General features: G+C 30.0%; 6 protein-coding genes across 6 annotated transcripts in view; 3 read left to right on the top strand and 3 right to left on the bottom strand.

Annotated features, from left to right (window-relative positions):
- Spred (Sprouty-related protein with EVH-1 domain) overlaps window positions 1–411 on the top strand; it is a 16,510-nt gene extending 16,099 nt beyond the window's left edge. Inside the window, exon 8 of the mRNA XM_065513562.1 lies at window positions 1–411. This exon is cut by the window's left edge and continues 64 nt beyond it. Within this exon, the coding sequence (XP_065369634.1) occupies window positions 1–63 (63 nt within the window). The 3' untranslated portion in view covers window positions 64–411.
- A 10,004-nt stretch (window positions 412–10,415) lies between these two features.
- On the bottom strand, window positions 10,416–11,098 carry LOC135960711 (ribonuclease H2 subunit C). Its single transcript, XM_065512070.1, has 2 exons — window positions 10,632–11,098; window positions 10,416–10,570 (listed from the first exon to the last, which is right to left on the bottom strand). The coding sequence occupies exons 1-2, from the start codon at window positions 11,010–11,012 to the stop codon at window positions 10,490–10,492; spliced, it is 462 nt and encodes a 153-aa protein (XP_065368142.1). The 5' UTR covers window positions 11,013–11,098; the 3' UTR covers window positions 10,416–10,489.
- Window positions 11,099–11,914: 816 nt separating this feature from the next.
- On the top strand, window positions 11,915–63,756 carry Smurf (SMAD specific E3 ubiquitin protein ligase). Its single transcript, XM_065514313.1, has 8 exons — window positions 11,915–12,639; window positions 18,710–19,051; window positions 22,565–22,603; window positions 56,809–57,045; window positions 59,482–62,029; window positions 62,176–62,375; window positions 62,438–62,601; window positions 62,673–63,756. Exons 2-8 carry the CDS (start codon window positions 18,997–18,999, stop codon window positions 62,955–62,957), a joined length of 3,528 nt encoding a protein of 1,175 aa, XP_065370385.1. The 5' UTR covers window positions 11,915–12,639; window positions 18,710–18,996; the 3' UTR covers window positions 62,958–63,756.
- A 4,297-nt stretch (window positions 63,757–68,053) lies between these two features.
- LOC135960865 (damage-control phosphatase ARMT1-like) lies at window positions 68,054–72,112 on the bottom strand. The gene is made up of 5 exons (XM_065512265.1): window positions 71,814–72,112; window positions 71,350–71,689; window positions 71,015–71,283; window positions 70,487–70,956; window positions 68,054–68,783 (listed from the first exon to the last, which is right to left on the bottom strand). The coding sequence occupies exons 1-5, from the start codon at window positions 71,814–71,816 to the stop codon at window positions 68,480–68,482; spliced, it is 1,386 nt and encodes a 461-aa protein (XP_065368337.1). The 5' UTR covers window positions 71,817–72,112; the 3' UTR covers window positions 68,054–68,479.
- A 4,475-nt stretch (window positions 72,113–76,587) lies between these two features.
- On the bottom strand, window positions 76,588–79,445 carry LOC135960114 (damage-control phosphatase ARMT1-like). Its single transcript, XM_065511328.1, has 6 exons — window positions 79,214–79,445; window positions 79,048–79,159; window positions 78,691–78,787; window positions 77,692–77,954; window positions 77,163–77,626; window positions 76,588–77,097 (listed from the first exon to the last, which is right to left on the bottom strand). Exons 1-6 carry the CDS (start codon window positions 79,309–79,311, stop codon window positions 76,773–76,775), a joined length of 1,359 nt encoding a protein of 452 aa, XP_065367400.1. The 5' UTR covers window positions 79,312–79,445; the 3' UTR covers window positions 76,588–76,772.
- Window positions 79,446–81,381: 1,936 nt separating this feature from the next.
- Window positions 81,382–93,656, top strand: Synj (synaptojanin). Its single transcript, XM_065510682.1, has 5 exons — window positions 81,382–81,443; window positions 85,471–86,342; window positions 86,405–87,174; window positions 91,021–91,680; window positions 91,742–93,656. Exons 2-5 carry the CDS (start codon window positions 85,670–85,672, stop codon window positions 93,326–93,328), a joined length of 3,690 nt encoding a protein of 1,229 aa, XP_065366754.1. The 5' UTR covers window positions 81,382–81,443; window positions 85,471–85,669; the 3' UTR covers window positions 93,329–93,656.
- The last annotated feature ends 10,481 nt before the right edge of the window (window positions 93,657–104,137 follow it).

Consider the following 104,137-nt stretch of genomic DNA (forward strand, 5'->3'; position numbering starts at 1 on the left):
GTGTGCCATTTGATTGGTATTTCTTGCGGTTTGTGTGGCGGGAAGCATAAACCGCAAGTTTGACATTGGGAGGCTGGATTACAGAACAGTAAAAAACAGAAAAACAAAAAACTGCATCAACGGCAGCTTAACTATGATGAATACTATGATAATTTTTCTTCTTACAACAACTACAACAAATGGCAGCAGCAGAAACAACAACAACAACAACCACAACAAACTTATAAAAATCAATATGACTGGGATCTTAAATACTATAAAGCTAGCTCCCAACAAAATCCATTGGCAAACAGCTATTCTTGCAACACAGACTATTGGGCAGATGAAGATGATCCCTTCAACACGTTATCCAGCAAAAAAACTAAAAATTTTGGTAATATTTATTATTGAAACAAATTCTAAAACTACAAACAACAAAAAAGAGCAACTCTTTTTTAAAAGCCCGCAACTTTTTTAAAAAGTAACATGAAATTAAAGGGCTTAAATTTGAATTTATTTAAATTTTAGATTTTTCTTTCTTTTTTGTAAATTTGTTTATTTAACATGTTTTTCAAACAAGCATTTGTAGGGTTTTTGTAATTAGATTTAGTTTTGTTTACGGTTTTAATTTACCTCTTTTTTTACTATATTTTTTTTAAGAACTTTTTTTCATTTTATTATTGTATATAGTTTAAAAATCATAAGAAATGAAAAATTTATTTACAAATCTTTATAATTTATAACATATAATACTTCAAAGAAGTACCTGTTTATCACTTAAACAATTTAATAATGCTAAACAATTTTTTTTCTTCTCTCAAATCTAATTTGTTTAACAAGAAAGAAGCAAGATTAACTCAAAACATTATTTATTATGTTTTTTTATTAACATTTTACATAAAAACTACTTACTTACTTACAATTTTGTATGTTTTTGTTTTAAAAAAATAGAAAACTGTTGAAGTTTTAACACAAAACCAGTATTATTAACTATTTTTTTTTCTTAAGTTTTATTTGAATTTTTTTTTTAACAAAAGAGTATTTAAAACTAAGTTTCCTAAATTAAGCACAAATTGTTTTTTTTTATACAAAAAATATCAAAACCAATAAACACAAACAAATAACACAATTAAAAGCATAAAAAAGGTATGGGTTTAAAGGAAAGTAAGGGAAAAGGCAACAGAATAAAACAAATTTTAAGATTTTTAAAAAATTTAATAAATTTTCGGCTCATTTTACAGCAATAATATAAAATATTGCAAGGTTTTTTGGAATTTCTCTAGTTTTTCTTTAGCACACATTAAATTTCATGAGATTAAAAGTTATTTGTGTTGATTTCTTAGTAATTAATAAGGATTTATATAGATTTTCTCATAATAATTAAAACTTTTCTTATGATTTCAAAATTTTAAAGGTTAATTGAATGATTTCTTTGATTTTCTATAGAAATTTATTGAATTGTTATACACAAATTAAGGCATTGTCGGTTTAAGGAAACATAACCTAAATTTTTCACAATATTTACAAATCTCTTATGTTTTTTCCTTAAATTTTAATTTTTTATTTAGATAATTTTAAAGATTACTTAAAATTTCTATATTGGTTTATTGAAATGCTTAAACATGTTTTTAAATTATTTTTTTAATTCAACCTAACCTTAATTATTTAAAAATTTTGAGGTTAAGGCTACATGATTGCTGTTGTTCACAATATTTTGATTTCTTTTACAATTCACCTAAGGGGTTTCCTTAATCTTTCTTCTTTATTTAGATAATTTTAAAGATTTCTTAAATTTTCTATATTGTGTTATTGAAATGCTTAAAAATGTTTATGAATTATCTTTTTAATTCAACCTACCTTAATTTTTTCATAATTTAGAGGTGAGAGTTTTTACAATTCTCCTAAGGGTTTTTCCTTAATTTTTCATTTTTATTTACATAATTTAAAAGATTTCTTCTTGTGTCATTGAAATGTTTAGGAATTATCTTTTTAATTCAACATAACCTAAATTTTTTCTTGATTTTGAGGTTAATTCTACATGATATGACTTGTTCCTAATATTTAGTTTTCTTTTACAATTCCCCTAAGGTTTTTTCTTCATTCAGACATTGGCTTATTGAAATCTAAAATTTTTTAATGAATTATTATTTTAATTCAACATAACCTAAATTTGATCTTTATTTTAAGGTTAAGGCTACATGATTGGCCTTGTTTCTAATATTTAGTTTTCTTTTACAATTCCCCTAAGGTTTTTTTTCTTAATTTTGCAACTTTATTAAGACATTGGACTATTGAAATCTAAAATTTATTAATGAATTATCTTTTAAATTCAACATAACCTCAATTTTTCAGGTATTCTTAATTTTTGAAGTTCATTGAGATAATTTTAAAGATTTTTTAAATTTTCTATATTAGTTTATTAAAATGCTTAAACATTTTTATGAATTAACTTTTTAATTCAACATAACCTAAATTTTTTCTTGATTTTGAGGTTAATGCTACATGATTCCTAAGGTTCTCCAAAGGTTTTTTCATAATTTTGCAACTTATTGAGAAAATTTTATAGATTTTTGGCATGTCTTGCTTATTGACCTATTGAAATGTAAAATTTGTTAATACATTATATTTTTAATTCAACATAGCCTAAGGTTAAGGTCACATTGATATGGATCTTGCCGAAGCCCTGAGCGCTTCAGAAGTTGGAGCAGCAACGTTCTTATTTACACCTAAGCGACATGCTGATGAGGTCGTCGACCCTGCACCCTTACGAGTGCTTGCCTGGTCAACGTCAGCATCTGTATGACACTTCCCAGAAGATGATCAACCCAAAACTGCAGCTACAGGATCTTAAAATACCTTCGAAATTTGTGACATCCTGCCGATTCTTATTGAGAAGATACTTCTCCTTTAAGGTTAACGAAGCCGGATCTCTCTTCTCCATCTCTTAGATAAACTAGATATTTTCGGGTTCCGCTCATAGCTTTCTCTTCCTTCGTTCGGCTGGTATTCAAATATATCACGTGGTGATGTACTTGGCAACTCCTCCACGGCGACCTGCCGAACAAGCTTGCCTCCCAAAATGCCATGTTTTGGATAGCCTTGTCTGCATCGGTGCGAGGTGATCCTTCTGACTCCTGACTATTAGTAGATATCTAGTTCACAATGAAATCTAGTTCTTCGTCAGAGAGCAGAGCCATCACCTCGAACTTTTGAATGGTACTCGATTCTTCAATAGAGTCTTTCGACAATGCCAGAAGACCGCCCACATCTAAAACCCTAACCTGCTCTTCATGCTCCATTATCCTGACATGAACCTCCCTTATGGTAAGACTCGTTTTAAAAAAGTATATCCAAATTCGTCTTGATTTGTCATCTATAAACGACAAAAAATATTTCGATGGCCCAAAGGATTTCACATTCATTGGAACACACAAGTCTGTATGAATCAAATCTAGAATTTCTTCAGATTAATTTTCAGTCTGCTTCGGGAAAGTAGGTTTTTGATTTCTAAAGGTTTTTTAAAAGATTTTTTTTATGAAATGTTTAAAACATTTATTTTAAGGCAACATCACCTCAATTATATCATTATTTTGAGGTTAGAATGCTGAAATTGTTGAATAAACTAAGATTAAAGTAAAGGTTTTTGATTTTCAAAGTCTTTCTGAAAGATTTATTTTATTTTCTATAAAGATTTAATGAATTTATGGTATAATGTTTATGTGTTGTTCAACTAATTCAACATAACCTCAATTATTTCATAATTTTAAGGTTAGAATGCTGAAATTGTTGAATAAACTAGAATTAAAGTATAGCTTTTTGATTTTCAAAGGTTTTTCTGAAAGATTTCTTTTATTTCCTATAAAGATTTAATGAATTTATGGTAAAATGTTTAAAAATTTATATTTTTGGCAACATAACCTCAATTTGTTTCATAATTTTTAGGTTATGTAAAATAATTTATAAAATAAACTTCAAATAATGTCTTATTTAAACTTTTTCTCCATTTGTTGTATTATTTCTTAATAATTTCGATGTCTATTTGAAAGATTTCTTTGATTTAATACAACATAACCTCAATTATTTCATAATTTTGAGGTTAGGATGCAGAAATTGTTAAATAAACTAGAATTAAAGTGTAGGTTTTTAATTTTCAATGGTTTTTCTGAAAAATGTCTTATTGTCTATGAAGATTTACTGAATTTAAGCTAAAATGTTTAAAAAATTCTAATTTTAGGCAACATAACCTTTATTTGTTTCATAATTTTAAGGTTATGTAAAATAATTTATAAAATAAACTTCAATTAATGTCTGATTTAAACATTTTCTCCATGTGTTGTATTATTTCTTAATAATTTCGATGACTATTTGAGAGATTTCTTTGGTTTTCTTTGATTTAATTCAACATAACCTCAATTATATCATTATTTTGAGGTTACGATGTAAAATTTTTTGAATAAACAGGAATTAAAGGGTAGGTTTTTGATTTTCAAAGGTTCTTTTAAAAGATTTCTTTTATTTTCTATAAAGATTTAGTGAATTTATGGTAGATTTCTTTGATTTAATTCAACATAACCTCAATTTATTTCATAATTTTTAGGTTATGTAAACAAATTTATAAAATAAACTTCTATTAATGTATTTAAACTTTTTCTCCATGTGTGTTAATATTCTTTTTTAATTTTCAAAGTTTCGAAGTTTAAGTTTTAAGATTTACTGAATTTTTGGAAAAATGTTTTAAAAAAAATAAAATTTTAGGCAACATAACCTCAAATTTTTTCATAATTTATAAAATAATTTTCAATTAATGTGTTATTCAAACTATTTTGTACAAGTGTATTAATATTCTTTAATTTTTAATTAAAATTTAAGAAGTAATTTTGGATTTTTGTTGACTTTTTCTTAAACATTCTCTTTTTTAACCCAGACCTTTTTGCCAGCATTTTTTTTCTTTCTTTCATGGTATATTTTTTTTATACTCTTAATAAAAATTAATGTGATTTATTTTTTATACAATTAATTTTAATAAAAAGTTTTTTATATACATTATTATTATAATAAGATTAATTTTGTTTTATAATTTATTTTTATTTATACATAATTTAATTTAATAAAACAAGCACCAGATTTAACTAAAACATTTAAATATATACATAAACAGACAGAAACAAAATAAAATTTGAAAATTGATATTAAACATTCTTTAAAAAAGGTAAAATAAAAAATAATTTTGTAGGTTATAATGGATTATGGATTATAAAAACAATTTCTGTGTATTTTTTAGGTTAAAGAAATAAAATTTGCAATTTCTTACTAATTGTATATTAATAAAACAATAGTTTATTCACTTTAGGGCTCAAAGTGTGTAAAATATTCAAAATTTAGGCTTGATTTTAGCAAAAAAAAAAATTTTATAGAAATTGTTTGTGGCAAATGAAAACTTTTCCATATTTATAATTTTCAAAGTTTATGTTTTTATAAAGTTTTTTATATAGCTGCAAATGATTTGCATACAAATTTTAAAAAAAAAAAATTTTGAGTTTCTAAAACAGGCCTTTGGGTGTGATTCGGAAACATGAAAGAAACAAAAAATTTCAAAAATTATTTCAAAACTGAAAGATTTCCATACAAAAATTTGAAAATTGTTTTAATTTTATGTTTCTGAATCAAAACCTTAACTTTTTGTTTGTAAAACATTTTATAAAACCGGATAATTACTTAAAATTGTGAATTTTTTTTTGGAAAAAACCAGAAATTGTTTTTATTGAACTATATAAATAAACCACAAAAAGTTATTAATTTTTACCAAAAAAAGGAAACAAAAGGAAAACTACATTGATTGAAATATATAACAAAATAAATAAATAAAATTTATGTGTTAAAAAAGAAATATTCAACGTATTTGTAATATAATCTTTAGATTAAACAATATATTAAACAAAATACATAAAAATATATAGTAAGTTATTTGTTTTCAATATAAAAAACCCCTAAATATTTATTACAAATAAAGCTTAGATTAATAATTATAATAATAATAAATAAAAAAACCCTAAACTTAACAAACTACTACTGCTTAATAAAACACACATTTTCTTTTTATTAACTAAATTTATTTTTAATTTTAATTAATAATTTTGTAAGAAAAACAAAATTACTAAACAAAATAACTTTAATAAATATAACATACCTTAGGTTTTGTTTTATAAATAAGTAAAACAACATAAAAAACAAACAAACAAATAAATACCCTAATTATTAATTAATTAAAATAATATAACTATTTAAATATAGCCAGTTAAGTTTAAAAGGTTGTTGATTAAGTATAATATATATAAACAAAATTTTTTCTTTTCTTAAACTTAAAATTATTGGGAAAAATATTTAAAAATTATTAAAAACCTAAAATACTTTAAAAAAATCACAAATAATCATATAAAAAAAGTATTATTATTTTTTAAAAAACATAATAAAAGTAATAATAATAATAATAACAAACCAAATAAACCATAATTTCTAAATTAAGTACAAACAAATTAATAATAATAATAATAACATTAAAACATAAAATACAAAAAAACAAACAAACAAACCCCTTTATTTAAATAAGTACAAAACAAAATACTAATAATAATAACAGAAAACATATTAACATCATATATATATATAAATATAAAATATTTTCCAATTAAATTTGAAAATCCTCTAACTACTAACTAACTAATACGAACTCTACTCATACCATTTTTGCTTGCACAGCAAAGTAAACAGGATTGAAAAACAGGATTTACAAAATTTGCAAAACCTACATAAAATGAAATAACAAACCAACAAAGAAATATGTAATTAAAACAAATAATAAAACTAATAATTCAGTATTTTACCCCCGTATTCTAAACTTTATGACAAGCTGAAAATTTTAGCAATACATGTAAATTTTTTAAAGAAATTGTTATAATTTTTGTCATCATTGTCATAAAGTTTAGAAAACGGTGGTGAATCTGAAATAAAAAACCCACAAAAAACAAAACAACACACAAATGAAGTTTTATTTTGAAATTGGAGTTGGAAAGGGGGCAGATGCCGGCCAGCTGAGCCGACGATTAATTTTAAAAGCCGCCGCCAACGAAATTTGTTTGGCTTGAAAATGGCCGCCGTTGGTGGCTCACAACATAATTTCATCGGTCAAAAGTAAAATTTTTTGTTAACACCGATTTAATGCCATTCAATAGGAATCATATTGAATGTATCCAAAAAATTAGATCAAATATTGGTTATTGTGGGCGTGGCATGCTGTTATTTTATAAAATAACAAGTAAGAGAGCTATATTCGGCTGTAACAATTATATATACCGTTCACCAAATAATACAAAATTTAAAAAAAAAAAATTTCAAAATTGTTTTTGAAAATAAATATTTTTTTTCGAAATTGTTTTTTAATTTTTTTTTTTAATTTTATTATTTAAAAAAATACCGTTCACCAAATTATAGTTTAAAATACAAAATTTAAAAAAAATATTTCAAAATTGTTTTTGAAAATAAATTTTTTTTTCGAAATTGTTTTTGAAAATAAATTTTTTCCAAATTTTTTTTTTAAATTTTATTATTAAAAATTTATTGTTAAAAAAATGTTCTCCCGATTTTGACCTAGGTCCAAATTACTATAACCTTATATACATCGTTGCAATGTACTTTGAAGTATCTATCATTAGATATCCATATTGTCTATATTAATGACTTAGTAATCCAGATATAGATCAAAAATAGGCCAAAAATCGATGTTGTCCCGGTATTTTTCCTTATATCTCAGCCATTTGTGGGCCGATTTTTCCGAATTTAAATAGCAAGCGAGCCGGAAGAATTCCCGATATATTGATGTATCAATCATGTTTGTAAGTTATTTCGGGGGCAACGGAAAGTTGATTTCAACATACAGACGGATAGACAGCATGGCTTCAGGCCAGAGCTGTAAATGAATCACTCATTTTTGAATTAATTCGCGAATCATTCACACAAAAAAATGAATTGAATGAAATTTGAGTCAATTCAAATGAATTTGGTAAAAATGAATTGCAATTCGTTTCTAATTCAAATGAATTGAATTGATTTTGAATTAATTCAAATGAATTTGGTAAAAATGAATTGCAATTCGTTTCCAATTCAAATGAATTGAATTGATTTTGAATTAATTCAATTCATTTACAATTCATTTGAATTGAATTGATTTTGAATTAATTCAAATGAATTAGAAAAAAATTAGCAATTCATTTCCAAATGCATTCTAATTAAATCGAATTAGCCTTATTTATGAAACTCAATTGTGTTTTGAACTACATTGTTATTTTTCCTGATTTTTGATTATTTTTGGAAGATAGTTTTATTTTTTTGAAATAAATATAATATAAACATTAGCAAAAAGTTTGTCGTTGGGTGGTCGTGGGTCACAAAATTTCAAAAATTATTAATTGCTTCTTGAATATTAAATATGTTTTGTCGTTCAGCGTATTTCAAAATAAAAATCAGTTCTTTGAGAAATAAACTCCAAACACCATGTTTTCATTGATCAGGCGCGTATATACATATGTCAAGGCTTTTCAATTTTTGTACTGGATATTTTCATTTTGGTAGGAGAAATCTTTCATTCCCCCTAGAGATCTGCTCTTGAATTTGATTGATTGCAACTCATTTTCGAGTCATTCATTTGAATTGCTAATTCTTTTTTCTAATTCATTTGAATTAATTCAAAATCAATTCAATTCAAATGAATTGTAAATGAATTGCAACTCATTTTTACAAATTCATTTGAATTAGAAATGAATTGAAATTCATTTCTGCTTAATTCGTTTGAATTGATTCAAATTTCATTCAATTCATTTTTTCAATTCAATGAATTAATTCAAAATTTAGCTAATTCATAATGAATTAAAATCAAAAAAGAATGATTCATTTACAGCTCTGCTTCAGGCATGTCATAGAATTCCATTCCGATCGAAAGTTGAATTAATTCCGTATTTTGCTTCTTCAGAAAAAGTAAAACGAGAATTTCTTTCGGAATGAAACCACTTTCAGTTTTCAAAGTGGAATTGATATTTCATTGTAACTATTTACTTTTCTAAAATGTTTAATCAATTTCTCTACCAAAAATATCGCTGTTGTTTTAATATAAAAAACACGGTCAAATTAAAATCAGAGATATACAGCCCAATTATGAATAAAAAATTCCGCGGGAGTTTTTTCCTATTGAATTTGAATAGGAAAAATGGGAAAAGGGAAAAAAACTCCCGGGGAATTTCTATTCATAATTGGGCTGATAGAATTATTAAATATTTTTGGATTTAATAAATTACACGGACTCTGAAGAACCGAAAACGAAATCGATCGGAATAAAAAATAGGGAATTGAAACCATTCCGAATAAAATGTGTGACAGGCCTTGATCTGCATTGACCGTAACCCGGTTTGATGATGCCACCAGCGTGTAAACCGCACTAAAAGGTTCATTTTCTGGGTGTTATGGATTCTGTAGTCTGTTGTGGTAATTTTGTTTATTAATTAGCTAAACATGTGGAAATTTTAAACGAAATGACAAACTTATTTATAACCTTGCCATTCATGGTGAAGGGTATAAAAAGTAATACTGCTCGATATATGTATAAGATATCGGTGAATAAATTTTAGAATCAGTTGAGGAGCGCGAAACGTAAGACTTGCATATAGTCCGAGATCAGTCGATTTCGAATGAATGGATTTTATACCATTTAGTTTATCATCCTTCTGGCTAAATACTTTTGAAACAATCATTGACACTTGCTTAGGATTGGCCACACCTCAAGTCAATTGCATTGTCACTTCACTCTTTTGTACGATATAATGATAAAAATATTAACAAATGGTCGTGGATCAAACCAATAATATACTGACGATATAAGTTATCGGTGAATAAATTTTAGAATCAGTTGAAGAGCGCGAAACGTAAGTCTTGCAGATAGTCAAAAGTTACTCTGAGATCAGTCGATTGCGAAAGAATTGATTTTATACCATTTAGTTTATCATCCTTCTGGTAAAAGGATGATAAACTAAAAACTTTTGAATCATTGACACTCGCTTAGGAATGACTATTATCTACATCTGAAATTGTTGGTGTTGTTGTAACAGCTTAAACTATACAATTTTCTAATCTGGAGATTCTGTATCGAGGTCAATGACAAGAGAAATTGATACTTCAAAAGTGATGGTCCACAAATCCATTGGAATAAGTGAAGTCCGATAGGCCACATTTCAAGTCAATTCCGATGCCACTTCACTCTTTAGTAAGCTATATTGATAAATCATAGCTCCGCAACGGTTCTTAAGAGCCAGTTCCTGGGATGTTATATTTCTATTAGGGAATTTTTGGCCATTAAAATAATTTCCAGTTTTAAACCTTCAAGCAAGTCAGAATTTTCTTAAGTATTTACCATATAATCTATTTTATTATGTATTTTTTTAAGTATTCCTACAATCTAAAACTTAAACTACTTTTCTTTTTTATCAGCTTTAGCCTTATACTCCTCCATTTCCTTTAGAACATCCTCCTCTGAGCAGGGCTCCGACAACTAGAACAAGAAAATAAATAAAAATTGTTCCTTCAACTATAAAAACAAATCTCCAACTCACCACATCAGCTAGCTTTAGTACTTGTAGAGCCTGCTTATAACCATCAGATAACGAGGGTATTTTATCATAATTCCAGTAGGTAAACTCTTCAAAACTTCCCTTTATGCGCAACGTCCTATCGGCCTCTTCATCTAAGGGTTTACGCGTCTCCTGCAGTACTAAGCCATTATAGCCTTCAGGAACTTTTAAAACTTCACCTTGTAAAGGATAACCGCGCAATGAATTACTCAAAACACCCTGATCCTTGTGCGTATAAGGATGGAAATATGTGTCCACATTAGCATGGCCATCTCCTTGGATTTTGGCGGGTAAATAATGTAGGTTTAATTGGTTACCTGTGGCATTTAATTGTTTATTATTTATTTCTACGGTAATGGACATTTTTTTAGTAAAGATTTTCTTTAATTATGTTGCGAAGTGTGTAAAAGTTGTTTATGTTTTGTTTGTATTTTTATAAATTTAGCGCACAATGTGTGTGCAGAGTTGCCAGATAAAATGGGTTAGTGTCAAAATTAGGGGAGAAAATTGTGAATATGAATTTTCAAAATCGCTGATTTGGCTATCGCTACACTGAAAGAAAAAAAAACATTCTCGATACAATAATTTAAAACTTTATGACATAAATCAAGATAAGTTTGTATTTTAATAATTTTGTTTGTGTTGATAACTCTCATAATTAAAATCAAAAAAACGTTAAAGTTCCTTGGCCTTGTCTGAGGCCAACAATACAGAATATATGAATGAATATTAACAGAAAAAATTATGAAAATACAAACTATTAAAAAAACTATATAAATAAAATCTTATAAACGTTTAATTTATGAAATAACTTCAGCATACAGGCTGTCAGTCATGCTTTCATATCTATTCTTCAAATTGCTTGTTCAAAATATCAAAATTTATCTTCAAAATTTAAAAATTTCTTCGCTAATGCTTATCAAATCTGGTAACACTGCATGCAAACAATTCACAATAGTAAGTGTAATTTTTTATAATCAAAAAGCTGCCATATGTTGTTGTTATTCTAGTATGAAATACTGGCAATACTGTCAGCCGATGCCACTGCGCTGCTTACGTCTTGAGCTGCTGATATGACCAAATCCTTTTTTATATTGAGTTTTTGATAAATAGGGGTCTTCAAATCAATCTGTTCCATAAGAAATGCACGGTGTGTGTGTATTGTGTTTGACGTTCGCCAGATGAGCCGGATAAAATTCAACAATCTGGCACCATTTTTTAAATTAGTAAATCAGTCATAAATTGACAGTTGAAACAACTGGGTAACACTGCAGATTCTTTTTGTCAAATAATTTTTTTCCAATATGGCGGAAGTTTGGTGGTGTTGAACGCATTTAACAAGTTATTTTAACAAATTAACTTGCTATAATTAATTGCAATTACTTAAAGTAACCTAAATTATTAAAGTTAACAAAAGCTTTTAGCTAAACCACAAATAATATATAATATTTGTATATTATTTGATTAAAAAATTAAAACAAAAAAAAAATTTGTAGGGTTCTGCCGTCAGTGCAAAAGTAGAATATCAAAAAAAAAATAGAAGAAAAAATCATCGCCGTGGTCTAAAAAATCAGACAGATATAAAAATACAAAAATACCCTTGTGTTTATTGTGGTCAATAAATAAAATTATTTATGCAAATAATACTTAAATAAAAGTAAACCGAATAAATTAAATACTTAATTTTTTGTTTAGTGAATGTAAAAATAATAAAAAAAAATAAAAATTAAGGCGTGAATTGTTTGCAAAAGAAAGAAACCAATAAATATGTTAAAGAATAGTGTGTGCCACTGTGTGTGTATGAAAATTGAAATACAACAACAACAACCACAAGAAGAAGCAGCAATATAAAAAATGTAGTAATAATAACAGTGCAAAAGAGAAGAAGTGATAAAACGGATGCAAAATAGCAAAACACAATTTATTTTAATTATTTTTAAAAGATACCACCACCACTAACACCAGCACTTACAATATAAATATGCAAAATGTAAGTATAACAAGAAACAATTAAATGATTTCTAAAAAAATAACGAAATTACCCAAGTAATTGCAAGACATTGTTGCAATTGCAAGACATATAAGTGCAAGTTCCAAAAAAACGACCTGCACAAAAATTAGGTGTAACATTTTTTTTGTTGGAAACAATTGAAAGGTCGATAAATTGCAAAATGTGACATAAAATGTAATTTAAAATTAAGTTTTTAAAGATAAAAACAAGAATATTTTGTTTAACTACTATAAATAAATTTCGTTTTATTCTATTCACGTAAGGATTGAAACCAGTTCAGACTAGTGCAGAAATAAAATTCCTTGAATTTTTTTAAATTGAATTCTCTATACGAGAATCCCTGTTACACATTAACTTTAACTAAACTCAATTTTATGGGCAGCACTCCCGATCTCAACCAAATTTATACCAGAGGTAAATTTTTCAATGCCCAACATGGCAATAGGTATATAATTTTTGTTCGGCAGATATATATTTCCCACTTTAAATATCGGTTATATAATATAAAATAATTTTGATAATCAATTAGGTATACCAACATTGAATATGTTTAAAACCCTTCCACCCAATCGTAGACGGCTGTCAATTAAAGTATTTTTTGCGAAGCCGGTGATCAATTTAATTACCGCTTATTTAAATTCATAGTTCAAAAATGTATGTTTATATAAAATTTTTGTTCATTTCAGTGCGTACGTTTGTATCATTTTAGTTCATATTTCAAAAATATAACTTAAGTGAGCGAAAAGATTTGAACTAGTTCATTTAGTTCAATCATGTGAATCGTTCAATTAAACTAGTTCGTTCATGTACTACCCAAGTCTACTACAAATATAACAGAGATTTTAAAAGTTATGCGGTCATCTAATACTTTATTATTAGATATCCATATTGTCTATTTAAATGGCTTAGTAAACCAGATATAAATAAAAATAAGTAAAAAATCGAGATACCAAGTCGTGGTTTTTGCTTTTATCTGAGCCATTTGCAGGCCGATTATTCCAAATTTAAATAGAAACCTAACAAGGACTATATACAGTGGTTGATAAAACAATGAAAACTTTTCCAAATATTTCATTAGTGGCCTAAAATCTGAAACAATTTTTTAAAAATTTTTAAAATTTTTGTAGTATTTTATTTGTATACTTTTATTAACTTAATTTAACAAAAAACAAAGGACATAATTAATTAAATTTTAAAAATGAAAAAACAAAATTAAAAGATTTCTTTATTACGGCAAAACAAAACAAAACAATGGAAACTTAGGTATTATTTTAACAAATATGGTCTAAACTTAGCAATAACTCAATATTTTGTTGGGTATCCCTTATTTTTTATAACTGCTACACATCGACGATGCATTGAACCAATTAAACACCCCTATCATGAAAAACATGTGAAATTTATGTTCCCATGAAATATCCATTTCCCTCGAAGGGAAAATTGCTATCATGATATTCCCCTAAACTTTTCATTCATAATAGTTGATTTTGTTCGTAACAGCTGTCTATTGTTTACAAAATTTCATCTAAAAATTTCACAACATGGGGAATTTTTTCACGTGAACAGAGTTGAACTCTCGTTCATCAATGGGAAAAGGGATAATATTTCATGTGAAATGTTGATTCGCGATAGGGGTGAAAGAGTCAATGGTCTCCTTTGAAATATTTTGCCATTCCCTTATAACCGCCTCCGATAAATCTACCTTCCTGGTGTAATTTTGGGTCCTTATTTTACGATCTACAATTTCCCATAGATTTTCTATGGGATTCAGATCTCGCGATTGGGCAGGCCACTTCAAACCACGTACCTCGTTGGATTGTAACCACTCGGTTACAACCCTAGAGGTGTTTTTCGATTCGTTGTCGTGTTGGAATCTCCAAACTAGGGACATATTTTCCTCAGCGTATGGATACATAACATCGTTTAATATGGTTCTGTATCCTATACCTGTAATGGTATCTTTTATAATATGAATTGGGCCTATACCTTGCCCTGAAAAACATCTCCATACCATAATATTGCCATCGCCAAACTTTACAGTCTTATTTGTGTACTTTGGATCTAATCTTTTTCCCTTTAGTCGTCTTACAAATGTTCTCTCATTACTACCTCTTAAATTGTATTTGGATTCGTCGGAAAATGGGACAGTATTCCATTTCTGTATCGACCAGTTTAAATGATCCCTGGCAAATTGTAGACGAGCAGAACGGTTCTTTTTAGAAATGATTGGTTTTTTCATTTGCCCTGCGACTAACTGTTCGCGTACTTATTTCTAATTTTAGGCTATTAACAACCTCTCGAGGAGTTATTTTTGGTAATTTCTTGAACTCTCTCGCTATTAAATTATCTTGTCTAGGAGTAGTCTTACGAGGTCTTCCACCTAAATGTTGAGTTTTTACAGAACCGGTCTCACGAAATTTCTTTATAATTTTTGAAACCGCTGATTTATTTATTGAATATTTGTCACAGATAATTTTTTGTTTTAAACCAGCTTTAAAATCATTAATTATTTTATTTTTTAGGTCTTCACAAATCTTAACTATAGCCATTTTCGTTAACTTTGAAAAAAGCAATTATGCGAAAAACTTAGAAAAAGAAATTGTAAAAAATTACCAGAATTTAAAAATAAAATAACTTTAAACAGGATGCTTTTTACATCGTTCTTTTAAATATTATTTTCGTTTTACACTTCTTTCTTGCAGAAGTTTAAAAGTTTCCATTGTTTTGTCAGTAGCGAAATAGTGAATATTTTTAATTTTGTTGCCTTTTTTCAGAATATAATTAATTATGTTGTTTGTTTTTCAGTTAATTTGTATAAATAAAACTATACAAGTAAAATACTAAAAAAAAAAATTTATTTTAAAAAAATATTTTAAATTTTGGGCTGCATATGGAATATTTGGAAAAGTTTACATTGTTTTGTCAACCACTGTATATGGATCTCAATCAATCAGATGTAAATTGCAAATTTTGACTTTTTTGGAATTTGATTTGAATTATTTTACGTTAAATTAATACAATGTGCTATACTATTCATTATTTGGTTTAAAGTTGGAAACAAATATAGCGTTTTCTGTTTTGTTGCAATTTTATTCCGCATACATTATATCGGTAAAAAATTTAACAGAAATTAGTTTTAGGAAGACAGAAATTATACTGCTGGATTTTGTGAGGACCATATATGAAAATTCATTAAACGCGAATATATCTCGAAACCCTGTGATATATGCAAATTTCAATCAGAATGAAAACGTACTTTTGAAGTATGTTTGAATATATTATTCATAATCAATTCTAATTTCATAAAAAGTTTATAAAACTAAATTTCCATACAAAACTTTTTTTTATAAACCTGTAATAAATTTTATTTCTCTTCACTTATGTTGACCAAAGAAAAATGTTGAGCCAATCAGATAATGTAAACTAATTACTAACTCTATTATTGGGTGTATGTCTTAAAAATGAGGGATTTTTTCAAATGTTTAGCTTTTATTTAGAAACATTTGTAAAATATAGCTATGACCTTTTCCCATCTTTCTGGCAACAAATGAATTCCGAGCCAAAAGAACTGCTCATCTTTTGAGACTAAGAACGAATCGAGCCGTTATCGGATACTCCTGTTCCAAAGTGATAGTCCTGTGACCAAGGCTGTCTTTTGTACAGCATCGACCGAAACAAATAATCTGGACAATAAAGCATTTGAGGCAAAACCTCCCAACCAATGAATTCTATTTAAATACTTTCTAACAGGTATTGCAACATGTAGCTGAGCGTTGTGATAATGGAATATTACGGTTTCATGTATGGCCGCATATCTGGGCGTTTTTGGACCAATGCTCACTTCAAACGAATCACGAATGCGTTCGGTAAAAGTTTCCTGTGATGATCAGGAATTCACATACGATATCTTAGGCTTTGGTTTATCGTAATGGATCCATTTTTCATAGCAAGTAATTTATAGCATTCACTTTATATTCGTCTGATGCCTGAGTAGCTCCCAATGATTTTTACAACAATCTTCATGGAGTAATGCATCCAATTCAAACTGTTTTATCATCCATGTCAAAATCACCACTTCTGAACCGCACAAACCAACCATCTATTGCACGTTGAAACCGATAGAACATATTCACCATAAGCTTTGGTGAGCAGTTGGTTTTCTTCAGCTGCACTTTCTCAAATTAAAGATGGAATATGGAATATTTGGAAAAGTTTCCATTGTTTTGTCAATCTTTCGAAAAAAATTCAAAATATTTGTTTTTTTTTTTGCAATTAAAAACTAGCTTTAAAAGCTTTTTGGTCGCTTAGTGCGATTCGAGTTTGATATCTATCAAAATAAATGTTTTGTAACTCAAGACATAAAATTTTTGACTTTTTTTTAAAAATTAAAAAAGTTTTTCGATTTTTTTTCAAAATGGAGCCTTTTTTATTTTTTGTTTGCTCGGAATAAAGCTTAGTAGGATGCGAGTGGGATATCTATTAAAATAAATGTTTTGTAATTCAAAAATAGTTTGTTTAGTAATTCTAATTGTAATTTTGAAATTCGATCACTAAAAGGGTAAAAACTTCTAAAATCTTTAGCTTAATCAGCCCAATTATCACCCTTATCGCGAATCAATATTCCACATGAAATATTTTCCTTTTTTCGTTCATCATCTTTGTTCACGTGAAAAAATTCCCCTTGTTGTGAAATTTTTAGATGGAATTTTGTAAGCAATAAACAGCTGTTACGAACAAAATTAACTATTGTGAATGAAAAGTTCATGGGAATATCACGATAGCAATTTTCCCTTCGAGGGAAATGGATATTTCATGGGAACAAAATTTCACATTTTATTGCCGATAGGGGTGAATGAATAAAAATTCCCCGGGAGTTTCCCCTTTTCTCATTGTTTTCTATTTAAATTCAGTGGGGAAAAACTTCCGGGAAACAAACTCCCGCGGAATTTTTTATTCATAATTGGGCTAAATATAAGCAAGCTTTCTTTAAACTGCTCGCCAACAGTAACACGAAGTCTGGTTATGTATTAACAAATAGTTAAACTGACAATTTTTAATAGAAAAATATTTTTAACCGACAGTATAACTATTAAAATATAAGCGGGCTTCGTGTTAATGGGGGTCAATTGAATAAAAAATTTAAAACAGGTTTGATTTTTATTGCATTGTCTGTTGAATCTTTGAAAATTGGTGGGACTATGGTGCTTCATACTGTAGTTCCAATAATAGGAGATGGAACCTATGTTTTCTGCACGAACGAAGAACAAAAAGTTTCCATTGTATTGTCATTCACTGTATATCAGATAGAATTCAACAAATTTTTCAAACAACAAATGTCAAACTGATACATTTTAGCTAATTTTCAACAAAATATTTTTGAACAGAAATTTTTTTGTCATTTATATAAACAATTTTTCATTCTATGCTTTAAATTATTAAAACTTATTAAATTAGTTAGTTGTCTATTTAAATTATCTATACGCACATTTACTTTATATAAAACTGAATACTGAATCATAAAATTGTATAATTTTTGTCGCCTAGTTTAACAAATAATGACAAGTGTTTCCTATTAAGATTATAGTAAAAATATACGACATGAGTAAACATGAAGAGTAATAATAGTAATAATAAAAAAACCAACCACCAGTGTAACATTTTACTGATCATACCATATAATGATCATGCATAGTTCTAAAAGAGAACAACGTTTTATACATTTTTTAGAAGTCAATCACCCACCCTTTAGTTTAAAAGCATACATATGTGTGATTATAATAATTTTTGTCATTGTGTAATAAAAAAATAATTTAAAACAATTGTGAGTAGTTTTTTTACATTTACAAAACTTCTACTTTATCACTTTATCTCTGTTGGTGGCTGCTTATTGAAATTCTTTTAGGTTGCAGGCCTTGAGAGATAAAGAATTTTAAAAATAAATTATGTATAATAATTAACTTATTTATGTTCATTTTAAATATTCTTAGCTTGTAATTTCAAAATTATTAAATTTTATTTAATTTTCTGTGTGTTTTTTCTCTCATTACAGTTTCACTGCAAATATGTTAAAGCTGTTAATGCCTGCCTGCCTGACACAAATTGTAATATTTAATACAATATAAAAAGAATTTCTTGTTTTTATAGAAATATATTTTATATTAATTATCATTGTGTAATAACATCTACAACAACAACACCAACCAACAACAAAAAGGCAACAAATATGTTTTAAACTGCAACGTTACCGAAAATTTGTCTATATTTTCTTTCTTTATTTAAAATTTTTTTTTTTGTTTTTTTTTGTGTATAAAATTGTATTTTATTTTTATTTAAATTATGAATAAGTTGGAATATCCCCGACGCAATGGAGCACACAAAATTCGTATAACAAGTAAGTTTATGTTTATGCTGCAGCTAATTGTTAAAGAGCGTGATTGATTGGCAAATAAATAGTTGTGAAAACTATTTTTTTAATTTGTTGGATTTGCAAAGAATTTTAAACTCAAGATATTATTTAACACATTGACTGCCACGTCGGACACATATGTGTGACACTGCACTATGCGGTTTACGCCACGTCGGACACATATGTCCGACAAGACTTTTATTCTCTCTAGCCATGTCAGACAATAGTGCTGGATTATAAGAATTTTTTCAATGTTGTCTGGAAGTTCCTCATCAAAACTGTAATCTTCACATTCTTCATCACTTTCTGAACTTGTACTGAGTATTTTTTCTAACTCAGTATCCCATAAAAAATTCCTTTTCGCCATTTCGTAAAAAAATCTGATTACGCAAAGAAAATTCTGTGGCCCCCAGCATCTTATTTGCTGAAAGTGCCTTGGCAGTCAATGTGTTAAGGCTGTAGATCTGAAGATTTCAATATTGAATTTTTCATACATACAGTGGTTGACAAAACAATGGAAACTTTTCCAAATATTCCATATGTAGCCCAAAATTAAAAATATTTTTTTAAAATAAAATTTTTTTTTTTTAGTATTTTACTTGTTTAGTTTTATTTATATAAATTTATTGAAAAAAAAACAACATAATTAATTATATTCTGAAAAAAGGGAACAAAATTAAAAATATTCACTATTTCGCTACTGACAAAACAATGGAAACTTTTAAACTTCTGCAAGAAAGAAGTGTAAAACGAAAATAATATTTAAAAGAACGATGTAAAAAGCATCCTGTTTACAGTTATTTTATTTTTAAATTCTTGTAATTTTTCACAATTTCTTTTTCTAAGTTCATCGCTTTAATAGGGAGGTCAGACGGCATGTATTGCTTGTGTATTGGGACATGTATTCGATACATATGGAATTCCATGTGTATGTCATAATTCACATTATACATACGATTCATAATTTCCACGTTCAAACGTATACATATATGTAATTGCATGTGACATAACCTCTATAAGTTTATATGTTTATTGTTTTTAACAATATATTTATTTAAAACATTTTTAAATCACAATAAATATATTTAATGCAATGAAACTTATTTTATTATGATTTTTCTTTACTCTTTTTTATTTGTTTTTTTTTTATTTTGCACTCACACAGTGTTGTTTTTCAAAATACAACACTGTTATACACACGAAAATAGAACATGCTCTAATTGCCAAAAATATCACGAGTAATACACGTATTTTACATACACAAAGTTTCATATGGATCACACGGTATGTATATGTTTACATGTGGAAAAATGTCCCAATACATGGCACAAAACACAAGCAATACATGCCGTCTGACCAACCTTTAATTGCTTTTTTCAAATGGCTAAAGTTAAAATTTGTGAAGACTTAACAAATAAAATAATTAACGATTTTAAAGCTGGTTTAAAACAAAAAAGTATCTGTGACAAATATTCAATAAATAAATCAGAAGTTTCAAAAATTATAAAGAAATTTCGTGAGACCGATTCTGTAAAAACTCAACATTTAGGTGGAAGACCTCGTAAGACTAATCCTAGACAAGATAATTTAATAGCGAGAGAGTTCAAGAAATTCCCAAAAATAACTCCTCGAGAGGTTGTTAATAGCCTAAAATTAGAAATAAGTACCCGAACAGTTAGTCGCAGGGCAAATGAGGCTGGTCTTGGATGCTATCGTCCTGTGAAAAACACACTAATTTCTAAAAAGAACCGTTCTGCTCGTCTACAATTTGCCAGGGATCATTTAAACTGGTCGATACAGAAATGGAATACTGTCCTCTTTTCCGGCGAATCCAAATACAATTTAAGAGGCAGTGATGGGAGAACATTTGTAAGACGACCAAAGGGAAAAAGATTATATCCAAAGTACACACATAAGACTGTAAAGTTTGGCGGTGGCAATATTATGGTATGGGGATGTTTTTCAGGGCAATATATGGGCCCAATTCATATTATAAAAGATACCATGACAGGTATAGGATACAGAACCATATTAAACGATGTTATGTATCCATACGCTGAGGAAAATATGCCCCTAGTTTGGAGATTCCAACACGACAACGACCCGAAACACACCTCTAGTGTTGTAATCGAGTGGTTACAATCCAACGAGGTACGTGTTTTTAAGTGGCCTGCCCAATCGCCAGATTTGAATCCCATAGAAAATCTATGGTAAATTGTAGATCGTAAAATAAGGACCCAAAATTACACCAGGAAGGAAGATTTATCGGAGGCGGTTATAAGGGAATGGCTCTTTAATTGGTTCATGAATCGTCGATGTGTAGCAGTTATAAAAAATAAGGGATACCCAACAAAATATTGAGTTATTGCAAAGTTTAGACCATATTTGTTAAAATAATACCTAAGTTTCCATTGTTTTGTCAATGCCGTAATAAAGAAATCTTTTACTTTTGTTTTCTCATTTTTAGAATTTAATTAATTATGTCCTTTGTTTTTTGTTAAATTAAGTTAATAAAAGTATACAAATAAAATACTACAAAAATGTTAAAATTTTTTAAAAAATTATTTCAAATTTTAGGCCACTAATGAAATATTTGGAAAAGTTTCCATTGTTTTGTCAACCACTGTATAACAAAACTTTATTTCGAAATTCGTAAATATTGTTTAAATTCGATTTCGAATTTAATTTTAAATTTTTCGAATATATTGAAAATTAATTATTTAGACCTCAAAAATACAAAATAGAAAAAATTAAAATTTTATAGATTTTCAAAGTTTTTCAAATTTCGAAACTCTTTAAAGTTGTTAAAATTAAATTTTTTTTATTAAGTTCGATTACTTTTAGGTTTAGGTTTAAATTTTGAACATTTTGAAAATTCGAACTTAATTTCGAATTTTTCAAAAAAATAAAAATTTTCATATTTTGAACTCTACTTTAGAAATAATAATATAACTGACTAAAATTACAATATTTTATGAGTTTTGTTATTTCGAAATTCGTAAATATTGTTCAAATTCGAGTTCGAACTCTAATTTTAATTTTTTTGAACATTTTTTGAAAATTTATTATTTTGAGGTCTAAATACAAAATAGAAAAAATTAAAATTTTATTAGATTTTCAAAGTTTTTCAAAGTTTTTCAAATTTCGAAACTTGTTAAAGTTGTTAAAAATTTTTTTTTATTAAGTTCGATTACTTTTAGGTTTAGGTTTAAATTTTGAACATTTTTTGCTATGTTCGAAAATTCGAACTTAATTTCGAATTTTTCGAACATAAACAAATTTAAATAATTTAAACTCTACTTTATGCTCATCTGAAAATACTTATTGCAGCTTAATAACATCTCTTTTTCAAACTGCCTGTACAAAATAAAATTTCTTTTAAATAACCTCCACTTTGCAATCATGATCAATTGAATCAATCAATCAGTCTCAAAAGAATGTTGGTTTTTAATTTATATAACAATTTTACTTTAATTTCTTTCTATTCTTTTCTTGCAGTATTGTGTGCTAGAAATTTGGTTCGAAAGGATTTGTTTCGTAAGTATTAAATACTAATATTTATTTAAAAAAAGTATCACTTTGAAAAAGTATCTTATATCGAAATATGTTATTTTACACATATTTCAATATTTGAATATTTTCAAATTAATTTATTATTACATATATTTTAAACATGCTCATGAGTTAAATTCTTGTATTTTTGTTGATTTGTTAAGATATTAAGATATTTATTAAACTTTAAGCAATTAATTCTTTAATTTCTACTTTTAAACAAAACTATTAAATATTTTTTGAGTAAAACACGTTCCTCTTACTTTTGTGATAACGTTTTAAATACAGTTTATTTTTGATATCTAAAAAACTTGTACATCAACTGATTATTTTGAAATTCTTTTATAAAATGCACTCGCACTATCAAATTATTTTCTGCCAGTATGAAACGTTATCATATCGCACGTTATTGCCGTAATTAATGAAATAAAATGTAGGAAAATATTGTGTTTTTTTTTTGTAATGCAACAATGTGGGGAAACATGGTTGAAAAGAAATACAAAACAGAAATAAGTTATAAAATTAAATATTTGATTTAGTTAATTAATTTCTTCACACCAACTTTGAGGTTTTATTATTTTGTATTGTTTGTAGTAGTAAATAGAATTGAATATTTTGGTTTTTATTCATTGAATATTGCCAGCTAACTAGTACTACACCATTTCCAATTGTATTTCAGAAAATTCGATTTGTATTTGAGGAACTTTCATTTGTATTTAAAAAATTTCTAATAGCAATACCAAGGGAATGTTCTGAAATACAATTGAAAATTTATGAAATACAATTAGTAACTTCGGAAATACAATTGTAAATGGTGTAGTATAAATCATCATTTCTGTAACATGTGAAATGTTTTCGAATCAAACAAATTTTTAAAATTCTAAGAGTCATTCAGTTTTTATCAAAATGATTTAAAGCACAGACTTAGTAAACTATATAATCTAACACATACTGTGTTTAACAAGAGGTTTAAATATTTTTGAATGAAAAAAAAAACATGTTCAGCATAAAAATAGTCAAAATTAGCTATAGATCCTGTGTGACTTGAGTTGAATCCAAGATTTTCTTTATAAAATACTAGCTGACCCGTTGCGCTTCGCCACCCCAATTAGAAGAATGAAATAGTACTATTAAGTCTCCCTTTGTGAATCTAATTGTAAATGTCTAATTTCATATTTCTGGGTCCATTATTATAGAAAATGCAAAATGTGTTCCTAATTTTAAATTTTTAGGTTTATTATTATGAAATTTTCAAAAAGTACCATTGCAATAAACAAATAGTACCATTGATTATCACTTTTGAATTCATTCACTAAACCCGTCAAGTTTGAATTTTAAATTTGTATAGCCTTTCCTATATTATCAACTAATTTTGTTTCTATAACAATTAATATTTAAAAATTATCACAAAACCCAAAAAAAAAACCAAACCGGGGTTTTTGAAATTCTTCGATTTTTTGGAAACGCTAGGTCCATTATTATAGTAAATTCACAAAAGTACATATGAGAACAAAGAAAAAGTACCAAGAAGTATGGCCTTGAATTTTCACTCACTTGGGACCATAGACGACTAATTTCATATTTCTATGTCCATTATTACAGAATATATAAAAAGTACCAAAAAGCCCCCACTTGTGGTTTCCCACTCACTCCCATATAAGCTTAATTTCATGGTTTGAGGTTAATTGGTGAAGAAATTACAAAAAGTACCATTCGAATAAAGAAAAAGTACCAAAAAGTCTATCCCTAGAATTCTCACTCACTTTAGAACATATACGATTAATTTCATATTTCTGGGTCCATTATTACAGAAAATTCAAAAAGTACCGCGACAATATATAATTGATTCCCACTCACTCCGGTCCATATAAGCTTTACTTCATGTTTCTAGGTTCATTGGTGAATAAATTACATAAAGTACCAATCGAATAGAGAAAAAGTACCAAAAAGTCTCCCCCTAGAATTCTCACTGACTTAGGACCGTGTTTGCTTAATTTCATGTTTCTAAGTCCGTTGTTATACAAAATTAAAAAAAGTACCATTATAATATAGAAAAAGTACCATGAAGTATCCGCTTGAATTTTCACTCACATAGTACCCTATACGCTTACTTACATATTTCTAGGTCCATTATTATAGAAAATTCAAAAAGTACCATTATAATATAGAAAAAGTACCAAAAAGCAGTCACTTGTAGATGCCCACCCACTCTGGCCCATGTAAGCTTTATTTCATGTTTCTAGGTTCATTGGTGAAGAAATTACAAAAAGTACCATTCGATTAAAGAACCAAAAAGTCTATCCCTAAAATTCACACTCACTTAGTACCATATATGCTTAATTTCATGTTTCTAAGACCATTGACATATAAAATTCAAAAAGTACCATTAGATGAATAAAAAAGTACCTATAGTTCAGTTCTCACATTTTGGTACCTAAATATTGTACCCTATGCATAACACAAACTTCACTAAGATACAAATCAGCTAACTTTAATGTCGATAAGTGAAATAATTTAAAATATTAAAAAAGTACCATTAGGAGAAAAGTACCAATTCCATTTTGCCAAAATTGTTTATGCAACAGACATGTCTCAAAATATTAAAATTTGTGTAAATGTGCCCATGGAAAAATATATTTAAAAAAAGTACCAAACTGTTTGCCCGGATTTGGCCCAATATACATCTTGGCACTCGAGTTCCAAATAACACCCTGTTAGTTAAATTTTGTATGAATCCAGGGACCAATGTTAAAAAAATTATCAAAATTGGCTTAATAATTTCAAATAAAATGTATTTTCCCGATTTTATCCCCTTTTTGGTACCTTTTTTATCCTCATTGCTTTGGTAAAATTTTATTCAAATAAATTTCTGTATCGTGGTGGTAGATCATAATAAAATATTCGTATGTCTATGTCAGATTATAGAAAAACATATTTTATGAAAAAGTACCAAAAAAAACACAATTTTTATACCTTAAGGGTTCGAATTTCCGAAAAGTACCAAACTTATATTTTTTGTTTTTTGATAATTAAAGAATACGATTTAAAATTTGTTTCTATGTTTATTGGTTTAAAAGATACATAGGGTGCAAAAAAATGTACCAAAATACAGTTTCGAATTTCGAAAAAGTACGAAACACCTGTCAGCTTATTTTTTAAATGGAGTAACATGCAATTTTAAGTTTTTTTGTATCTTTATTAGTTTTGAAGATATAAGGTTACCGAATTTACCCGTTTTTACCCTTTTTTACCCCCTAAACGTTCGAATTTCCAAAAATCCCTTCTTATCGGATCATTTTGGGGAGGGAGGAATCCACAGTTAAAATTTCGTGATTCTAGCTTCAGCCGTTTGGGCTGTGCGATCGATGATGAATCAGTCAGTCAGTCAGTAACGTTACTCTTTTATGTATATATATTAGATATCCATATTGTCTATATTAATGTTTTAGTAATCCAGATATAGGTAAAAAATAGGTCAAAAATCGAGGTTGTCCTGGTTTTTTCCTCATATCTCAGCCATTTGTGGACCGATTTTGCTGATTTTAATTAGCAAATTTCTCGAAAGCATGTCTGACAGAATTATTGAAGATTTGGATCCCGAAGATATCTGGGGTCTTCAGAAAATTGATTTCAACAGACAGACGGACATGGCTTATTCGACTCCGCTATTTATAAGGATCCAGAATATATATACTTTATAGGGTCGGAAATGAAAAATGTAGAAATTACAATCGGAAAAACAAACTTATATATACTCTTCTCAATAAGGTGAATGGTATAATAAAACAACCAAACTTTTGTAGTCCCCCTCCCCACAGCAGGGGACTACAAGCAGGATATAAACGAATTGGCTTCTCAACAAAAAAAAAAGTAGATTCCAAAAGAAAGAATTACTACTTTAATAAGAAACTGATAGGAGGTTACATTTATGTCTCAAATTTCTGTAAAGAACGCGTGTGTTTAAATATGAAGCGCATGTGCTTAAGGTTTAATTTCAGACAGAAACCAACGACGAAGACATCGACGCCAACGTCGTTGTTGATGACAATGATGACAATGGTTTTTTAGTGGCTTAATAAAGTGATGGTTGTGGTATTATTGTATATAAGGAGTGAGATCGAAAAATTCTTAACACACGTTTTTCATTACATTTTTTAACCCAAGTATTATTTGAATTTTTTTTTGATCAAGTTACCTTTGAAAAACATGTCAGTTATTATGTGTAATGTCAATTATATTAATTTTTTTGTTAATCTGATTAAAATGAGTGACCAGAAAAAAGTGCGTACTGAAATTATTAAATATTTTCAACAAAACCCAACTTGGTCTTACAAAAAGTTGGCCAAGCATACAAAGGTCTGCCGTCAAACTGTTTCCAATGTTATTAAACAGTACCGGGAGAACTTGTCAGTTGATAGAAAACCTGGTTCAGGTAGAAGGAATGGTCCACATGATGTTTCTAAAGCCAAAAAAATAGAACGCATTTTCAAAAGAGCTCCCAACACATCCGGTAGGAAAGCAGCCCGGTTAGCTCAGTGCTCGGACTATTTGGTACGAAAAGTTAAAGCTAATGCAGGTTTAAAAACATACAAGGCTCAAAAAGTTCCTGACAGGAACGCTACTAAAAATTTAGAGGCCAAAAACAGAGCACGGAAATTGAAGTCAAGTTTTATAAAAAAATATTCTTGCTGCATAATGGATGACGAAACGTATGTTCTGGCAGATTTTTCGCAACTTCCAGGTCAAAAATTTTATGTTGCTGATGCTCGAGGGAATGTTGAAGAAAAGTTTAGGACCCAAAAGCAGACAAAATTTCCCAGAAAGTTCTTGGTATGGCAAGCAATATGCAGTTGCGGCAAAAGAAGCCACTCATTTGTTACAACGGGCTCTATAAATACCGAAATTTACATCAAGGAATGTTTACAAAAAAGGCTGCTTCCATTCATAAGACTTCATAATGTGTCCACTTATTTTTGGCCTGACTTGGCATCCTGTCACTATGGCAAACAAGCCCTTGAGTGGTACAAGAACAATAATGTGGTATTTGTACCAAGAGAGGCAAATCCTCCAAACTGCCCGGAGCTAAGGCCAGTGGAGAGATATTGGGCTCTTGTTAAAAGAGAATTGAAGAGTACAAAAAAGGTGTCCAAAAGTGTGGTAGATTTTAAACGGAGATGGACTACATGTTCGAGCAAAGTGACAGAAAGCACTATAAAAACGTTAATGGAAGGGTTTCCGAAAAAGGTTCAAAATTTCATCACTAGTGATTAAAACTATAAAAATAATTTTTTTTGTAAATTGTAATAATAATTTCAATCAAATAAAAAAAAATTAAAGCTGTAAGTTTAGTGGTTTCTTTTTTATAAACATATATGTATGTTAAGAATTTTTCGATCTCACTCCTTATTATATATTATTCTTTTTTAATAATATGTATCATATTTCTTAATATTATTATTGTTATTTTTTTAAAAAAAAAAACATTCTTGTTTTAACACACGTTCCTATATAAGATGTTATATTTACTTGCAGCCATTTACGTTCGTTCCTCTCTTGTCTCTTTGTTCTTGTTTTTATAAAAAAATCAGTTGACTTTTATTAATTTTTTTTTGGTTTTTTGTTAAAGAAGAAGTTTATAACTTTGTTACGAAAAAACTTTATTTTTTTATTTAATTTAAATTATAATAAAAGTTTAACACATGTTTGCTATATATTTATTGTAGTGTTTTATTTTTTATGTGTCATTCATAAATTAATTAAGATAGTGTTGCTAAAAGAAAAACAAATTATTTTTAAACAACAATCTTTAGTCTGCTTTTACACACAGCAATTTTACTTGAAGCAAGTCTCTTCAATAATCTTTTAAAATTGCTTGTCTGATTACACACAGCAAGACGCCATAATGAGAATCAAATAACAAATGACAAAATGAAAATGAAGTGTGTACTCCTCTGCTTTCTTCTCTGTCCTATAAATTCAGACTTGCGGCAAGAAAACTTGCTGTGTGTAACAGCAGACTTATTAGTTAAATCATGGTAGATACAAATGGGACAAATTTTAAGGGTGATTGTTGTTGTAACAGTTCCACTATTTCCTAAAGTTCATTCATGGCAAAAAACTTTCGGTTGATACAGCTGTCGCTGAGTTGATAATCTTTGGCCGAGTAAGACAATTGTCGTGGAAAGGAGCTGAAAGGGTAAATTTGGCTGATGTCAATGTGCGCGCTTTAGCAAGTTATATTGAGCAATGCGAGTGCTTTTATTTATAATAATTTTCAGTATTTTAGCAGTGCTTCTGTCAATTAATATACAAGAGTACTAAATCGCATCAAGCTTCGCTCTCACTCTGACATGTTTTAAGCGAACACATAAGAAAACACATGACCGTGATCCAGAGACCTGCGGATACTAAATTTCCCAGACGGCTGTCAGCAGACTAAAGAATAATTACCCAAAATGTAAAAAATTAGATGAAATTCCGAAAATTTTTAATGAAATTACTAAGAAGCTTTTATCAAAAACGACAGCTATTTTCAGGCCGACTTATGGTGTTTTCTTTTCTGACACAAAATGTTGCCTATATATTTTGTACCATTTATTAAATGTTACCCATTTAACGATCACAATATAACAAAAACCATTTATGCAATTTTCTTTTATGTAGCTTCGAAATATTTTAAAACTATACATTTTGCTTACATAAAAAGTGGTGCAGTTCTAACCCTTTGATAAAATTGAGGGTGAAACATGTAGCATATATTCAGGGTTTTAGGGTAACATTATTAGAAAAGAACACGACCAAACTACATTTTTTTCAGAAAAGAACACAAAGAAGGGTAAAAGGCAGAATAAATGCATCATTTATGACAGAAATGAAAACACCATTAAACTTACAAAATATCAGTGGTTTTTAAAATTTATCGGCGGCTGGTTTAGCTTTTATTTTGACCTTTTTCCCATCTTTCTGGCAACTTAGGATTCCGAGCCAAAAGAACTGCTCATCTTTTGAGGCCAAAAACGAATCAAGCCAATATCGGATACTCTGTTCCAAAGTGAAGCGTATCCCAGAGAGAGTGTACTGGGACAGGCAATGTCTGCTCGGACAGGGCAACGTCTTGAATATAAAGCGGGTGAGGTTAAACTTCTCAACCACTTAAATATAAATATTTTTTAATAGGTATTGCAACATGGGGCCGAGAGTTGTCATAATAGAATATTACGGATTCATGTCTGGCCTCATATTCTGGGCATTTTTCGGCCGATGCTCTCTTCAAACGAATCAGTTGCGTTCGGTACAAGTTCCCTGTGATGGTCTCACCAGATTTCAGCAGATCATAATAGATAGGACACTTTTGCTTACACCAAATACAGAGAATTACCTTAGCGTCATGGATATTGGGCTTTGGTGTCGAATCTCTTACGCTTCGGGTTATTGTAATGGATCCATTTTTCATCGCAAGTAATGATTCAGTGCAAAATAATTTTTATTTATAGCTTTCAAACATCGGACATGCAAAATCGTCGTTGAAGGACTCTCGGCTTCAATTCGTTTGGTACCCAATTTCCCTGCTTTTGGATGAATTCTGCTGCATGCAAATGTTTTGAAATTACTAATTTAGTAGCTCCCAATGATTTAGCAAGCTTTTATTTGGCTGGCCTTGTCGATTTTTGTCTTCCGTGTCAAAATCATCACATCTGAACCGCTCAAACTATCTCTCACACGTTGAAACCGATACCATAAAAAGTTTTTATTGAGCTTTCTGTCACTTTGTTCAAACAAATAGTCCATCTCCATTTAAAATCTACCACACTTTTGGGCACCTTTTTTGTGCTCTTCAATTCTCTTTTAACAAGATCCCAATATCTCTCCACTGGCCTTTCTTACCATAGTGACAGGATTCCAAATCAGGCCAAAAATAAGTGGACATATTAATAAGTCTTATGAATGAAAGCATCCTCTTTTGTAAACATTTCTTGGTGTAAATTTCGGTATTTATAGAGCCCTTTGTAACAAATGTTTGGCTTATTTTGCAGCAACTGAATATTGCTTGCCATACCAAGAACTTTTTGGGAAAATGTTCTGTTTTGGATAGTAATTTTTTCTACAACATTCTTTAGAGCATCAGCAACATAAAAATATTGACCCGGAAGCTGCGAAAAATGTTCCATACTTACGTTTCGTCATTCATTATGCAGCAGGTATATTTGTATACCCTTAACTTCGTGAGAAGGGTATATATAAGTTTGTCATTCCGTTTGTAATTTCCACAATATAATTTTCCGACTCTATAAAGTATACATATTCTGGATCCTTATACATATATATATAGAGTCGATTAAGCCATGTCCGTCTGTCTGTTGAAATCAACTTTCCGAAGCCCCCAAATAACTTACATACACTATTCATACATCAATATCTCCAGAATTCTTCCCGCTCGGTTGCTATTTAAAATCGAGAAAATCGGTCTACAAATGGCTGAGATATAAGGAAACAAGTAAGAGTGCAATATTCGGCTATGCCGAATCTTATATACCCTTCACCAAATTGTACTTTAAAATATTTTTTTTTAAATATTTTTATGTAAACAAAATTTAAATTGTTTTTAAAAATTTTTTAATATTTTTTTTTTTGAAATTATTTTTTAAAAAAGTTTTTTTTTTTTAAATTTTTTTAAACATTTTTTTTTAATTTTTTTTTTTGGAAAAAAATTTATGACAAACAAAATTGTTTGATGAAAAAAAATTCGGGTTAAAAAATATTTTTCCCGATTTTGAACCATTGTAGGTCCAACTTACTATATATAGCCTTATATACATCGTTGCAATGGACTTTGAAATATTTGGATCCCTAAGATATCTGGGGTCTTCAGAAAATTAATTTCAACAGACTGACAGACAGACGGACATGGCTTAATCTACTCCGCTATCTATAAGGATCCAGAATATATATACTTTATAGGGTCGGAAAATTATATTGTGGAAATTACAAACGGAATGACAAACTTATATATACCCTTCTCACGAAGGTGAAGGGTATAAAAAGCAGGACAACCTCTATTTTTTACCTATATCTGGATTACTAAGTCATTAATATAGACAATATGGATATCTAATGATAGATATTTCAAGAGCTTTGCAACGACGTATATAAGACCATAGTTAATTGGACCTACGATGGGTCAAAGCCAGAAAAAATTATTTTTAACCCGAATTTTTTTTATCAAAAAAAGTTAAATACAGTGGAGTCGGGTTAGAGTGAACACTTGATAATATGAACTAGTGGATAGTATGAACAAACAAATTTTTACATTGAAGACTCTAAAGAGTGAACATCGCCTACCTCTATAGAGTGAACTTCAGTTTTTTTTTTTGCAAAAAAATTTAAAATCAAAAGCTTTAATTTGTTATTTTTTGTCTACAGGCCTTTTTGACTATCATTAATATTTTTATACCACTCAAACTAAGTTTCATTATTTTTTTACACACATTTTGTATACAACACCGTTATTTTTGTTTTGGAGTGGGAGTTGAAGTTCTAGCTAATAAATTTGGTGTAGCAATTAAATGTGGCATTAAAAAAATTCAAAGTGGAATTCTATGCCACAATAAAAGTGTCGAAAAAATATAATTGACTTTTAAAGCAGCGATGTAAAAATTTGACTGTCAGTGGAAAAATGTTTAAGACAAAATAAAAAAAATACACGAGCAGTTACACGATCAGGAGGTTTCAATTCAATTGCAGACTGGCTTCAAAGGTATAAAGCAGCAACTCAAGCTGTTCAAATTTTTGAAAAAGCCATTGACTGGGCTGAGAACAATACTAAAGATTATGAAAATATCTTAGTTTTACAAATTTCATGATTTAGCAGTACAAAAACCCAAAAGTACATGTGCAAAACAAGCAACCATTAATGATTTATTTGTTAGTTTATAAAAATATAATAAAATGCACATTTTGACATAAAATTTTATGAATTTTTTATAATTTTTACAGTCTCGATAAAGTGAATTTATTGGATAAAGTGAACAGGCCTTGCATTAATTAGTTCACTCTATCCCGACTCCACTGTATTAAAAAAAAAACAAATTCGAAAATTTTTTTTTCCAAAAAATTAAAAAAAAACAACTTTGGAAGAAAAAAATTTCGCTAAATATTAAAAAACAATTATAAAATCCAATTCGAAAATTTTTTTTCCAAAAAATTAAAAATAAACAACTTTGGAAGAAAAAAATTTTGTTTACCTAAAAATATTTAAAATTTGTATTTTGAAGCATAATTTGGTAAAGGGTATATAAGATTCGGCACAGACGAATAAAGCTTTCTTACTTGTTTGTATAAAATTTGGCTTCAATTTCCGTCCTCTGTCTTTGTCCTCTAAATTTTTAGCAGAGTTCAGGAACTTTTTGAGCCTACTTTTCCTACCAAATAGTCTTACTACCGGATGTGTTGGAAGCTCTTTTGAAAATGCTTTATATTTTTTGGCGTTAGAAACATCATGTAAACCATTCCTTCTACATGAACCAGGTTTTCTATCAATGGACAACTTCTCCCGATACTGTTTAATAACATTGGAATCAGTTTGACGGCAGACCTTTGATTGTTTGGCCACATTTTTAGGACCATGTTAATCAGATTAATAACAACTGAACATAATTGGGTTAAAAGTTTTAAGGAAAAACGTGTTTTAGGAATTTTTCTATCTTAGTCCTTACAAAAATGTTCTGTAGCCTTACAACAGATGTCTTAACAAAAATATCAGACAAATGTTTAGTTTTAAACACATATGTTGTTCTGAAAGTCTAGACAAGAAACGGTTCTAGTGATTACTATTCTATTTTATATGACTTCCAAGTTAATTAATTAGTCAATGAAATGAATTGCTGGTCACACATTGACACGCAGTCTAATAACAATGTATTTCAAAGGAAACAAGAATATTTTATTTTAATTGCATAGAAACACAAATAACTACCCCTTTCTTGACAATTTCATTAAGTGAGTAATTAAAACTTATTTAAACTTAAATATAACAAATAGCCCAGTTGGAAATTGATGGAGGGCTAAGGGAAATAACAGAAATAATTCACTTTTATACAAGACGGCTGATTTAATGTAGGAAATCGGTAAAAATATGACAATTGTGTGAAAATATTGACATTTGTTAGGTAAATTAAGCTGAATTTGACATGATTTGAATGAAGTTTGACAGCAGGAAACAAATCTAACGTAAGAAGTTTCCAAATTGGTGTGTGAGCACTTTCGTTTTTTACATTTCCATTTACCTCCCAAGGGCTTGTTGTATTGGTTGGTGGTTTTCATTGGAAAATATGAGACAATTTGTTTGTTGCTGCATATTAGTTCATGCTTGGTTGAGTTTATGTGGCTGCTATTCATCTGTCTCTTTAATTTCTTTTATTTATTTAAATGGCATTTAAATTGATAACGTTTTTTTTCTCCGTTCTTCTCTTGTTTTCTTCTTCATTTGTTCGTTTATATATTTTGCTGAACTATCATTTCATTAATAAGAAATCGACAGAGTGAAATTGTTTGAAATTGTTTAAAGAAAAAACAATCAAGGAAATTAAAAACAGAAACATAGTAAAGCAATAGCAATAGTAACAAATATTAGCAGCAACCAAATAAAAAACCATACGACGGACGGACGTACAAACTGACTGACTGACACTAATAACAAGCGGCAATCAAATGTGCATTCATATGGAAGAATGTACATGAAATTAACTACATATTACAAAAACTACAACTAAAACTAAAACACGAAAGTAAAATTATTTTTATATATAAACGAAATATTAATTAATTAGATAGAAAACGGAAATTAAAAGCATAAGCCAACAAAAAAAAAAAATAGAAAGAAAAAGTCATAATGATAAATTTAAATTTGTTAAATATAAAAATTAAAATTTTAACACAGTCAGTTGTTTTTTTAATTATATACTACACTGACAGACAGTTAAAAAATTTGGAAATAAACATATTTTTTAATCATAAATTTTAAAACAAAACACCATTTCCAATGGTAAATGCAAGAGATAAGGTCGACTATGACTCTAAAATAATCAAGCGATTCAAGCAGAAAAACATTATAAAATTCTGTAGCAGGCAACACCATTTCCATAACTAAATGCTATAGAGAGTTCCATGTTTTAAAGACACCTAGTGATTCATTATCCGAAAAAATTATTCGATTCAAACAGAGAAAATCGTACAGAATTCCGAAACAATCAAAGAAGACATTTCCAAGAGTGTGATCACAAAATGTCCGTCTGTATGTTGAAATCAACTTTCCGAAGTCCCCAAATAACTTATATACACGATTCATACATCAATATCTCCGGCAACCGAGCCGAAAGAAAATCAGTCTACAAATGGCTGAGATATAAGGAAAATACCATGACAACCTCGATTTTTGACCTATTTTTATACCCTTCACCTTCGTGAGAAGGGTATATATAAGTTTGTCATTCCGTTTGTAATTTCTACATTCTTCATTTCCGACCCTATAAAGTATATACAGTGGTGGTCAAAACATATGCAACCAGCAACAGAATTTTACAAAAGTGGTTTAAACTAGTTTAAGATGTAAACAAAAATATTCATTTGCTTATAATATTTTTTAATTAATGCTTTAAAAATAAGAATATGAAATTTAATTCAGAATTTTTTGCATTGAAAAGAAAAAAAAAATAAAAAACTACGTATGGGTTGATAGTTCAGTGGCCAAAACATATGCAACTAATTGCTTTTAAAACATTTCTGTCTATAAAACTTAATATTTCGTGGCAAATCCTATATTTTCAATGACGGCCTTACATCGGCAAGGCAGTGAAGCTATCAAATTGGTAATAAAATTTGCAGGAATAGCGTTCCAAGCATCTACCAATCCTTGAAACATAATATCTGAATTAGTGCAATTTTCGGGGTCGATTCTTTGATTAACGATTTCCCAAATGTTCTCAATGGGATTTAAATATAGTAATTGTGGTGGCCATTCCATTACCGAAACTCTTTCTTGTGCTAACCACGATTTAACAACATGTGAAGAATGCTTGGGGTCGTTATCGTGCTGAATAACTCATCGAAGAGGCATATTATCCACAGCATTTGGAAGCATTACTCTTTCCAAGATGTCTCTATAGATAAATCCATCCATTATTTCATTAATTTAGAGCGATGGGACAACTCCAGCAACAGAAAAACTGCCCCCATACCATTACGTTGCATCCTCCATGTTTCAGTGTCTTTTTACAGTATCGTGCTTGAAGCCGCGTGTTAAGTGGTCGTCTTACGTAACATATGAAATCACTTCCGATGATATTAAATTCGGATTCGTCGCTAAATAGGACAGTCGTCCATTTGTTTTCTGGCCAATTTAAATACTCCATAGCAAACTTGAAACGTTTCTTTTGATTACGTTTTGATATAAGCGGTTTTTGCGCGTAGGGAAAACGTCGGTGAAGCATGCAGGATGCAACGTAATGGTATGGGGGTTGTTTTTCTGCTGCTGGAGTTGTCCCATCGCTCTAAATTAATGAAATAATGGATGGATTTATCTATAGAGACATCTTGGAAAGAGTAATGCTTCCAAATGCTGTGGATAATATGCCTCTTCGATGAGTTATTCAGCACGATAACGACCCCAAGCATTCTTCACATGTTGTTAAATCGTGGTTAGCACAAGAAAGAGTTTCGGTAATGGAATGGCCACCACAATTACTATATTTAAATCCCATTGAGAACATTTGGGAAATCGTTAATCAAAGAATCGACACCGAAAATTGCACTAATTCAGATATTATGTTTCAAGGATTGGTAGATGCTTGGAACGCTATTCCTGCAAATTTTATTGTCAATTTGATAGCTTCACAGCCTTGCCGATGTAAGGCCGTCATTGAAAATATAGGATTTGCCACGAAATATTAAGTTTTATAGACAGAAATGTTTTAAAAGCAATTAGTTGCATATGTTTTGGCCAATGAAATATCAACCCATACGTAGTTTTTTAAATTTTTTTTCTTTTCAATGCAAAAAATTCTGAATTAAATTTCATATTCTTATTTTTAAAGCATAAATTAAAAAATATTATAAGCAAATGGATATTTTTGTTTACATCTTAAAGTAGTTTAAACCACTTTTGTAAAATTCTGTTGCTGGTTGCATATGTTTTGACCACCACTGTAAGTTTGTCATTCCGTTTGTAATTTCTACATTTTTCATTTCCGACCCTATAAAGTATATATATTCTGGATCCTTATAGATAGCGGAGTCGATTAAGCCATTTCCGTCTGTCTGTTGAAATCAATTTTCTGAAGACCCCAGATATCTTCGGGATCCAAATCTTCAATAATTCTGTCAGACATGCTTTCGAGAAGTTTGCTATTTAAAATCAGCAAAATCGGTCCATAAATAACGGAGATATGAGCAAAAAACCGGGACAACCTCGATTTTTGACCTATTTTTGATCTATATCTGGATTACTAAGTCATTAATATAGACAATGTGGATATCTAATGATAGATATTTCAAAGTCCATTGCAACGATGTAGATAAGACTATAGTAAGTTGGACCTACAATGGGTCAAAATCAGAAAAAATATTTTTTAACCCGAATTTTTTTTCATCAAAAAATTTTTTTGTCATACATTTTTTTTCCAAAAAAAAAAAAATTTTAAAAAATTTGGAAAAAAATTTTTTTAAAAAAAATTAAAAAACAATTTCAAAAAAAAAAATTTGAAAAACAATTAAATTTTGTTTACCTAGAAATATTTAAAAAAATTATTTTAAAGTATAATTTGGTGAAGGGTATATAAGATTCGGCACAGCCGAATATAGCTCTCTTACTTGTTATACCCTTCAGCTTCGTGAGAAGGGTATATACAGTGAGCCTCAAAAGTGAGTAAACAGCAGCGAATTTTTTGATTTTTTAAGATCATGAAAATCATTATAGTCCGACTTAAATCTATATTTTTCACAACCAAAGATATTATTCAAGCCAATCTCTATCAAACCGAAACTTTAAAATTTTAATCATGGATAAATTTTAGAATTTTCATTATCTTAAAAAATATCCAATAATTTTTGGTGTATACTCACTTTTGCGGCTCACTGTATAAGTTTGTCATTCCGTTTGTAATTTCTACATTTTTCATTTCCGACCCTATAAAGTATATATATTCTGGATCCTTATAGATAGCGGAGTCGATTAAGCCATGTCCGTCTGTCTGTCTGTCTGTCTGTCCGTCTGTCTGTCTGTTGAAATCAATTTTCTGAAGGCCCCAGATATCTCCGGGATCCAAATCTTCAACAATTCTGTCAGACATACTTTCGAAAATTTTGCTATTTAAAATCAGCAAAATCCGTCCATAAATAACGGAGATATGAGCAAAAATCCGAGACAACCTCTGAAAATTTCATCAAAAAACACAATGTATTGCATGCTTTGACAAAAAAGCAACAAAACGTATGTTTTTGGATGTAGTACATGCTTTGCGTATTTTGTTTTTTTTTGTGTTTTGTTTCTTTTGGAGTTGTTGTTGTTTTTTATACAACTAAACGTTTGTTTGGTTGTGTGTTGGTTTTTTTGACAAAAAAGCAACAAAACATGCTTGGATGTGCATGCTTTGCGTATTTTGTTTTTTTTTGTGTTTTGTTTCTTTTGGCGTTGTTGTTGTTTTTTATACAACTAACGTTTGTTTGGTTGTGTGTTGGTTTTTTTGACAAAAAAGCAACAAATCGTATGTTTGGATGGCATGCTTTGCGTATTTTGTTTTTCTTTTGTGTTTTGTTTCTTTTGGCGTTGTTGTTTTTTATACAATTAAACGTATGTTTGGATGTGTGTTGGTTTCATTGGCTTGCGTATTTTGTTTTTTCTTTTGGTGTTTTGTTTCGTTTGACGTTGTTGTTGTTTTTTGTGTTCTTGATAAATTTAGGATGCTGTACGCTGAAAGTGGGCAATGTACATACATACCTATATACTTATTATAAAAAATAATAATGCATCCACAACAAAGGTGAAGGGTATATAAGATTCGGCATAGCCGAATATAGCACTCTTACTTGTTTTTACCTATATCTGGATTACTAAGTGATTAATATAAACAATATGGATATCTAATGATAGACATTTCAAAGACCTTTGCAATGACGTATATAAGGCCATAGTAAGTTGGACCTACAATGGGTCAAAATCGGAAAAAATATTTTTTAACCCCAATTTTTTTTCGCAAAATTTTCATTCGCTAAATATAAAAAAAAAAATTGAAAAAAAAAATGTTTAAATTTGAATAAAAAAATTTTAAATTTTCAAAATTAAAAAAAAACAATTCTAAAATTTTTTTTCCAAAAAATTAAAAAACTGGAAAAAATAAATTTTGTTCACCTAAAAATATTTAAAATTTTTATTTTTAAGTATAATTTGATGAAGGGTATCTAAGATTTGGCACAGCCGAATATAGCTATCTTACTTGTTTTTATTAACTTTTATGTATGTTAAAATTTTTAAGTTGATATTTTGTGAAAATAGCAATTTTGTTTATTTATAACAAACTTAGCTACCGTTTCAGCTTAACTACCGTTAGCTAAATAACTGCAATTACCGTTACCGCTGAACTATAGTTTCCGATATTCTATAAATAGTTTAAATTATAAGAAGTATGGGTGTTATTATCGGCTGTGACTAATCTATATGTTCCTATCACTCTTTGAGGAAGCATAGGGCCATAACTAGGTGGTTTGCCTTCATTTAAAGTTAGTTGTTGGATATTGTTAGAGGCCAGAACTTCCGTAAGATCTTGAAGACATTGTGTGTCACGTGAAGCCATGTTCCAGGTCTCGCATCCATACAACCGAGTAGATTTTATGTTGGAATTAAATAACTAGATTTTGGTTTGTTTTGAAATATCAGGCGATTTCCAAACAGGATTTAACTGGGCAAATGTACTCTGTGTTATACTTATGCGATTGGAAATATCTGCTGCTGAGCCACCAGTTGTTGTATTCATTGTGATTCCCAGGTAGCAGAAGGTCTTCTACGAAGAAACGTCGATCTGTGTTACAATTGCTCCGGAACGATTTTGTTTTGGTTATATTAATTTTCAGACCAACCAGTTTTGCGATCTCACTGATGGTGGACAATTTCGACGGCATCTCTGATAATGAGTGGCTAAATTGACATATGTCATCGGCATAATCTAAGTCATCCAACCGTCCTTGTAAGCCCCACATAATAGCAGTATCCGCAGTAAAGTTCAGACTTGCTCAAGTAAACTGGACGTGTGTGAACCAGCACATACTTTTATAGAGTTTCCAATTCAGCGTCCATCTCATTTGTTGTTGATATATTCGAAACTGCCGTTAGTTTTAGGGGAAAATATTACTGTACCAATTTTCTCTCCCTCTCTTCATCTATTAAAACTTATAATTTGTCTAATAAATATTCATAGACAAATTATAAGTGCGAATTTAGATATTTGATAATTGTGTTAATTGGAAATCTCAAACGGTGCGCCATAATGTGTTATTATTTTAGGTCATGTGCCAACAATTACTTTACTATATTTAGCTGCTATATACGAAATTTTCATTAAAAAAATAAAATTACAAAAATGTTACAATTTTCACACTTCAAAAAAAAAAAAGTTAGAGAGCTATATTCGGCTGTGCCGAATCTTAGAATTTTTTTTTTTTTAATATTTTTTAGGTAAACAAAATTTAATTTTTTTAAAAAAAAAGTTTTTTTAAATGTTTTCTTTTCAAAATTTTTTTTTAAAAAAGTTTTTTCAAAATTTTTTTTTTAAAATTTTTTTTTTTGGAAAAATAATTTATGACAAAAAAAAAATTGTTGATGAAAAAAAATCGAGTTAAAAAATATTTTTCTCGATTTTGACCCATTGTAGGTCCAACTTACTATAGCTTTATATACAAGTTGCAATGGACTTTAAATTATCTATCAGTAGATATCCATATTGTCTATATTAATGAGATCAAAAATAGTCCAAAAATCGAGGTTTTCCCGGTTTTTTCCTTATATCTCAGCCATTTGTGGGCAACCGAGCCGGATGAATTCCCGACATATTGATGTATGAATCATGTATGTAAATTATTTAGGGGCTACGGAAAGTTGATTTCAACATACAGACGGACATGGCTATATCGACTTCGCTATCTATAACGATCCAGAATATATATACTTTGTGGGGTCGTAAATGCAAAATGTAGAAATTACAAACGGAATGACAAACTTATAGATACCCACCCTTGCGACTCATGGCGAAGGGTATAAAAATAAAATTGTGTGACTGTGGTCAGTCATATAATAATGACTTGCTAGAGTCACAATTTCACACCTACATATACATATATTTATAAATATTCAGTATGTGACATAGATTCATTACGTATAAAATTAAAATAAGTAGCAATACCTATTAAAAGCTATTTAGAAAGAAGTGGTTGGGAAGTTTTTCCTCAACCGCTTTATAGTCTAGACCAGGGCACACTTATTTTTTTATACAGTTTGAACTGTCAATTCACTTGTGGTTGTTGTGGCGAAAAACACAACAAACCGAAAAGCAAAAACCTACCTTTTAACAAAAACAAAGTACCTGTTGTTTTTGTATTGTTGTAGTGATGCAGTCACCTTTCTTAGTGTGCCCAGGTCTAGACCTTGCCCCATCCGACTACTATTTGTATCGATCGAAGCAAAACGATGTCTCTGGGACACTCTTAACTTTGGAACAGAGTATCTGAAATTGGCTTGATTCGTTCTTGGCCTCAAAAGATGAGCAGTTCCTTTAGCTCAGAATCCATACGTTTTCAGAAAGATGGAAAAAGATCATAGCTAACAATGGCCAATATGTACTTAATCAATAAATTTATATTATTCGAAAATTATAGATCGAATAATTTGTATACCCTTCACCATGAGTAAAGTATATATATTCTGGATCGTTATAAATATAGGAGCCGTTGAAATCAACTTTTCGTAGCCCCCAAATAACTTACATACATGATTCATACATCAATATATCCGCTATAGACCCGGTTCGGCTGTTATTTAAAATAGAGAAAATCGCCCACAAATGGCTGAGATTTAAGAAAAAAACAGGACAACCTCAATTTTTGACCTATTTTTGATCTATATCTGGATTACTAAGTCATTAATATAGACAATATGGATATCTAATGATAGATATTTCAAAGTCCATTGCAACGATTTAGATAAGGCTATAGTAAGTTGGACCTACAATAGGTCAAAATCGGGAAAAATATTTTTTTACCTGAATTTTTTTATTCACCAAAAAATTTTTTTGTAATAAATTTTTTTTTCAAAAATTTAAAAAAAAAATTCAAATTAAAAAAAATTTAAAAAAAAAATTTGGAAAAACTTTTTAAAATAAATTAAAAAGAGTTTCGAAAATAAAAAAAATTTAAAAACAATTTTGAAAAAAAAAATTTTAATTTTGTTTACCTAAAAATATTTAAAAATTTTATTTTAAAGAATAATTTGGTGAAGGGTATATAAGATTCAGCACAGCCGAATATACAGTGGTTGACAAAACAATGTAAACTTTTCCAAATATTCCATATGTAGCCCAAAATCTAAAATATTTTTTTAAAATAAATTTTTTTTTTTAGTATTTTGCTTGTATAGTTTTATTTATATAAATTAACTGAAAAACAGACAACATAATTAATTATATTCTGAAAAAAGGGAACAAAATGAAAAATATTCACTATTTCGCTACTGACAAAACAATGGAAACTTTTAAACTTCAGCAAGAAAGAAGTGTAAAACGAAAATAATATTTAAAATTACCAGAATTATATTTTTAAATTCTGGTAATTTTTCACAATTTATTTTTCTAAGTTTTTCGCATAATTGCTTTTTTTCAAAGTTAACGAAAATGGCTAAAGTTAAGATTTGTGAAGACTTAAAATATAAAATAATTAACGATTTTAAAGCTGGTTTAAAACAAAAAAGTATCTGTGACAAATATTCAATAAATAAATCAGCAGTTTCAAAAATTATAAAGAAAATTTCGTGAGACTGGTTCTGTAAAAACTCAACATTTAGGTGGAAGACCTCGTAAGACTACTCCTAGACAAGATAATTTAATAGCGAGAGAGTTCAAGAAATTCCCAAAAATAACTCCTCGAGAGGTTGTTAATAGCCTAAAATTAGAAATATGTACCTGAACAGTTAGTCGCAGGGCAAATGAGGCTGGTCTTGGTTGCTATCGTCCTGTGAAAAAACCACTCATTTCTAAAAAGAACTGAGTTCTGCTCGTCTACAATTTGCCAGGGATCATTTAAACTGGTCGATACAGAAATGGAATACTGTCCTCTTTTCCGAAGAATCCAAATACAATTTAAGAGGCAGTGATGGAAGAACATTTGTTAGACGATCCAAAGTACACAAATAAGACTGTAAAGTTTGGCGGTGGCAATATTATGGTATGGGGATGTTTTTCAGGGCAAGGTATGGGCCCAATTCATATTACAAAAGATATCATGACAGGTATAGGATACATAACCATATTAAACGATGTTATGTATCCATACACTGAGGAAAATATGCCCCTAGTTTGTTACAATCCAACAAGGTACGTGTTTTGAAGTGGCCTGCCCAATCGCCAGATCTCAATCCTATAGAAAATCTATGGGAAATTGTTGATCGTAAAATAAGGACCCAAAATTACACCAGGAAGGAAGATTTATCGGAGGCGGTTATAAGGGAATGGCAAAATATTTCAAAGGAGACCATTGACTCTTTAATTGGTTCAATGCATCGTCGATGTGTAGTAGTTATAAAAAATACGAGATACCCAACAAAATATTGAGTTATTGCAACGTTTAGACCATATTTGTTAAAATAATACCTAAGTTTCCATTGTTTTGTCAATGCCGTAATAAAGAAATCTTTTAATTTTGTTTTCTCATTTTTAGAATTTAATTATGTCCTTTGTTTTTTGTTAAATTATGTTAATAAAAGTATACAAATAAAATCCTACAAAAATGTTAAAATTTTTTAAAAAATTATTTTCTGATTTTAGGCCACTAATGAAATATTTGGAAAAGTTTCCATTGTTTTGTCAACCACTGTATATTATTAACCAAAAAAAGTATTAATTCACTTTCTAAAATAAAAATTATTCGAATAATCGAATAAAAATTATTCGAATAATCGAATAAAAATTATTCGAATAATTTTTATTTTATAACAACCATAGTTATACCTTATAACTATGTTTGTCATACGAATAAAAATTATTCGAATAATTTTAGAAAGTGAATTAATACTTTTTTTGGTTAATAATATAACATTATAACTAGGGTTGTCATTCGAATAAAAATTATTCGAATAATCGAATAAAAACTTTTCGAATAAAAATTATTCGAATAATCGAATTAAAACTTTTCGAATAAAAATTATTCGAATAATCGAATAAAAACTTTTCGAATAAAAATTATTCGAATAATTTTTATTCGAATGACAACCCTAGTTATAATGTTATATTATTAACCAAAAAAGTATTAATTCACTTTCTAAAATTATTCGAATAATTTTTATTCGATTATTCGAATAATTTTTATTCGATTATTCGAATAATTTTTATTCGATTATTCGAATAATTTTTATTCGATTATTCGAATAATTTTTATTCGATTATTCGAATGACAACCCTAGTTATAATGTTATATTATTAACCAAAAAAGTATTAATTCACTTTCTTTTGTTACATATTATGAATTCATACGAAAGTTGGAGAACTAAAAGCAAAGCATTAACAATGTAGGTGTTTGAAAACAAATCACTTTTATAAAAAAAAACCTATGACAATCATAATTGTTATGATTTCTTATCAAAATTAACATTAAATCTCTTGAATTACTTCCTATTAATAATAAAATAACACAACCAACTACTTTTCCAAAATATCCTACACAAAAAAGTGACTAATTGTTGGTTTTAATCTTTCCATTTCCTCCATTTATTTCTGCACTCAGCCATTTTTTAAAAACACAACCGTATTATTAATTTTGTAGACAATCAAAAAAATATATAAACAAAGTTAATACCTTTTGTTATGTTATCAAAATACACACAAAATAGTTATTAAATGCTTTTTATATTTTTGGGAAAAAGCTAAACATTTGCCACTGATAACAATGGCTGACCGGCATAATAAATTCAAATTTAAAAAAAATATTATTAATTAAATAGAAAAGATATAAAAATGTCGAGTGAAAATTCTCATTAAACACCCTGGCACACTCTCATACCATTTAAATAATATAAAAATTAAATTTAACAAATATTTAGTTCAATGCCATTTGTGGTAGTATTCAAAATTTTTACTAATTTTTTTTGTTGTTTCTATTAAGCAATAAATGTGAAAGTATACGTTTTGAAAAAGAATTGCAGACACATGTATTCGATTAAGTACATTAGGAGAGCGCCGTAAATAATGTTAGTGAGTGTAACCAACTGAAATGAAAGTTTAGTTTGGAACAAATGTTAACAAATACAGTGGTTGACAAAACAATGGAAACTTTTCCAAATATTTCATTAGTGGCCTAAAATCTGAAATAATTTTTTAAAAAATTTTAAAATTTTTGTAGTTTTTTATTTGTATTAATTTTATTAACTTAATTTAACAAAAAACAATGGACATAATTAATTAAATTCTAAAAATGAAAAAACAAAATTAAAAGATTTCTTTATTACGGCATTGACAAAACAATAGAAACTTAGGTATTATTTTAACAAATATGGTCTAAACTTTGCAATAACTCAATATTTTGTTGGGTATCCCTTATTTTTTATAACTGCTACACATCGACGATGCATTGAACCAATTAAAGACTCAATGGTCTCCTTTGAAATATTTTGCCATTCTCTTATAACCGCCTCCGATAAATCTTCCTTCCTGGTGTAATTTTGGGTCCTTATTTTACGATCTACAATTTCCCATAGATTTTCTATGGGATTGAGATCTGGCGATTGGGCAGGTCACTTCAAAACACGTACCTCGTTGGATTGTAACCACTCGGTTACAACCCTAGAGGTGTGTTTCGGGTGGTTGTCGTGTTGGAATCTCCAAACTAGGGGCATATTTTCCTCAGCGTATGGATACATAACATCGTTTAATATGGTTCTGTATCCTATACCTGTCATGTTATCTTTTATAATATGAATTGGGCCCATACCTTGCCCTGAAAAACATCCCCATAACATAATATTGCCACCGCCAAACTTTACAGTCTTATTTGTGTACTTTGGATCTAATCTTTTTCCCTTTGGTCGTCTTGTTCTCCCATTACTGCCTCTTAAATTGTATTTGGATTCGTCGTAAAAGAGGACATTATTCCATTTCTGTATCGACCAGTTTAAATGATCCCTGGCAAATTGTAGACGAGCAGAACGGTTCTTTTTAGAAATGATTGGTTTTTTCACAGGACGATAGCAAGCAAGACCAGCCTCATTTGCCCTGCGACTAACTGTTCGGGTACTTATTTCTAATTTTAGGCTATTAAGAACCTCTCGAGGAGTTATTTTTGGGAATTTCTTGAACTCTCTCGCTATTAAATTATCTTGTCTAGGAGTAGTCTTAAGAGGTCTTCCACCTAAATGTTGAGTTTTTACAGAACCGGTCTCACGAAATTTTCTTTATAATTTTTGAAACTGCTGATTTATTTATTGAATATTTGTCACAGATACTTTTTTGTTTTAAACCAGCTTTAAAATCGTTAATTATTTTATTTTTTAAGTCTTCACAAATCTTAATTTTAGCCATTTTCGTTAACTTTGAAAAAAAGCAATTAAGCAATTAAAGCGAAAAACTTAGAAAAAGAAATTGTGAAAAATTACCAGAATTTAAAAATAAAATAAAATAACTGTAAACAGGATGCTTTTTACACCGTTCTTTTAAATATTATTTTCGTTTTACACTTCTTTCTTGCAGAAGTTTAAAAGTTTCCATTGTTTTGTCAGTAGCGAAATAGTGAATATTTTTAATTTTGTTCCCTTTTTTCAGAATATAATTAATTATGTTGTTTGTTTTTCAGTTAATATATATAAATAAAACTATACAAGTAAAATACTAAAAAAATTGTTTATTTAAAAAAAAAATTTAAAATTTTTGGCTACATATGGAATATTTGGAAAAGTTTCCATTGTTTTGTCAACCACTGTATCCTTTTGTTCTTTGCTATTATAAAAATATTTGTAATAATCTGTCCCTTAAAACAAACGAAATTTAAATTTTTGTTGAGATTATAAGCAATTTGTTTGGCTTCCCTATAAATGGCTCCATCCTAATGTTTAGGTACACCTTTAGATTATTCCACAAGTAAATAAATACAATTAAAGCTATAACAGTAATAAATAATGAAATGAAACCGTTTAAGTACTTTCTCACTATTAATCAATAATTAACGATACTTTATTGTTGTATTTATAGTAAATAAAGGGTCTTCCAATAGGTACTACCGAACTTTGACAGTTGAAGCTAAATCGGTCAAATTGGCTGACCTTTAATACAGTTTCTTTTGTCAAATAACATGCGCTTCGCTCATTTTACGGCGAGGCCCATTTCTGGATGAATGAGAACATCAACAAACAAAATTGTCGAATTTGGGACGATACCAATCCACATGAGAACCAAGAGCGTCCAATGTATTCCGAAATTGTATATGTTTTATGTGGATTTTTGGGCTGGCCGTGTCATCGGTCCCTATTTCTTTGAGAAATACACTGATCATCGCTATAGGTCGACGATTACTATCTCCTTTAAGTCTGAATTTGATGATATGGACACCAACATCATGAGGTTTCAATAGAACGCCGCTACGTGCCACACAGCTCATGTCACATTGGAAATTCAGCAGGAACGATTTAAGGGCATGGTCATCTCACGTGGAAGTGATATAAACTGGTCACTGAGGTCGTGAGATTAGACCACGTAAGACTATTTCTACAGTTTTTGCCTTATTAGTAGGGTTTTTTAAGCTAATTTATGCCTAGTGATGTTACTATCACCTAAATTATTATTTCTTTTCATAGTAGAAGTTGTATAGGGTCTTCAAAATGGTACTTCTGTTAATATTGTTGAAGTTACATTTGACGAATTGGCTGTAATTTATTCAGTCTATTTTACCAAATCACCATGAACAGATATAGTGTTTAACAACAAGTGCAAATGATTACATTGTTGTATAAAAATAGTTGTTCTGTTGGGCAACGTATCGCACGTTTCGCCCATTTTACGGTCAACTAACAAAATTGTCGAATTAGGGACAATACCAATCCACGTGAGATCCAAGAGCATATTGCTTTGAGAACGATGTTGGCTAGGCCATCTTTATCAACTTCTTTTAATCTGAATTGGATGATATGCTACGAGACATGAACCTCATGCCACATTGGATGCTCTGCAAGAACGATTTGAGGGTATGGTCATCTCAAGTGGAGGTGATGTGAAGTGGCCACCGAGATCGTGCGATTTCACCCCGTTAGGCTTTTGTGGAGTTTTTTAAAATCACAATAAACCACAAACCTCAGCAGCTCTCTTAAGTTGCTGGTCGATGTGAATAAGCCACAAATCATAGCGGCCCTTAAAGCCAATATAACCCATTGGTAAAATTCTGATGCTGGCAACTTATCGAAGCCGCGTTAGACGCGCGATGATATCTCACACACACTTTATTATACCCTTCACCTTCGTGAGAAGGGTATATATAAGTTTGTCATTCCGTTTGTAATTTCTAGATTTTTCATTTCCGACCCTATAAAGTATATATATTCTGGATCCTTATAGATAGCGGAGTCGATTAAGATATGTCCGTCTGTTTGTCTGTCCGTCTGTCTGTTGAAATCAATTTTCTGAAGACCCCTGATATCTTCGGGATCCAAATCTACAATAATTCTGTCAGACATGCTTTCGAGAAGTTTGCTATTTAAAATCTGCAAAATCGGTCCACAAATGGCTGAGATATGAGGAAAAAACCAGGACAACCTCGATTTTTGACTTATTTTAGACATATATCTGGATTACTAAGTCATTAATATAGACAATATGGATATCTAATGATAGATATTTCAAAGACCTTTGCAACGACGTATATAGTTAAATCGGAAAAAAATATTTTTTAACCCGAATTTTTTTTCACCAAAAAAATTTAAAAAAAAAATAAATTTAAAAAATTTTAACAAAACAATTCGAAATTTTTTTTTTCCAAAAAAATTAAAAAACTGAAGAAAAGAAATTTTTTTACCTAAAAATATTTAAATTTTTTATTTTGAAGTATAATTTGGTGAAGCGTATATAAGATTCGGTACAGCCGAATATAGCTCTCTTACTTGTTTTATTTAAATTTAATTATAGGAAAAACCCTTTACGATAAGTTATTCACAGTTATAAACACGGCGCACACTATCATAAATTTGTCTGCCATATTGTAAGTGTCTCGACTAATGTGTCTAGACTCTAGTCATAAAAAGAATAGAAAACAGAGATGGTAGACGATGGTGAACAGTATAATGGGTCTATTATGGATGGCAAACGAACTTGCAAAATTGGGAAATTATAGCTGCCATTTGTAATACCATTTTGGAGACTGACAACACAACTTTAGTTCGGTTGCCATCCATAATAGACCAATAACAGTTAGCTGCGCAGTTGTTTGTATGGCGACCCTGATCATGATTTGTTTATATATTGGAAACCGCATGGTCTAAGCTGGTCCATAGGAAATTAAGCTTGTTGCATCATCCCGGCTTTGGAAGTGACAGAACTAATCTTTTTTAGGCGGTAGGTTTTTATATGGTTGGACGAGTATTAAACACGACCACGGATATATCCTGATATATTGTGCGAAACTAAACTTGTATGATGTTGTAGTTTGGATAACTATTTCGGTGGCATCCCAGAATAAACTACGGTATCAGCATGACAATATGCTCCCTGACGAGGTCAACTTTCGTATGAATACCTGTACAGTAGAGCCAAGAAAATCCCTCCCTGATTGTTCATGGAATGTTTATCCAATATATCTGTGAACATTGACTATTGTACAACTATTTCCTTAAAATATGCTTTTCTATTCAATTAGGCTACGGATGAGTGGAGTAGTCTAGTCCAGTCAGAGATTTGCCCATCCAAATACCTGTACACTGATTGAGGTACTACAAGATATACGGTTAGAACATTCGGTTTTGTACCGACAGTAAACCTGCAATTAAATGTCCCTCTGGGTCTACACGACACATCCTGATTGGTCATGTCTTGACGACACATTCTATCCTAGAGTTATTCTGACTTGCCTGGCAATAATTTGGTGGCTCTGGTCTGAAAAACGAAGACTTTGATTATTTGGTTAGTATACCGCGAATTTGGCAACATGCTCGATAGCGAAGCTTACATTGCCCGCGTATAAATATCTCATGTCGGCGTCATTGATGAGGCGGGCACTCACGGTATCGGCTATGGTTTCCGTTTAATAGGTGCGCATGCTGGGAGGTTAAATATTCATTCTAATTACTTCTGTAGAAGTTGTCATGATGAATACGAGGTAAAAACTGTGGAACTCCTCCGGATACTATTCTATTTCTTCACGACCGATTTATTGAAAGAAGTAGGACGGATTCCTTCATTCGTTCATCTGGTTGGTTCGGCACCAAGTCGAACACTGATATGTGAATGTCATTATTTGAGGGAACGGAATATGATCCTTTAAGTACAACCAAAAAAACAATCCATGGATCTAAGTGAGCTGTAGTAACTGGCTACCTTTATAACCTTACCTATATAATTGGTCTTCTGACATTGTCAAGTACTCAACTTCCCACTGGTTACAGGTATATTTCTTCTCTTTTTCCAATGGTTGGATAAAATCGGGCTCCTGTAAGTTAAACAGCGATATCAAGCAGTTCGCCCAGTTGTTTAAACATCAGCATATACGCCCCTTGTCCTCGTTTACAAAACTGCTGATTTTTCTGTTCATATGGGGGATCCTGGGTTCGTCATGTGTCGAACTACGAATGCCTATCTGTGAAAACCACCATCACTGCGGATAATTGATCAACTAGGATGATTGTTTCCTGAAACTTCCTCTCGCCTGTACATACTGGGATTTCGGAATATCATTACTTCATCACATGCTTTCGTTCAATAGTTAATAATACTGTTCCAACCAGTTCTTAATTTTGCCAGGGGATATTCATGGCCAGAAATGGCTTTCGTGACCGCCATTCGATGCAATGTTCTATGACAGGGCAATCGGTCGACGCCAGTTGATGACGTCTTGGATGTCGCAAGGTAGCAAGAAGCAACGTTATTTTCAAATCTCTCGCATTCAACGATGACCGATTCTATTCAGCGGAATACCTGAGGTATCAAGCGATTTCAACCCACTAACAACACAATAAATAGATTTAGACATGTTTTTTTGATTAGAATAATAGCTGATGATGATTCATCTTTGAAGGTTGTTTTTGTGTAGTTGCTATTTTGTTTGGTTTGCTAGTTTGGTAAGAGTCAGTCAAGAGTTTTCTTAATTGTTATTTCAATTTACAAAACAACACGTTATCTTTCTAATCTTGTATGCTTTTGATAACAAATTCTGACGTAGTATATGACAAAACTGCAAAGTTTAAACTATAATCCAAAAATAAAAAAGTGTGTTAATGATAGATATGATTTAGTTTTAGATTAACTAAACTGAAACACTCTCTTAAAGTCTTGATAGTTATCACTTAAGTTTGTTTGTGAATATAAAATTTCTTATGATATAAGTGGAGCCAAATAATGCTAAAATTTAATGGGACTCGCTTATTTCTCACTCACTATGAATGAATATTTAACCTAATTTAGCTAATAATTCATATAACAAATTCAATTTAACAACAACTTTCTTTAAATTTATTAAAGAACAATTGGATTTTATTGTTTTTTTTGTTCAAATTCAGAGTTAATAAATAGGGTCATTCATATATTATTGACTTAATAATATACTGACAACTAAAATCGCCTATTGTTTGTTTTTGTTATATTGTTCTAAAAAAATTTGTTTAACAATAATACGAAATATTTAAATTAGCAAAAACATTTTATGATTGTAAAAGGGTGTTTTTTTAAGCACCATAGAACTTACGAAATGGTTAACTGTCATACTGAGCTAACTATTTGAGATTTTCCAGCTGTTTTAGGAGACTGTCCTGAACTAGTGATTTTACATATTCTTTAGGATGACAACTAGTTATAAAACTAGCTACGTGACTAGTTAATTTAACACGTACATTGACCCTTTTGGATTATAATGAGACTGCCCGGTAGCTGGTCCAAAGTAGTAACGGATTGGATTCACATACCGGTTATACAGAGTCCAGATATCTTACTAGCTACCTAACTGGTTACTTGATCAGCTACATGTACGGGTGCTAATTGACCTAAAATAGTCAGTTAAAAAGATAGTTCCATAAACATTCCATTAATTGATTTCTTGTAACCAAACCTTCCTCCGCCAACTCTAGGTTACTTAGAGACACTAAAGTGACAATTGACTTCACGCTAGTTTTCATGGGATGTCATTCTGATAAAGTTAAGTTTAAAGTGACCACACTCTAGTTTACCTAGAGACACTTAAGTGACAATTGACTTCACGCTAGACTACATGAAATGTATAAAGTAACCAATTGATTTCTCTCTACACTACAAAGAGCACATGTTAAATGACCCAAAATATATCAATTGGAGTCTACCAAGTGGTTAGAAATTAATGACAAATACTGTCTATAAGGGATACATTGTCTGTGGCAGATTATCATGAATAAATTGATGCTTGAGCAACTCTACCAAATTATCCAAATTTACCTTCTAAATCAGTCTTCTATTTGAGGAACTTATAGACCTTGTAACTGGTCTATAAATGCGATGAGGCTCATTTTTGGCTTAACGGGTTTGTTAATAAACAAAATTGCCGCATATGGAGAGAGACCAATCCACAACAGATCCAACAGACTCCATTACATCCAGAATAAAATCAGCGTGTTGTGCGGTTTACACGCTGGTGGTATCATCGGAACTTATTTCTTCAAAAATGAAGAAATGAAGTAGCTCGGGTTACGGTCAATGGAGATCGTTACCGCACCATAACATTGATCCGGGCGAGATTGTTTTCAACAGGAGATCGCTACATGCCATACGGCGACTGCAACCATCGATGAATATAAATCAAAATTAGCTGATAACTTGATTTTGAGAAAAGGATCTGTCAATTGGCCTCCAAGGTCGTGCGATTTGACGGCTCTCGATTACTTCCAATGGGGCCTCGTGAAGTCACTAGTTTATGCTGATAAGCCAGCAACAATTGACGCCTTGGAGGCAAACATTGTTCGTGTTATTCATCACATACTGCCAGTAATGCTCAAAAAAAGTTTCCCAAAATTGGACGTCCAGAATGTGCTTCGTCGACGCGGAGGCCATATGACCAAAATCATTTTTTAGTGTTAATTAGTTCACTATGTACATTTCCACTCGGAGACATAAGGTTCATTGTAATTCCCTTTAAGAGTCAAATACAAACAAAAAGTATGTCGTTCCTTAATAGGGGACAAATAAAAAATCAAGAAGAAGAAAGGAAAAGAAAAATCCATATCTGCGTAAATAGGGAAATGTGGTTACAGATTTAAATTCACCTTATAATATCCTTTAAATAGCCAACCAATTCCCCTGATAATATCTAGTATGTTACCCTAATTATAGCCAGCAACACTCCCAAGTTCATCTAGAAATCTGTTGCCTAGTCATTTAAACGTATGACTCTATAGTATCGGGCAGCTGCACATAGTGTTCTCTAATGTGTCCAACTCCACTACATCCTCACACACCCTACATTTACCTATAAAGGCCCCAATTGAAAAGTTACCCGGTTATCACTCCTATTAGAATTCTCCTATCCAAACCAATTAGTGTTTTGGTTGCCTTTGCATCCAGTTTTGGCCAAAAGCCCTTGGTCACTTGACAATCCGTGCTACTATTCCAGGACTGGTTGGTGGAGTCACGGAATACCATGGTCCAAATCTGAGCCATGTCTGACCAATATGTTACAGTGACCTGGTATCCAACACAATCTGATTGAGTAATGTACCAATAACTCTTCAAGAGATCCCTTGCATTATCTAGAATGTATAAAATGACATTTCAAAGCCTTAAGTGCCGCCTGCTGACAGTCTACATAAATTGTCTCTAAATACCCCTCTGTGACGTACCAGAGTACATCTGGGATCCATCAGTAAAAACTGCACCCACTTCGAACATTTGATCGGATCCAATCCATGGGGAACTCTACTGGGAGTGAGACACCGAAGTTAAATGTGGAAAAAATTATCGGAGATTTCCTTGGGAATAATATCCTGGCCGATAAGGCCTGCCTCATACAATATCCTCATACCATGACCTACCCGCAATTTTTCCACTAACGAGGACTCAAATAGCCTAAGTAAGTTTCGTGCCACCACACTCTCAACATAGTTCTCAATAGCTAGTAGGTTTACGATTATATCCTAAGCCACCTGGGTGGTGCTGCATGAGCTTTGTTCTAGATCCAATTTACCAAGCTCCAGATCTTGCCAATGGAGTGCCTGAGTATTTATTTTCCATGATAATTTGCTATAAAAGGTCCCTAAATACTTGGCTCCCCCTGATAAAATCAGCTCAAAGCCGTCTAGTTTCGGCAAATTAAAACTCTCCACCCTGTATTTCCTGGTAAAGAGCATCAATTCTGTCTTCTATGGTTTTACACTCAACACGTTAGCTCTTGCCCTGGACGAGAGTTCACCAAGTGCTTCCTACATGATGTCACTAATAGTGGAGATAAACTTTTATCTAATCAGAATCACCACTCCTTGATGGTCCATGTGTTAAAAGGAAATTTTATCTAGAATCGTTTAAAAAAGTTCTTCCTAACTTTAGACTAAAATATGTAGAAAGAAGTCCACCTTGCGGTGTGCCTCTGGTAAATCGTCTTATTATCTGATCGTCCCATAGGGTAGAGTTGATAATCCTGCTATCCAGCATTGAAACTATCCATAAAATTTACTTTTTATACCCTTCACCTTCGTAAGAAGTATATATATAAATTTGTCATTCCGTTTGTAATTTCTACAAAATAATTTTCCGACCCATATATATTCTGGATCCTTATAGATAGCCATGTCCGTCTGTCAGTCTGTCTGTTGAAATCAATTTTCTGAAGACTCCAGATATCTTCGGGATCCAAATCTTCAATAATTCTGTCAGACATGCTTTCGAGAAGTTTCCTATTTAAAATAAGCAAAATCGGTCCACAAATGGCTGAGATATGAGGAAAAAACCAGGACAACCTCGATTTGTTAACTATTTTTGACCTATATCTGGATTACTAAGTCATTAATATAGACAATAATGATAGATATTTTAAAGATAAATATTTCAAAGACCTTTGCAGCGACGTATATAAGACCATAGTAAGTTGGACCTACAATGGGTCAAAATCGGAAAAAATATTTTTTAACCCGATTTTTTTTTTCACAAAAAAAAAAATTAATAAAAAACATTTTTTTTAAATTTAAAAAAAAAAAATTTAAATAATTCGAAAAAAAAAAATTTTACAAAAAATTAAAAAAAACTAATTTGGAAAAAATAAATTTTGTTTACCTAAAAATATTTAAAAATTGTATTTTGAAATATAATTTGGTGAAGGGCATATAAGATTCGGCATAGCCGAATATAGTTCTCTTACTTGTTTGTCTTATTTTTATAATTTCAAATTCCATCGGGCTTGAAAAAACACTCTTTATATTTTATAAATAACTTTATATTGCAGTTGCCTATATTGCGTGTTCTTTAGAATAAAAAACAAACCAATTTAATGTAATTTATTTTTTGTTTTTGCACACAACTACTAAATAATAATTGTAATAATAATAATGTTAATATATTCAGTATTATTGTTATTGTTTTTAAGTTATTGTTGCAAATATTTTTGTTTTTTTATATTCATTGTAATTATAAATAATTAACTAGTAGATTTATTCATTTTAAATAATATTTTTTATTAAAATTATTACTTAGTTGTTTAATGGCTTTTGTTATTGCGGTCCTTTTGTATTCTCTCTAACTTTCTTTCTCGCTCTCTCTCTCTTGCTAAGTGGTTTTTCTCTTTCTCTACCAGGCAGGTCTGGCATTTGGATTAAATGGTGGATTTGATATGATGGGTATTTTTGGTCCGTTGTTTGAATTTGGCCGGCGACTTCTATCCACAAATGGTGAGGCTGAGGCTAATTGTGTTGTTAAAGCCATCAAAGCCATTAAAACGAAAAAGAAGAACTTTTTTCCATTCATTTTTCTTGCGATTATTAAGAATTCGTGTTAATTTCTTTAAAGAATTTCTAGAGACTGTTATTAAACTGCTATTTGTCTTGAGTTTTTATATGAAACATATAACAGCAAATTTGTATTGCCTGATCTTAAGGTGATTTACCCTAAGCTTTAGAACTGATAAGGATTTGCATTAAAAAGTACCGATTTTTAAAGGGGATTTTTTCTTTATTCTTAAGAAGCTTCACCTCTTTGCAGGGTTAAATAAATATTTAAGCTGTGTTTATTGTTTTTTTTTTTTTTTTTTTTTGTTATTTACCAAGAAAACATAAACATTTTAATTTTAAATTGTTTTATTTTTAACTAAAATTTATTTTAAAGTCTAAAATAAATATTAAAACAAACTTCAATAACTTTTTCTTGTTTCTAATAAAATATTTATGTAGTTTTACTTTTATTTGTTTTTATATTTTTTCCACTCTTTACATTTTTATTTTTTCTTTTATTTCAATTATATTTTTCTAACGAGGATCTATTAAAATTTCATCACGCTTGGGAAAACCAGGATGTTGCATATGTTTCGTTTGATGTGCCAACGTTTTGGGATTTTTCCATACAAATAAAATTATTATAAGAAAAGAAAAAACAAATTTGATGATATAATTCAAACACACGAGCATGTTGTAAGATGTAAAGCTTAACTTGAAATAAAACTACATATGATTTTATTGTAACAATTTACTATTTAAAATTTAAATAAACAATTTTAATTTGATTTCAATTTCAATATATTTTTTTTTATCATTTTAGGCCTTCCTGACCCTTTTGCAAAGGTTCAAGTTGATGGCACCGGTCAGGTTTATTCGACGGAAATTAGTAAATCCACCTTAGATCCAAAATGGAATGCCCATTACGATTTATTTTTGGGACGCAACGATTCCATAACGATAACCGTTTGGAATCAAAGGAAAATACACAAGGGCAGTGGATTTTTGGGCTGTGTGCGTATACCGCCCGAGACCATACAACGTTTGAAAGGAGCTGGATGTAAGTATAGAAAAAAATATAAATTTGTTTTTAAGAAAAATTAAAAATTCAAGATAATATTAATTATTTATGAATTTTTTAATTTTCAAACCTAACTTTTAATTTTGGAAAATTGTATACATTTTTAAAATACTTATCTTTAAAAACACTATCAAAAATATAAAATTCTTAAATTTTCCTTCAAAATATCTATGTTCGAAAATCTTAAATCATTGAAAATACTAGAAAATATAAACTTTTATTAGATATTTATAATCAGTAATTAAAACTAAACATTTTGGCATACTTTTCGAATTTTCGAAATTAACTTCGAATTTTCGAACATTGTCCAAAAAGTAAAAATTTCGAATACAGTTTTACTTACAATAACAAAAATACATTTTTTTCAATTTTTCTGCAAAATATCTATGTTCGAATATCTCAAATAAGTAAAAATACTAGAAAATCTTAATTTTTATTCGATATTTATAAACAGTAATTAAAACTAAACATTTTGGCATACTTTTCGAATTTTCGGAATTAACTTCGAATTTTCGAACATTAATCAAAATGTGCAAATTTTCCAAAAATAATGACATAAATATCCACATAGTTAATTTCTTTAAAAATTTCTATCAATAATAAGAAAATTTTGAATTTTCCTTAAAAATTTCTATGTTCGAAAATCTTAAATAAGTGAACATACTAGCAAATATAAACTTTTATTAGATATTTATAATCAGCAGGGAAACCAAAATATGCAAATGCATGTTTTTTCTGGTGAGTCTAATGGGCACATGGATAAGATATTTACACGTTTCAGAACTATTTAAGAATTTTGGCATCGATTTGTTAGTGCATATTTTTGCATATTTTGCCCTTAAATGCATATTTTTGCATATATTTGTTTTAGGAGCATATTTATGTCATATTTTTGCGTTTTAGAGCATATTTTACTGTTTAATAGCATATTTTGACTTTATCAAAAACAAATTTTGTCTTACTTATTTTCGCTGTTGTGTTACAGGTTTTTACTTCCTTTGTTTAAAATTCAAAATTGAAAAATATATTTGTTTTAATATAAAATAAGCACTATTTTAATAATAGCGCCATCTAAATATCAAATATTAATTCTAATTCAAACTCAACCGTTCTAAGTGTTAAAGAAATATTATCTTTTAAATTCGCTCCATAACATCAATTGATGTCGAAAGAATATTTTCTATGATAAAAATGTTTTCAGATCCAATAGACAACGATTTTTATTTGAAAATTTAAGTCAACATTTTGTAATTACAATAATAATCTTAATTGAAGAAGTGACTTTATATTTATATAAAATATCATCAAAAAATACCTCTCGAGGACTTTTCATAACTTAAGTTCCTATTGTTTTTATGTTGTATTTATTTTTTGATATACTTTTTAGTTCTTGTTATTTTTGTTTATTTTATGTTACTTTACCTTTTTAGAAATGAATTGCATTGATTTTTTTAAATAAAAGTATACTCTTTGGTTAACAATTATGTAAAAGTTTGTTTTTTAAGAGCATATTTTTAAATTTTAAGAGCATATTTTAAAGTTTTTACTGCATATTTAAAGCGCTTAAAACGCTTTTTTTAGAGCATATTTCGGGTTTCCCTGATAATCAGCAATTAAAACTAAACATTTTGGCATACTTTTCGAATTTTCGAAATTAACTTCGAATTTTCGAACATTAACCAAAAAGTGCAAATTATCCAAAATAATGACATAAATATCCACATAGTTAATTTCTTTAAAAATTTCTGTCAAAAATAAGAATATTTTGAATTTTCCTTACAAATTTCTATGTTCGAAAATCTTAAATAAGTGAACATACTAGAAAATATAAACTTTTATTAGATATTTATAATCAGTAATTAAAACTAAACATTTTGGCTCAAATTTCGAATTTTCGAAATTAACTTCGAATTTTCGAACATTGCCAAAAAAGTACAAATTTTGAATATTGCTTTAATAATAATAACAAAAAAATAAAACTTTTTGATTTTGCTTCAAAATTTCTATGTTCGAAAATCATAATTCAATGAAAATATTAGAAAATAGGAATTTATTTATGTTTTTTTTTAATTTGTGGCAGAAATTAAACGATTTGGTATATAAACAATATTCGAACTCCTTTCCTATTTGTTTTTGAACTCAACTTTTCTATAGAAAATTTCCGATCGCATTTCGAATTATATTCAGCCCAATTATGAATAAAAATTCCCCGGGAGATTTTTCCCTTTTCCCATTTTTTTCCTATTCAATTTCAGTGGGAAAAAACTCCCGTGAAATTTTTTTATTCATAATTTTGCTGATAGAAAATGTTTGATCGCTTTTCGAACAAAAATATTTCAAATTACGATCTCAAAATTTTTATAAAATATTCCTGAATTTCTTAATCCTAATTTTTATTCCCGTTTTCTCTTTCAGTCCAACGCCTTGATTTGGGTAAATTTGCCCCGGACGATGATGAAATGGTGCGTGGCCAAATAATTATTGCTTTTCTGTCGAAAGATGGTCCCTGCAGTGGTAATCCTTTGGCTATTGTCGGCCCTGGTGGTGATGTTAGGGGCCCTTCCGAAGATGACTCCTCGGAGGACAGTCTGCCCGAGGGCTGGGAAGAACGACGCACGGGCAATGGTCGAGTTTACTATGTAAATCATACAACAAAAACCACACAATGGGATCGTCCCAGTAAGCATAACAATCACCACAGCCATCAGCATCATCAACAGCAGCCAATAACACAGCATCATCGTTCTACCACACAGAATGGTACAGCGAATGCAACAACACATCATCCAGCCGGACCAACACGTTCAACTACTTGCACCAATTTATTAAACGGCCACAGTAGCAGAAGCGGGAGAGATAACGATGAACGGCGACACTCTACGGAAATACTATCGACCCCCAATAACACATCAGCAGTTAGTTTGGGCAAAGAGAACTGTAGTCCCACTAGAGTGGAACAACAGGCAAAAGACACTAGTAATACACCCGTGGCTTCAACGCCCAACAATAGGAAAACAAATCGCTCAAACACATCACCCACAACAGCCAACAGTTCGGCGACCAATGGTGGGGGAGTTGTTGCTACAGAAGGCTCAACGGTGACAGCTCCACAAACACCCAGGCATCAACATCAAATTAGTGGTGATAATCATGTTAGCAAAACACCAAAGCATGCCACACCAGCTCCAACAGCATTGACCAACGGCCATCATATACACAATGAAACAGCAACTACAACCACACCTCAGCGTATACAAACTGCCCAAAATCTAACAAATGGTAATGCCAACACCAACAGCAGCACTTGTAATGGCAGTCCTCAGTCTGCCCAGCCACAATCGGCGGGCACATGGAATGCCAACGATGGTGACACTTCAAATAATTCAACACGACATAGTCCCACAACAAATGGTAACAATGGCACAGCCAATAGCAGCATTACAATAACAATAACAACAGCAGGAGTAACAGGGTCAGGTACAACGGTACAAAGTCCCAATGCCAACTCTGCCAACACAACATCTAATAACACGCAACAGGCCACACCTACCAGCTCTAGCAACAATCATGGCAGCAGTTCGCAACGTGAAAGAGTTAGCGCTGAGTCCTCGAGAGGAGAAACACGTTCGCAATCGGGCACGCCTACATCAGCCTCTACTTCTAATGCGGCTGGTGCTCAGCGTTCTCAAAGACGTTCCTCGCGCTCGTCGGAGGAGTCAGGCAGGCGTAGGGGATCCCGAAGTGCTCGTTCCAACAATAGCAATGCGCACAGATATCCAGGCCCGCCACCAGGCGGCCCCGTCAATCAAGCAGCCAGACCATTTATGGATTTGCCACCGGGCTATGAAATGCGTATTACACAACAAGGTCAGGTGTATTTCTATCACATACCCACAGCAATCTCCACCTGGCATGATCCTAGAATACCTAGAGATTTTCATCCAGAAAATTTAACTCTAGATGCTATAGGTCCACTACCCAGTGGCTGGGAGCAAAGAAAAACGGCCTCGGGTAGAGTGTATTTTGTGGATCACAACAATAGAACCACACAGTTTACAGATCCACGGCTCAATGGCAATATTTTGCAGTTAATACGTAGAGGGGCAGTGCCACCCCCAACTGGCAGTAGTAGTGGGGGAGGTGGCAGTAATGCCAATACATCTACCACCGGTAGTAGTAGCAATGCTGGAGTGGCCAATAATACAAGTGGTGGTGGTGGTGGTGTGGGTTCAGGTAATGGCAGTATTATACAACATTTATCACCAGCTTCCTCGCATCCTTTGGCGGGCACTGGCATCTCGGCCAATACGCCCACCTCGAACTCCTCCTCCTCCTCCCACACACCACATCGTTCGACGGCTGGCAATAACACCAACATCATACCCACAGAAGGTCGTGCCGTACCCGCCGATCTACCACAGGGTCTACTAGAGGGTGCCGACCTGCTACCCAAATACCGACGAGACCTAGTTGGCAAACTACGAGCTTTACGCACCGAACTGCAAGCCTTGCAGCCTCAATCCGGCCACTGCCGTCTCGAGGTCTCACGTAGCGAAATCTTCGAGGAGAGTTATAGACTGATCATGAAAATGCGTCCCAAGGATATGCGTAAACGACTGATGGTTAAATTCAAGGGCGAGGAGGGTCTCGACTATGGCGGCGTTGCACGCGAATGGTTGCATCTGTTGTCGCGCGAAATGCTCAATCCCCAGTATGGTCTGTTCCAGTACAGTCGTGACGATCACTATACGCTGCAAATAAATCCCGATTCCGGTGTGAATCCCGATCATTTGTCATATTTTCATTTTGTCGGCCGTACTCTGGGCATAGCGGTATTTCATGGTCATTGTTTGGATGGCGGCTTCACAACACCATTCTACAAGCAATTGCTCAATAAACCAATAACTTTAAGTGATATAGAAGGTGTTGATCCGGAGCTGCATAGAAGTTTAACATGGATGTTGTGAGTATTTTGATTCGGTTTTAGCTAAGACATAAGATTTCTAAAGAAAGTTTAGAAAAGATGCAGATTTCTCCAACCAAGTTTTTAAGTTTTCTATAGAAAATTTCTTTGTTTCTTACTCATGTTTTATTTTTTTTTTCTTCCAGAGAAAACAATATAACAAATGTTATAGAGTCTACATTTAGTGTAGAAAACAATAGTTTTGGTGCTTTAGTTGTACATGAACTTAAACCATCGGGCGCTTCCATACCAGTAACCGAAGATAATAAACGGGAATATGTTAAGCTGTATGTAAATTATAGATTTATGCGGGGTATTGAACAACAATTTTTAGCATTACAAAAAGGTAAAATTGTAAGAAAATAAGAAAATTAAAACAAATTAATTAATAAGGTTCTTAAAAAACAGGCTTTTGTGAATTGATACCGAATCATTTGTTGAGACCATTTGATGAACGCGAATTGGAATTGGTTATTGGCGGCATATCCAGTATTGATGTCAATGATTGGCGCAACAATACCAGACTGAAACACTGTACACCCGAGACACAACAAGTTATATGGTTTTGGCAGGTAAGTGAAGAATTTTTTTTAAAAAAAAAATTAAAACAATTTTGTTTATTTTTGTTTTTTTTTCTTTATAGGTGGTGGAATCCTATACTTCTGAAATGCGTGCCAGACTTTTGCAATTTGTTACCGGCTCTTCGCGTGTTCCTTTGCAAGGTTTTCGTGCTTTACAGGGCTCCACGGGCGCTGTAGGACCACGTTTATTTACCATACACTTAACCCAAGATGTTCCCCTACAAAATCTACCCAAAGCTCATACATGTTTTAATCGTATTGATTTGCCACCCTACGACAGCTACCAGCTGTTGTATGATAAACTAACACAAGCCGTGGAAGAAACTTGTGGATTTGCCGTGGAATAAATTAATAACTTAAATAAAACATTTAAGAAAATAAAAAAGAAAGAAAAAAAAACAAAACAGATAAAGTAAAATGTGATGAAAGTATATACATATACATAAATAATAAATAAATAAATATTAAAGCAAAATATTATTATAATAAAACGACGAACAAAAGTAATAAGAAAACAAAAAACAAAACTTGAGACCAGGATATTGAAACTTAAATTATATTAAGGTTATTCTTTCCTTAGCTCTGCAACACACTTCCCCACTACTAACTACACTTCTCAAACCAATCATACCATTATACAATAATGTTGACCACAATTTATTTGTTATATCTATCTGTACACATATATTATTTGCTGCATATAAAATAAGTTTAAAAAACTCTTCTATGTTTTAACTTATACTAGGTTTAGCTATGTTTCATTCATACCCACTTTGCTCTCATAATCCCCACATAAACCCATTAAACTATATATAAATATAATATTAAATTAAAGAAAATAATTAAAAATTTATACATAAAATACTTACCATACTTACAATATACTACATATATTTAAATGAGCAATAGTTTTCTAAGAAGTATAAAATTCATTTACAGTTTTATGTTTAAAAACTGTTTATTTTTGTTTTAGTTTTTTTTATTTTTCAAGTTTTTTTATTAAAAAAAATTATTGTTTTATCTTTTGTTTGCTTTGATAAGAAGTGGTCTAAACACAATTACACATCAACACTGTAAAGTTAATATTTAATGTATAATGTATAAAAAAAACCCAAGAAAGATTGATATAAATGTATTTATACAAAATTGTACGTTTCTTTTGTTTGTTTATTTTATTTTCTAAAGAATTAGGCAAAATTTAAGCGAAAACTTTACACAGAAAAAGTGTAAAATTACACAAAAAAGTGTAAAAAGTTCTTGAAGAATACACAGGAAGATTTTCTATAAATAAAAACTTTACACAAAATGATTGGCCTCCTTAAAAACGAATTAATTTGAAGATTTCTTCTCCTCAACTCAATTTTAATGAAATAAATTATATATCAAATAATTTACTTAATAAAAATTTGTTTTTTTATTAACAAATACATATTTAAAATAAAGTGAAGTTTTTTTCACCAAAACCTAGTTTTTTTTCCCCAACAATAAATAAATATTAACCTCATTTTTGGCAAAAACTCCTGTAGATCAAAATTTGCTTTAAAAGTATAACAAATTATAATTAAGTGTAAAAAAACAATATTTTCTCTCCATACAAGTTCAAATATATTTTATTATAATTGAAGAATTTAATTGGCTTTAAGAAAAATAATGAATAATTCTATAACGAGTATAAATAATTTATAAAGTGATATTAGTTAAAATCTTTACAAAATTTTTACAAATTTAAAAAAGTAAAAACGTTATATAAAAAAAACCAACCCAATTTTTTTAAAATTAAATTAATGCAGCAAAATAAGTAAATAGAAAACAAAAATACATACATACATTTAAAGTTAATAAGTGGTCTTTGGTTTTAGGCGTAAATCTAAATTTTGAATTTAAAAAAAAGGTAAAAATAAAAAAAGGATGTTCTGGGAATTAAAGGCGAGAGTATGACAAAAACATTCTATTTTTATAGAAAATTGTTGCCCCGAAACTGCTGACATACATTTCTATAGAAAATTGTAGGCCAGCAATTGGACACATACATTTTCTATAAAAACATTTTGTCCCGAAACTGAAAATTGTTGTTTGAAATCCGGACACACAAGTTTTCTGTAGAAGCTGGTAGTCGCGAAACTGAACGCCCACATTTTCTATGATAAAATGGCCTGCAACTGGATAAACCAGTTTTCTTGTAGTTTTGAAAATGCACACTCAACTTTTCTATAGAAAATTGTTGACCCAAAATTTGACACTCAACTTTTCTATAGAAAATTGTTGTCCCGAAACTTGACACTCAACTTTTCTATAGAAAAATTGTTCTCCCGGAACTTGACACTAGAAAATTGTTGTGCCGAAACTGTACACTAAACTTTTCTATAGAAAATTGTTGTCCCGAAACTGGACACTCAACTTTTCTATAGAAAATTGTTGTCCCGAAACTGAACACTAAAAAGTTCTGTATAAAATTGTTGTCCCGAAACTGGACACTAAACATTTCTATAGAAAATTGTTGTCCCGAAACTGGACACTCAACTTTTCTATAGAAAATTGTTGACCCGAAACTGGACACTAAACTTTACTTAAACTTTACACTAAACAATAGAACCGAAAATAATTCGAAACCGGTTAGTTTTCTTGAATTTAAGTGCTCAAGTTTCTATAGGAAATTGATGTTCCGACATTCAAGTTTTCTTGAATTGATGTACCGAAACTGGACACATAAGTTTGTTATAGAAAATTTGTTGTTTAGATAATAGAAACACAAGTTTGTTGTATGGGTCGATTATGGATGGCAATTTGGCAAACAGAAAATGATAGCTGACAGTTGCCATCTGTAATAATAGAAAGTTGTTGTCCCGAAACTGGACACACATATTTTGTATAGAAAATGTGAACATTTTTATCTGCTTCAAAATTATTTTCGAATTTAAATCTAAGAACATCTTTGATTTTTCTTTGTATATATACTTAATTACTTATGTATAGTCTTAATATAATCTTAGTAATTGAATTGAAAGAAAATACAAACATAGTGTATTACATGTTACAGCAAAGGTTAAATAATTAGCACAATGCCATCAGTTTGAAAAAAAGTAATGAATTAATTTATAGTTTATAATTAAATTCCTTTTATTTTAACAAAAATCTGTAAGGAAATCGGCAATCTCTGAGATTATTTGAAAAATTCTTAATCAGCCCAATTATGAATAAAAAATTCGGCGGGAATTTTTTCCCATTGAATTTGAATAGGAAAAATGAGAAAAGGGAAAAAACTCCCTTGGAATTTTTATTCATAATTGGGCTGAATATTTTTCTAAATTTTCAAATATTTTTTTGTGGAATCTCAAAACTACTTTGAAAAAGTCTTAATGGATGAGACTTGAAAGTCACACCCAGTGAGTACCAAGGTCCCAAAAATTCAAGCACTTGAAAATTTTATTGTAATTTGACTTGAATACAGATGTAATTATGTTTTAAACTTGAAAAATTTAAATATTTTTCAAACAAAAAACATATGGATTGAATTTATGTTAATTTTTTACTGGAGAATGCTATTGAAATAAAGTGTTATACAACTGTAATTCAATTGCTTGACTATAATTCAAGGCATAGAGAATAATACAAAGAGCCAAGACACTCCGATTTGTCAAACAGAAATACAACAATATGATCTGATACAACAACTAAATACATTGAATAGCTTGTATTTTATTGTTGCAAGAGTTGGGTTTTTGACAATTACTGGTCTTGTCTCTATGTTACCCTATGATTCAAGACTTGAATTACACTTGCTTTCAACTTGCATTCGAGTAATAATGCTTATTTGGCATATTCAGTAATTTAAAACCCATACGAACTTCAAATGGCATTCAAATGTTCCAAGTGAAATTTCTACTGAAACTTTGACTCGATATCGAATGCCCCAGTTCTAATTCAGTTCTATTTTAGTTCAGTTCTAGTTCAGTTCTAGTTCAGTTCTTGTTCAGCTCTAGTTCAGTTCTATTTCAGCTCTAGTTCAGTTCTAATTCAGTTCTAGATCAGTTCCAGTTCAATTCTATTTCAGTTCTAACTCAGTTCTAGATCAGTTCTGGATCAGTTATAATTCAATTCTAGTTCAGTTCCATTTCAGTTCTAGATCAGTTATAATTCAGTTCTAGTTCTGTTCTGTTTTAGTTCTGTTCTAGTTCTGTTCTAGTTCTGTTCTAGTTCTGTTCTAGTTCTGTTCTAGTTCTGTTCTAGTTCTGTTCTAGTTCTGTTCTAGTTCTGTTCTAGTTCTGTTCTAGTTCTGTTCTAGTTCTGTTCTAGTTCTGTTCTAGTTCTGTTCTAGTTCTGTTCTAGTTCTGTTCTAGTTCTGTTCTAGTTCTGTTCTAGTTCTGTTCTAGTTCTGTTCTAGTTCTGTTCTAGTTCTGTTCTAGTTCTGTTCTAGTTCTGTTCTGTTCTATTCTAGTTCTGTTCTAGTTCTGTTCTAGTTCTGTTCTAGTTCTGTTCTAGTTCTGTTCTAGTTCTGTTCTAGTTCTGTTCTAGTTCTGTTCTAGTTCTGTTCTAGCTCTGTTCTAGTTCTGTTCTAGTTCTGTTCTAGTTCTGTTCTAGTTCTGTTCTAGTACTGTTCTAGTTCTGTTCTAGTTCTGTTCTAGTTTTGTTCTAGTTCTGTTCTAGTTCTGTTCTAGTTCTGTTCTAGTTCTGTTCTAGTTTTGTTCTAGTTCTGTTCTAGTTCTGTTCTAGTTCTGTTCTAGTTCTGTTCTAGTTTTGTTCTAGTTCTGTTCTAGTTCTGTTCTAGTTTTGTTCTAGTTCTGTTCTAGTTCTGTTCTAGTTCTGTTCTAGTTCTGTTCTAGTTCTGTTCTAGTTCTGTTCTAGTTCTGTTCTAGTTCTGTTCTAGTTCTGTTCTAGTTCTGTTCTAGTTCTGTTCTAATTCTGTTCTAGTTTTGTTCTAGTTCTGTTCTAGTTCTGTTCTAGTTCTGTTCTAGTTCTGTTCTAGTTTTGTTCTAGTTCTGTTCTAATTCAGTTCCAGTTCAGTTATACTTTTTTATAATAAAACCACGATTAACAAATCAGTCATATTGTCATAATGTCCTAATACATCACGACACGGTGACTCGGCTTAACCGACTCTTAGGAATTCGGCGCAGGTCTCTGCTGGTTGGTTACGATAACACAATAAACATAGCATACAAAGTAGTATTATTTTTTGCTTGAAAAGCAATAAAAACCCTTGTGAAATTGTTAAGAAAGACCTTGTGAATTGACCAATTATGTGCTAATTATATCACCAGCACTGAATATTTAACAAAATAAAAAACTCAGTTTTCTTTTCAAACCAGTTATCGATTACTAAACGAAATAATTCATATCATTTTATGTTTATAAAATATATAAAACAAAATTAAAACCAGTTTTATAAAAGAAACAATTTTCTTATAAATAAAAAATAAATGTTTTTTTCAAAAAAAAAAACCTTTTTTTTTTGTCATAAATCGCACATATTTATTTAAGCATTACATTAAAAAAACAGTTCATAACATTATAATAAATAAATAAAAAAATAGCAATTATGTAAATTATCCATATACATACTTACAAACATACATAAATATATTTTTAAACAAAATAATAGATTAAACTATAAAAAATGATAAATAATAATAATAAAAAAAAGAACAAGAAACAAATGAATAAAAAAATAATATTGTTTTAGAAAGTTAACAAATTGTAGTAGAAGAAAAAAAGAAAAGAAAAATATCCAAGTAAAAAAAACAAAAAAAAAACTTACAAATATGTAACAACAACAATTTAGAAATATACATTTATTTGAAAACAACAACATTTATTTTACTATGTTTTTGAACTTTTGTTTTTGTGTTTTAAGGATCAAACTGGCTAGGCTCTATTGTTTGTCCTCCTTGCCGATCCACTGTATCAAACCATATTCTCCCGTAAACATCCAGTCTTTATTTTGTTTGCTCAATTCTTCTGCTTGACCGGGCTTGAGATCACATATAAGATCCCCTTTAACTGTGCGCAGGGTACAAAGTTGTGTGGGTCGAAATCCTCTGAGGCATGTTTCAAATTTTTCACAAAAATCCCAATTGAAATCGCCCAACAGCTTGCGATAGTTTAAATCACCTTTAAAGATTAGCAACGAGGATTGTTCTAGAGTTTTGTAGAGAGCAGGATTAATGTCGGCCATTCTGAAAAAGTGAAGTAATAAAAACAAGTAATAGAGCTACAGTGGTTGACAAAACAATGGAAACTTTTCCAAATAAGTAGCCCAAAATTTAAAATATTTTTTTAAAATAAAAATTATTTTTTTTAGTATTTTACTTGTATAGTTTTATTTATATAAATTAACTGAAAGACAAACAACATAATTAATTATATTCTGAAAAAAGGCAACAAAATTAAAAATATTCACTATTTCGCTACTGACAAAACAATGGAAACTTTTAAACTTCTGCAAGAAAGAAGTGTAAAACGAAAATAATATTTAAAAGAACGATGTAAAAAGCATCCTGTTTACAGTTATTTTATTTTTAAATTCTGGTAATTTTTCACAGTTTCTTTTTCTAAGTTTTTCGCATAATTGCTTTTTTTCAAAGTTAACGAAAGTTAAGACTTAATAAATAAAATAATTAACGATTTTAAAGCTGGTTTAAAACAAAAAAGTATCTGTGACAAATATTCAATAAATAAATCAGCAGTTTCAAAAATTATAAAGAAATTTCGTGAGACCGGTTCTGTAAAAACTCAACATTTAGGTGGAAGACCTCGTAAGACTACTCCTAGACAAGATAATTTAATAGCGAGAGAGGTCAAGAAATTCCCAAAAATAACTCCTCGAGAGGATGTTAATAGCCTAAAATTAGAAATAAGTACCCGAGCAGTTAGCCGCAGGGCAAATGAGGCTGGTCTTGGTTGCTATCGTCCTGTGAAAAACACACTAATTTCTAAAAAGTACCGTTCTGCTCGTCTACAATTTGGCAGGGATCATTTAAACTGGTCGATACAGAAATGGAAAACTGTCCTCTTTTCCGACGAATACAAATACAATTTAAGAGGCAGTGATGGGAGAACATTTGTAAGACGACCAAAGGGAAAATGTTTAGATCCAAAGTACACAAATAAGACTGTAAAGTTTGGCGGTGGCAATATTATGGTATGGGGATGTTTTTCAGGGCAAGGTATGGGCCCAATTCATTGTTTTGTCAACCACTGTATATTCGACTGTTCCGAATCTTATATACCCAAAATTGTTTTTAAATTTTTTTTCCCAAATATTTTTTTAATTTTTTTTTAAAAAAAAGTTTTTTCAAAAATTTTTTTTTTAATTTTTTTTAAAAAAACTTTTTTCAAATTTTTTTTTTTAATTTTTAAAAAAAAAAATTTTGGGAAAAAGAATTTAAAAAAAAAATTTTATGAAAAAAACTTTGGTTTAACAAATATTTTTCCCGAGTTTAGGTCCAACTTACTAATAAAGATCAAAAATAGGCCATAGGTCGATTTTAAATAGCAACCGAGCCGGAAGAATTCCCGATATATTGATGTATGAATCATGTTTGTAAGTTATTTGGGGGCTACGGAATGTTGTTTTCAACATACCGACGGACAGACGGACATGGCTATATCGACTTAGCTTTCTATAACGATCCAGAATATATATACTTTGTGGGGAAGCATAAGTTCGCCTTGCTACTTATGGCGAAGGGTATAATAAGTTGCTCATAAGAATTGTTTACCAGCAAATGGACACACACATTTTCTATAGAATATTGTTGGCTCGGAAAGGGAGGGATACAAAATGATACGAACGTATTCTATAGAGAACTGTGCAAAGTTTTGTGATGCAAAAATTTTTTGTTTCTAATAAATTTAAGAGTATCGTTGCTTTCCTTACCTATAAAACTCATAGGGTGATGTCCAAAAATCCTCCCTCTTCGCCAGCACAAATCTACCATCTTCAAAGAATTGCGACCAAACATTACCCAAACGATTCAATTCCATTGACTTAAATTCTTTCAAATATTCTAACGTGCCTTGGACATCTTGTTCAGTGGTATCCGATACGTACCAGGGTATAGACTTAATATTAAAACGCACTATATCAGCCATACCATTATCAATTAGATATTGAGCCAACAATAGATCGGTAAATAATTCAAAACCAGCATTATCACATATAAAATCTACAATAACTTTTGAATCTTTTTGTTTAGAACAGTTTTGAAGACAATTCCAGATTTTTTCACTGTGATCGATGAGTACATTGTCATTTAGAGTGTCGATAATGTCTAAAAGATTGCCGATAGGTCGTATTTCTTGACCAGAGGTGATGGATAAATCACAACGATTGCCCCAGAGATTAAGCTGTAAGTAAGCAAGGGTAAGTAGGGGATTTTTGTATTGATTATATATAATTAAATACCTTTAGAAGTCGGCTAAAAGTTTTTACATTATTTTCCGAGTTTTTGGTATTTTCAGCCACCTGCTCCATAACCTCCGAGGCCAGTTTGAGAGCATGGAATTTCTGTTGGGCAAAAAAGTCATAATTTTTTAAAGACTGCGAGGCCTCAAAATAGGAGGCCAATTTGCGATACATATAACATTCGGCATACAACCAACAGGCCTGATAAAATGTGCACTGGTCTTGGGGTAAATTTTCAATAAAGGAATTCCACACTTTTTGATCAGTTTCTAAAAAAAAAAGTTAAAACAATTTAATATAGAAATTTCTAAAAAAATTTGAAAACTTGATGTTACCTTTGCCTTTAAACAATTCCAATTGTTGATTGTTCTCCATTTGTTGTTTTAACAGCTTTATTTTTTCCATAACCCCATCCAATTCCTCTTGAGAATTGGGCAATTCATTTTGTTGTTTGGTTTTTAACAATGTTTGCCATATAGTATTCAAAGTATTGGGCAAACGTTCACGAAACGTATAATAAGCAAAACTTTTTTTATACTGGCCACTCAAGGGAACATTTTTGGGTGTAGGCTTATTAATAATGCCATTTTTAATATCGAATTCATCTAAATCCAAAGCTTTACAGTTTTCTTTTACAATTTGGTCATCTCCAACAGCAGGGGAGCACTCCAAAGACTGTATTTTATGTATAGACAAACATTATCAAGGACGTCATAGAAAATAAAAACAAGAAGAAGATGTTTGCATTAGATTATTTTAGAATTTAGTATTTACATCATCTATTTTATTCCAAACTTACCATAGTAATAATTTGCTACGAAAATTAAAATAAAATTGAATTTAGAATTGCAGTTTCTATATTTTTAATTTATAAAATAAGAATTTTTCAAAATTTTCTTGCAAAATTTGTAGCTTTAGGCAATAAATTTGATAATTTTTTTTTTGTATTTAAATACGTTTGGCAATGATGATGACGCTAATAATAATAGTTTTGTTTGAAAATCAGATAAAAAAAATGCAAAAACAGAAATTCGACTTGCACCAATAAACGCAGATGTCAGTAACACATGCCACAACTTTGACAATAAAACAACAACAACAGCAACAATAATAAAAATAAAAACATCGGCAATTTCAAAACACAGCTAAATAGTAAATGTCATGCATAAGAAATGCAGTAGCAGAGAGCAAAAACATCACTGCAGCAGCAGCATTAGTAGCAACTGCGCTTGCACATGAATGAATTTTATTGATTTTTATCAGGTTCTTTTCCGTTGCATTTTGTGTTTTCCTTTTTTTGTTTATTTTATCATATTTTGTTGTTGTTTACTTTTGAGAGCAGAATAGTTGCAGCAAAACAACAAAGTATGAATTTGATTTAGGTGATACAGGGCGTATACGTACGAATGTTGCCATAAATTAAATATTAATCATACAACACAGGTGATCGATCACTCATATTTGGAAGGTGGGAAGGGATCGTATGAGTAATATTAATTTAATTTGAGATAATTTAAATTATTGAACAGAGCAACAGAAGATTTATTTTAAAATGCGGCTTATCTTTTTGTAGTTAATTTAGATAGTACATGAGATAATGAAATAACAGATAAGATTTTCGCTTTCCATATTAGATTTCGAATAAAGCTATCTAATTTGTATACCTTTCACCATGAGTGGCAAGGATATATATAAGTTTGTAATTTCTACATTACGTTATAGATATCAAAGTTGTCCGTCTGTATGTAGAAATCAACTTTACGTAGCCCCCAAATAACTTACATTCATACATCAATATATCGGGAATTCTTCCGGCTCGGTTGCTATTTAAAATCGACAAAATTGGCCCACAAATGGCTGAGATATAAGGAAAAACCTAGATTTTTGCCCTATTTTTTATCTACAGTGGTTGACAAAACAATGGAAACTTTTCCAAATATTTCATTAGTAGCCTAAAATCTGAAATAATTTTTTAAAAAATTTGAAAATTTTTGTAGTATTTTATTTGTATACTTTTATTAACTTAATTTAACAAAAAACAATGGACATAATTAATTAAATTCTAAAAATTAGAAAACTAAATTAAATATTTCTTTATTACGGCATTGAAAAAAACAAGGGAAACTTAGGTATTATTTTAACAAATATGGTCTAATTTGTTAATTTTTGCAATAACTCAATATTTTGTTGGGTATCCCTTATTTTGTATAACTGCTACACATCGACGATGCATGGAACCAATTAAATATTTTGAAATTCCCTTATAACCGCCTCCGATAAATCTTCCTTCCTGGTGTAATTTTGGGTCCTTAATATGAATTGGGCCCATACCTTGCCCTGAAAAACATCCCCATATCAAAATATTGCCACCGCCAAACTTTTCAGTCTTATTTGTTTACTTTGGATCTAATCTTTTTCCCTTTGGTCGTCTTACAAATGTTCTCCCATCACTTCCTCTTAAATTGTATTTGGATTCGACGGAAAAGAGGACAGTATTCCATTTCTGTATCGACCAGTTTAAATGATCCCTGACAAATTGTAGACGAGCAGATCGGTTCTTTTTAGAAATGAGTGGTTTTTTCACAGGACGATAGCAACCAAGACCAGCCTCATTTGCCCTGCGACTGACTGTTCGGGTACTTATTTCTAATTTTAGGCTATTAACAACCTCTCGAGGTGTTATTTTTGTGGAATTTCTTGAACTCTCTCGCTATTAAATTATCTTGTCTATGAGTAGTCTAACGAGGTCTTCCACCTAAATGTTGAGTTTTTACAGAACCGGTTTCACGAAATTTCTTTATAATTTTTGAAACCGCTGACTTATTTATTGAATATTTGTCACAGATACTTTTTTGTTTTAAACCAGCTTTAAAATCGTTAATTATTTTATTTTTTAAGTCTTCACAAATCTTCACAAAGCAATTATGCGAAAAACTTAGAAAAAGAAATTGTGAAAAATTACCAGAATTTAAAAATAAAATAAAATAACTGCTTTTTACATCGTTCTTTTAAATATTATTTTCGTTTTACACTTCTTTCTTGCAGAAGTTTAAAAGTTTCCATTTGTCAGTAGCAAAATAGTGAATATTATTAATTTTGTTCCGGAAAAATATTTTTTCCCAAAAAATTTAAAAACAAAAAAAGAAATTTTTTTAAATAAAAATATTTAAAAAAAATATTTTTAAGTGTAATTTGGTGAAGGGTATATTAGATTTGGCACAGCAGAATATAGCTCTCATACTTGTTGAATTGTTTAGTGAACCGTAAACTGATATGATAGGGGAAAGAACCATCAAATTTTCCATTAGCACGGCCGGCATATGTATACTAGAGATCGTTTGTGACCAGGTCACTTCATTTGTTTTTCGGGTATCATCATTTTTAATTTTTTGACGCGAATTTTGAGCACATTTTTCTGTACAGCAAAAACGGTTGAATATATTGAAAATTTGATTTCACCAGTCGATTCTGCATCAAAAAATAATACAATTGATGTTTTTTGAATCCTTAAAAATAGTTCCAAAAACCCACAACAGGGGGCGCAAATCTCATAAAAAATTAAAAAAAATTTTAGATTTTTTAAACATGCACGATGAAAAGGCATTTAAACATGCACGATGAAAAAAGCTTAGCAAAACGGCACCAATATTTCCTTTCTAATTTAAAATTGTATTTTAATAATTTAAATTATTTTTAGAATATCGTTAACCGTATTTTAGCGGTAATGGTAATAGCAGTTATTTCGGTAACTGTAGCTTAGCGGTAACTAAAAAACTGTTGTCTGTAAAAAACTGTCAAAAGTTTTCTGAAGAAAAATTGTTTATAGAATTTGTGAAATTTTTTCTATAAAAAAATGATGCCAGTTGATTTATTACTTTGCACTTTTTGCCAAAAAACCCCAAGTAGCGGCAAAAACTATTTCCCGACAAGCTAGTATGCAGTCTTCTACTGTCAAAATATTTGATTTCAGTAAAAATGGGAGCCCCATTTTTTTCTCTTTAATTCTTACTCTTGAAAATACTCTTGCTTCACAATTGATAACACGAATTATAATAAATTTATATATTATCATAATTTTAAGTCAAATTATGGGTTGTCAACTGTCAATATTTGTATCTATATTTTCATTCCAATATGTTGGCAATTAAACATTATAAAAAAAAATTTAAAAATATGCTGTTGGAAAATCGACTTTTTGACACAAAAATTGGAAATTCCTCAATAGTGCTTTGTTATTAAAAAAACCCCTTTTGAAAACAATTCGACTTTTGTCACCTTCAAGTAAAATCCAAAAACAGTTTATTTACGTATTGACATAGTCATACGTTGCCACTGATTTAATAATATTGCACTAATTATTTCACAAAATAATATATGTTCGAGCACATATTTCTTAAACACTTTTTTAACGGCATTAGATAATTTTATAAATTTCATTCAAGTAACTTTTTCCGTTTATTTTAAAGCATACCAAACAATTGCCTTTGTTAACTTAATTTTAAATATTAATAAACGTATTTTTTTAACAATTTTATGCTTTTTGTTTTCAAATTTTATTCCAAACACTTTGAACTGAAGCTTTTTTTATTTACAGCCAAATTGTTTTGTTTTTATTTATTATATGCAAAATTTTGTTTATATTTTTATTATTGTCTCTTACCAGTCAGTGCCCAAGGTTGTTTTTATACTATAATAAGTAATTTCAAATAAATAGCTGGCTGCATGCAGCATCAGCTGTTTCTTCTGGACGACCTTGAGGGAGGAACTCACCTCCGTTATAAACGATTTAAAAGCGCTGAAATGTAAATGCGTTTTTGGAAAAAAGAGGGGGATTCGCAACAAAATAAAAATAAATCAATTGTGTGGGGAATTTTGAAAGTAAAAAAGTTAAATTTTATTTTAAAATACTAAAATGTTAAGTTTTCTCACACAAAAATTTTGCTGTAATTTTTTATGGAAGAGTATTTTTCAAAAATTGCTATCAATTTAGTTTAGTTTTGAACTTAAACCCATGCTGCAAGACTGATTTCTGTAGGAGTTGTCAAAATGAGGAGGAGGAAGAGACTGTTTTACACTTATTTTGTAACTGTCAATGACAACAATTTTTCTGTCATTTTTATGGAAGAGTATTTTTCAACAGAAAACTGCTTTCAATTTCGTTTAGTTTTGAACTATGATTTCTGTAGGAGTTGTCAAAATGAGGAGGAGGAAGAGACTATTTTGCACTTCTTTTGTAACTGTCCGGCACTAGGTGATCTGCGTGCCAAGTTCTTAGTGAAACGCTGTTTTAAAAACCTCTTTGAATTCACAGGGAAGAAATTAAGATGAATAGATGCCTTTATTACGAAGAGCCGATGGTTTATAAGACCAGAAGAATCCGACGCATAATTCATTCTCTCCTCTATTATCACTGGAACCTAAACTTCTACCTTCTTTCTTTCACTTCTCGCTCTCTTCTCATCTTTATTTTCTTCTATTTTCAGTAACACAAAGGCAACAATCAAGATGGACCCACGTGAGCTGTACAAAAGACGCAAATCTTTGGGCGGTTACCAGCAGAAAAAAATCCAATATTTGCTCAGCAAAACTCTTTATTTAAAATGGCTTTATTTAGCCATTAAAGTAAATAATTTTAAATTGTGTATAATTTAAAAAAAAAAATAACAAAAATATTTTCACTGATTGTTTATATTAAAAAGTTTTAATTGAATTAGACAAAAAACCAAACGTAGTCCACAAAATTCCCCAAATCATCAACTTAATTTTCTTTAGCCTCATTGCAGCCACATGCCGCTTTCTCCATAAACTGTATGACACCATACTCTCCCGTGCACATCCATTGTGAATCCAAACGATTTAATTCTTCAGCTTTCCCTTGAGGCAGGCCACATATCAGATCAGCTTTTACAGTGCGCAGAGTACAGATATTGGTGGGTTGAAAGCCTCTAAGGCAAGTAAGAAAATCGTCTGTGGGATCCCAGCTCAAGTCACCCAAGAGTTTGCGATAATTCAAGTCACCTTTGAAGATCACCAAATGGGCCTGTGCAAGATATTGATACAAATCGGGGGCTACTTCACGCATTCTGTAAATCACAAATATATTTTTAGTTTTTCTCAATTAACACAAACATGGTAAGTAAATACCCACTTGTAGAATTCATAGGGCGACACCCAGAAATAGTGCACGGGACTTAACACAAATTTACCCTCTTCAAAATATTGCTTCCATTTTGCGGCCAACTCCTTTACAAAGGGTGACTCGTGTTTACTCAAATATTCCAGAGTCCAGGGCATATCAGTGGGCACTACATCCGATACGAACCAGGGTATAGGTTTAACACTAAAACGTACTTTTGTAGCCAATTGTTTATCAATTATATAATCGGCTACCACCAAATCCGTAAACAGCTCAAAGCCGGCATTATCATTAATAAATTCCACTATCACTGGTTTTGAGCGATCGGCCGCTTCTAAACAGTCCCATATTTGTTTGATATTATCTATCAAAATGTTGCTATTGAAGGAATCCAATTGTTCGAATACATTATCGGAAGGTTTAAATTCCTTGGGTATCATGAGAGATAAATCACATTTGTTGCCCCATAAATTAAGCTAAAAATAAGAAAATTTTATTATAAAATGGTTGTATTTCTTTATATAGTTTCATAAGAATGTACCTTAATTAAATTACTAAATGTCTTTTGATCTTTTTCAGTGCGTCTAACTACTTTAGCTACTCCCAAAATGCCATCAGTTTTTAGACCATTTTTTTTCTTTTTGGCAAAATAATCGAAAGATTTTAGAGCTGATGTGTTTTCAAAGAAGGAAGACACTTTGCGATACATATAACATTCGGCATATAACCAACAGGAACGAAAGAATGAGCCAACATCTGAGGGCAGATTGGCTATGAAGTTATTCCACACATCTTTATCGGGCTCTAAAAGGAAAAAGTGTGAGAGAAATAAAAAAAATGTAAGTTGAAATTTCTATAGAAAATTTTTAGTTCGAAACTAAACGAAACAATTTTCGGTAAAAATTTTTAAATTCGAAACCGAATAAAACAAATTTCTGCATAAAATTTTATGTTCGAAACTGAACGAAACAATTTTCTAGAGAAAAGTTTGAGTTCGATATTGGAAAAACCAATTTTGAGTTCGAAATTGAACGAAACAATTTTCTATAGAACCAAATGAACAAAACAATTTTCTACAGACAATTTCTATTTCGAAACTGAACGAAATTATTTTCTATAGAAAATTTTTAATTCGAAATTGAACGAAACAAATTTCGGTAGAAAATGTTGAGTTCGAAATTGAACGAAACAATTTTCTATAAAAAAATTTTGAGTCCGAAACTGAACGAAATTATTTTCTATAGAAAATAAATTGAACGAAAATATAAATTATGAGTTCCAAATTGAACGAACAAATTTTCTATAGAAAATTTTGAGTTCGAAATTTTAGTTCGAAAATGAACAAAACAATTTTCTATAGAAAATTTTGAGTTCGAAAATGAACGAAATGACTGAGGCTAATTAGATGTAGGGAATGGATTTACAGAATGAATGAATGTAATTTTTTAATTCCGAATGAAGATTATCAGAGAATTAAGCTAAGATTGAATTAAGTCGAAGCTCTGACTACAATTTTCAGCGACTGTTTCAGTATTCTTACCTTCACCATTGAATTTTTCAAATTTTTTGTCAGTTTGCAGTTGATATTTTAGTTTGGATAGACAACCCACAACGGTTTTGATTTCTTCGCGTGTTTCCTTAAATAAAGAGAAATTAATTGAAAATGTACAAACAGAAAATAATAATAAAATTCAAACTATGTACCTAGCTGGAATTTCAAAAATCAAATATGTAAATTCGTTGACCTTGAGAAATTTATGAAATAATAAAATTAGCATAAAAAATAGCAAAAATTCATATGCCAATATTATCTAATCTAACAAACAAAAGGTCACTTACTTAATTGACCCTTGATATTGTAAATAAGCATTTCTAACAAATAAATTTATTCATTTACCTCATCATTACTGCCAAGTGTTGCAATTTCATCTTTATCTTTGTTTAATTGATCAATAACTTCAGTTATAATAACGGGCAGACGTTCACGCAGTGTATAGTAAGCGAAACTCCTAAAAAAATAATAAAACTATTAGTTAGGAATTTAATAAAATCCTTAAAACTACCTTTTATAGCGTCCCGATAATGCGGTATGTCTTGGTGTTCCAGTATCAATAATGTCATATTTAGAATCAAATTCAGCGGCTGTTATAAGATTATTCATGGTGTTTTTAGTCTCAAATAGCTTCCTTATAATTTCAGCTTTATAGCCACACAAATTTCAAATTGTAATTATTATAAATTTTGAATAAAATAGTAAATAAAACACGGACACAAATGTTTATTCAATAAATATGAAATTCTATTCTTCATAAATGTCATGTTGTTGCTAGAGAAGAGGCAATTTCGATAAATTAACAGCTGTTTTCAAAGAGAAAGAGAAAGGTAAAGTGTGTCAAGATAGCGTCGTTAGTTAGCGTCGAAATCGCCAAAACAAATTAGTGATTTTGGGAAACCAGAGAAATGGGAATTTTAAAATACCCATTTAATAAAATAGAGTAATCTAAAAATAGACAATTCACTGAAATGGGAATTTAAACATACATAATCTAAAAAATAGAAATATAGTTTACGAGAAAATAGTCAGCTAAAACTGGGATTATTTATTTCATAGAACACATGCAATTTTTCTTTTTAAAAAATCATCAATTCGCCAATTTAACCAAAAAAATTAAAAATCGCAAGTTTTTTTCGATTTTTAAAAAATCAACAATTTTCCAATTTTTTTAATAATGATTTTTTTAAAAAATGTAAAACTAAAAAAAAAAAAAATTTAAGAAAACAATAAATTTTTTAAAAAAATTATAAATTGATGATTTTTAACAAAAATAGAACACAACCTTTCAAAAAGTGTATAATTTTTTAAAAGATCATAATCAACCAATTAACAACCTTTTTTAAAAAATCATAATCAACAAATTGTAAATTTTACAAAAAATCAACAATACACAAATTTATAAAAAAAAAATTGAATTTGAAGACAATTTACAATTTTACAAAAAATCTAAAATTTTTTCAAAAACCTAAAAAAATTCAAAATTTTCAAAAACTGCAATAAAAAATTATTTTTTGAAAAATCTTTCATTTTACAAAAAATCTTCAATTTTACAAAAAATCTTCAATTTTACAAAAAATCATAAATTTTTTCAAAAATCAAAAATTTACATTAATGAAAACATTAAAATAATTCGAAATTCTGTTACTTTTTCGACATTTCACCAATTTTACAATAAATCAAAATTTTTTCCAAAAATCTTCAATATACCAAAAATTATAAGTTTTTTAAAAAATTATAAATATTTTAAAAATCCTAAAAATCGTAATTTTTACAAAATAATGCGTTTTTTAAAAAATTTAAATTTTAATTAATTAAAAACAATTTTACAAAAAATCTAAAAAAATTTTAAAAGCCAAATTTTACAAAAAAAAAATTATTTTTTCAAAAAATCTACAATTTTACAAAATTACAAATCATTTTTTAATTATTAAAAAAAATTCGAAATTCTGTTACTTTTTCGACCTTTCTGACCATTATATCACCAATTTTACAAAAAATCTAAAAATTTTAAAAAAATCTGCAGATATTATCAAAAATTTTACAAAAAATCATAAATTTTTACAAAACTCATCAATTTTACAAAAAAAAAATACAAATCGTTATCCCAAATTTAAATTACATTTTTTTCTTTTTTCAATTTTGTTACTTTTTCGAGATTCTCAGCACTGCGCTACTTAATATTCATCATATTCTTTCTATAAATTGTTAAAAATTAATCAAAATATTCCAATCCATGTAAAGATCATTCCATAACTATTATTCTGACTGATTTATTTTTTATCACAAAATATAAATCACAATTTGGGTATATTTATTATGTGGACGAGTTATTTTCGGTCTCTGGCTTTTTATAATTACATTGTTCCAATTTAAGCGATTTTTCCCATAGTTAACAAACATGGTAACTCTTTCGGCTGTGGTCTCTCAATTCCCAAAAGTCAATTTGTTTACTTCATCATGCCCGGCGTATGGCATCACTGTATATAATTGTCTTGAGCCGCTGACTTGAGCAAACCCATTTATTTTAATATTGAGTTTTTCTGAACGAGAAATGGGGGGGTCTTCAAAACAATCTGTCCCATAAGAAATGCACGATGTGTGTGTGTTTTGGGTTTGATGTTAGCCAGTTGAGCCGAAATAAATTCAACAATCTGGCAGCATTTTTTAATTTTGTAAATCAGTCATAAATTGACAGTTCAAACTGAAGAAAAATTTTACGGGAGATATACAAGAAAAAGGTAATAAGAATTTACATAAATTTTGCACATACAAAATTCCACTGCTAGAGCATCAGAAAAATAGCAATATTTTAATGTTTATGAAAATATCAATAAAACTAAAAACAAATTAATGATTAAATTGTGTAAAAGTGTTTAAAAAGTGGGTGTATTTCACAGAAATACAAACAAAAAACGAAGAAAATTCCTTTGTATTGACTTTTTGCAAAAGAGAAAAAACAACAACAAAAAAGAGCTGAACTTGAAACAAATCTAAAGATAAAAAAAGGTTTGTTTAGCGGAATTTAAGTATGAATAATACATAAAAATTTCCAGAATTTTATCTTTTGTTTGCTGAGATTTATTATAAAAACTAAATTTCTTTCAAGTTTTGTGGTTGCAACGTATAATTAAAGATGTTATCGAACCGTTGTAATATTTGAAAACATTTACACTTAAATATCGATTTTGTTCTATTTTTGAAACCTTGAGTAGTTTTTAATGGGAATTTTTTTCTTGGTTTTCCAACTAAAGAGGTTGTCTGATTGGCCGTGGGAATAATAATTTTAATATCAAATCGGAAAGATTTCAATCTGTTGATTTGTGGTTAAAAATTATTTAAAAGTTTATTAAATTTGTATTGTGCGGCTTTTGCTATAAATTTGTTTTGTATTACTTTGTAAACTTACATAATCTGGAATGTGAATGAAGTGTGGTGGAACTAATTTGTCTAACAATTCATCTTTTATATTAAAAAAAGCAATTATTTTATAATTTCTACTTATAAACTCTGGTTTAATTAGTTTTTATTAAAATAAATGCATAATTTCAGGCTTCATCAGCAAAGTGAAAATGTTATTTATATATAACTTAAAGTTGGAAAGTTTAGTTTAACATGTAGCAGTCCAATTTGATCCATTCGTTTAGTCCCTTTGAGTAAAAGTTGTAAAGTTAGCTGGTTTCATATTAAAAAAAATTGTAGGACTTATATTGGGTGTAAAATTACAAACATATATTTACATTTTAAACATTATTGTTGTATTTTTCTCATTAAATGCAGTGTTTTTGTTTGCATATGTTCTGGCTGTAGATATTATGTTCCGTAAAATTGTAAGAATGTAATTGAATTATTGCATACTTTTAGATGCTCTACAGCATACAGGGTTGCATTTAATATAAAAATTTAATTATTTTGCATTTCATATTGGTAATTGAAAACAACATTAATTTAATAATTGCTAAACATTATTTTACAATAACTACATAGAATATTGATAAAAAACTTGGTAATATGCCTGGTTAATTGGAAAAAGTGGATTTTTTTAACTAAAGTAAATATTTATAACAATTTTATAATGTTTGGAAAATAGACTTCACTAAATTAAGAACTACACTTAAGATCTTATTATAGATAGGTAGAGATTATGTTCCAAAAAATTGTAATTGAATTATTGCATACTTTTAGATGCTCTACAACATACAGTGTTGCATTTAATATAAAAATTTAATTATTTTGAATTTAATATTAATTGAAAATAGCATTAATTTAATAATTATTATAGGGGCTTAAAAAACAATGCACATATTTAATATTATTTTATAAGTATTTTTTAGTAATATGCCAGGTAAAATAAAAAAAAATGGATTTTTTGGTTTGGTCTATTTCCCAAAATTGAGAAACTAGACTTCAGATCTTTTAATAATTAATTTTTATTATGAGCTTTTATGTCTGCAGTTCTCCAATAATTCGATTTGTTAGGTTTCAATGCGTAGATCTTTCAGGAGATTCAGCCTTTTGTCATATCGGTTTACAAGTTTCTTAATTTACAGATTTCAAGACTTATTTATGTTATTTTAGAAGTTTTAAGTGACAAGTAATATATCTAAAACAATAGAGAATTATAGGTTAGGTTTTTTATTTGATTTCTTTAAGTTAATTCTTGGCCTAAAATAACGCCATAACCAATTACGGCTTACGCATACAGAAGAGACTCGTCCAGGAACTGCCACATTGATATATATAGGAAGCCGCAATTTTAGAACTCAACTCTTGAGTTTTATGGTCTTTACCAAAATCCAACTTGAGTTTTGTTTGGTACTCCACCCCAACAAATTATAGGTTATAAATTATAACCAAAACTAATGCATGTGGTCAATGCGAAAACTTCGAGGAACCGTAACGCGGTACAATTAGACGACGCCAACCATTTACCAATACGAGTGAAATGCAATCCCTCAAAGTTAGCGAAAAAAGGAAGTCCTGATTGCCCTTAAACGATAACGACAATGACGGGCGAGTTCTTCCTCCACCTAGAGCTGAATTACGTATGGAGTTAGTTGTCAAAAACCTAACTCTCGCAACAATATAATCAACGTATTTTGTTGTTGTATCTCAATTATGATTTGTGTTATTTTTTGACAAAAGGGGAGTGTGTTAATTTTCTGTAGATTTAAAAAAAACGGATTATTTAATTCCATTTTCCATAAATTCTGAATGAGATGGTTCAATTTTCCTTGAATTTTACATGAATCATTTCGTTTCTAATTCATTTAAACTGGTCGATACAGAAATGGAATACTGTCCTCTTTTCCGAAGAATCCAAATACAATTTAAGAGGAAGTGATGGGAGAACATTTGTAAGACGACCAAAGGGAAAAAGATGAGATCCAAAGTACACAAATAATACTGTAAAGTTTGGCGGTGGCAATATTATGGTATGGGGATGTTTTTCAGGGCAAGGTATGGGCCCAATTCATATTACAAAAAAATATCATGACAGGTATAGGATACAGAACCATATTAAACGATGTTATGTATCCATACGCTGGGGAAAATATGCCCCTAGTTTGGAGATTCCAACACGACAACGACCCGAAACACACCTCTAGTGTTGTAACCAAGTGGTTACAATCCAACGAAGTACGTGTTTTGAAGTGGTCTGCCCAATCTCCAGATCTCAATCCCATAGAAAATCTATGGGAAATTGTAGATCGTAAAATAAGGACCCAAAATTACACCAGGAAGGAAGATTTATCGGAGGCGGTTATAAGGGAATGGCAAAATATTTCAAAGTAGACCATTGACTCTTTAATTGGTTCAGTGCATCGTCGATGTGTAGTAGTTATAAAAAAATAAGGGATACCCAACCAAATATTGAGTTTCCATTGTTTTGTCAATGCCGTAATAAAGAAATCTTTTAATTTTGTTTTCTCATTTTTAGAATTTAATTATGTCCTTTGTTTTTTGTTAAATTAAGTTAATAAAAGTAAACAAATAAAATAAAAAGTTTTTAAAAAAATTATTTCAGATTTTAGGCCACTAATGAAATATTTGGAAAAGTTTCCATTGTTTTGTCAACCACTGTATATAGTGGAGTCGATATAGCAATGTCCGTCTGTATGTTGAAATCATGATTCATACATCAATATATCCGCTATATACCCGGTTCGGTTGCTATATAAAATCGAGTAAATCGGCCCACAAATGGCTGAGATACCACGAAAACCTTGATTTTTGATCTATATCTGGATTACTAAGTCATTTATATAGACAATATGGATATCTAATGATAGACATTTCAAAGGCCTTTGCAACGACGTATATAACGTCATAGTAAGTAGGACATACAATGGGTCAAAATTGGGAAAAATATAATCTTAACTCGAGTTTTTTTTCATTAATAAATTAAAGAAAAATAAAATTTATTTTTTTTACCTAAAAATATAGCTCTTTTACTCGTTATTTATTCCAATCTAAAAAGAACGGCTCGTTTTGCGAAAAATTCGAAATGTAACGAGCCTTTTTAATTTAAAATCGTAATTTTTAATTGAAGGATTTGTTGTTTAATTAAATTCGAAATGGTTTATTTTTAATTAAATTCTAAAAAATAGTAAATTTTTAATTAAATTTTATTTGAATCTGTTCATGATTAATTAAATTCCTAAAGAACTCATTTTGCATTAATTTTAAACCGACAAGTTTTGCAACAACAAATTCCTTTATATACATTTTTTAAAGATTTACATATTTTCTTTCTTCTTTTTACAGATGTGTCTCCCTTGAATATTCCTTAAACCTTAAATTACAACCGCTGTTATTTGCAAAAAGAAAATTGGATAATTAATCCCACTTTTTTTGCTTGGAAATTAACAAATTACACACCATTTTCTTAACAACCAATTAATTAAACGCCTCCAACAGCCATTATTACTTAACATCATCGATATTTAGTCCAAACCTTCACAACATGGCAATGTCTAAAGTAATAAGGGTATTGGAGAAATCCATTGCCCCCTCACCGCATAGTGTGCTGATGGAGCATCGTCATAAAAACGACAGTATACTATTTGAATCGCATGCAGTGGCATTGCTGTCGCAACAGGAAACCGATATAATACGTAAACAATATACCAAAGTTTGTGATGCCTACGGCTGTTTGGGAGTTTTGCAATTGAATGCTGGCGAAAGTACGGTACTATTCCTAGTGCTGGTCACGGGTTGTGTATCTATGGGCAAGATAGGGGATGTCGAAGTGTTTCGCATACAACAAACACAATTTGTTTCATTGCAAAATGCTGCGCCCAATGAGGATAAGATATCGGAAGTGAGAAAATTGCTAAATTCGGGTACATTTTATTTTGCCCACACCAATCAGACATCGACTACCATGAATAAGTTTGATATAACATTGTGTGCCCAAAGGCGTCAACAGACCTCGGAAACGGATAATCGTTTCTTTTGGAATCGCATGATGCATATTCATATGCTGAGATTTGGCATTGATTGTCAGGCCTGGCTATTGAAAGCCATGTGTGGTTCAGTGGAGGTAAGAACGGTATATATAGGAGCCAAACAGGCCAGAGCGGCCATAATATCAAGGCTGTCGTGTGAAAGAGCCGGCACTAGGTTCAATGTTAGAGGTAAGCTAAACATTTATAATAATTCAAATATTTTATTAACTATTTTTCTTGTGGTTTTCCAGGTACCAATGATGATGGCCATGTGGCTAATTTTGTTGAAACCGAACAGGTGATTCATGTTGATAATGATGTTACTAGTTATCTGCAAACTAGAGGCTCTGTTCCTCTATTTTGGGAACAGCCAGGCGTTCAGGTTGGCTCGCACAAAGTTAAACTTTCCAGAGGCTTTGAAACTTCCGCTGCTGCATTTGATCGTCATATGTCAATGATGAAACAACGCTATGGTTATCAAACCATTATTAACCTGCTGGGAACCTCTTTGGTGGGCAGCAAGGAGGGCGAGGCCATGCTTAGCAATGAATTCCAAAGGCATCATGGCATGTCGGCCCACAAAGATGTACCCCATATCATTTTCGACTATCATCAGGAGTGTCGTGGCGGCAATTTTGCCGCTTTGTCCAAGCTTAAGGAGCGCATCACTGCATGCGGCATTAACTATGGCGTATTTCATGTGTCCAATGGCCAAGTGTTGCGCGAACAATTCGGTGTTATACGCACCAATTGTTTGGATTGTTTAGATCGTACCAACTGTGTACAGACCTATTTGGGTTTGGACACGTTGGCCGTGCAAATAGAGGCTTTGGGTATGGGTGAGAAAAAGAATTACTCGAGATTTGAGGAGATTTTTAAGCAAATGTGGATTAATAATGGTAATGAGGTTAGTAAGATTTATGCGGGCACTGGAGCCATACAGGGCGGTTCGAAGCTGATGGATGGAGCGAGATCGGCGGCCAGGACTATACAGAATAATTTGTTGGATAATTCGAAGCAGGTGTGTGATCTTTTTTCTATTCCACAGAAAAAGTTATATTTTTCTATTATAGAATAATCTATTATAAAATAGACAAAACCAGTATTTTTCTATTCTATAGAAAACCCAGTATTTTTCTATTCTATAAAAACCAGTATTTTTATATTCTATAAAAACTAGTATTTTTATATTCTATAAAAACCAGTATTTTTCTATTCTATAAAAACCAGAATTTTTATATTCTATAAAACCAGTATTTTTATATTCTATAAAAAACAGTATTTTTATATTCTATAAAAACCAGAATTTTTTATATTCTATAAAAACCAGTATTTTTATATTCTATAAAAACCAGTATTTTATATTCTATAAAAACCAGTATTTTTATATTCTATAAAAACCAGTATTTTTATATTCTATAAAAACCAGTATTTTTATATTCTATAAAAACCAGTATTTTTATATTCTATAAAAACCAATATTTTTATATTCTATAAAAACCAGTATTTTTATATTTTATAAAAACCAGTATTTTTATATTCTATAAAAACCAGTATTTTTATATTCTACTAGCTGAACCCGGCCCGCGTTGCTGGCCCTTAGAAAACATCTGTTTTATATCGCATCTCGATTTTAATATAAAGTGTCGGACATAGTCGGTGATCCAACCTTCAATGTTAATACATGTAGTGGCATTTCGGCTGGTTCCAATGAATTCAACAATTGAGTATGAAAATTTCTTATTCATGCTTTTCTGAAGATTCCGTGAAAATTTCATCAAAATCGGTCCAGCCATTTTTGAGTCCATACGAAACATACATATACACATCCATTTTTATGAAATATAGGGCATTAGCGGTATAATGTAAAAATTTGATTTTTACACACCCCTCCGCCTACAGACCGAACATCAAAAATCTGACTTTATAGTGTTAACCGCTGGGATTTTCTGAAGATACCCTGAAAATTTCATCAAAATCGGTCCCGCCGTTTTTTATATATATAGATGGCATTAGCGGTAAATTGTAAAAATTGGATTTTGCCACGCCCCTCCGCCCACAGACCAAAAATCAAAAATCTGACTTTACAGTGTTACCCGATAAGCTCTTCTGAAGATTCCCTGAAAATTTCATTAAAATCGGTCCATCCGTTTTTGAGTTCATTCGGAACATACATACATACATACCCACATACAAACATCCATTTTTATATATATAGATAGGGCATTAGCGGTATAATGTAAAAATTTGATTTTTACACACCCCTCCGCCTACAGACCGAACATCAAAAATCTGACTTTATAGTGTTAACCGCTGGGATTTTCTGAAGATACCCTGAAAATTTCATCAAAATCGGTCCCGCCGTTTTTTATATATATAGATGGCATTAGCGGTAAATTGTAAAAATTGGATTTTGCCACGCCCCTCCGCCCACAGACCAAAAATCAAAAATCTGACTTTACAGTGTTACCCGATAAGCTCTTCTGAAGATTCCCTGAAAATTTCATTAAAATCGGTCCATCCGTTTTTGAGTTCATTCGGAACATACATACATACATACATACATACCCACATACAAACATCCATTTTTATATATATAGAATAGGGCATTAGCGGTATAATGTAAAAATTTGATTTTTACACACCCCTCCGCCTACAGACCGAATATCAAAAATCTGACTTTATAGTGTTAACCGCTGGGATTTTCTGAAGATACCCTGAAAATTTCATCAAAATCGGTCCCGCCGTTTTTTATATATATAGATGGCATTAGCGGTAAATTGTAAAAATTGGATTTTGCCACGCCCCTCCGCCCACAGACCAAAAATCAAAAATCTGACTTTACAGTGTTACCCGATAAGCTCTTCTGAAGATTCCCTGAAAATTTCATTAAAATCGGTCCATCCGTTTTTGAGTTCATTCGGAACATACATACATACATACCCACATACAAACATCCATTTTTATATATATAGATAGGGCATTAGCGGTATAATGTAAAAATTTGATTTTTACACACCCCTCCGCCTACAGACCGAACATCAAAAATCTGACTTTATAGTGTTAACCGCTGGGATTTTCTGAAGATACCCTGAAAATTTCATCAAAATCGGTCCCGCCGTTTTTTATATATATAGATGGCATTAGCGGTAAATTGTAAAAATTGGATTTTGCCACGCCCCTCCGCCCACAGACCAAAAATCAAAAATCTGACTTTACAGTGTTACCCGATAAGCTCTTCTGAAGATTCCCTGAAAATTTCATTAAAATCGGTCCATCCGTTTTTGAGTTCATTCGGAACATACATACATACATACATACCCACATACAAACATCCATTTTTATATATATAGATAGGGCATTAGCGGTATAATGTAAAAATTTGATTTTTACACACCCCTCCGCCTACAGACCGAATATCAAAAATCTGACTTTATAGTGTTAACCGCTGGGATTTTCTGAAGATACCCTGAAAATTTCATCAAAATCGGTCCCGCCGTTTTTTATATATATAGATGGCATTAGCGGTAAATTGTAAAAATTGGATTTTGCCACGCCCCTCCGCCCACAGACCAAAAATCAAAAATCTGACTTTACAGTGTTACCCGATAAGCTCTTCTGAAGATTCCCTGAAAATTTCATTAAAATCGGTCCATCCGTTTTTGAGTTCATTCGGAACATACATACATACATACCCACATACAAACATCCATTTTTATATATATAGATAGATAGGGCATTAGCGGTATAATGTAAAAATTTGATTTTTACACACCCCTCCGCCTACAGACCGAATATCAAAAATCTGACTTTATAGTGTTAACCGCTGGGATTTTCTGAAGATACCCTGAAAATTTCATCAAAATCGGTCCCGCCGTTTTTTATATATATAGATGGCATTAGCGGTAAATTGTAAAAATTGGATTTTGCCACGCCCCTCCGCCCACAGACCAAAAATCAAAAATCTGACTTTACAGTGTTACCCGATAAGCTCTTCTGAAGATTCCCTGAAAATTTCATTAAAATCGGTCCATCCGTTTTTGAGTTCATTCGGAACATACATACATACATACATACATACCCACATACAAACATCCATTTTTATATATATAGATAAAAAACAGTATTTTTATATTCTATAAAAAACAGTATTTTTATATTCTATAAAAACCAGTATTTTTATATTCTATAAAAAACAGTATTTTTATATTCTATAAAAACCAGTATTTTTATATTTTATAAAAACCAGTATTTTTATATTCTATAAAAACCAGTATTTTTATATTCTATAAAAAACAGTATTTTTATATTCTATAAAATCAGTATTTTTATATTCTATAAAATCAGTATTTTTATATTCTATAAAACCAGTATTTTTATATTCTATAAAACCAGTATTTTTATATTCTATAAAAACTAGTATTTTTATATTCTATAAAACCAGTATTTTTATATTCTATAAAACCAGTATTTTTATATTCTATAAAAACTAGTATTTTTATAGAATATAAAAACCAGTATTTTTATATTCTACAGTATTTTTATATTCTATAGAAAAACCAGTATTTTTCTATTCTATAGAAAAACCAGTATTTTTCTATTCTATAGAAAAAACAGTATTTTTCTATTCTATAGAAAAAACTGTATTTTTCTATTCTATAAAAAAAACTGTATTTTTATATTCTATAGAAAAAACTGTATTTTACTATTCTATAGAAAAAAACTGTATTTTTCTATTCTATAGAAAAAAACGGTATTTTTCTATTCTATAGAAAACCCCAATATTTTTTGCTGAAAAAAACATTATTTTTTTCTATTCTACAGAAAAAATCCAATATTTTTGTCTAATATTTTCTTTAATTTCTAGGAAGCCATTGACATTCTCTTAGTCGGCTCTACCCTCAACTCTGAATTAGCAGATAGAGCTCGCATTTTGCTACCCTCCAATATGTTGCATGCTCCTACCACAGTGTTGCGTGAAATGTGCAAACGTTACACGGAATATGTTACTCCCAAAACGGCTCGTGTAGCCGTAGGCACTTACAATGTCAATGGTGGCAAACATTTTCGCAGTGTGGTCTTTAAGGACACCCTATCGGATTGGCTGTTGGATTGTCATGCTTTAGCTCGATCCAAGGCATTGGTGAATGTTAATAATCCTTCGGAGAATGCCAATACTCCTGTGGATATTTATGCCATAGGTTTTCAGGAAATTGTCGATCTAAATGCTTCCAATATCATGGCCGCCAGTACGGACAATGCCAAGTTGTGGGCAGAGGAATTGCAAAAGACCATATCACGTGATAATGACTACGTCCTGTTGACCTATCAGCAGCTGGTTGGCGTATGCCTTTATATTTATATACGCCCAGAACATGCTCCCTATATAAAAGATGTGGCCATAGATTGTGTGAAAACTGGCCTGGGCGGAGCGACTGGCAATAAGGGAGCCTGTGCTATACGTTTTGTTTTGCATGGCACTTCAATGTGTTTTGTTTGCGCACATTTTGCTGCTGGTCAATCGCAGGTATGTTTATTGTAGAGAAATAATAAAATTCCGTTTCTATTTTAAATATTTTCTATTTAAGGTGGCCGAGCGTAATGCTGATTATGCCGAGATCACCCGCAAATTGGCCTTTCCCATGGGCCGCACTTTGAAATCTCATGATTGGGTATTTTGGTGTGGCGATTTCAACTATCGCATAGACATGGACAAGGAAGAACTGAAAGAGGCCATACGGAATGGCGATTTGAATTCCGTTCTAGAAAACGATCAATTACGCAAAGAACAAGAGGCGGGCAATGTATTTTCCGATTTTCTGGAAGGTGAAATAACCTTTGATCCCACTTACAAGTACGATGTGTTTAGTGATGAATACGATACCTCGGAGAAGCAAAGAGCTCCGGCCTGGACTGATCGTGTGTTGTGGCGTAGACGCAAGGCTTTGGCTGAGTCTGATTATTGCAATAACGATTGGAATCCGGGTAAACTAATACACTATGGACGTTCGGAGCTAAAGCAAAGTGATCATCGTCCAGTTATTGGCATTATTGATTCGGAGATTGTGGAAATTGATCAAAAGCGCAGAAGAACAGTTTTCGAACAGGTTATTAGAGATTTGGGACCACCCGATTCAACTATAGTGGTTCATGTGAAAGAGTCTTCGGTGGACGAGGAGGGTCCCACTATTTATGATGAAAATGTCATGTCCACTTTGATACAGGAACTAACCAAAATGGGCGAGGTTACTTTGGTGCGTTATGTAGAAGATACCATGTGGGTTACATTCAGAGATGGTGAAGCTTCTCTCAATGCAGTGGCCAAGGGGCATCTCAATGTTTGCGGCTTAGACTTGGAGTTTGAATTGAAATCGCCCAATTGGAATGATTATGTGGACAATGAGATTGAATTGTGCACTACAAATACCATAGCTTTGTGTGCAAATCCTCAAGAGCAGGCACAATTATTGAATGCCACCCCTGAAGTGCCACAAAGACCAAAACAACCACCCACAAGGCCAGCACCCGCTAGACCACCCATACCCATGTCACCAAAGAACTCACCCAGACACTTGCCACATGCCGGAGTTATCAGTGTGGTGCCAGAAATGCTACAGAAACCGGCCAAGCCACCTATGCCACCACAGCCGCAACAAACTCCTCAACTACCAGCACCCTTGAGACCAGTACCAGTGGGCTCCGGCTCCGATACGGCCCCCTCTTCGAAATCTCAATCGCCAACCGAACAAACTTCACCTTTGCACACGTCATCGGGTAAAGTGTCACCCTCTGGCTCGGGCTCCCAGGCCGGATCATTGCCGCCCACACCGCCACGCCACACACAAAGCAAGAACGTCACACCAGCTTCGACACCGTCACGCCAATCGAAACAATCATCGGTAGATGTGCAAGATACCTCAACATACAACGAGAGCAATATTTATGAAGAAATCCAAGATGACATACCTGCACCACGGCATCCACCACCAGCATTCCCACCGCCCGTGGGTTTGGCGGATGGCAGTAGCGATAGTCCAGCCAGAAGAGCACCCCAAATGCCGGCGAATGCTCCTATGGGTCCTCCACCACCACTACCCGTTAGACGAGGTCCCCCACCTATACCAAATCGTACAGGGAATGCACCCCCCTTGCCGAATAGACCAAATAATAATTAAACAAAATAGTTATCATAACGTACTTAAATGGTAAGTAGCAAAGTTTTTTTTTCTGTCTTTTCCTCAAACTCTTAAAAAAGTTTGTCGAAGAAGGCTGAAATCTCCGTGGAAGAGGATAGAGAAGCGAGAAGAATTAAACATTCCTTTATACATATATGTATGTGTTTTTAAAAAACAAATAATCAATCAAACTAAAATACACATTATTGCAATTGTAATTCCAAAAAACAAAAACAAATTTAATTATGAAAATATATTATTATTATTATTATTACTATACTTCGAGAAGTACTCAACTCAAATAAAAACTGCATCATGTATTACTTTATTTTCTTTTATTTTTTTTTTTATTTATTTATAATTTATAAAGAAAACAATGCCTAAATTCATTATTTCTAAAATTGTTACTTAATGAGAAGGTGTTAAAAGAATATAGCCTAACTGAAAGGGGCTGATGCTGTTAACGGAATATTAGCATAGTTTAAGGAGGTTTTCACAAATTGTAAAGTAATTCCTCGTGTCAAAATTTGTTTCGAAATATCGTGGTTTTTATATTCCCATTAAAGACGCTATTTTTTTTTGGTGGTTTTCTTCTAAATTTTGGGTAATGCAGCTTAGAATGTGAATTTTTTTTAGCATGAATTTGGTCTACGTAAACATATGTATGTTTCTTTTGAGTATAATCATTTTGGTGGATGTTTTGGATTATTTGTTTGATCTTTCAAGAATGTTGAAATTTGATCCTTTTAGCTTTAAGGAAAATTCTAAACAAAAATTGAACACTGCACATTCAAGGCATTACAGTGAAGAACTTCTCTGAACCTATTTTGCATAGAATGGTGGGTGGTTTTTTCGGACGTAATATTATCGCATTCTTGCTTTATCATGTCCTTGAGATTGTCTTGTCGCAGACGAATTTTTCTATATTTTTCTATTGAGTTAATGTCTGAAGATTGCAGACGTGCTTAACAATTTAAGCAGTGTGCTTAGGTTCGTTGTCTTGTTGGAAATAAAAATGATTAAACAACACCAATTTCTTTTCAGAATGTCCAGATAAACAAACCTATCCTTTTTTTGAATCCATAAATTCCATACTACCCACTCCTTCAGCTGCTATTCATCCCCAGATCATGACCCAACCACTCACTTGGTCGATAGAAAATTTATATTGAAACTAAAGTATATTATTGAAACCATTTCCAACAAGTTTTATATATTTTAAGAAAAAATAGTATTTTTTCTATTCTAAAGATAAACTCTGTCATTTTCTATTCTATAGACAAAACCTGTATTTTTCTATTTTATAGAAAAAACCCGTATTTTTATATTTTATAGAAAAAAACTGTATTTTTCTATTCTATAGAAAAAAATTGTATTTTTATGTTTTATAGAAAAAAAAACTGTATTTTTCTATTCTATAGAAAAATCTGTATTTTTCTATTCTATAGAAAAAAAACATTATTTTTTCTATTCTATAGAAAAAAACAGTATTTTTCTAATCTATAGACAAAAACCTGTATTTTTCTATTCTATAGAAAAACCCTGTATTTTTCTATTCTATAGGAAAACCTGTATTTTTCTATTATATAGAAAAATCTTGTATTTTTGTATTCTATAGAAAAATCTTGTATTTTTGTATTCTATAGAAAAAAAACTGTGTTTTTCTATTCTACAAAAAAAACTGTGTTTTTCTATTCTACAAAAAAAACTTTTTTTTCTATTCTACAGAAAAAACCTGTATTTTTCTATTTTATAGAAAAACCTGTATTTTTCTATTTTATAGAAAAACCTGTATTTTTCTATTTTATAGAAAAACCTGTATTTTTCTATTTTATTGAAAAATCTGTATTTTTCTATTTTATAGAAAAACCTGTATGTTTCTATTGTATAGAAAAAACCTGTATTTTTCTATTCTATAGAAAAAAAACAGTATTTTTCTATTCTATAGAAAAAAAACAGTATTTTTCTAATCTATAGACAAAAACCTGTATTTTTCTATTCTACAGAAAAAAACTATTTTTCTATTCTATAGAAAAACCCTGTATTTTTCTATTCTATAGAAGAAAACTGTATTTTTCTATTATATAGAAAAATCTTGTATTTTTGTATTCTGTAGAAAAATCTTGTATTTTTGTAGTCTATAGAAAAAAACTGTGTTTTTCTATTCTACAAAAAAAAACTTTTTTTTTCTATTCTACAGAAAAAACCTGTATTTTTCTATTATATAGAAAAGTCCTGTATTTTTCTATTCTATAGAAACCCCTAAATTTTTCTGTTATATAGAAAAAACGTGTATTTTACTATTCTATGAAAACCAGTATTTTTTTCTATTTAGAAAAACCCAGTATTTGTCTATTCTATAAAAACAGTATTTTTCTATTCTATAGAAAAAACAGAAATTTTTTTCTATTCTATATAAAAACCAGGAATAACCAGTATTTTTTCTTTCAACCGAATAAAAATTATAAAAATCTGGTTGGATTTGAGGTTGATATTAACGAAGATTTATAATTGAGGGTTAATTCTGAATTACTTCAATGATCCGGCATAAAATCTAACATTTTGTTCAAAATAACAGTAAACTGATTCGCTTAAGGAAATGCGATTCGTTTTATTTGGAAGACAAATACAAATTAGTCAGTTTATTTAAAAAATAAAGAAAAATTAATTGGTTTATGTGGAGTTTAATAAACAAATTACACATTTTTGAAATTTTATAAAATACTAGCTGTCCCGGCAAACGTTGTTCTGCCATAGCTCATACAAAGTTTGAAGACTGCCACTATAATAGTTCTTCAGATATGCAATAATAAATTTTTATTTTGTATGGGAGGTGCCACGCCCATTGTACCTATATAGGTCAATTGTGAATCTAAACCATCCAGGGACAAACTCAAACACACACAAAAAATTTCATCGAAATCGGCTCAGCCGTTACGGAGGAGTTCAGTTACTAACACTCGTACAGAAGAATGCCATATCTCCGGAACTACGATGCCGATTTCGTGAAAACTTCACATAAACCATCTACAGACCATCCCCAACGTACCCTGAAATTTTGGTTGAAATCGGTCGACCCGTTTTCGCGGTTAGTGGTGACATCAAAATGTACACTTCTTTTTATATATAAGATTGGATAGAAAATGTTCATCTTCATTTCGAAATTAATCAATTAATGTTACGTTTCATTTACGATACATTTTTCACATTTAGAATTTAATGAAAAAATACTCGTTTCAATGAGAAATACATACAAAATTTACATTAAGAAAATTGATTCGCTTCATATTGAGTTTAATCAAAATTTAATTTAATTCATTTGGAAATCAATGCAAATTTAACTGGTTCATTTAGAATAGAATACAAAATGAATTGGTTAATAATAAATTGAATTAGAAATGATGAGAAATGGTTTATATACAGGCCTGTCACAGAATTTCATTCTGATCGAAAATGGAATTTCATATTTCGCTTCTTCAGAAAAAGTAAAATGAAAATTTCTTTCGGAATGAAACCACTTTCTGTGGAATTTATAAAATTGTTAATAAATTCATGTACTAAAAACTTCACTTTTGTTTTAATATAAAAAACGCTGTCAAATTAAAAGATATACAGAATTATTAAATATTTTTGGAATAAACAAATTACACGGAATCTGAAGAACCTAAAACGAAATCGATCGGAATAAAAAATACGGTATTGAAACCATTCCATAAAAAATGTGTGACAGGCCTGATAAAATGAAACGTTTCATTTGGAATTGACTGGAAATTTAACTAGTTCATTTAGAATTGAATACAAATTTAATTGATTAATAATGAATTGAATAAGAAACGAAAAGGTTTATTTAGAAAACCAATGAAAAATTAATCGATTTATTTATAATTGTAGCAAAAAACGCATATCATATTTATCTACAGAAAAGAGTTAAAATTTTCCTGTAGAAAAACCATGACACAACAATATAAGGTACACTCAGTAGAAAATAAATTCTCTATTATACAATTCTTGTAACGTCAAACAAAAGAAAATATGAAAACTCTCCCAAGTGAGTCTACTGGATATATTATTCTATGGAGTCTACCTTCTATAATTATTGTATTATGAGGAAAACTATTTCTTTAAAATATTTTTTAACGGCTCCCTAAACTATGCTAATATTTTCATAACTTTTCAAACATTTCAACAAAATAATCAAATTTTAACATAGGAATCATAATAAATTACTATAAAAATACAAACAAAAACAACCGCTATAGTGCAAATGACAAATGTAATAAGATAAAAAAATTAATAAAATAACAAAGCAAGGTTTAATACTAGATAAAATAATATTCAAAAACACACAAAATACGCTTAAAACAATGAAGAGCTAATTGTTAATTAACCATAAAACCAACAATTTTATTAACAACTAAAAATAGAATATAAAAAATAAAGGCGTAATTATAATTATTATAATAAGAATATCGTAAACAACATAATAAATAAATGCATAATAAGTATTTAATTAAAAGCATTAAGTAAAAAAAAGTATTAAATACCAATTAAAAACAACAAAAAAGTAATGAGAAAATATCTGCATACTTAAATTATTATTAAAATAAAAAAATAACTAAAATGCAAAAGAAGCCAGCAGCAACAACAAAAAGCTAGTCAAATCTCCAAGCGGAATAAAAAATAAAAATTAAAACAATTTATAAACACAAACAAAATCGTATGTATTAAATATCTATTGTATTGTATTGTATCAAAAAAAATAAAACAAAAAAACCAATGAAATTATAGAAATGAGGAAACTGGTTCCCTTTATTATTAACCACATTTTAGTTTTTTTTTGTATTTATAGTTATACGTCAATACAAATCAATTGTCTTTTTTTTGAACAGAAATTTGTTAATGAAATTTATTTTAAAGTCACAGTTCTGTTAGGTATTTTAGATTTATTTAGCCACTTAAATAGAATTTGTAAAAATCATTTTTAAACTTTACAAAATCTAAATTTAAAAATTTCGTTGTATAAATGATTTCCTATTACGAATTTCCAATTTGAATTTAGTTTTTTGATTTTGGCGATAATGTTCAAATATGATAAACTGTTGTTAATTTTTGTGCATTTGTAAGTTTCAATGTATTCTTAACATTGCGAGCTATGTCCAATTTGCTTGTGGGTTTAAAATCATAATTACTTACTTAACTTGGAACTCCATATCATGATTTTCTTTCAAAATGTTTCATTATTTGCTATATTTCAGTATTAGTCTGGCTTTTATACGCTTTATCATGAGTGGTAAGTTTGTAATTTCCACTTTATTGATTTGCAAAACGATTGACTATACAGTGGTTGCCAAAACAATGGAAACTTTTCCAAATATTTCATTAGTGGCCTAAAATCTGATATAATTTTTTAAAAAATTTTAACATTTTTGTAGTATTTTATTTGTATACTTTTATTAACTTAATTTAACAAAAAAACAAAGGACATAAATTAATTAAATTCTAAAAATGAGAAAACAAAATTAAAAGATTTCTTTATTACGGCATTGACAAAACAATGGAAACTTAGGTATTATTTTAACAAATATGGCCTAAACTTTGCAATAACTTAATATTTTGTTGAGTATCCCTTATTTTTTATAACTGCTACACATCGACGATGCATTGAACCATTTAAAGAGTCAATGGTCTCCTTTGAAATATTTTGCCATTTCCTTATAACCACCTCCGATAAATCTTCCTTCCTGGTGTAATTTTGGGTCCTTATTTTACGATCTACAATTTCCCATAGATTTTCTATGGGATTGAGATCTGGCGATTGGGCAGGCCACAACCCTAGAGGTGTGTTTCGGGTTGTTGTAGTGTTGGAATCTCCAAACTAGGGGCATATTTTCCTCAGCGTATGGATACATAACATCGTTTAATATGGTTCTGTATCCTATACCTGTCATGGTATCTTTTATAATATGAATTGGGCCCATACCTTGCCTTGAAAAACATCCCCATACCATAATATTGCCACCGCCAAACTTTACAGTCTTATTTGTGTACTTTTTCCCTTTGGTCGTCTTACAAATGTTCTCCCATCACTGCCTCTTAAATTGTATTTGGATTCGTCGGAAAAGAGGACATTATTCCATTTCTGTATCGATCAGTTTAAATGATCCCTGGCAAATTGTAGACGAGCAGAACGGCTCTTTTTAGAAATGAGTGGTTTTTTCACAGGACGCTGGCAAACAAGACCAGCCTCATTTGCCCTGCGACTAACTGTTCGGGTACTTATTTCTAATTTTGGGCTATTAACAACCTCTCGAGGAGTTATTTTTGGGAATTTCTTGAACTCTCTCGACATTAAATTATCTTGTCTAGGAGTAGTCTTACGAGGTCTTCCACCTAAATGTTGAGTTTTTACAGAACCTGTCTCACGAAATTTCTTGATAATTTTTGAAACTGCTGATTTATTTATTGAATACTAGTTGATCGCCCCGTCTTCGCCCGGTAGCATTTACTAATGTTAGTTCTTCAAGTTTCTCCAACCCACATACACCTGCCTGTTCTTATTTATTTGCAAGTAAAATATCTAAATTTGTACTGCATACTTTAGGGAGCTTTTTTTATTACAGTTGACTGGACTCAAAAAAAAAAATTCTGAGTTTTAAACCAGGGGGGTTACTCTCTATTGCGATGCGAAAGAAAAACTGAACAATTGGTACCCTTTACTGCGTTTTCGCATCGCAAAAAAATGTGTTTAAAAATTTTTTATTTACAAGTTTTGACATTTCATTTCGCTATTGTTTATTTTGTGGTACCAGTGTTGATTATTTTTCAACTTATTTTGCAAAAGCGTTTGCATATACGACACAGAGTACTAAAATGTATTCTTATCGCATTTACCTTTCGCATCGAACTTTCTTGCGCATCGCAATAGAGAGTAACCCCCCAGCTTTAAAATCGTTAATTATTTTATTTTTTAAGTCTTCGCAAATCTTCTTTAACTTTGAAAAAAAGCAATTATGCGAAAAACTTAGAAAAAGAAATTGTGAAAAATTACCAGAATTTAAAAATAAAATAACTGTAAACTGGATGCATTTACATCGTTCTTTTAAATATTATTTTCGTTTTACACTTCTTTCTTGCAGAAGTTTAAAAGTTTCCATTGTTTTGTCAGTAGCGAAATAGTGAATATTTTTAATTTTGTTTCCTTTTTTCAGAATATAATTAATTATGTTGTTTGTTTTTCAGTTAATTTATATAAATAAAACTATACAAGTAAAATATAAAAAAAAAAATTTTATTTTAAAAAAATATTTTAAATTTTGGGCTACATATGGAATATTTGGAAAAGTTTCCATTGTTTTGTCAACAACTCCAATAGATTACTTTTGGTGTATAAAATAACTACTTTTTAATGAGTAGTACAAAATAAAAGTTTACATTGACTACACTCTAGGTTACTTAGAGACACTAAAGTGACAATTGCTTTCACGCTAGGTTACATGGGATGTCAATATACTTAAACAAAATAAATAAATTACTCAAAAAGAAAATTTCAGTACAAAATAAACGTACTTAGAGATTCCTAAGTGACAACTGACTTCACGCTAGATTACCTGTGGAGAATTAAGTAACCAATTGACTTCTCTTTGCACTACAAATAGCACATACGTGTCAGATGACTCAAAATATATCAATTGGAAAAGATAGACAATTTTGGTTTTATTTCACAAATTATTTTTCTGAAATTTCCATTTGAATTTCTGAAAGGCAATTGGAAATGGTTTAGTACTGAAACAAAGACATATTTTATTTATTTAATAACTAATACAAATTAGCAAAATTTCTCTACTAGAAAACAGGTTGATGAATCAAAATATAGAACAACCTTGATAATTGTTTATGGGTTTTCAAAATTACTTGTTTCTACCGTATAAACAAGCTTTTAAAGTGATCAAAAAAAATTTATAAATTTCAAAAGATTTTTGTTATGGAGAAAATAAATTAAACTAGCATTCAATCATGAGGTATATCACTTTTAGATAGAACATTTTTGTCACATAAGCGTTTTGAGGGCATGGTCCTCTCATGTGGCTAGTTCATAATCTATTATATTGGCGTGTTTTAGTAAAACTTCCTACAACCTTGAATTTTTTTAAATAATTTTAGCTGACAAAATCTCTAAAAATTTATAGAAATTCCTAAAATTTCATAAACAATTTCATTCATCTCTTCCTTCTATCTAGTTAGATCATTTTAAATAAAGATATTTAATATAGTTTAGATTTTAAAATCTAAGTTTACAGATGAATAAAATAAAACCACAAACCATAACAACAATACTTGCATATTAAATGAAACCATTAAACTAATTAAATACTTAATATACGAAATTACAAACAAAAAAACAAATTGTTAATGTTTTTTAGTTTAAAGTTGTCTGTTGAATGTAGTAACAAAAAAAAACAAATATTTATTATTATTATCATTATTATTATAAATTACAAAAAGAACAGCCGAAAAAAACACAATTATCTTATAAATCAATAGAACAACATCCTTAATTAAGTTAAAAACTAAATGTATTTAATTAAATTACTATAACAATAATGTTATGATTTATTTAAAAAAAACAAGAAACAATTAAACACTCGTAACATATAATAACAAAGATAAACATATAAAATAACACATATACTATATTTAATCCTGGTGTATTAAATGTTAAAGCTCTATATATAAAAATATTTAATATTATTATAATATAAACAAATAAAACATAAATAATTATAAACAAGTAACAACAAAACAACAGCATTATACAATATAAATTGAATTAATAATAAAAATAAAAAAAAACACTTGAACAAAAAAAATATAAAAAAAAATTCACAATAATCTTGCAAAAAATAAAGAGTTTGTTTTTTCTTTGCTTTCTTTTAATTTAGGACTATAGGAACTTTTTAAAAAGAGTAAATTTTTTCAAAACTTTTTTTTTGTATTTTTAAATTTTATATACATGAAGAAGTACTTTTTATAAAAGTACCAGACATGGAAAAGTGTTGAAAAGTACCGTGACTAATTAAACTAAATTAGTATTACAGTTTTCTCTATAGAAAAATTTGAGTATAAGAGTTTATTCAATAAAAAAATTTGTGTATAACAGTTTTTTCTATAGAAAAATGTATGTATTACACTATTTTCTATAGAAAATTTTTTGTATAACTTTTTTTCTAAAAAAATTTTTTTGTATAACAGTTTTTTCTATAGAGAAATGTGTGTGTAACAGTTTTTTCTGTTGACAAATTTGTGTATAACAATTTTTTATATAGAAAAATGTGTTCTTTCTATTGACAAATTTGTGTATAACAGTTTTTTATATAGAAAAATTTGTGTATAACAGTTTTTCTATAGGCAAATTTGTACATAACAGTTTTTTTCTATAGAAAAAATTGTGTATAACAGGTTTATGTATAGAAAAATTTGTGTATAACAGTTTCTTCTATAGAAAAATTTGTGTATAACAGTTTCCTCTATAGCAAAAATTGTATATAACAGTTTTTTCAATAGAAAAATTTTAGTATAACAGTTTTTTCAATAGAAAAATTTGTGTATAACAGTTTTTTCAATAGAAAAATTTGTGTATAACAGTTTTAACTATAGCTAAATTTGTGTATAACATGTTTTTATTTCAAAATTTGTGTATAGCAGTTTTTTCAATAGAAAAATTTGTGTATAACAGTTTCTTCTATAGAAAAATATATGTATAACAGTTTATTCTATAGAAAAATTTGTGTATAACAGTTTTTTCTATAGTAAAATTTGTGTATAACAGTTTTTTCTATAGAAAAATTTGTGTATAACAGTTTTTTCTATAGAAAAATTTGTGTATAACAGTTTTTTCTATAGAAAAATGTGTGTATAACAGTTTTTCTATAGAAAAATTTTGTGTATAACAGTTTTTTCTATAGAAAAATTTTGTGTATAACAGTTTTTTCTATAGAAAAAATTGTGTATAACAGTTTTTCTATAGAAATATTTTTGTATAACACCTTTATTTATAGAACAATTTTTGTATAACAGTTTTTTCTATAGAAAAATTTGTGTATAACAGTTTTTTCTATAGAAAAATTTGTGTATAACAGTTTTTTCTATAGAAAAATTTCTGTATAACAGTTTTTTCTATAGAAAAATTTCTGTATAACAGTTTTTTCTATAGAAAAATTTGTGTATAACAGTTTTTTCTATAGAAAAATTTGTGTATAACAGTTTTTTCTATAGAAAAATTTGTGTATAACAGTTTTTTCTATAGAAAAATTTGTGTATAACAGTTTTTTCTATTGAACAATTTGTGTATAACAGTTTGTTCTATAGAAACATGTGTGTGTAACAATTTGTTTTATAGAAAAATATATATATAACAGTTTTTTCTATAGCAAAATATATTTATAACAGATTTTTGTAGAGAAAAATTTGTATATAACAGTTTTTTCTATAGAATAACAGTATAACAGTTAATAAAAGATTTTTCTAGAGAAAAATTTGTGTATAACAGTTTTTGCTATAGAAAAATTAATGTATAACAGTTTTTCTATTGGAAAAGTTGTGTATAACAGCTTTGTCTATAGAAAAATTTGTGTATAACACTATTTTCTATAGAACATTTTATGTATAACAGTTTTTTCTATAGTAAAATTTGTGTATAACAGTTTTTTCTGTAGAAAAATGTGTTTATAAAAGTTTTTCTATAGAAAAATTTGTGAATAACAGTGATATGGATAGAAAAATATTTGTATAACAGTTTTTTTCTATTGAACA

This window comes from Calliphora vicina, chromosome 5, assembly GCF_958450345.1.
Source record: "Calliphora vicina chromosome 5, idCalVici1.1, whole genome shotgun sequence".
Classification (NCBI taxonomy): Eukaryota; Metazoa; Arthropoda; class Insecta; order Diptera; family Calliphoridae; genus Calliphora; species Calliphora vicina.

What these genes read in the sequence shown, in the direction of transcription:
- LOC135960711 (XM_065512070.1), bottom strand. Translation starts at nt 11,012, where the DNA reads ATGTCCATTACCGTAGAAATAAATAATAAACAATTAAATGCCACAGGT. An exon ending in TACTAAAGCTAGCTGATGTG is followed by an intron (nt 10,571 to 10,631) that starts GTGAGTTGGAGA and finishes TTCTTGTTCTAG; the next exon opens with TTGTCGGAGCCCTGCTCAGA.
- Smurf (XM_065514313.1), top strand. Translation starts at nt 18,997, where the DNA reads ATGAATAAGTTGGAATATCCCCGACGCAATGGAGCACACAAAATTCGT. An exon ending in ACACAAAATTCGTATAACAA is followed by an intron (nt 19,052 to 22,564) that starts GTAAGTTTATGT and finishes CTTTTCTTGCAG; the next exon opens with TATTGTGTGCTAGAAATTTG. An exon ending in AAGTTATATGGTTTTGGCAG is followed by an intron (nt 62,602 to 62,672) that starts GTAAGTGAAGAA and finishes TTTTCTTTATAG; the next exon opens with GTGGTGGAATCCTATACTTC.
- LOC135960865 (XM_065512265.1), bottom strand. An exon ending in GGAATTGTTTAAAGGCAAAG is followed by an intron (nt 71,284 to 71,349) that starts GTAACATCAAGT and finishes TTTTTTTTTTAG; the next exon opens with AAACTGATCAAAAAGTGTGG. An exon ending in TCACCCTATGAGTTTTATAG is followed by an intron (nt 68,784 to 70,486) that starts GTAAGGAAAGCA and finishes TCACTTTTTCAG; the next exon opens with AATGGCCGACATTAATCCTG.
- Synj (XM_065510682.1), top strand. Translation starts at nt 85,670, where the DNA reads ATGGCAATGTCTAAAGTAATAAGGGTATTGGAGAAATCCATTGCCCCC. An exon ending in CACTAGGTTCAATGTTAGAG is followed by an intron (nt 86,343 to 86,404) that starts GTAAGCTAAACA and finishes GTGGTTTTCCAG; the next exon opens with GTACCAATGATGATGGCCAT. An exon ending in TTGCTGCTGGTCAATCGCAG is followed by an intron (nt 91,681 to 91,741) that starts GTATGTTTATTG and finishes TTTCTATTTAAG; the next exon opens with GTGGCCGAGCGTAATGCTGA.
- LOC135960114 (XM_065511328.1), bottom strand. Translation starts at nt 79,311, where the DNA reads ATGAATAATCTTATAACAGCCGCTGAATTTGATTCTAAATATGACATT. An exon ending in TGAAAAATTCAATGGTGAAG is followed by an intron (nt 77,955 to 78,690) that starts GTAAGAATACTG and finishes TTTTCCTTTTAG; the next exon opens with AGCCCGATAAAGATGTGTGG. An exon ending in CATTTAGTAATTTAATTAAG is followed by an intron (nt 77,627 to 77,691) that starts GTACATTCTTAT and finishes TCTTATTTTTAG; the next exon opens with CTTAATTTATGGGGCAACAA.